General features: G+C 42.4%; 5 protein-coding genes and 1 long non-coding RNA gene across 8 annotated transcripts in view; 3 read left to right on the top strand and 3 right to left on the bottom strand.

Annotated features, from left to right (window-relative positions):
- The window catches only part of LOC115103253 (dipeptidyl peptidase 9-like), a 23,335-nt gene extending 20,547 nt beyond the window's left edge, over positions 1-2,788 (top strand). For all 3 annotated transcript variants that reach the window (XM_065005868.1, XM_065005871.1, XM_065005870.1), the window contains exons 19-22: positions 510-652; positions 1,048-1,159; positions 1,487-2,109; positions 2,198-2,788. In XM_065005868.1, the coding sequence (XP_064861940.1) occupies positions 510-652; positions 1,048-1,159; positions 1,487-1,579 (348 nt within the window). In that variant the 3' untranslated portion in view covers positions 1,580-2,109; positions 2,198-2,788. The remainder of the gene's footprint in view (positions 1-509; positions 653-1,047; positions 1,160-1,486; positions 2,110-2,197) is intronic.
- A 5,631-nt stretch (positions 2,789-8,419) lies between these two features.
- LOC115103256 (angiopoietin-related protein 4-like) lies at positions 8,420-11,189 on the bottom strand. The gene is made up of 3 exons (XM_029624077.2): positions 10,645-11,189; positions 9,295-9,573; positions 8,420-9,118 (listed from the first exon to the last, which is right to left on the bottom strand). Exons 1-3 carry the CDS (start codon positions 10,754-10,756, stop codon positions 8,934-8,936), a joined length of 576 nt encoding a protein of 191 aa, XP_029479937.1. The 5' UTR covers positions 10,757-11,189; the 3' UTR covers positions 8,420-8,933.
- A 6,483-nt stretch (positions 11,190-17,672) lies between these two features.
- Positions 17,673-25,158, bottom strand: LOC115103255 (angiopoietin-related protein 4-like). The gene is made up of 7 exons (XM_029624076.2): positions 24,521-25,158; positions 23,403-23,513; positions 23,202-23,292; positions 20,258-20,371; positions 20,014-20,109; positions 19,249-19,527; positions 17,673-19,077 (listed from the first exon to the last, which is right to left on the bottom strand). The coding sequence occupies exons 1-7, from the start codon at positions 25,040-25,042 to the stop codon at positions 18,893-18,895; spliced, it is 1,398 nt and encodes a 465-aa protein (XP_029479936.1). The 5' UTR covers positions 25,043-25,158; the 3' UTR covers positions 17,673-18,892.
- On the top strand, positions 23,444-40,560 carry LOC135563053 (uncharacterized). The gene is made up of 2 exons (XR_010460249.1): positions 23,444-23,531; positions 40,349-40,560. It is a non-coding gene; the product is annotated as an uncharacterized LOC135563053 (long non-coding RNA).
- Positions 40,561-49,281: 8,721 nt separating this feature from the next.
- On the bottom strand, positions 49,282-54,461 carry LOC115103257 (ribosomal protein S28). Its single transcript, XM_029624079.2, has 4 exons — positions 54,385-54,461; positions 54,057-54,104; positions 50,308-50,430; positions 49,282-49,406 (listed from the first exon to the last, which is right to left on the bottom strand). The coding sequence occupies exons 1-3, from the start codon at positions 54,421-54,423 to the stop codon at positions 50,308-50,310; spliced, it is 210 nt and encodes a 69-aa protein (XP_029479939.1). The 5' UTR covers positions 54,424-54,461; the 3' UTR covers positions 49,282-49,406.
- Positions 54,462-68,573: 14,112 nt separating this feature from the next.
- On the top strand, positions 68,574-74,630 carry LOC115103258 (potassium voltage-gated channel subfamily V member 2-like). Its single transcript, XM_029624080.2, has 2 exons — positions 68,574-70,188; positions 73,442-74,630. Exons 1-2 carry the CDS (start codon positions 68,857-68,859, stop codon positions 73,769-73,771), a joined length of 1,662 nt encoding a protein of 553 aa, XP_029479940.1. The 5' UTR covers positions 68,574-68,856; the 3' UTR covers positions 73,772-74,630.
- Positions 74,631-102,500: the final 27,870 nt, after the last annotated feature.

Raw genomic sequence — 102,500 nt, forward strand, 5'->3', positions numbered from 1 at the left:
GCATCATATATACCAGCATATCTCTCACCAGCATCATATATACCAGCATATCTCTCACCAGCAGTAGAGGTACCATCATATATACCAGCATATCTCTCACCAGCATCATATATACCAGCATACCTCTCACCAGCATCATATATACCAGCATATCTCTCACCAGCAGCAGAGGTACCAGGGGGCGTATTCAGTATGTATAGTACTGCTCGACAGAAATAGGGCTTCATTGAACCATTAAATAGCAGAAGTTTAGACATGCCACCACCCTGCTATACTGAACAAATTCCCACAGGCATCCATCTTCTGAAAAGCAGTTTGACCTGTCATGTTGCGCTAAAATGTAGAAAATGAACACTTGCTGAAGTGTGATTGTACAATGCATCTGAAATGTCTTAATTGTCTGTCCTGGTGGAGGGAGAAATTGCAGGACAGGCTTATTTTAATGCAATCCTTACTGAAAAAAACAAATCAATTGCCCCCCAAAAAATAGCAATGTTGTTCCTTTTCAGGTGGCCATAGCGGGCGCTCCCGTGACGGTGTGGATGGCGTACGATACGGGTTACACAGAGCGTTACATGGATACACCTGATAACAACCAACAGGGCTACGAGGAGGGCTCCGTGGCGCTGCATGTGGACAAGCTGCCCAGCGAGTCAGTCCCATACTGTTTACTGCACTCGATACACTTGAACCAATCATAAGAATGGCCAACTTCTATATTTATATATTGTACTGTAGATGAAGGTAACAATGTTGTGGTCAGTTCTATTCCATTTTATTAATCATTGTTGAATAAAAACAGGCATTGGTTTTGAGCAACAAAAATACTATATATTTGTATTTTGGATGTTTCTCAGCTCAAATTTCAAGGACAGATGGAAAGTTATTGAGTTTCACCATAAACATTTCTATATGTATAATAAATAAACAGGATATGCTTACTGTAGTGTAGTATTAAAAAAAAGGTCCGAATATGAAAATGTAACCTGTTTTATTTTCATTTGGTTTCTGTCTGTTTCCGTCCCTTTGAAACCCTCCACCACACAGGCCAAACCGCTTGCTGATTTTACACGGATTCCTTGATGAGAATGTTCACTTTTTCCACACCAACTTCCTGGTGTCACAAATAATCCGCGCTGGAAAGCCATATCAGCTACAGGCTAGTATATTTATGTGTTGTTGACATTTCTAAGTCTGTGTTAAAGGCATGTTATGGGTAACAATGTCCCATCTATTGATATACGTTTCCCTAACATGGACATTGTTGTACAATTAGAGAGAAGCACTGCTACAGTCTGTCCTATGTGGTGTCAGTGGGACCCAGAAGGGGGCTGCTATCTTAGCCAAGACTTTAATGGACAACTCTTTCACTTGAATGGGTTTCAGGGAATATTGTTTTCAGAAAATTGCAAATTGTAGTCACATGTACCATATAGTGCATACTGAAGTAGGAATTAGTGGTTGATTTTCCTCTGTTGTTTTGCAGGTCTACCCCAATGAGCGACACAGTATTCGCTGCCCTGAGTCAGGAGAACACTATGAGATCATGCTGCTGCACTTTCTACAACAATACCTCTGAAAGTCACCCCCCTCTACCCCATTCTGAAACCAACTGTATACCTCCCCCGAAACCTCCTCAACCCAGGCATAAAGACCTCTCTGTAGCCACACCCAACTACTCCCAACTTTACCATGAACTGGTGATCTCATTCAATTATACCTCCACCTGTCTCGGTTGCTCTCTCTCTCTCTCTCTCTCTCTCCTTCTCTTCTCTTCTCTTCTCTTCTCTTCTCTCTCTCTCGTGTCCCTGCACCTAAGGAGATCCAAGGCAGGGTTGTGAAGTTTCACCGTGGAGTGAAAGGGGATATACATTATCTGGAGTCTCTCTCTCTCCACCTTGGAGTGAAAGGGGACATTATCTGGAGGCTGTCTCAATCTCTCTCCACCTCGGACCGTGGAGTGAAAGGGGACATTATCTGGAGGCTGTCTCAATCTTTCTCCCTCTCCACCTCGGACCGTGGAGTGAAAGGGGACATTATCTGGAGGCTGTCTCAATCTTTCTCCCTCTCCACCTCGGACCGTGGAGTGAAAGGGGACATTATCTGGAGGCTGTCTCAACCTCTGGAGTGAAAGGGGACTCTGGAGGCTGTCTCACTCTCCACCGGACCGTGGAGTGAAAGGGGACATTATCTGGAGGCTGTCTCAATCTTTCTCCCTCTCCACCTCGGACCGTGGAGTGAAAGGGGACATTATCTGGAGGATGTCTCAATCTCTCTAATTGTCTTCCCTTTCTCTGGATTGTTTTGCCAAATGTTTTTCTTTTTCCTCCATTTTATTCACTCAAGTCAGTGGTAGGATTGGGGTTCCTCGAAAACGAAATGGAATCTATACACACACACACACGCAGCATATTGGAGTTGGTGTAATGGCTAGAGGAAGAAACCCTGCCTTTACTTGCATTCATTAACTATTTTAAGTGTGTATTGTTAAAAAAAGAAAATATTTTTATGGATTCTTATTCTTTTATAATGAGTGTCAAATGAAGTCGCTCATTGACATAATACAGTCATTTTCTCTCCTCACATTGCAGTGCTCACGGTGTCGGCTTGCCTTCTGAAGACATACCATGTATGCCAAAGTACTTCTTGACTTGATCGTGCTGGTATTTCCTTTTTTACGGCAATTACGATACGAGTACGAGCAGCCAAGTCTTAAACAGCTTTGTACCACCTGAATAAAATGTATACGTGATGATGATGATGAAGAATAAATACATGTATGATGAAATCTCTTTAATTTTATTATTTATCACAGATTAACACGAACAAGGATGGATGGATCTATGCATATATGGATGGATAGACCATAATGATGAACCAAGATGTTGAGACTGTTTCAATGTCTCAAATTGTACATGATGTACAAGATCATTGTCATGGTCAACTACAATGTGATTCATATGTTAACACAGGGAATATCCTATGTGTGCAATCTCAGGGCTAGTAATCTTTCCATGTGAATTGATATTTCTCTATGACCCTCCTGGTTCTTTGGAGATGGGGAGACATCTCATGTCCCTTTTGACCAATCACATCAGATCTTTTTCAAAGCTGATCTGACCAATTTGTGAAGAAAAAAAAGATCAGAATTGGGCTACCTGTCTAAACGAGGCCTCTGTTCCTCTACTCATTGAGTCCTCCAGCAGGTGCAGAGGTTTGATATGCTATCCACCATAGAATTTAATAGGGTCTCTATGCCAGAGCCATATGTCAATATATTACTCTGCTCTATGCTATCCACCTTCCCTTTGGGGGAACGGTTGCCATGGATACCAACGATGTGATGCTGCCATTTCATAGAGGAGCTCGCTGGAAGCAAGGGTGCTTGGAAGTGATTGATGTTACCGAGGAGCCTCTGTAGGCTCTGCCTCTAGGCTGCCATTTTGAGCACATGTTAGTGATGCAGCTGGAAATGGGAACTCAACCTTTATTAGTGAAGTTGAATTGTATCATTTAAAAAAATATCAAATCAAAGTAACCGTTTACCCTTTGGCTACCTTTTTATTGATTAAAAACCACAACATATTTCATTTGACATCCTCTATGAAAAATGCACCTCACTGTCTTTTCCATGTGTGTGTGTAGACCCTACAGAAAGTGAATTATGACCCTTCAAAGTCAGCATAATAGCCTGAGTGTCACAGGAAGATAATGATCAATTGGCTCAAATCACACAGGCACCTAGGCAGTATGCCATTCGCCCTCAGAACAAGATTGAATAAGGAAAACTGAGCATTTGATATAGGTCGATCACAAACAGTAGGACATTGGATGTTCCTTCCTGTCCCTCACTCTCTCTGAAGGTGTTCTGAAACACATGAGCAGTAAGCCTGACCAGATTTCTTGGTGTGAGTAATTGAAGCTGGACCCCAGCTCGCTGTAAGATGACTTAACTTCTGATTCTGGGGAATATGAGAGGTCCACGTGCATGGTGCCTCCAAGTAACTGCTGCTTTAAAACATGGCTCAGTCTCAACCCTGGCCTGCCTAGGGAGAGTTTGCATCCCTCAGGTGTTGTAAAGTGAATTGTTGAAATATTATGTTTTGTCGCTGTGGTGGAAAAATGGGGAATGCAAATCAAAAGCCAGGGCGTGTCATTACTTTTCACCATGATGGATTGGCTTCAGTACTGATAACATGAAAAAATATATAACTTGGTAATATTCCTATCATTGAAATGGGGACAAATAGCACACATTGATTTGATAATCATGTTCGAATTCAGTTCTATCAGCAAATTTCCGGTCAATGCAATTAAATGGAAGAACCCTTTACTCAGCCATACTATACGACATCAAACAGAAACAGTGGATTCAGAAAGTATTCATACCCCTTGACTTATATCAACAAAATTATGTTACAGCCTGAATTCAATTTTTTTTTTTTTTTTTTTTTAAGTATAATTCTCACACATCTACACATTAAAAATATGTTCTGTGTTCTAGAAAGACCTAGCAAAGCTGCAGCTGGTTCGAAACAAAGCAGAAGGCCTTGCCCTGAACTGCACACACAGAACTAACATCAACAACATGAATGATAGTCTTTCATCAAATCAAATTGTATTGGTCGCATACACGTATTTAGTAGATGTTATTGTGGGTGTAGTGAAATGCTTGTGTTCCCAGCTCCAACAGTGCAGTAATATCTAACAATACACAACAATACACACACATTTAAAAAGTAAAAGAAGGGAATTAAGAAATATAGAAATTTGATTAATTGTTCAGCAGTCTTATGGCTTGGGGGTAGAAGCTGTTATGGAGCCTTTCGGACCTAGACTTGACGCTCCGGTACCGCTTGCTGTGTGGTAGCAAAGGGAACAGTCCAGGACTTGGGTGACTGGACTCTTTGACAATTTGTTGGGCCTTCCTCTGACACCGCCTAGTATATAGGTCCTGGATGGCAGGAAGCTTGGCCCCAGTGTGTGTACAGTGCCTTGCGAAAGTATTCGGCCCCCTTGAACTTTTCGACCTTTTGCCACATTTCAGGCTTCAAACATAAAGATATAAAACTGTATTTTTTTGTGAAGAATCAACAACAAGTGGGCCACAATCATGAAGTGGAACGACATTTATTGGATATTTCAAACTTTTTTAACTAATCAAAAACTGAAAAATTGGGCGTGCAAAATTATTCAGCCCCTTTACTTTCAGTGCAACAAACTCTCTCCAGAAGTTCAGTGAGGATCTCTGAATGATCCAATGTTGACCTAAATGACTAATGATGATAAATACAATCCACCTGTGTGTAATCAAGTCTCCGTATAAATGCACCTGCACTGTGATAGTCTCAGAGGTCCGTTAAAAGCGCAGAGAGCATCATGAAGAACAAGGAACACACCAGGCAGGTCCGAGATACTGTTGTGAAGAAGTTTAAAGCCGGATTTGGATACAAAAAGATTTCCCAAGCTTTAAACATCCCAAGGAGCACTGTGCAAGCGATAATATTGAAATGGAAGGAGTATCAGACCACTGCAAATCTACCAAGACCTGGCCGTCCCTCTAAACTTTCAGCTCATACAAGGAGAAGACTGATCAGAGATGCAGCCAAGAGGCCCATGATCACTCTGGATGAACTGCAGAGATCTACAGCTGAGGTGGGAGACTGTCCATAGGACAACAATCAGTCATATATTGCACAAATCTGGCCTTTATGGAAGAGTGGCAAGAAGAAAGCCATTTCTTAAAGATATCCATAAAAAGTGTCGTTTAAAGTTTGCCACAAGCCACCTGGGAGACACACCAAACATGTGGAAGAAGGTGCTCTGGTCAGATGAAACCAAAATTGAACTTTTTGGCAACAATGCAAAACGTTATGTTTGGCGTAAAAGCAACACAGCTCATCACCCTGAACACACCATCCCCACTGTCAAACATGGTGGTGGCAGCATCATGGTTTGGGCCTGCTTTTCTTCAGCAGGGACAGGGAAGATGGTTAAAATTGATGGGAAGATGGATGGAGCCAAATACAGGACCATTCTGGAAGAAAACCTGATGGAGTCTGCAAAAGACCTGAGACTGGTACAGAGATTTGTCTTCCAACAAGACAATGATCCAAAACATAAAGCAAAATCTACAATGGAATGGTTCAAAAATAAACATATCCAGGTGTTAGAATGGCCAAGTCAAAGTCCAGACCTGAATCCAATCGAGAATCTGTGGAAAGAACTGAAAACTGCTGTTCACAAATGCTCTCCATCCAACCTCACTGAGCTCGAGCTGTTTTGCAAGGAGGAATGGGGAAAAAATGTCAGTCTCTCGATGTGCAAAACTGATAGAGACATACCCCAAGCGACTTACAGCTGTAATCGCAGCAAAAGGTGGCGCTACAAAGTATTAACTTAAGGGGGCTGAATAATTTTGCACGCCCAATTTTTCAGTTTTTGATTTGTTAAAAAAGTTTGAAATATCCAATAAATGTCATTCCACTTCATGATTATGTCCCACTTGTTGTTGATTCTTCACAAAAAAATACAGTTTTATATCTTTATGTTTGAAGCCTGAAATGTGGCAAAAGGTCGCAAAGTTCAAGGGGGCCGAATACTTTCGCAAGGCACTGTATATATGTGTGTGAGTGATGGGATGTATAGACAATATGGACAGTATATGAATAGAATATGTAGTATATATGAAGAATAATATATGTACAGCAATAGTTCAATTGGATAGGCCTTGACTAGAATACAGTATATACATGTGAAGTGGGTAAAACAGTATGTAAACGTAATTTAAAGTGACCAGTGTTCCATTATTAAAGTGACCAGTGTTCCATGACTACGTACATAGGGCAGCAGCCACTAAGGTTCATGGAAGAGTACACGGGTGGTAACCGTCTAGTGACAGTGACTAAAGTAGTGGGTGGAGGCCGGCTAGTGGTGACTATTTAACTGTCTGTTGGCCTTGAGATAGAAAATGTTTTTCAAGCTCTTGGTCCCAGCTTTGATGCACCTGCACTGACCTCGCCTTCTGCATGGTAGCAGGGTGAACAGGTCGTGGCTCAGGTAGCTGAGGTCCTTGATGATCTTCTTGGACTTCCTGTGACACCAGGTGCTGTAGATGTTCCGGATGGCAGGCAGTGGGCTCTGACCACTTCTCTTCTAGTCTTTTAATGAAACATTTGTGTGTTGAAAAGGCCTAACCACTTGTATAATCTATTTGCATACACTTCAAACAGACACACGGTGCATTTGGAAAGTATTCAGACCCCTGAACTTTTTCTACATTTTGTTACGTTACAGCCTTATTCTAAAAAGGATTAAATTACATTTTTTCCTCATCAATCTACACACAATATCCCATAATGACAAAGTGAAAATAGTTTTTTTCCCCAAAAAGTCTATCAATCAAATTAATAATTGATATGTGGCATTCACGTCTCCATCTCAACCAAAAATCTAAGTTAAAGAATAGGACTAAATCAAATCAAACTTTAAAAGCACTTCAAATAAAGTTTGATTTGATTTAGTCCTAATCTTTAATTTAGATCTTTGGTTGAGATGGAGATGTGAATCCAACATATTAATTATTAATTTATAGACAAACTGGAATTAAAGCCAGACTTAGTCAGTGGCAAAAATGGAACTATCCAAGCAGAAGATACATATACTTCAAATGTTGATATTTGGTTGCTTTCACAAACAAACTCAACTCAGCATGGATGAATTTGCAAATCCTAAATATATGAGTGATATAGTATAGTCACGTTTCATTTACTCGGTTAAACCTACCCTTTTTGAATGACTTCGATGGCAACAGTGAATCTATTTCATTTTTAAGTGGAGATTTTAACAGTCATTCTCACAATAGCACATTGGTAATAGTCAGTGAGAAATATCATAGCTAGGCAGGGCTTGGTTAAAACCCTGGGTGGGAGACTGAAGGGTAGCTATAGATCAATCACCCAGTAGGAGGTGCTGTCCAGCCTATAGTTTTTATTTTGGATTAGTGGATATAACATTAAAGTTCTGAGGATCTGTTTTAAAGGTACAAATTCAACATATTTTATACAAGGTTTGGCTTGGTTTAAATTTGGTTACCGTGAAAAGATAATACTGTCGTTGTAATTTCACCCTAAAAACAACAGTTGATGACTTTTTCAAATCCAATGTATTTTCCACGTAGATTCCATGTCACTATACGTTGAGAACTAAGTTGAAACAAAAGTTGATTAAACCAGTTTGTGTCCACTGGGATGTTAATTTGACTGTTTTTGAGTTGAATACTATGTTAATTTTACCGTTTTTTTTCTTCGAGTTGGCTGCTATGTTCATTTGAATGTTACTCCATTTTGGCCTTTGGCCTACTTCTGAATTGTTTCTCTCGCTGCATCAGTGTGTTTAATAAGAGATCAGACAGTGAAAGTATTTTTCTTTAAATGATTTTTATTGGCTGGTTCGAGCCAACGAGGGCAGTATTCAACCTCTGGGAGAGCTCTTACCATTCAGAAACCTCCATCAGATGGGTCTTAGCATGTGGAAAATGCTTGGTTTCTTGCGACACAAAACATGTTTGAACTCACCTCATTCTGTTCCATTCATTAGTCCCAAGGCTGAGCGTTGCTTTAAACAGTGATTAAGAGTGAGCTCATACCACAGCTTTGGTGAAACACTCTTGCTAACTTTCCACTGCTAGATTCACATGTTCATGTACTTCTTAATTTTTTAAACATTGTTTGGTTTTGTCTCTAGCTGAGAGACTCTAAGACTTTTGAAAAGTATGAGTTATTTAGTTTTTTATAATGTCCTTGTCTTTGTTGGAAGTCTCACTGGGTGAAGCCAGGACTGACTGGGTAGCAACCCAAGTCATCGGCTAACCACCTCTAACAGTGTTTCAGTTCAAGAGGAGAAAATGTGTCAGAATGCTGAGCGTCTTTCCTCTATGACTTGTTCTCCATCACAGCGGGGGCGATCATCATGACGGTGGTCTTCAGGGGATAGTAGTGGCTACGCCAGGTCTTCCAGAAGACCCCCTGCTTCCTCTGATGCCTCTGCTTGGGAGGAGGGCTCATGAAGTAACGGCCGTTCAGGTTGGAACGTCCACAGTTGCTGAACCACCAGCCACCTGGAGAAAGAGCGCAAACAAGAGCGCTGGTTAGATTGGCATTGCTGCTACATTCCCAATTTGAGTCATAGAGAGATAAACCTTAGACTAAATAAATCTTAAATCTTAGACTAAATACATCTTAGATAGAATTCAGCAAAATAGTAACTTTGAGCTTTGAAAAAGAGGAGACGTACCAGAGAGGTGTTTGGCACAGCTGATGTCATTGTTCTGGTCATTGTCTTGGCTGTGGATGGAGAAGTGCAGGCCGGAGGCCTCGGTAGCCAGGGTGCCCTCCAGGCTGCTGTTCGAGGTCTTTTGGATATGGAGGGCATAGTGGCTCTCCTCCCCGCTCAGACGGATGGGGTACTGGTTGGTCTCAGAATCACCCCTCCAGTCGGAGAACATGACGTTGAGGATGTAGTCTGCATCTTTGGCCACAGCGCGTATCTTCTCAAGACCAAGCCAGAACTCACCTAGAGAGAGAGAGAGATCAAAATAAAGACAAAAACACAACACGGTTCACAAACTCTTTTGTCCAGTCTCCGTACCTCAGATAGTCAGTATCAGTACACGTCATCAAGGTCTGTGTTCTAACAGGGCTTTGGCCTTTCCCCTTCGCTGGCACAAATATCCTATTTATAAATGACTCATTCAACTAGAACAAGAGCCTCCAGTTTCATATCTCCAAAGCTTTGAACTTCAAACTGTTATGTCGGCCAGCAGCCAACATAGAACTTGTTTGTGAGCTATGGGGCAAAAGTCCTCTCTGCCTCTGACAACTCCACTTGTTTTCTACTGAGGGAATTCACACTTGTGTGTATTGAAGTGGGGGTTTGGTGGGTCCAAGCAGAAGTAGTCAAATATGACTGTTTTTATAATATTGTTCTGTAGGGATATAATTGCATAACATGTTTACCTTCCACTTAATAACTAGGTCAGATGTTCAGGAATCAGGATACATCTAGTTTCCCTATCTGGGTTCCCTATCTGGGTTCCCTATCATTGGCTTCTTCATTGTAGCTGGTTAATTCTGCAACTACGGGAACTTCGATGTCCTCAGGGTCAATTTTGGGATTTTATTTTAAAAAACATGTTTTTATTTTTTATATGTTAAGTTCACACTACATTCACCCCATATTTTTGTTCAACACCTCTCTATCAAGTATTTTAACTACCTTTCAGATTTTATACCTCAATTTCACTGTTTTGCCCTTGTCCCTGACTCAGACTTATGAGCTTCTACTATGTTTTTCTATGAGAAAACAACATAATTACACATTATGTAATGTTATCTCCTAGAGAAAGAGTCAATTAAATACAATCTATATCAATATTTATTGTGAGTATGCCCTTTATATTGCTATTTACACAAAATATACATGTCCTTTGGTAGTGGTGTCATTTCCACCACTGAGGGCACATTTTATTGTTAGTCGTTTCCAAACAGGCTACAATTTCTTTAATTTGCGGTAGAATTTTGATTTTTAAAATATATTTTAACTTGCAGCCAGAACATGAGGCCATCATACCTGCCCCTAACTTACCTGCCCCTGATGCATGCCCTGATACCCCTTCCTCATGGTCTGCAACAGGAATGAAAAGTCTAATACTTGCTGGAAGGAAAAAGGTTGGAAGAGGTCGCTCAAAAACATACATATCTTTGCATGACAAATGTCAAATAAAGCTTAACAGAAAACTGAGAAATACAATAAAAGATATGATCAACTGATGAAGAAAATGGATAGACAAGATTTCCCAAAGACAAAGACAAAACAGAATATGAAGGGAACTCCAAAGAACTTGAGAAGGGTTTGTTGTTTCAAAATGCCATCATTGCAGAGTTAAAACAAAAGTATAAAAAAATGCGCAGTGCCAAGGACAAACAAGTGGCTTCAAAAATGCTCAGAGGAAACATCCTGAGAAAGTATGGCCTGGTCAAAGCTGCAAACAGAGAATTAGGATTTTCAGCAAAAGCAATGAGGGAAAATGGAAACAGGATAACTAGTCTTCAATACTCCAGGAAAAAAGCAGTGTAACATAATTAGCACAGACACCGAAGAGAAAATCACTAGATTCTATGAACGTGATGTCAACAGTAGAGCAACAACAGGGGAAAAGGACACACTAATGAGGAACAAGAAAAAAAAAGCAGAAGCGCTTGTTGAATGGAACCATTCAGAGCCTTTATCAGGATTTTAAGAGGGAACCATTCAGAGCCTTTATCAGGATTTTAAGAGGGAATATTCAGAACCTTTATCAGGATTTTAAGAGGGAATATTCAGAACCTTTATCAGGATTTTAAGAGGGAATATTCAGAGATTAAAATATCCTACTATGAATTATTTTAAAGACATATTTTAGGGTTGCCAAGCCAACAGTCCAGGATAGGGACACATGCCTCTGCAAAACCCACACCAACCTCCAGTACCTGGTGGACAAACTACAGTATCACAAAGTGATCAGCTGCACCAACAATGACAACCTTATTGAGTCTTTGTGCTGTGAGAACCTGAAGAAAGAGTGCATGTAGACAGAGTTCTCCCTTTGCCAAGGCAAAGAGCATAAACATCTGACTTTGATACTGGTGAGCAGACATTGTGGTTTGAGTGGAAAAACTAAGCTGAAGAGAGAGAGAAGGAAAAACAAAGAGGGAAACATGGAGAAGTTCACTGTACATTTGACAGTATAAGAAAAGGTGTGTGTCACACTGCAGATTCTACTGGAGGACTTCTCCAAAGGATTGAAAGAGAAGTTGGGGAAACACATGTACAACATTCCACACCAATATTCCAAACTGAGAGAATTAAAAGGGAATCTGCAGAAAGAGGAGATCATCGTGCATATTGACTTTGCATAGAACTCAGGGGCGCAACTTTCACTGGGGACGGGGGGACATGTCCCCCTCACATTCTGAAATTGCATTTTAGTCCCCTCCAGTTTTATAATTTGAATGTGATACAAAATTAGGCAACGGTGTGCTTTAGCACAATGCAGACACCTCCGAGCGGTCGGGTAGGCTGTTTAGAGTGTTTATCCGACTGGATAAAACAAATTATAATATTTATTTCCTCCCCACTTCTAAAACCAAAGTTGTGCCACTGAGAAAACTACCTGTGTAAATACACCAGTGAAATCCAGGCAGTTCACTTTAGTGATTCTCACATGCAGGTGACCCTCCACACCTGTGTTGGACATACCACAAATGATACCGTTTCACTTTGCTCACTGAGTTCTTCTATACGGATGACCCCTCTGCAATCTGGGCTCATCTCTCAAAAACACTGGCCTACTTCATTGAGCTCTGGCCAAATTTGGAATCTTACTTTTTCTTACATTAATTAAATGTTCTTCAATGGTTGTTGTTCAAAATGTTTGCAATAAAATATTGTTTTAATTTTACATAGATGTCATTTCCACCACACCTTGTCATTTCCACCACACCTTGTCATTTCCACCACACCTTGTCATTTCCACCACACCTTGTCATTTCCACCACACCTTGTCATTTCCACCACACCTTGTCATTTCCACCACACCTTGTCATTTCCACCACACCCATATTTTTAGGTAAATTAGTATATTATGTATAATTTAAATTGATTGATTTGTTTTACATAGGGAAATCATATGGTTGTTATCATAATCTCACAAAAAGGTTGGGTGGAAATATCTTATTTTTTTATGATAAATAAAAAATTCAGCTGCCACAAAGGCAAGTTTATACATTCAGGCGTTGTGTTGAATTATTAATTTTAGGAAAATCTTAAAAAGCACTTAAAATAATATTCAATGCAAGTTAATGTACAAATGTATAAGAAATGTGTTATAAAATAATTGTATGATAATTTCATTTTCAACAACAATGTTTAATGATGTGATGGAAATTACATTTGTCTATGGCTGTCTGAGAAAAATGAGAAAAATATACACATTTGATCGCATCCATTATCAGATATTATTTCTAGACAAATCAAAGACGATCATAATACTGGTAAAATGGTATTTCAATACATTTTAATTTCTGAAAGCTTCCCGGGCCAAAGTGCCCGAAGTTGCAGAATCACCCAGCTCTCCAGGTCTGTGAATGCTGAATGTTTGCAAATATAGGGGCCTTATTGTGAAATGGGGTTATCAGTAGTTGTAAACCTAAGAAAGATAAAGAGTTAGTCTTGTGCCCTAGTCTGACCTGCCCGGAACAAAAGAGAGCTCCTTGCTTAGTAGTAAACATGACCTTTCTCCCAGTTCCCAAGCAGACTTCCCCCTCAGCTGCCTGGTCTACTGATTACATGTGCCTCTCCTCAAATTCCACTACCCCCTCCACTCCTGCCTTCACGTTTTCTCTCCCCTCCTCCCCCCTCCTGTTTGACATACCTCCCACACGTGCAAAGCAGCCAGTCAGTGACGTAGGAATGCATGGCCACTGCATGCACAAGGAATGCTCAGAGAGTACTATAGGAACAGCAGGCTCATTAAAAAAACACATGTAAAATAGCTGTTTACACATGTGGAGCTTCAATTTCACACATGAAACCATATTTTCACATTTATTAAAGAATAATACGTGTTCACCTCACGTGAATTGCAGTTTCACATGTAACATTTGAGGTTTCACATGTTAAAAATGTTCACAATTCCCCATGTGAAAGTGAGATTTTCACGTGAAACTGCAAATTAGATGTTTTTATATATTTTTTCACATGAACTTGTAATTCCACATGTGAAAATCTAATTTGTCATTTCCATTATAACAAAACTCCACGTGTGAAAATATCACTTTCACATGTAGAATTGCAGATTAAAATGTGGGGTTTAAATAATGTTATTCTCCTCACGTGAATTCTTTTTAACATGTTGCAGTAGAAATGTTTCCAAATGTGGAATTAGGGTGACCACAACACTTGAGTGTGCTGTTTCTGACCAACTCTCTCGCTATCGCTCTCAGAACGATCTTCTTGACCCTAACCAGACAGACTTCAAGACATCCCAACCCGAGCACTCCGTTCCACTACCTCTGGTCTCTTGGCCCTCCCAACCCTGCGGGAGGGCAGCTCCCGCTCAGCCCAGTCAAAGCTCTTCTTTGTCCTTGCACCTAAATGGTGGAACAAATTTCCCCCAACCTCTTTGAAGAGTACACTGCATGGTATGTACACTATGTACACATGGTAAGTATGTGGACATCCCTTCAAGTTTGTGGATTTTGCTATTTCTGCCACACCCGTTACTGACAGGTGTATAAAATCAAGCACACAGCCATGCAATCTCAATAGACAAGCATTGGCAGCAGAATGGCCCGAACTGAAGAGCTCAGTGACTTTCAATGTGGCACCATCATAGGATCCCACCTTTTCAATAAGCCAGTTCATCAAATGTCTGCCCTGCTAGAGCTGCCCCGGTCAACTATAAGTGCTGCTGTGAAGTGTCTAAGAGCAGCAACGGCTTAGCTGCAAAGTGGTAGGCCACACAAGGTCACAGAACGGGACCGCCGATTGCTGAAGCGCATACAAATTCTGTCCGTCTTTGGTTGCAACACTCACTACCAAATTCCAAACCACCTCTGGAAGCAACGTCAGCACAAGAAGTGTTCGTTGTGAGCTTCATGAAATGGGTTTCAATGGCCGAGCAGCCGCACACAAGTGTAAAATCAACATGCGCAATGCCAAGCGTCGGCTGGAGTGGTGAAAAGCTCGCCACCATTGTACTCTGGAGAAGTGGAAACGAGTTCTCTGGTATGATGAATCACACTTCATCATCTGGCAGTCCGATGGATAAATCTGGGTTTGGCAGATGCCAGGATAACACTATCTGCCCCTAATGCATAGTGCCAACGGTAAAGTTTGGTGGAGGAGGAATAGTGGTCTGGGGCTGTTTTTCACGGTTCGGGCTAGGCCCCTTAGTTCCAGTAAAGGTAAATCTTAACACTACAGCATACAATTACATTCTAGATGATTCTGTGCTTCCAACTTTGTGGCAACAGTTTGTGGAAGGCCCTTACCTGATTCAGCATGACAATGCCCCTGTGCACAAAGCGAGGTCCATACATAAATGGTTTGTAGAGATTGGTGTGGAAGAACTTGACTGGCCTGTACAGAGCCCTGACCTCAACCCCATCGAACACCTTTGGGATGAGTTGGAACGCCGACTGTGAGCCAATCCTAATCGCCCAACATCAATGCCTGACCTCACTAGTGCTCTTGTGGCTGAATGGAAGTAAGTCCCCACAGCAATGTTCCAACTTCTAGTGGAAAGCCTTCCCAGAAGAGTGGAGGCTGTTATAGCAGCAAAGGGAGGACCAAATCCATATTAATGCCCATGATTTTGAAATGAGATGTTTGACTTTTGGCCATGTAGTGTATATTAAATAACTCCTCCTCCTTCTCTGCACCCTCTCAGGGGCTGGGTGTCTCAGGCTCTGCACACTCTTGGATTGGATCCTGCCTGGCAGACCGCTCCTACCAGGTGACTAGGAAAGGATCTGTGTCTGCACCACGTGCTCTCCCTACTTGTGTCCCCTAGGGCTCGCTTCTAGGCCCTCTCCTCTTCTCTCTATACACAAAGTCACTCTGCGTCGTCATATCCTTACATGATCTCTCCTATCACTGCTATACAGATGACACTCAGCTCCTTTTCTCCTTCCTCCCTTCTGACACCCAGTTGGTGACACACATCTCTGCGTGCCTGGCAGATATCTCAGCTTGGATGTCGGCCCACCACCTCAAGCTCAACCTCGTCAAGACGGAGCTGATCTTCCTCCCGCTCCAAGACCTCTCCATCACGGTTGACAACTCCACGGTGTAACCCCCTCCCAGAGTGAAAATAACCTTGGCGTGACCCTGGACAACACCCTTCTCTGCAAACATTCTCTGCAAACGTCAAAGCAGTGACTTGCTCCTGCAGGGTCATCCTCTACAACATCCATCCAGTGTGACCCTACCCCACACAGGAAGCAGAGCAGGTCCTAATCCACTTGTCATCTCCCGTCTGGACTTGGCTGGGCTCCCTTCTTGTGCCATCATACCCCTGCAACTTATCCAGAACGCCGCAGCCTGCCTGGTGTTCAACTTTCTGAAGTTTCCCATATCACCCCGCTCCGCCGCACACTCCACTGGCTTCCAGTTGAAGCTCACATCCACTACAAGACCATGGTACTTGCCTATGGATCAGCAAGAAGAACTGCCTCTCCCTACCTTCAGGCTATGCTCAAACCCTACACCCCAAACCGAGCTCCAGCTCTGCCCAGTCAAATCTCTTCTCTGTCCTGACACCCCAATGGAAAATTCCCCCCACTTTCAAAATACAGAAATACAGCCAGTATGATGCATTTTACGTCATATGATGCAAAATGCATCATACCGGCTGTGCTTCTGTTTTCTGAAAGTTAGATATCTTAAACTTGATTTGCTGACATGCAAAACATTTTGGGACTATATCAACAATGGACGAATGAAGCAAATACCAAAAGATAGTTTTAAGGTGGAGTTTTCCTTTAAATGATCTCACATATTTAAGGTGTTAAATATGTGTAAACAAAAATGATCCGAAGTATGACAGGGGATGAGAAGGCAATCTTTAGTTGCGACATCCATTTTTGGACATAAATGAATGATATGTACCCATTAATTATTGAAGAATAAAACATATAAATGCCTCATGTGCTTAGTTCAACTGTCGTATTCCATCAGAAGCCAAAATATAAGCTTGTTTAACTCCAATGTTTGTAAACAAAGTAAATTTAAACAACCACTGTATAGACTAAAAACATGATTAAAATTATAATTTCTATATCATGGATGGTCAGTCTTAGCATCCATAGTCCTGTCTATGAATGAGAAATGTAACCTCAGATTAATAGACAGAGCTATGAATGTAACGACTGACCAGCCATTATATTACAACTATAGTTGTAACCATGTTTTGAGGCATAATAGTGTTTGTTTACATTTACTTTGTTTACTAACGTTGGAATAAAACAAGCTTATATTCTGGGTTCTGATGGGATACGAGCTCATGAGGCATTTGTTTTATAAGTTATATTCTTCAAGAATCAATGGGTACAAATCATTAATTTATGAGTCCAAAAATTGACATAGCAACTGCTTATTGCCCCTTGAATAGAGTAACAGTGTTATTATATGGTGCAATCCTTTAGTGTGTGAGCTGCTTTTGTTGCATTTAATATCAAGCAAAACTTCTGCAGTCAAGAACAAAATTCTTATAGCAAACAAAAATAATTATATTAAAAGCAAAACACAAACTCAAAAGTAACATATTGCAAAGTCGGTCCCGGGATGGGAGACTAAATTGTAGCTGGAAGTGGTGATAGATAAACATGTGGAAAAAAATGTCACATGGGAATGTATTTTTTCAGGAGGGAGTAACACTACATGTGATTCTTCACACATATTTTTTTTTTTTTTAAATATATTTAATGTGTCCGACAACCACATGATTTCTTCATGTGGTCTTTTTTTGATACTCAATTCTGGTCATTGGCTCACTTCTGGATTGTGTTTCCAGCTGCATCAGTGTGTTTGATCAGAGATCAGACAGAGAATTGGCTGTTTCATGCCAAAGATCAATTTCATTGGCTGGTTCATGCCAAAGATCAGTTTATTTTCTCTTAAAAAAACAACAGCAATTTTACACAACTGGAAAACTTGAACTAGACCATATAAATTACAAACAGGTGATAGCAGAAATATATAAAGATTCTTTACAACTTATAAATAAAGAAGGCACAAAAAACCTCAAGTCATCGACAAGAACACTAGAGAATTTTACATGTTACAGTCAAGGTTCTGAGGAGACAGAACATTCATTCATCATACACTAGACAGAAATAGATGACTCTGGTCATTTTAAGAACAGTCAATGTGACTGAAAGATAAAAAATCTCCACGAGAATACAACAGTGGATCGTGAGCTTACTTTGATTCAAAATAAAACTGCAGGAGAAGTAGGTTTACATTGTACAGAAGCTGGAATGGTGTTTGCTCCATAGAATAACTTTAAATTTAGACAATGAAACCACCATTGTTGAAAAAATACTTTACACACGTTCTGTCTCATTACATCCTGTAATTCTGTAATTATAGATTACAGTGATTATTTCTTTATATAATGCCTTTGGAAAGCTAATGGCATTACTTTCATGTGGAAAAACAGCAAATTGTTTCAGTCACCATTTGGTCCATACAATCAGATTAAGAAACTCTCTAGAGCTGCCCCACTTGTACAACTACAGTGTTCATGCTGACAAAACTTTGCTCTAGCTAGAAATCACTGTTAAAACTCTGGGAGAGCTCTTGCATTCAGAAACCACTGTCAGATAGGTCTTAACGTGGAAAATGCTTGGTCTCTTGCAACACAAAACACATGTTGGAACTCGCCTCATTCTGCTGCATTTATTGATGCAGTCTGAGAGGCCCAAGGTTGCTTTAAACAGTGATTAAGAGTGAACTCATACCACAGCTGTGGTGAAACACCCTTGCTAACTTTCCACTGCTAGATTCACATGCACATGTACTTTTTAACATCTTAAAGATACATTTATGCATTGTTCGGTTGTGAATCTAGCTGAGAGACTTTAAGACTTTTGAAAAACAGAGAATTGGAAACATGGAGCCCATTCAAGTATGAGTTATTTCGTTTTTTATAATGGCCTTGTCTTTGTTGGAAGTCTCACTGGGTGAAGCCAGGACTGACTGGGTAGCAACCCAAGTCATCGGCTAACCACCTCTAACAGTGTTTCAGTTCAAGAGGAGAAAATGTGTCAGAATGCTGAGCGTCTTTCCTCTATGACTTGTTCTCGATCACAGCGGGGGCGATCATCATGACGGTGGTCTTCAGGGGATAGTAGTGGCCACGCCAGGTCTTCCAGAAGACCCCCTGCTTCCTCTGATGCCTCTGCTTGGGAGGAGGGCTCATGAAGTAGCGGCCGTTCAGGTTGGAACGTCCACAGTTGCTGAACCACCAACCACCTGGAGAAAGAGCGCAAACATCTGGTTAAATTGGCATTGCTGCTACATTCCCAATTTGAGTCATAGAGAGATAAACCTTAGACTAAATAAATCTTAAATCGTAGACTAAATAAATCTTAGATAGAATTCAGCAAAATAGTAACTTTGAACTTTGAAAAAGAGGAGACGTACCAGAGAGGTGTTTGGCACAGTTGGTGTCGCTCTTCTGGTCATTGTCTTGGTCGCGGGTGGAGAAGGGCAGGCCGGAGGCCTCGGTAGCCAGGGCGCTCTCCAGGTTGCCGTTGGAGGTCTCTTGGATGTGGAGGGCGTAGTGGCTCTGCTCCCCGCCGAGACGGATGGGGTATTGGATGCTCTCAGAATCGTCCCTCCAGTCGGAGAACTTAACCTTGAGGATGTAGTCTGTGTCTTTGACCACGGCGCTCATCTTCTCAAGACCAAGCCAGAACTCACCTAGAGAGAGAGAGAGAGAGATCAAAGGAGTTAAAACCTGATATGTGGCTGTGGTAGCATGTGCAAAGTCTCCATACATGTGTCCAGATATCTCAGTGTCTTCTTTAATTTAAAGGATCTGATCGTAACAGGGCTGGTAATCACTTAATCTAATTTAACAGGAATAGACCATGCGATTTGGTCACTTCTGGCACCTAAAGCCACCAGGGACATTAAAGCTGGAGATTAGAGGGTTGTTTATGCTAAACCTACCATATCAAAATCCATTTGATCCCTCGATCTTGATATCTACAATCCTGTATCAGTGTTAGTATCACTGCTTGTTAATCAAACTGAACCGGGAGGTTTCGGGTCAAGAGCTCTGTGCTGTACTGTTCTATGCTGTGGATGTGGGTGGTACTGTCCGACCCTCGGTGTGACCTCGCTAGCTAGCTCCAGAGGAAAGTATTGAGGGAGATGATAAAAGACAACAGAGGATATATTTACCATTCAGACTGCCAAAGCCGCTCTGGTAGGCCTGCCATAGCTGGTCAAAGTCAACTGAGCCATCCTGGCGCCTCTGGATCACGGTCCAGCCACCTTCTGTAGAGAGGAAAGAAAAAGAGCAGTGGGATTAGTCTTTTTTTTTACTACTGCCAACTGTCATACATGTACGGATACAATATGTTCATAAACTAAGCTATAGGGTAACCTTATACGGTGAGCCAAAATCCTGGCTAACTCCACTTACCAGTTGTCATTTCGCAGAAGACTTCAAAGGATTGGGAGTTTAATGGCTGAATGGTGTACACTCCGCTGGCCGGCTCGCCTCTCAGGAACAGCTCATGGCAGTCTGAGGCCATCTCTGAAAAAAACAAAGACAAAAACACAACACGGTTCACCAACTGTTCTCCCACACTTCGTATCTCAAGACAGTATCAGTACACATCGTCAAGGTCTGTGTTCTAACAGTGCCTTGGCCTTTCCCCTTCGCTGGCACAAATATTCTATTTATAAATGACTCATTCAACTAGAAAACAAAAACTCTGATTTCTTATCTTGAGCGCCTTGAACAGCAGCCAACATAGAACTTGTTTGTGAGCTATGGGGCAAAAGTCCTCTCTGCCTCTGACAACTCCACTTGTTTTCTACTGAGGGAATTCACACCTGTGTGTATTGAAGTGGGGGTTTGGTGGGTCCAAGCAGAAGTAGTCACTTAAGTCAAATATTACTGTTTTTAAAATATTATTTTGTAGGGATGTTTACCTTTCACTTAATAACTAGGTTAGATGTTCAGGAATCAGGATACATCTGGTTCCCTATCTGGGTTCCCTATCATTGGCTTCTTCATTGTAGCTCTCCAGGTCTGTGAATGCTGAATGTTAGCCCATAAAGAGGCCTTATCGTGAAGTGGGTTTATTAGTAATTGTAAACCTAACAAAGCTCAAGAGTTAATGTGCTGTGCCCTAGTCTGACCTGCCCGGAACAAAAGAGAGCTTAGTAGCGATTGGTTGCTGTGCACATGAGGTAGAATGAGAGAGAGACAGCCAGGCAGCATCAACAAAAGGTATGGGGGGCCCAGTGGCTGTCATGTGCCTGATGAGGCATGAGATGGTGCACACCCTTAATGTTTTCCAGAAAAGAGTTCAAGTTTATTTTATGCCGACTTGATAGATACTGCATACGTTCATCGGCTATGATGCTCTTTATCAGCACCAATTGTCTAAATAAATATTTTCATTGAATTGGAGCCAATCAATCGATATTGGTTTTGGTTTGATTGATATTGATTTGACTTGGTTGCTATTGAACAAACATAAGAGCAGACCACGGGACCCCAATGCATCACTCTTCTGGAATAACCCTTTCAGGCCGAAGCATGAACTCTATTGGTTAACGGTACGTGGTTGTGGTCGCGGTTTGCCTTGGCGGTCAGGGTTTCCTCTCAACTTTGGCACACTTCTCATTCATCTACGGCCGGAGAAGCAGGGGTCTACGGGGATGGGGAGAGGGGAAGGAGGGATGGAGGAGGGGAGAAGAGGGACTTTTGACTACTCTGATAGATCTGGGGGAAAGGTTGCACATTCTTGAGGGATGTATCACTGTTTTATGGTGAGAGGGGAAAATGGGAGGGCTGGAAGGAGGGAGCAAGGAGGTATGCAGTCAGTGCCTTCAAAACAACAAAAGGATGTATGTACAAAGTTCACCAGACTAAATTAAACCGCCTCCTTTTCCTTGCCTTCTTTCATGACTTTTCTGGCTCTGGGCCAAATGACCTAATCTGAGGAACATACACTCTTAATAAAAAGGGTTCCAAAACGGTTCTTCGGCTGTCCCTATAAAGAAACCTTTAATGTTCCAGGTAGAACTCTTTTGGGTTCTATGTAGAACCCTCTGTGTGAAGGGTTCTACATGGAATTCAAAAGGGTTCTACCTGGAACCAAAAGGGTTCTCCCTAGAACCAAAAAGTGTTCTTCAGAGGGTTCTCTTATGGGGATAGCCAAAGAACCCTTTTAGGTTCTAAATTTGCAAAAACTCCCCCTCCTCCGCCCCAAGCTCCATCAGATTTGTGAGTTATCCATCTGTGATGGGGATGTGACCCTGAGTTAACACTGTCCGAGACAGCTGAACTATCCCCCAATTGGAGTCCAGCCAGATGACTTGTTTCTTTCATAGAATTCCTGAAATCCTGCACGTTTGCTGTGAGACGACTCATTGTGTTCTGCTGGGTGACTGCATCTCACAATTCTGGGCCTGTGGGTTCACCTTTCACCTACTTTCCTCAGTGGCTATCAGACAGTGGGAAATAGTGTAAAACCCACTATTTAGATAGAACCACAAGTCACGTTGCTTTTGACTGAGAGAGCGATAATTTACTTGTTTTAACAGGCAATATACTGAAATGGTATGTATGATAATGTTACTTTCTTTTTCAATCAACTCTGAGTAGGTCAATCACATATCTGACCAACATCCATAAAGTGACATGGTTTGCATAGGTCACATTCAGAGTTAAATCATGACTCACATATCCTGTATAGGCCTATTGATTCATTCATATCCCTCAATGCTGACTTTTTAGTGAGACCAGACCCCAGCTAGAGCACTAAACAGGAACTTGCCATGAGTTAATCATTGTTCCATTGCCAGAAATCCTGGAACTAGTGTCTGAACTTTTCCCTACTTGGCCATGATCAAGCTCCATATAGCACTGATGAAAGCCCACAGTATGAGCTGGCCACAGTAGTACAGTTCAGATGTTAACAGCTGTCTGGTTTGGGTGTAGGTTGAGGACATCATGATCACTTTTACAATTACTGTACTACTGTATTAAGTGTGTAAACTAACTCCATTGACACTTCCTACTGTGATATTTTTCTTTATACTGTGAATATATTATATTTACTGTGAACCCAATGAAAACGTTCCTTCAGACAAGTAATGTACTTTTTCAGTCATTGGTAGGTGCATTAATTGGCATGGCCAATCACCTGTGCGTCGTTTTTCGCGGGCTTGGGGCAAATAGATACGTGCAGGCAATTATCTGCTAATTACTGTCTAACCTTCACGTCATTTAGAGGGAACTCCAGTTAAACTTCACGTTTTATGCCTCAAAGCAGATGGCATGGGAGGTCAATATTTGTCTGGGCGTCAATTTAAACAACGGATTTGACATGAAGCTTGGCTTTACTTACCGATGGGTGAGTCGCGCTGCTCAATGCTGCCATTTTGAACGGCCTCTTCTGGTTTACGCCTGAATGCTGGTCTCTCTTTTTTCAGCTGAATCTGAGTGAGCAAGGAAAACGACGTTTTAAATAATTCATAATACATAATAGCCTCATGAATTGTTTAAATAATTATACATGGGTTAGTGATATTCACCGAATGTTTCATACCTGGTGTTGCAGGGTCCTGATGCGCACGTTCTGCTTTTCAAGTTTATCTTGCTGGAGTTGGATTCTGTTGACCAGGTCATCAATACGTTTATTCTGAGCTTCCAGCATCCACTGAAATAAAACAGACAGGTACCCTGTTAGTCTTTCTCCTGTGACATAATTTTAAGTAGCCTAGGTTTCATATAACATAGGAATAGCCCACCACAAAGCCGATATTGTGATCTGTGTTTTTAGACTATAACTATGTGCTTGTACTTTGAATGGGGGCGCATTTCACATAGCCTATCCGAGCACATTCAACAGCGTTTGTAATTTCCAACCAGGTAGTCTGGTCACATAATAACGCGGGGGTTTCCATCCCACAAAAAAGTCAATGGCAGGTCTTATAGCAGCTCCACGTGATCTTTAAATCAAGAGTGACATTTTCCTCTACTGGGCTATGTTCCAAATATCATGGTTTAAATATAATTCACACATTCTGAAACGAATGCGTGCAGTTCCTTTGTCTGGCAAACGTTTAGCACGTAGTCCACGCACTCCAGCACAATAAACACACCCACTGGCATGCCTTCAGACATTGCTTCAGGCTGAATATCTATAAATCCCTTTGAGTCAATGTAAATAATCCCAGACCAACTGTTATTGTCCATCAAAGTGCATCTATTGTCCCCCTCCAGTTGTTCCTCTGAACATCAGCAAATAGGCCATTTGCCAAACTATTATGCATGACTAATGTAGGAGAAAGTATAATACTAGTAGTCTACTGTATTACGCATTACTTAATGTTAATCAATGAATCTATTTGCTGTGGTGTTTTGTTATGTAAATTAATATGCCAGGCTGCTCACTGCAAAAAGCATTGTATGGTAATTCCTTCATTCAACTGAAGCAATGAGAATTTAAGTGATCAGAAATGAATGGATACAATGGAAACTGCAGAGAAGTAAACTCACAAAGGGGGAGACATGCAGCAGTTAGCTTACAGTCTGTCTTGTTAGTAATCTATTTTTATCTCAAGTCATTTGATTCCCTTCCTTTTCACCAAATGCACAATTGTATCATAGCTTATTTTCCGAACACAATGAATGACCAAATAGAGTCATGGATTCCCTCCTTACCTGAATGATGCGTGCATCGCTGTAGTTGCCTGTGTTGCCCATGTTCATGTCGGGCAGCCCCTCTCCCTGCAGCATGTCATCCATCTTCTCTTCCAGCTTGTTCATCCTCTCATCCACCCGCTTCCTCTCCTGCTGCATCTCCGCTGTCTTCTCCCTCAGCTCGGCCGTCTCGTTGAGCACCTGGACCTCCCTGTCCTCCAGCCCCCGGGCCTTGGCCTTCAACACCTCGCCCTCCGCCTGCAGCCTCTGGCTCTCCTTGCCCAGGTCCGCTGCAGTGCCGTTGAAGACCTTCAGCTTGGCAGTGATGTCCCTCATCTGGCCCTTGGTTTTGTCCACATGCTCCTTGAGGCCTTGGCCTAGCTGGAGCAGGCCATGGGCAATCACATTCACGTCGTCCCACGCTGCATACTGCATCTTCTTCTCCTTCCCGCTGGTGGCCGAGCCTCCTCTCCTTTCGAAGGGGTTGCCGGTGGCCATCAGAATAACCAGGCAATGAGTCAGGGTTGCTAGTGTTGTCTTCATTGTTGCCTGCTTTCCTTTGTTTGTTCGTTGGCTCAGGTTCTTGGTAGTTTTTTGTCAGGTGGTTTGCAGAACCACCCTTCTCTTTCCAGTTTGTTGCTTGAGCTCAAGATCCTACCTCTCTGTGCAGAGCACTTTGGTTTTATACTTTCAGAGCCCTTCAACTACAGCTGGCTGGCTGATCTGATTGGCTGGCCCGAGCAGAGGGGGGAGAGCTGCTCTCAGGTTTCTCCCCCGCTCAGTTAACTCTTTATGTCAAGCGACAGCGTGAGAGGGGAGCAAGGGATGTAAAGTAACAATGAAGCCAATTTCATCACTACCTGTAAAATACAGTAAACAAAGAGATTTCAGTCAAATTATTGCACATTGACATGCACAGCTGTACAATAAAAGACAGCTTTATGTGCAAACACATCTAACTACTCATAATGTTTCTACTATCACTATACTGTCTCTATCATTCAGTACCCAGAAAAGGGGTTCAGACATGTCAGTGCACTTACATTGACAATCACACAGCTGTATGGTAAAGGATAGATGAACTCACTTTGTGTAATAAACTTGATGACGTAACAAAGAAATGGTTGATATCACTTCAAACAAGAGAGGAAAGCCTATGCTGATTGATACTTTACACCGGTTACTTTGCTGTTGATAATGTTATTGTTATGGTGTGATAATGCTATGGCGTGACAATGCTATGATAACGTTACGGTGCAATTATGTTGCGATAACGCGATGGTGGGATAACGTTGTGATAATGGTAGGATAATGGTACAGTGGGATAATGTTACGACAATGTTATAGTGTGATAATGTTATGACAATGTTATGGTGTGACTTGAACATAATATAAAAATGACAAGTTACCATTACTTTCTATAAAGAGGTTAGGTAGTTATTACAGGTAAAGCTAAGTGTATGTTATTTTCCGAAACGCTTAAAAATCGGATTATTTATGTGTATGTAACAGTATAACTTTAGTCCGTCCCCTCGCCCGAACCAGGGATCCTCTGCACACATCAATAACAGTCATCCATGAAGCATCGTTACCCATCACTCCACAAAAGCCACGGCCCTTGCAGAGCAAGGGGAACCACTACTTCGAGGTCTCAAAGCGAGTGACGTCACCGATTGAAACACTATTAGCGCGCACCACCGCTAACTAGCTAGCTATTTCACATCGGTTACACTCACCCCTCTTTTGACCTCCTTTTCCGCAGCAACCAGTGATCCGGGTCAACAGCATCAATGTAACAGTATAACTTTAGTCCGTCCCCTCGCCCATACCCGGGCTCGAACTAGGGACCCTCTGCACACATCAACAACAGTCACCCACGAAGCATCGTTATCCATCGCTCCACAAAAGCCTGCAAGGGGAACCACTACTTCAAGGTCTCAAAGCGAGTGCCGTCACCGATTGAAACGCTATTAGCGCGCACCACCGCTAACTAGCTAGACATTTCACATCGGTTACATGTATGTACATGGGATGGTGCCCACATTGATCGTGCCCCCGCTTATAAATATTTTGGCATCTGGATTGACGAAAAGCTATGTTTCAAAAAACATATTGATGAGTTAGTTACGAAGTTAAGAATTAAAGAATAAGGATAGGCTTTTATTCAATTTTTGCCTAAAATGACATACCCAAATCTAACTGTTTGTAGCTCAGGCCTTGAAGCAAGGATATGCATATTCTTGATACCATTTGAAGGGAAACACTTTGAAGTTTGTGGAAATGTGAAAAGAATGTAGGAGAATATAGCACATTAGATCTGGTAAAAGATAATACAAAGAAAGAAGCAAAAGCTTTTTTGTATTTTTTTGGTACCATCACCTTTGAAATGCAAGAGAAAGGCCATAATGTATTATTCCAGCCCATGTGCAATTTCGATTTTGGTCACTAGATGGCATCAGTGTATGTGCATAGTTTCAGATTTATCCAATGAAAAATTTGCATTTCTGTTAAATTTTGTATCAAGACCGCCCAAATGTGCCTAACTTGTTTATTAATAACTTTACATGTTCAAAACTGTGCACTTTCCTCAAACAATAGAATGGTATTCTTTCACTGTAATAGCTACTGTAAATTGGACAGTGCAGTTAGATTAACAAGAATTTAAGCTTTCTGCCAATATCAGAAATGTCTTTGTCCTGGGAAATGTTCTTGTTACTTACAACCTCATGCTAATCGCATTAGCCTACGTTAGCTCAACTGTCCCACAGGGGACCCACCAATCCCGAATAAGTTTTAAAGGAATAGGGCATGGCTTTCATTAAATAGCAGAAAACAAACAATTCAGTCGACATTTATGCTCGTTATAGATTATGTCGATATCGTCAAATGAATGCTGCTGCCACTGCAATTGAAGCCAGTGGACGCAGTTAATAATAGCACACAGTACACATCCATGCTTTCTGTATCAGAAAGTAAGCTGTCCGTCTTTGAAGTCTCGTAGATCGAAGAATTGCGCTATTTTTGTTTATAAAGCCCTCTTACACAAACTTCCACCGTACCTCACTTTATTGTTAACTTACAGAAGTGTGAGCTATCAAGACCCGATCTCAGGGAAGGATAACTCTAGAGATCCCTTCGATCTCCACTGAGTCAGGGATAGAGATTCCTTCGACCTCCACTGAGTCAGGGAAGGATAACTCTAGAGATTCCTTCGACCTCCACTGAGTCAGGGAAGGATAACTCTAGAGATCCCTTCGACCTCCACTGAGTCAGGGAAGGATAACTCTAGAGATCCCTTCGACCTCCACTGAGTCAGGGAAGGATAACTCTAGAGATTCCTTCGACCTCCACTGAGTCAGGGATGACTGACTCAGGAGATTCCTTGTATCTCCAAAGAGTTAGTTAATTTTGCTTTTAGTTTTTTAGCACCTTGTGGAATAATCTAAAACTGGATGATTTGTTACCTCGAGGGCAATTCATTATATGAAACAGCTTTTTGTCAATCCAGATGCCCAAATATTTATTATGGCCGATTGAGGATCTTTTTACTGAAGAATGTGTTTGTTTTCTATGATTGTGTTTTGCATCTTTGTTTTGTTTTTCGTAACGCATTGATGTGTATATTTTGGTGAATATTTCTTTAATTACAGCACTCTTCTGTAAAAGAGACCTTGGTCTCAGCATGATAACAGGTTTTTGATAAACAAGGCTTTAATAGCTCAAAATGTTACATTGCATATAAATGTGCATAGATAATAATTTGACAAAATATATCCAGTGTGTAAATAAACATTCTGTCTTGCGTCCTCCATAAAGAAAAATGACTGATTATACTTAGATAAAGGAAGTCCAGCCAGGTCTATAATTATTGGCACCCTTGATAAAGATGAACAAAACATTTATAATACAAATACTGAGCTATATTGTATGCTAAAAAATATATATATATTTTCATGTAATCTGACCATAGTACCGGTTCCAATCCAAGTGCCAATGCCGCTTATCAAACTCCAGGCGGTGCTTATCAAACTCCAGGCAGTGCTGTGGTCAAATGACATGAAAATAGATATCTTTGGCCACGCACACCAGTGGTGGGTTTGGTGTTGAAAAACAGAAGCATATGCAGCGTACCTCATATGGTAAAATATGGTGTTGGATTATTGATGTTATGGGGCTATTTTGCTTCCACTGGTCCTGGGGCCCTTGTTAAGGTTTTTCCAATAATTATGTACCTGACTGTACTTCTTAATAAACTGAATATCATTTCAAGTCTAGATTTGTTTTGAAGCCAGTACAGAGAAAACACAATCGGAGAAACAGCTATTTGAGGCAGCCTAATTGTATGGCTGGGATAAATTCAAGCCGGTTGCGGATGTGTGAGGTCACTGGCACTGTGTTGGACGTCAGGAAGAACACGCTGTATGATTTGGCCTGAGGTAGTCCTCTGTTAGACTTGCTGTGAGGTAGGAGCAGTGTGAGAATTAGGGGAAAGTTCACGCATAGAAAATGCCCAAGTTAAGGCAATTCCCAACATTCAGATGTAACACCCCAGCACGGAGAGCACGGGGAGCACGTAGGCGATTCATGACCTGGGGCTAGACCACAAAGAAAAGGAGTTAACCCCCTCTTGTCTGCACCGGAGGCTAAGTAGGTGAAAGGTAACCAGCAGACTTCTTACTGTGCTTGGCAGGGAAAATCACTGCAGTTGAACTATAAATCATTACTAACGCTGCTGAAATGTGACAAATATCCGTTAGTTTGATTAAGGATCAGGGAGTTTATGAAGACCGTCAAAGAACAATCATTTTTATACAAAAAATAATATTTTGTTGCCCAATCTTAGGAAGGATATAGATTTACTCTAAATAAGAACCTTTGTAAAACATTTTTTTTGTACGACTTAGCCTAAGCCAAATGAGTTATCAAATAACATTAATAAGGTCAGAGTAACTGACAGAGACTTGTTGAATGGAAACAGATGTGTTGCTGAAGGCTTTTGAAGAGCCGGAAAAGCTGACAATTATTTGTCTGTGGCAGGAACATGCAAGAAAGAACACTGTAGCCTGTCCACAAACGTGCTGTCCTACTGTATCTCAGGACTAGTGTTTCACTGATAGTGTGACTGACGGACTGTGTCACAAACCACAGCATGTTCTAATCACATAATCATTCAGTCAATGTTAAATGTTGGCTTTAAATATGTTTTAAAGATGTTACTATATTGCCTATTTTTAGATAGTTTCTTATTTGGGGATGTTTAATCCCCATGGGTACAATATATTTTTGGCAGTGATTGAGACAGGAAATGACACAAGACAGCTGCAATAAGCCAACCTTTCCTGTCTTGGAAATGTCCGTTTGTTACTACAGTGTAATTACCATTCCACAATGAAACATGTACTTTGAATTAATACCTCAAGCCCTGTTTTTATCATAAGTGACTGTCAGAGTGTAATGATTAAGTTGTTTCCATGAAGAATCACCTTACTCTTTAACATTGTTGTACCTAACCAAACAAGATTCAATTCAATTGATTATTTACATTATGGAAGAGAACCAGCATACACAATATAAACCAAGGAAGGAAGGACTCAATATTCTCTGTCAATAGTTATATGCAGGACATTCCTAGGAGACTGGCTAAACAGGGGTTTTAACTAAGAAAAGTCAATGATGCTGGAGGCTATGGGAATCTGGCGCCTTCCAGCCGTCTGTGACTGATCATCACCCGAACCACACCTACAGCTGCTTATTCAATTCCAAAATGGCCGCTCTCTCAGCATGACGACCTTTTACCTAGATTCTAAATGCAGAACATCTGTATGGCCCACTGAAGTCCAACAGTCATTCACATATAGGGAAGGATGGATACCACATGCTCAGAATGAATGTTGAAATGGTGGACCCCGGTGTCCATGAATATGAGATTGTCTTTATTTGTTTAAACTTTGTTTCAACATTTTTACACATATGTATTTTTTTTCCTTACAATGTACACTGGACAAACTGTTCAAAAATAACATCTTATATTAGAATTGAGTGAATGACTAATGCTGTATTGTCAGGAAGTGACCTACCTAGCTAGGTATGTAGCTAAATATACAGAAAGCTGCTAAAATAAAGGAATCACCAACATTGTTACGGTTTTCTTCTGGTGAAAGAGAGGCGGACCAAAATGCAGCGTGGTTAATTTTGTACATCTTTAATAAAGATGAAAATACAACAATCTACAAAACGTGAAAAAACCGAAACAGTCCTATCTGGTGCCACAAACACAAAGACAGGAACATATACATTATCCAAAGCATGATGGGATGTTAATTGCTTAATTAACTCAGGAACCACACCTATGTGGAAGTACCTGCTTTCAATATACTTTGCATCCCTCATTTAATCATATGTTTACTTTAACTTCTTTGGGACTGGGGGGCAGTATTGAGTAGCTTGGATAAAAAGGTGCACATAGTAAACTGCCTGCTACTCAGAAATAAAAATCACTGGATGTTTTGGAACTACTGAAAATAACGCGCCAATGTAAACTGAGATTTTGGGATATAAATATGAACTTTATCAAACAAAACATACATGTACTGTGTAACATGAAGTCCTTTGAGTGTCATCTGATGAAGACCATGGTGCTTGCCTACGGAGCTGTGAGGGGAACGGCACCTCAGTACCTCCAGGCTCTGATCAGGCCCTACACCCAAACAAGGGCACTGCGTTCATCCACCTCTGGCCTGCTCGCCTCCCTACCACTGAGGAAGTACAGTTCCCGCTCAGCCCAGTCAAAACTGTTCGCTGCTCTGGCCCCCCAATGGTGGAACAAACTCCCTCACGACGCCAGGACAGCGGAGTCAATCACCACCTTCCGGAGACATCTGAAACCCCACCTCTTTAAGGAATACCTAGGATAGCATAAAGTAATCCTTCTCACCCCCCCCCCTTAAAAGATTTAGATGCACTATTGTAAAGTGGCTGCTCCACTGGATGTCATAAGGTGAATGCACCAATTTGTAAGTCGCTCTGGATAAGAGCGTCTGCTAGATGACTTAAATGTAAATGTAATCATCAAAGGTTAGTGATTCATTTTATCTCTATTTCTGCTTTTTGTGACTCCTCTCTTTGGCTGGAAAAATGGCTGTGTTTTTCTATGACTAGGTACTGACCTAACATAATCGTTTGGTGTGCTTTCGCAGTAAAGCCTTTTTGAAATCGGACACTGTGGCTGGATTTACAACAGGTTTATCTTTAAAATGGTGTAAAATACTTGTATGTTTGAGGAATTTTAATTATGGGATTTCTGTTGAATTTGGCGCCATGCAATTTCACTGGCTGTTGGTGAGGTGGGACGCTACCGTCCCACATATCCCCGAGAAGTTGATTTGGCAGTTACCCGTATGTTTGTCTCGTGACGACAAGACGTAACATCTCCTTCCTCAGTACTTGCAGTGGCTTTGCATTCAATGATGTTGGAGGCAGTTTATGGTAGATACATTAACATAAAATTATCTGGCAACTGCTCTGGTGGACATTCCTGCAGTCAGCGTGCCAATTGCACGCTCCCTCAAAACCCGAGACATCTGTGGCATTGTGTTGTGTGACAGAACTGCACAATTTAAAGTGGCCTTTTATTGACCTTGTGCACCTGTGTAATGAGCATGCTGTTTCACCTGCTTCTTGATATGTCACTCCTGTCAGGTGGATGGATTATCTTGGCCATTTGTGAGAAGATCTTAGTGAGAAATGCTCACTAACAGGGATATAAACACATTTTTGTGGGTACGGAAAATGTCTGGGATTTTTTATTGCATGGAACCGACACTTTACATGTTGCGTTTATATTTTTGTTTGTGTATTTCATGTATGATGCTACACATAATTGTTGATGGGATAACTACCCAATAATTGTATTATTTTGTTGTCTAGTATAGGATCGATGGATGATCTAATTGGCTCATTTTGTAAATGGAAAAACATCCTAAGATTACAAAACTGTTGTTCAGGTTCAAATGGCACATGACGTTCTGGTGAGTCAGTGCTCATTTTGTGGTGCTGGGAATACAAAAACACATTAAGTCCTTTTTCAGAGCTGATCTGATTGGTCAAAATACCAATTAGTGAAAGAAAAAAATCAATTGGGCTGCCTGTGTAAACGCAGCCTTAGTTATTGGCATATATCACTCCTCTTCTCTCCACCATGATAGCTGATGTGTGGTGAGCGGTCTGGCACAAAATGATTGCCGAGCATCACTAAAATGGGTGCTAGACATTGGTGGTGGAAGAAGTGAGTTTCCTACCTTGCAATTCAGAACCTACTGTAGGTGGAAAGGAGCTATATAAATGCAATCAATTATTATTACTGATACAAATGTGCAGAGCTAATTGGGGATATTTTAGTACCGGTAAATTGATTATTTGCATAGTGTAAGTTGGAGGGTCATGCAAGGAAAAGCACACTCCCGCCCTCTTGTAGCAGTAATCCATGCCAATGTATACAACAATTCGGAAGAGGCCGAGGGGCCGCATCCGTGGTTGTCCCACTGCTCTATCCTCAGTCTAAATACCACATCACATTCAAGCCAGGACTGGTTTTCCCCTCATCCCGAGAGACGAGAAATATTTAATATGACTGCTGGGTACTCAGCACCTCCCAAGCAGCAGTGGATAGAGAAAGGATTTCCTGTGAGGGCTCAGCAGATGCTGTCTATCTTGGACGGGAACGGTCCCCGGTGTATAGGAACCCACCTCAGAGGCTCTTCAACGTTTGACCGCTGCTTCTTTATGAGTTCATTGTGCCAAACTTCCTCTCAGATTTGCTTTTGTAACCTCTCGTGCTCCTCCTACTAAAGTCCATATGTGAGGCATGTAACATGCTCCGTTCTTTAAAAATGTAACCTAGGTGACAGAATATGTACAGTACATACACTGAGTGTACAAAACATTAAGAACACCTGCTCTTTCAATGACATAGACTGACCAGGTGGATTCAGGTGAACGCTATGATTCCTTATTGATGTCACTTGTTAAATCTACTTCAATCAGTGTAGATGAAGGGGAGGAGACACGTTAAAGAAGGATTTTTTTGTATGTGTGCCATTCAGAGTGTGAATGGGTAAGACAAAATATCTAAGTGCCTTTGAATGGGGCATAGGTAGTAGATTTGTGTTAAGAATTGCAACACTGTTGAGTGTTTTACTGTGTATCAAGAATGGTCCACCACCCAAAAGACTTCCATACAACTGTGGGAAGCATTGGAGTCAACATGGAGTCAACAGCATCCCTGTTGAACACTTTGAGGTGAACAGAATAATCCCTATTTTTTTTATTTTTTTGGACCCCTTTTTCTCCCCAATTTCGTGGTAGCTACTATCTTGTCTCATCGCTACAACTCCCGTACGGGCTCGGGAAAGACGAAGGTTGAAAGTAATGCGTCCTCCGATACACAACCCAACCAAGCCACACTGCTTCTTAACACAGCGCCATCCAACCCGGAAGCCAGCCACACCAATGTGTTGGAGGAAACACCTGGCAACCTTGGTTAGCGTGCACTGCACCCGGCTCACCACAGCGGTCACTGGTGCACGATGAGACAAGGATTTCCCTACCGGCCAAACCCTCCCTAACCCAGACGATGCTAGGCCAATTGTGCATCGCCCCACAGACCTCCCGGTCACGGTTACAACAGAGCCTGGGCGCGAACCCAGGGTCTCTGGTGGCACAGCTGGCGCTGCAATACAGCACCCTTAACCACTGCGCCACCCGGGAGGCCACGGGAATAATCCAAATTTAACCGTATAGTATATCTTTTCAGTTTTTAACGTGAGGATATGAGTAAATTCATATTCACAATACTTGTCTAAACTCTGGGAGTACTGACATGACGTTGCATACAATTATGTAAAAAGAATCATAACGATACTTATAACTTTGCAAAATACCAAAACAGTGCAACATCTTAATATGAATAATATAGTACCATACCACCCTTCTTTCACACAGCTTACTATGCCATGAGCCTCAGCAGAATGTGCCTGTCAGCCTGCCCTTCTCTGTCCTTACATGCCATCACCTTAGCTAAGAATAATTAGGATTCATAATAGTGATTACAATTCTTTGTTTAAAAGCCATACAAAGTCTGAAATCATTCCAAAAAGTGCATGTACATTTTGAGTGACCTCTGTCTTTTTGATACTCAACGGTTAAAGAAATGTTGACCCAATGCATCTTTGGAGGGTTTTGAAAAAAAGACAATGCGTTTTCTGGTAAGATAGCACAAAGTCTTTTTTTCTCTCCCCAATTTCGTGGTATCCAATTGGTAGTTACAGTCTTGTCCCATCGCTGCAACTCCCGTACAGACCCGGGAGAGGCAAAGGTCAAAAGCCATGCTTTCTCTGAAGCACAACCCAATCGCACTGCTTCTTGACACAATGCCAGCTTAACCCGGAAGTTAGCCACACCAATGTGTCAGAAGAAACACTGGCAACCATGTCAGCATGCACTGCACCCGGCCCTCCACAGGAGTTCGCTAGAGTGCGATGGGACAAGGACAGCCCGAACCCAGACGACCCTGGGTCAATTGTGCACCTGGTCGCAGCTGGCTGCAACAGAGCCTGGACTCGAACCAGGATCTCTAGTGGCACAGCTAGCACTGCGAGACAGTGCCTTAGACCACTGCGCCAGTCAGGAGGCCACAAAGTAATTATTAGCTTATTATTAGGTAATATGTATTTTACCAATTAATTTCTAAGTATAGATCAGTTAAATAGCAAACTATAAAATAAAGGCATTTCTGAAACTAATCTGGCGTCCCTTTTGGATTCCACACCACCTCTGATCAAACATGCCGCGTAGCTAGATGTCGGCCCTGGGACCCTCTTGGTGGTATTTGCACAGGTCATGTTTGACTGCCAAATGTATGCAATGGCTGTGTGTGCACAGCAGCGATGCTCTGTCCCAGGGTCACCTCCAATGTCACTTGCTGATTCATTAAGGGATGACACAGGTTTGGTATGCCTGAACATGGCATGGGCCAATTCAGCATGCACCCTGCATGCTCAGAGGTACCGCCAGTAAGCATGGGTAACAGCTGTTCTTCAGCTCGGTTGTTTCAAGTGCCAGGATGCCCAGGGTTTACTGGCATGCTTACTGGAAAACATGCTTACAAGACAAAGTGAGAGTAGATAGTGTGTGGGTGTTATAACTCAAGTTTAACACAAGCAGGTAGCCTAACGGCTTTGGGCCAATGACTGAAAGGCTGCTGGTTCGAATCCCTGAGTTGACTAAATGAAAAATCTGTTGATGTACCATTGAGCAAGGCATTTACATTTACATTACATTTAAGTCATTTAGCAGACGCTCTTATCCAGAGCGACTTACAAATTGGTGCGTTCACCTTAAGACATCCAGTGGAACAGCCACTTTACAATAGTGCATCTAAATCTTTTAAGGGGGGTGAGAAGGATTACTTTATCCTATCCTAGGTATTCCTGAAAGAGGTGGGGTTTCAGGTGTCTCCGGAAGGTGGTGATTGACTCCGCTGTCCTGGCGTTGTGAGGGAGTTTGTTCCACCATTGGGGGGCCAGAGCAGCGAACAGTTTTGACTGGGCTGCGCGGGAACTGTACTTCCTCAGTGGTAGGGAGGCGAGCAGGCCAGAGGTGGATGAACGCAGTGCCCTTGTTTGGGTGTAGGGCCTGATCAGAGCCTGGAGGTACTGAGGTGCCGTTCCCCTCACAGCTCCGTAGGCAAGCACCATGGTCTTGTAGCGGATGCGAGCTTCAACTGGAAGCCAGTGGAGAGAGCGGAGGAGCGGGGTGACGTGAGAGAACTTGGGAAGGTTGAACACCAGACGGGCAGCGGCGTTCTGGATGAGTTGTAGGGGTTTAATGGCACAGGCAGGGAGCCCAGCCAACAGCGAGTTGCAGTAATCCAGACGGGAGATGACAAGTGCCTGGATTAGGACCTGCGCTGCTTCCTGTGTGAGGCAGGGTCGTACTCTGCGGATGTTGTAGAGCATGAACCTACAAGAACGGGCCACCGCCTTGATGTTAGTTGAGAACGACAGGGTGTTGTCCAGGATCACGCCAAGGTTCTTAGCGCTCTGGGAGGAGGACACAATGGAGTTGTCAACCGTGATGGCGAGATCATGGAATGGGCAGTCCTTCCCCGGGAGGAAGAGCAGCTCCGTCTTGCCGAGGTTCAGCTTGAGGTGGTGATCCGTCATCCACACTGATATGTCTGCCAGACATGCAGAGATGCGATTCGCCACCTGGTCATCAGAAGGGGAAAGGAGAAGATTAATTGTGTGTCGTCTGCATAGCAATGATAGGAGAGACCATGTGAGGTTATGACAGAGCCAAGTGACTTGGTGTATAGCGAGAATAGGAGAGGGCCTAGAACAGAGCCCTGGGGGACGCCAGTGGTGAGAGCGCGTGGTGAGGAGACAGATTCTCGCCACGCCACCTGGTAGGAGCGACCTGTCAGGTAGGACGCAATCCAAGCGTGGGCCACGCCGGAGATGCCCAACTCGGAGAGGGTGGAGAGGAGGATCTGATGGTTCACAGTATCGAAGGCAGCCGATAGGTCTAGAAGGATGAGAGCAGAGGAGAGAGAGTTAGCTTTAGCAGTGCGGAGGGCCTCCGTGATACAGAGAAGAGCAGTCTCAGTTGAATGACTAGTCTTGAAACCTGACTGATTTGGATCAAGAAGGTCATTCTGAGAGAGATAGCGGGAGAGCTGGCCAAGGACGGCACGTTCAAGAGTTTTGGAGAGAAAAGAAAGAAGGGATACTGGTCTGTAGTTGTTGACATCGGAGGGATCGAGTGTAGGTTTTTTCAGAAGGGGTGCAACTCTCGCTCTCTTGAAGACAGAAGGGACGTAGCCAGCGGTCATTTAACCCTAGTTGCTCTGGGATAAGAGTATTGGCCAAATCAGGGTTTCCCAAACTTGGTCCTGGGGCCCCCCCTGGGTGCATATTTATTTTTTCCCTCTAACACTACACAGCTGATTCAAATAACCAACTCATCATCAAGCCTTTGATTATTAGCCTTTATTAGTGCTAGGGCAAAAAAACAAAACTGTAATGTAAATGTTGGTGTCTTTTCATGTTCCAGCTTCTTAGAAAGAGATCAGAGATGAAGATTCTGCTGGTTGCATACATATACATAGACAGCACAGTAGGTTGGTGGCACCTTAATTGGGGAGAACGGGCTCGTGGTAATGGCATGGTTTCCATGTGGTTGATGCCATTCCATTTGCGCTGTTCCGAACATTATTATAGACAGCAATATGATCTAGGGAGTTTTTTCTAGCCACTGTGCTTCTACATCTGCATTGCTTGCTGTTTGGGGTTTTAGGCTTCAGGCAGCGCAGGGGACACAGTTCATTGGCTTCATCACAGCAGTGTTTACTAAAGAAGAGAGTCTCTTTTTTACACTCCCCATAGCACAAAAACAGGTCTAACAATAACAGCAACATGTCTGACCCTGCCTTGTGGCTCCAACAGGCAGTCGCTCTTTGCACCTGCTATTTGCACTGCCACTTTGTTGAGTAGTGGGAATTGTGGGAAACTGATCCAACATATGCGACGTGGGGGACTGCACCTTTGAAAATAAATGGTTCTAGATTTCATTGACCTATCCTCGTGCTATTTGTATGAGCTAGTGAAAAGTGAAAAGTCTTGAGTGCTATGAGGAAATTATTTGTTTCTGTGGCTGGTGTTGTAGTCCTAAAGCGCTCTTTCTCATTCCCACTGTCTGTTATGGTCACAGTAATCTCGGTTAACCCAGATCTAAAGTCTTGCGTAATTGGTCAGACACTCAATTAATTTCTGGGTCCATACTTGTTAAGAGAAGAGAGTGAACACGGATTGGAACCAGAACGAAGAGCTTCAGCCTCTCTCTTTGCAAGTTAGGGACAAGTCTATGGGCAAAATGTCCCCTCCCCTTCCGAAATTCGAAAGATACTAACACCTGTGAAATCGTGATTTGTCCAAAGCAAAGGAACTAATGGTGCAGGATGTCTCATGCATCACGTTGTGTCATGACAAATCTACGGTAACATTTATGTTTACGTAGTCTGTCCACTAGAGATTATGGTCACACATGTTGAGGACATACACATGTTCTCTTCCCCATTGTTAATGTCCTTCTCATGCACACAGGATCGAAGTTGGCTGCTTTAGGCTGAAGTTATTTTCAGGTTATTGGGCTAGTAAAAGTTCACCACATCCTAATTTGGAATTTCCTGTGCATGAAATGGCGTCAATGGAAATTAGTGTTCCTGCCTCTGTTTTTGTTTCTTTTTGTCTTTCGACTTAATTAATGTGCTTTGCTTATGCCCCCATCTGTGTGAACTTGCACCCCATCTTGGAGCTTAATTTAAACAGGTTGTGCTGCAATTAGTGGCAGGAAATGGATGCTCTGTGCTTAAGGGTGCACTGCAGTTTAGAGAAGCAGTGAATGTCTGCTAGTTTCCTCGGAGGTGATTGTCTGAAGGCCTTTGTCTGTGGTCCCACGGGCCCCATTAGTAAATATGAGCACCTTGACCGTGGTCACTGTCAGGGCAGTAAATCAGAGGCCTCTCTTCCCCACGAGGTCCCCTGACCCAACCACAGCATGGGGGGGCTATCCTTAAGCCAACCTGTTTGTCGTGCCAAGTGTCTGATGGAGACTTGTGTCTGATGAAAACTTATAATCACCCCTAGCGTAGTGGCCATCTATTGGTCGGATGAAGCTAGTCTTACATAAATGAATTTCCATTTGACAATCTTCATTAGACAATCGTAATTGTACATCATTACTTTTAATTAAGTCTCCAAGGTCTGTGATACAATAGTTAGATATAGTATAGGGTGTTCAACATTGGTTAATCAAGGACCAGAGTGTGGGCCTATGCTGTTTTTGTTTGCTATTGCCTTATAATTACATTGAAGCTTGGGCAACCAGTTTTGTGGACTGCTATTAAATCTAATGAATTGCCAAGGACAAAAGAACAGGAGTTGTACCTCAATGTACAAACCTCATATGCAGAGAGCACAGTAAACATTACTTCACGAGATAACTTGTCTCAACAAGAACATCAGCTCCAGAGGTCGTCATTGTATTGTTGACTATGACATACCCTGCAGACAAGTCACCCAGCTGTTTTCCCCCTGCTCTGTACAAGTAGATGCCTTGAAGGCCTGTAGACAAAGAGGGAGTGGCCTTAGTATGGAGCTGTTTGGGGGGTGTGGAGATAGAGGGAGGGAGAAGGAGAGAGGAAAAAACACCTGCCACCCACTGATCGAGATGGTTCACTTAGGAGTGGTGTGGTGTGATGAGAAGTTAGCTGACACCTTTTTGTTTTCACCCCTTTTGGGGCGGCAGGGTAGCCTAGTGGTTAGAGCGTTGGACTAGTAACTGGAAGGTTGCAAGTTCAAACCCCTGAACTGACAAGGTACAAATCTGTCATTCTGCCCCTGAACAGGCTGCCCCTGAACCCACTGTTCCTAGGCCGTCATTGAAAATAAGAATTTGTTCTTAACTGACTTGCCTAGTTAAATAAAGGTCCCCCCCGAAAAAATGATGTTGTTGACTGAATCCCACCTGAAGACATCGGTCAAAAGCATGAAATTTGCCTGTGAGAGTAGCAAGCGTTAATTCACATACACTGTTTAACATATGCCAGCATAATTGTCTTGAAAATCCATGATAAACAGTTGTATTTTCTCTCAAAATTTGAATTGCTAAAATTTTCCAGCCATAGCCTGCCTAAGCTATATATAGTGCATTCTGAAAGTATTCAGACCCCTTGACTTTTTCTACATTTTGTTACGTTACAGCTGTCACATATACTCCCTCTCCGGCCTCTAGGTCACCGGGCTGCTGACGCACACCTGTCACCATCGTCTCGTGTGCCTCAAAACACTCACCTGGACTCCATCACCTCCTTGATTATATTCCCGATATCTGTCACTCCCCTTGGTTCTTTCCTCAGGTGTTATTGACTCTGTTTCATGTCGGTGCGTTGTTTGTGTTTTGTGTTCATTGTTTATTTTATTTATTAAAACACTCCCTGTATTTGCTTCCCGACTCTCAGCGCACTCGTTACAACAGCCTCATTCTAAAATTGATTAAATATTTTTTCTCATCAATCTTCACACAATATCACATAACGACAAAGCAAAAACAGGTTTTTAGAAATGTTTGCAAATGTATTAAAAATAAAAAACTCATCATCACTTAATACCTAGGTTTACCTCCACTGTATTCACATCCTACCATACCTTTGTCTGTACATTATACCTTGAAGCTATTTTATAGCCCCCAGAAACCTCCTTTTACTCTGTTCTAGACGACCAATTTTCATAGCTTTTAGCCGCACCCTTATCCTACTCCTCCTCTGTTCCTCTGGTGATGTAGAGGTGAATCCAGGCCCTGCAGTGCCTAGCTCCACTCCTATTCCCCAGGCGCTCTCTTTTCATTACTTCTGTAACCGTAATAGCCTTGGTTTCATGCATGTTAACATTTAGGGAGGAGGCTTCTAGTTTGTTTTATTCACTGCTTTAGCACACTAGCCGTGCCTGAATCCTGGCTTAGGAAGACCACCAAAAATTCTGAAATCTTCACCCTTACAACATTTTCAGACAAGATAGAACGGCCAAGGGCCTCCCGGGTGGCGCAGTGGTTAAGGGCGCTGTACTGCAGCGCCAGCTGTGCCATCAGAGTCCCCGGGTTCGCGCCCAGGCTCTGTCGTAACCGGCCGCGACCGGGAGGTCCGTGGGGCGACGCACAATTGGCCTAGCGTCGCCCGGGTTAGGGAGGGCTTGGTCGATAGGGGTGTCCTTGTCTCATCGCGCACCAGCGACTCCTGTGGCGGGCTGGGCGCAGTGTGCGCTAACCAAGGTGGCCAGGTGCACGGTGTTTCCTCCGGCGCATTGGTGCGGCTGGCTTCCGGGTTGGATGCGCACTGTGTTAACCTGTTGCTTCTACTCGGGACGCTTGCGTCCCAACTAGAGCTCTGGAAATGCAAATGCGCTACGCTAAATGCTAATAGTATTAGTTAAAACTCAAAAGTTCATTAAAATACACATGCAGGGTATCGAATTAAAGCTACACTCGTTGTGAATCCAGGCAACAAGTCAGATTTTTAAAATGCTTTTCGGCGAAAGCATGAGAAGCTATTATCTGATAGCATGTAACACCCAAAAAGACCCACAGGGGACGTAAACAAAATAATTAGCATTTCGGCGTTACACAAACCGCACAATAAAATAGAAAACATTCATTACCTTTCACCATCTTCTTTGTTGGCACTCCTAGATGTCCCATAAACACTATTTGGGTCTTTATTTCGATTAAATCGGTCCATATAAAGCCTAGATATCGTTATATGTAGACTGTGTGATAAACGAAAAAAACATTGTTTCAAAACGTAACGTCATTTTTTAAAATTCAAAAAGTCGACGATAAACTTTCACAAAACACTTCGAAATACATTTGTAATGCAACTTTAGGTATTAGTAAACGTTAATAAGCGATAAAATTCATCAGGAGGCGATGTAAAGATCATTAGCTGTCCGTCTGGAAAAATGTCAGGCTAGAAACTCAACGAAAATATCCGGTCCTAGACCATAGGAGATACGGTGCCCTGCATGTGTTTGACCAAGAAAAAACTCGAAGGGAAATGACAAGACTCTAGACACCGTGTGGCAGCTGTAGGTACTGCAACCTCAGTCAATTAATTGTGGTTCACCTTTATCAATGGGTTCAAGTAGCGCATGGATATATTTTCCCATTTTCAGTGATCAGTTTTTCCTGTGCTTTTCGATGTAAATGCCGTTCTGGTAAAGCCACAGCAGTGATTTAACCAGTTTTATAAACGTCTGAGTGTTTTCTATCCACACAGACTAAGCAAATGCATATACTATATTCCTGGCATGAGTAGCAGGGCGCTGAAATGTTGCGCGATTTTTAACAGAATGTTCAAAAAAGTAGAGGGTCGACTTAAGAGGTTAAGAAGCAGTGTGGCTTGGTTGGGTTGTGTATCGGAGGACGCATGACTTTCAACCTTCGTCTCTCCCGAGCCCGTACGGGAGTTGTAGCAATGAGACAAGATAGTAGCTACTACAAAATTAGTAGCTACCACGAAATTGGGGAGAAAAAGGGGGTAAAAATTCAACAAAAAACAAAAAAAAAAAAAAAGAACGGCCAAAGGGGCAGTGATGCAATCTACTCCAAAGATAGCCTGCAGAGTTCTGTCCTACTATCCAGGTCTGTACCCCAAAAATTTGAACTTCTACTTTTAAAAACCTACCTCTCTAAAAACAAGTCTGTCACCGTTGCCGCATGCTATAGACCACCCTCTGCCCACAGCTGTGCTCTGGACACCATATGTGAACTGATTGCCCCCCATCTATCTTCAGAGCTCGTGCTGCTAGGCGACCTAAACTGGAACATGCTTAACACCCCAGCCATCCTACAATCTAAACTTGATGCCCTCAATCTCACACAAATGATCAATGAACCCACCAGGTACCACCCCAAAGCCGTAAACACAGGCACCCTCATAGATATGATCCTAACCAACTTGCCCTCTAAATACACCTCTGCTGTTTTCAACCAAGATCTCAGCGATCACTGCCTCATTGCCTGCTTCCGTAATGGGTCAGCGGTCAAACAACCTCCACTCATCACTGTCAAACGCTCCCTGAAACACTTCAGCGAGCAGGCCTTTCTAAACGACCTGGCCGGGGTATCCTGGAAGGATATTGATCTCATCCCGTCAGTAGAGGATGCCTGGTTATTTTTTTTAAATGCCTTCCTCACCATCTTAAATAAGCATGCCCCATTCAAGAAATTTAGAATCAGGAACAGATATAGCCCTTGGTTGTCTCCAGACCTGACTGCCCTTAACCAACACAAAAACATCCTATGGCGATCTGCATTAGCATCGAACAGCCCCCGTGATATGCAACTTTTCAGGGAAGCTAGAAACCAATATATACAGGCAGTTAGAAAAGCCAAGACTAGCTTTTTCAAGCAGAAATTTGCTTCCTGCAACACAAACTCAAAAAGGTCTGGGACACTGTAAAGTCCATGGAGAATAAGAACACCTCCTCCCAGCTGCCCACTGCACTGAAGATAGGAAACACTGTCACCACCGATAAATCCACTATAATTGAGAATTTCAACAAGCATTTTTCTACGGCTGGCCATGCTTTACACCTGGCTACCCCTATCCCAGTCAACCGCACTGCACCTCCCACAGCAACTCGACCAAGCCTTCCCCATTTCTCCTTCTTCCAAATCCAGTCAGCTGATGTTCTGAAAGAGCTGCAAAATCTGGACCCCTACAAATCAGCTGGGCTAGACAATCTGGACCCTTTCTTTCTAAAAAATTATCTGCCGAAATTGTTGCCACCCCTATTACTAGCCTGTTCAACCACTCTTTCGTGTCGTCTGAGATTCTCAAAGATTGGAAAGCAGCTGCGGTCATCCCCCTCTTCAAAGGGGGGGACACTCTTGACCCAAACTGCTACAGACCTATATCTATCCTACCCTGCCTTTCTAACGTCTTCGAAAGACAAGTCAACAAACAGATTACCTACCATTGCGAATCCCACCATACCTTCTCCGCTATGCAATCTGGTTTCAGAGCTGGTCATGGGTGCACCTCAGCCACGCTCAAGGTCCTAAACGATATCTTAACCGCCATCGATAAACAATACTGTGCAGCAGTATTCATTGTCCTGGCCAAGACTTTCGACTCTGTCAATCACCACATCCTCATCGGCAGACTCGACAGCCTTGGTTTCTCAAATGATTGCCTCGCCTGGTTCACCAACTACTTCTCTGATAGAGTTCAGTCTGTCAAATCGTAGGGTCTGTTGTCCGGGCCTCTGGCAGTCTCTATGGGGGTGCCACAGGGTTCAATTATTGGACCGATTCTCTTCTCTGTATACATCAATGATGTCCCTCTTGCTGCTGGTGAGTCTCTGATCCACCTCTACACAGACGACACCATTCTGTATACTTCTGGCCCTTCTTTGGACACTGTGTTAACAACCCTCCAGGCGAGCTTCAATGCCATACAACTCTCCTTCCGTAGCCTCCAATTGCTCTTAAATACAAGGAAAACTAAATGCATGCTCTTCAACCGATCGCTGCTTGCACCTGCCCGCCTGTCCAACATCACTACTCTGGACGGCTCTGACTTAGAATATGTGGACAACTACAAATACCTAGGTGTCTGGTTAGACTGTAAACTCTCCTTCCAGACTCACATCAAACATCTCCAATCCAAAGTTAAATCTAGAATCGGCTTCCTATTTCACAACAAAGCATCCTTCACTCATGCTGCCAAACATACCCTCATAAAACTGACCTTCCTACCGATCCTGGACTTCGGCGATGTCATTTACAAAATAGCCTCCAATACCCTACTCAATAAATTGGTTGCAGTCTATCACAGTGCCATCCGTTTTGTCACCAAAGCCCCATATACTACCCACCACTGACCTGTACGCTCTCGTTGGCTGGCCCTCGCTTCATACTCGTCGCCAAACCCACTGGCTCCAGGTCATCTACAAGACCCTGCTAGGTAAAGTCCCCCCTTATCTCAGCTCGCTGGTCACCATAGCAGCACCCACCTGTAGCACTCGCTCCAGCAGGTATATCTCTCTGGTCACCCCCAAAACAAATTCTTCCTTTGGCCGCCTCTCCTTCCAGTTCTCTGTTGCCAAAGACTGGAAAAAACTACAAAAATCTCTGAAACTGGAAACACTTATCTCCCTCACTAGCTTTAAGCACCAGCTGTCAGAGCAGCTCACAGATTACTGCACCTGTACATAGCCCATCTATAATTTAGTCCAACAACTACCTCTTTCCCTACTGTATTTATTTATTTTGCTCCTTTGCACCCCATTATTTCCCTCTACTTTGCACATTCTTCCACTGCGAACCAACCATTCCCGTGTTTTACTTGCTATATTGTATTTCCTTCGCCACCATGGCCTTTTTATGCCATTACCTCCCTTATCTCACCTCACTTGCTCACATTGTATATAGATTTTTTTCTACTGTATTATTGACTGTATGTTTGTTTTACTCCATGTGTTGTTGTTGTATGTGTCGAACTGCTTTGCTTTATCTTGGCCAGGTCGCAATTGTAAATCATCTTGCCTACCTGGTTAAATAAAGGTGAAATAAAAATAAATAACTGAAGTGCTTACATACATAAAACAGTTTAGCCGGAGCTATAACAGTATCAGATTAAACACATGAATAATGGAAAAATACCTCATTGGCTGCTTATTACAGAAGGGGGGAAATCAAACTTCACACGTATTATTCCTGGCATGAATTCACACTTCATCCTTAATTATTATAATGTACCCATCCTAACATACACACTTCAACCTTTACGAACTACATCCGAAGACATGAAAATTTAGCTAACACAGCACGGGATTGCCTTCACTCCAAAGGTGTGTTGCTACAATAATAATCCCCGTTACAAAGGTTCTTAGCCACATAGTTCCGCTTGTCTTATCATTTCCACCGCATAGCGAACACGTAAACAATTCAAACAAAAAACAACGACATAGACTTACAGGTTAATTGTCAGTTACACTGACCTTCATGTCTTAAAGTAATGATGTATTGTTGTTTCTCTTTGCTTATTTGAGTTGTTCTTGCAATAATATGGACTTGGTCTTTTACCATATAGGGATATCTTCTCTGTACCCCCCTAACTTGTCACAACTGACTGGCTCAAACGCAATAAGGAAAGAAATTCCACAAATTAACTTTTAAGAAGGCACAGCTGTTAATTGAAATTCCGGGTGACAACCTCATGAAGCTGGTTGAGAGAATGCCAAGAGTATACAAAGCTGTCATCAAGGCAAAGTGTGGCTATTTGAAGAATGTCAAATATATTTTGATTTGTTTAACACTTTTTTTGGTTACTACATGATTCCATATGTGTTATTTCATAGTTTTGTCTTCACTATTATTCTACAATGTAGAAAATAGTAAAAGTAAAGAAAAACCCTTGAATGAGTAGGTGTTCTAAAACTTTTGACCGGTAGTGTAGGTCATTGTTATTTGTGTCGAGCTGTTGATCCACAGAACAGGTGCATTGCTGTACTAGTCTAGACAAGTCCTTTCTGTCATCCTTTTAACCTACTTTTCAAAATGGTTTCCACATTTGCCAAATGCCCTCTCTTAAACAAGACACAGCATTGTGATAAAGTTACATAAGAGCTCACATTGTGAAAATAATGAATCAGATAATCATTATTTACCAGAAGTCAACAAAAATCACATTTGATCAGATAAGGAGACATTCAAAAGCATGAAAGGCAATGACAGACAACGGAGTTCAGACATAAATGATTTAAAGGAATATGTGACATTTGTCACAGTATCCGGAAGCATAATAATGTCACTCAAGATCAATTTAGATGACATTCATAAATGACCATAGCACAAACAGTACGTACATCTACAGTAGTTGTTGGAAATAGGTCAGACGTAAGAGATAGGCTACAGAATAGACTGTGTTCACCAACAACCAACCTGAGGTGTTGAAAAGGTACACAGCAAAAGGAATACTTTGAAATCACTCAAACTGCCCACTGAGACTGGAATTCAAACCAGCACTGCAGAAAAATACTGTTAGTGCACTTCACAACTTCAGTCACTGTTTAGTGTGTGAAACAATCCAAAACACACTTGCATTTTGATGAAAAGTTGTATTTTTTTGAAGTCTTTTGAATGTTTGCTTGTATCTGGCCCTAAATATTGCAAACAGGGAGGTTGAGTTCTGTATGGTAGTGATTTTTCATGTAACAAATTGGTGTAAAAATAACTCTGTGGCAGTAAACAAAATTCCATCTGGAGACCACACTGAAAATAGTCCTCCTGGAATTAAACTAGGAACGATGCTTCCCTCTACTGGACATTTCATCATTACAAATAACTCCAACAGCACCAATAGGGTAGTTTCGTGACATGTTAGAACTATTTGGCAACTCATGTTGCTAAAACAACCTGCAGACAGAAAATGGTTTAAACTTCCGCAATGATAGTTTGTCAATAAACATTCAAAAATAAAAGGGTAGGCTAAATGTTTGCAGAAATTATAGTAAATAAGATTTGAGCATAAAGTATTTGATTTAAGATTCTGGAGCACTGAAACTCTACATTTGAGTATGGCTAAGGGCTATAAGGACAAGCTAAAAAATAGAACACGTCTACCCTGAAGAAAGCTAGTCCATACAGCAACACATTAGGGCAGGGTTTACCACTGTCCTGGTGCCACCCCTGGGTGCGTTTTAGTTTTTGCCGTACACTACACAACTGCTTCAAACAATCAAAGCGTGATGAGTGTTATTTGAAACAGCTGTGTAGTGCTAGGGCAAAAACATGCACCCAGGACAGTTTGGAAAACCCTGAACAAGGGAATTTAGGAAATGTTTGGCACTTGCCATTAACACTGATACGATTGATAGACTATCCTCTCATAGTCTGTTTAACAAAATTGGATACATCAATGTCAGCACGATACTGTAGTATGGTGTCAGGAATATCCCCTTTCATAGGCCAATACCCTATGTTACGACAGCCTTCCTTACCTGAAGTCAACCCTGATGATGTAAAAGGATAGGTGAAGTCTATCATGCCACCCTGATCCCACGAGCTTACACCAGTGAAACAATTGTGTAAGCTCGTGAGATCACGGTGGTTTGCGAGGCTACAATGCTCTACAATCATTCTAGATATTGGAGCAGTAAAGGACTTTAAGATTAGGTCAGGCAACAAAACCCAGCCGAACTGAAACAGCAAAGGGTTCCATGATGTACAAACTGATATCACATTTACATTTACATGTAAGTCATTTAGCAGACGCTCTTATCCAGAGCGACTTACAAATTGGTGCATTCACCTTATGACCTCCAGTGGAACAGTAGTGCATCTAAATCTTTTCAGGGGGGGGTGAGAGGGATTACTTTATCCTATCCTAGGTATTCCTTAAAGAGGTGGGGTTTCAGGTGTCTCCGGAAGGTGGTGATTGACTCCGCTGTCCTGGCGTCGTGAGGGAGTTTGTTCCACCATTGGGGGGCCAGAGCAGCGAACAGTTTTGACTGGGCTGAGCGGGAACTGTACTTCCTCAGTGGTAGGGAGGCGAGCAGGCCAGAGGTGGATGAACGCAGTGCCCTTGTTTGGGTGTAGGGCCTGATCAGAGCCTGGAGGTACTGAGGTGCCGTTCCCCTCACAGCTCCGTAGGCAAGCACCATGGTCTTGTAGCGGAGCACCAAATATTTCAATCAAATGACCATACAATATTTCTACAGTGGCACTGGTCCACTGCGTACTCCTATAGTCCAAGTACAGGCTTGAAGTTCATCCATGCCCCACCTACCCACCCCTGTAGATCTGAAACAATTAATAGGTGTAAGCAACATGGTGAAGATTTCATCCAATCCAATTCTTTGAAATCTACCCAGGGGGCATGTTTCAGTTTGAAATTCAAAAGCAGCAGAACATTCCAGAGACAATTTAAAGTACATCACATGGTTCCAGTGATGACAGCTTCTACTTCATTCCCTGCACCTCAAATTCAGCACCTGTATTTTTTTGCAGTACTAGGTGTGAATTGTATGTCGTAATAGGATAATCCAAATGACAAGTTGGCATTAATACTATATTCTAGAAAAGAGAGTACATTAAAATAAACTACCAAGTACAGATCTCAGAACACGTCTACACATGTCTGCCATTGAACAGAAAAATGACAAATCTTCAACTTGAACAACATTTTATTTCATTAACTTTGCACAAGTGAGATGTGGGGCCATTTTCAGGTGTACTGATGGGGTGTCATCTCCACAGGCTTTCGTTTGGCATCTCACATCTTCCCCGGCCACTGCAAGGAAAGAGGTGGGAATGTATTAATTTATGCACATAGCTACCACCTTGAAAAAGCTAAATAACAGACCCAAGGACACAATACTAACATGACCTCAACTTGTCCCTGGGATGATACACCAGTGTAGAACTGAATGATTTCCCAGTCCACCTACACCATTATTTACATACTATGAAGCAGTAATTTTAGTGGTTGTAGTGAGTTCCCTCAAGGGCCATGATGCCAAGAACATTACATCAGTGAGTGTACTTGCACTGGTGGCAGTCTAAAAGCCCTACTTGGGCTCCCGAGTGACATAGTGGTCCAAGGCACTGCACCCGTGTTAGAGGCGTCACTACAGACACCCTGGTTCGATTCTAGGCTGTATCAAAACCAGCCGTGATTGGGAGTCCCATAGGGTCGGCGCACAATTGTCCCAGCGTCATCCGGGTTTGGCTGGTTTAGGCCTTCATTGTAAATAAGAATGTTCTTAACTGACTTGCAGTTGTGTTTATTTATTTTTTATTTAACTGCGTCTCAGTACCATGATTAACTGAACCAGGTGTTATAAGATTAAAGCAAAACCGTGTGCACACAACTGCTTTCTAGGAGTACATTTGAAGGCCCTTACTATACTTGAAATCTAAGTTCAGGTTAAAAGAAAAAAATTCAGTCTAACATTTTTTTGCAATCTTTTTCAAGTATTCCCCCAATAAAAAAAAAAAGTAATACGGTTGTTTCTACATAACAAAAGGTATGAAATTATTCCAAATACAATTTTGTTTTGGGCTTACTTGAGGTCAATTTGCAGTGTAAAACTTATAATTATGTTTAGGCTGCCCCACTATCTGCCCTGACAAATCGGCCCGTGGCTTAATCTAGTTGCCTGCTCAAGCTTTGTATGAACAATAGTACACACCTATCGTAGCCTCCTGGCTTCCCTTTCAGACTCCAGAAGTGTCAACACATCGCCTTCTCTGACTGGCCCCTTCACATTCCTGATGATGGACCGGTTGCTGTCATCCATGAACTCCACACGGACCTGAAAGAGAAAGGCAGGATACATTAGAACAGGGTTTCACCAAACTAGGGCTTGCATGAGAATCTGCGCTTGGTTCACAGAACCAAGGTTAAGTCAATAACCTCCGGTAGCTGCTAGATGCGGCCGTAATAAACAGTGGTTTTAGTTTTATTCCTACAAAAACTTTTGAACGGTTTAAGCTACAAAATATGACCCATCACGGAAAGACTTTGGAACGAGTGCGTAACGTTTCCCTCTACTATGGACAAGACCTTAGAACCGAGTGGACAAGACCAGGCACTAAAGCAGACTGGCGGAAAACAAAGATGTTATTTTCTACACAGAAGATCATACAACATTGCCCGACACCAATACCGTCGATGCATTTCAGTCACTTTACACCAACCATACTGTTGCCAGACTGAAATAATGTCAGACTGATTTGTAATAGACTCATAGCTCTCAAAAAAAGTAAACATGGACTGTTGATTACTTTTAAATCAAATTAACATTGGGGTCATGATTTACAGTTAAAACCATAACTTGGGTGTTAACATCCATCGTTTGTCGCGTCACCTGTGATAAATCGTTTACATGTTTTCAAATTCACGTTTCGCCACCCCCATTTCCACGGCGAGTGCCCGACGCCGTTTGCCGAGGCTGTGTGAGTGTGAAGCATCTAATTTGCATTGTAATACATAAATTGTTACAAACTGTAAAGCATGAACAGGACCGTAGCTTACTGGGCTTAAATTACTGTAATGTATTTGTACTGCATAATATCTTAATTAAATGTATATTTCATAAAGACCTGTCTGCAACCTTTGACAGGGACCTAAATATTATTTAAATCAGATCCCATCTGAAAAGTGTTGTGAACTGGTGCATTTGTATCAATCCATTGACAGTTGCCAACTACACCGAACATAATTTAGACCCCAATCTATGGATTTCACATCACTGGGAAAACAGATATGCATCTGTTGCTCACGGATACCTTAAAAAAGGGGGAAATGGTAGAGGCGGGGATCAGAAAACCAGTCAGTACCTTGTGTGACCACTTGCCTCATGCAGTGCGACGTAGCCTTTGCATAGAATTGATCATACCATTGATTGTGGCCTGTGGAATGTTGTCCCACTCCTATTCAATGGCTGTTTGAAGTTTCTGGATATTGGCAGGCACTGGAACGCTCTTTCGTACAAGTCGACCAATTAATCAGCATGGCCGATTAATTAGGGCCGATTTGATATTTTCATAACTGCATGGCAGGCTGACCACCTGTTACGCGCGTGCAGCAAGGAGCCTAGGTAAGTTGCTAGCTAGCATTAAACTTATCTTATAAAAAACCTTAACATAATCACTAGTTAACTACACATGGTTGATGATATTACTAGTTTAACTAGCTTGTCCCGCGTTGCAAATTATCAAAGCGGTGCCGTATCCTCGAATCACAGCCTACTTCGCCAAATGGGTGAAGATTGAAGATTTAACAAGCGCATTCGCGAAATCGCGCATTCGCGAAAAAAGCACCGCAATTAATTTGCCAAAATTTTACATAATTATGACAACATTGAAGGTTGTGCAATATAACAGCAATATTTAGACTTATGGATGACACCTGCTCGATAAAATACACAAAAGTTGCGTATTTCACTGAACGAATAAACGTTTTGTTTTCGAAATGATAAGTCTTTAATATGGTCAAATCTGGAAACTAAGGCTTGTATTTCTGTGTGTTTATTATATTATAATTAAGTCAGATTTAAAATTTGGTAGAGCAGTCTGAGCGGTGGTAGGCATCAGGAGGTTCTTAAGCATTCATTCAAACAGCACTTTCCTGCGTTTGCCAGCAGCTCTTCGCAATGCTTGAAGCACAGCGATGTTTATGACTTCAAGCCTATCAACTCCCGAGATTAGGCTGGCAATACTATAGTGTATAAGAACATCCAATAGTCAAAGGTATATGAAATACAAATGGTAGAGAGAAATAGTCCTATAACAACAACTACAACCTAAAACGTATTAACTGGGAATATTGAACTCTCATGTTAAAAGGAACCAAATGCTTTCATATGTTCTGAGAAAGGAACTTAAACCGTAAGCTTTTTTTACATGGCACATATTGCACTTTTACTTTCTTCTACAACAGTTTTTGCATTATTTAAAACAAATTGAACAGGTTTCATTAAGATTTTTTATTTATGTATTATATTAAGTTTAAAGTGTTCATTCAGTATTTTTGTAATTGTCATTATTACAAATATATATATAAAAAAGACGATACCGATTAATCGGACTATATATATATATATACACACGTTTATTCATTCATGCCGCATTCACATGCTCTACTATATATATATATATAAGTCCGATTAACCGGTATCGCCTTTTTTCGGCCCCCCAATAAATCGGTATCGGCATTGAAAAATCATAATCGGCCGACCTCTAATCCAGAAAATTCCAAACATGCTCAACAGGTGACATTGCCTGGTGAGTATGCAGGCCATGGAAGAACTGGTACCTTCTCAGCTTCCATAAATTGTGTACAGATCCTTGCGACATAGGGCCGTGCATTATGAAACATGGCGACGGATGAATGGCACGACAACGGGCCTCAGGATCTCATCACGGTATCTCTGTGCATTCAAAATTACCATTGATAAAATGCAATTGTGTTAGTTGTCCGTAGCGTCCAATACCCATACCATAACCCCACCATGGGACACTGTTCACATCAGCAAACCACTCGCCCACACAACGTCTGCCATCTGCTCGGTACAGTTGAAACCAGTTCTCATCTGTGAAAAGCACACTTCCAGCGCCAGTGGACATCGAAGGTGATCATTTGCCCACTCAAGTCGGTTACGACGCCAAACTGCAGTGAGGTCAAGATCCTGGTGAGCTCGAGGAGCATGCAGATGACCTTCCCTGAGACAATTTGACAGTTCTTCAGTTGTGCAAAACCAGTTTCATCAGCTACTGGGTGACTGGTCTCAGACCATGCTGCAGGTGAAGAAGCCAGATGTGGAGGTCCTGGGCTATCGTGGTTACACGTGGACTGCGGTTGTGAGGCTGTTTTAGAGTGGACCTTTGTCCCCAGCACAAAGTGCACCGTGTAATTATCATGCTGTTTAATCAGCCTCTAGATATGCCACACCTGTGACGTGGATGGATTACCTTGACAAAGGAGAAATGCTCCCTAACAGGGATGTAAACAAATGCGTGCGCAACATTTGAGAGAAGTAAGCTTTTTGCACGTATGGAACATTTCTGGGATATTGTATTTCAGCTCATGAAACATGGAATCAACACTTTACATGTTGGGTTTATATTTATTTTTGTTCCGTGTATTTTCTCAGGGTTGAGACGTACAACATCTGTCATTACTTTGGATTTTCCGTGAAATGCTACATAGCTAGCTGGCCGACTAGTGACCTCAAATGCCATCAACAGTTTACCTATAAATGACCATCTTATACATTAGCATGTAGCATAGCCAGAAGAACTACAGAATGTGAGCGCTCAAGGATTAGTTTTCTGCACAATAGGTCACCATTAGCTAACTTAACATTCTTCTCAACTGATTGAGTTGGCTAGAAAGCCAAAACCTTAAAGTTCGCTTTTTCAGAATGTAGTAACATACCTGGGTACACTGTCCCTGGGAACCCGTTCTCCCGAGCACCTTGGTGACCTGGAGAAGAAATTGAAACAGAGAATTACACAACCGAGGTAACGAGAGGGGGGTAAACTAAAGAGCCTGTTCTAACTATCGAGTTGTTAGCTACAGTAACTAGCAAATGGCTGCTGTAGCACTCCCAGCACGCGCAGGCCACCGAGCAATGAGGACCGCTACGTTCAAGTATAAACGTGGTAGTAACTTACCAAAAATGAGCTCAAATGAAACTATTAGTATTTACGATTTTAAATATTCATATATTTAAGATATTTCACAAAGGATTGGGTTTTCTTACTCTAGCAAGCTTGATCGGCTGCACGCGGCTGGCATCCATATTGTCAGGTTAGACCGGAAAGGAAGTCACGTGGTGCGCAGTACAGTATATATTCAAGCTGTGATACAAAATATTTTAACCTCTTAATAAATCGACACACTTTATATTTTATTTATATTATACCTGACCTGCGTTTTAAAACAAATCTCCCTGAATTAAAAACATCGCCTATGTAAAATAAGTGTACATTTCCAGTTCCGGTAAACTGGTTCATCTATGCCTCATTCACATGCTCTACTATGAAACTGAACTAGGAAACGCTGACATTTCCTACATGTTAAATGTTTATAGTAATACATGTGCTGCGTTCAGCCAGTTAGCATGTCGGACATTTCCGAGTTTTGACTAGCACTTGAAAGCGGCAACATAAATATTTTATTACCTCTGTTTCATTCTACTCCGTAAAATAGGGAGTGGGGGAACTGAGAAGCACCATCTCTGATTATATGAATAATCAATGTGCTGACTTTGATTTCTAATGATAGTTGTATAATAAAATGTTATATTATAGGTATATTTTAAAATAGCAAAGACAAAGCCTGAAACTAATTAAAGCATTGTGTGGAGTATTTGACATTGATAGAAAGTAGAATTTCAAAGGACTAGACATAACAAATCCATTTGTAATGACACAAATATACAGTACATCAATAAAAATGTTTAGGCTTCTACTGGACAACAGTAGTAGCCTATATTGGCTTTTGTTATGCTAATGTAAATCGGTGCATAAGCCCATTATTACCCTAAACCAGGGTTCCCCAATTGATGGCCCGCAGGCCAAATTTGTCCCACAAATGATTTTATGTGGCCCAAGTTTTCTGAGCAAAAATACACTGAACAAAAATATACATGCAACATGCAAGAATTTCAAAGATTTTGTTGAATTACAGTTAATGTAAGGAAATCAGTCAATTTAAATAAATTAAGCCATACACATCGATGGATTTTACATGACTGGGAATACAGTCATTTGAGCTTTTATTTCTTTCATCACATTCCCAGTGTGTCAGAAGTTTACATATACTCAATTAGTATTTGGCAGCATTGCCTTTGAATTGTTTAACTTGGGTCAAATGTTTTGGGTAGCCTTCCACAAGCTTCCCAGAATAGGTTGGGTGAATTTTGGCCCATTCCTCCTGACACTGCTGGTGTAACGGAGTCAGGTTTGTAGGCCTCCTTGCTCGCACAGGCTTTTTCAGTTCTGCCCACAAATTTTCTATAGTATTGAGGTCAGGGCTTTGTGATGGCCACTCCAATACCTTAACTTCATTGTCCTTGAGCCATTTTGCCACAACTTTGGAAGTATGCTTGGGGTCATTGTCCATTTGGAAGGCCCATTTGCGACCAAGCTTTAACTTCCTGACCGACGTCTTGAAATGTTGCTTCAATATATCCACATAATTTTCCTTCCTCATGCCATCTATTTTGTGAAGTGCACTAGTCCCTCCTGCAGCAAAACACCCCCACAACATGATGCTGCCACCCCCGTGCTTCACGGTTGGGATGGTGTTCTCCGGCTTGCCTCTTTTTCCTCCAAACATAACGATGGTCATTATGGCCAAACAGTTCTATTTTTGTTTCATCAGACCAGAGGACATTTCTCCAAAGGTACGGTCTTTGTCCCCATGTGCACTTGCAAACCGTAGTCTGGCATTTTTATGGCAGTTTTGGAGCAATGGCTTCTTCCTTGCTGAGCGACCTTTCAGGTTATGTCGATATAAGACTCGTTTTACTGTGGATATAGATAATTTTGTACCGGTTTCCTCCAGCATCTTCACAAGGTCCTTTGCTGTTGTTCTGGGATTGATGTGCACTTTTCACACTAAATTACGTTCATCTCTAGGAGACAGAACGCATCTCCATCCTGAGCGGTATGACGGCTGCGTGGTCCCATGGTGTTTATACTTGCATATTATTGTCTGTACAGATGAACATGGTACCTTCAGGTATTTGGAAATTGCTCCCAAGGATGAACCAGACTTGTGGATGTCTACAATTGTTTCTGAGGTCTTGGCTGATTTATTTTGATTTTCCCATGATGTCAAACAAAGAAGCACTGAGTTTGAAGGTAGGCCTTGGAATACATCCACAGGTACACCTCCAATTGACTCAAATGATGTCAATTAGCCTTTCAGAAGCTTCTAAAGGCATGACATCATTTTCTGGAATTTTCCAAACTGTTTAAAGGCACAGTCAACTTAGTGTATATAAACTTTTGACCCACTGGAATTGTGATTCAGTGAATTATAAGTGAAATAATCTGTCTGTAAACAATTGTTGGAAAAATTACTTGTGTCATGCACAACGTAGATGTCCTAACCAACTTGCCAAAACTGTAGTTTGTTAACATGAAATTTGTGGTTGAATTAATGACTCCAACCTAAGTGTATGTATACTTCTGACTTCAACGGTGTATATCTCAACCAACTGCATTCTAGTGAAAGGATCTTGTTAGGTAAGGACGGCCAACAGAAGTCAGAAAGCAGTCTTTGTCCTCGAGTGATGTATATTAGAACCAATCAGAAAGACGGAAAGTAAGCTGGTTCAGAAGCCAGTTTAATACAAAATGTTATTTTAGCAAATTTGTCTAACTGCTCTTAAAACCAATGTAACACTACATTAACTTCCGGGTTGGAGCGAGCGGTCGCATCCGCACTTCGGTCCGCAGGTAGTATAACTTTTCATTACATTTCATTACATTTCATTATAGTACAACGGTTTGATTTGTCTAATCTTAGCAATTTCTTCTTAGCTAGCTACATAGCCGTCATTGTATCAAAGATAATTGCGTAATTATCGTATTTCGTCGTCCTAACGTAGTCTACACTGCTATCTGCCCAGCAGCTAGCCAGCTAGCAAACGTCCACCGTCTACCAAATAGCAGCACTGTAGAAACTATTACACTCAACTGAACGACTTGATTAGTGTAGTGTTAGCTAGCTACATAGTTGTCTTTGCTGTCTTCGTATCCAAGATAATTGTGTAGTTTAGAGTGTGTAGTTTTAGAGTGATTATCTTAATTTACCGAGGTTAGCTAGCCAGCTATTTGTCGTCCTTAACGTAGGAGACACTGCTAGCTAGCCAACAGCTAGCCAACGTCTACCGAATAGAACTTCCGCACTCAACAACCCGGTCGCATTCCGCTCGCTCCACAGGTAGTATCACATTTTCATTTAATTTCATTACAGTACAACGGTTTGATTTGTTTGATCGTAGCTAGCTACATAGCTAGCTACATAGCCGTCTTTGTATCAAAGATAATTGTGTAGTCTAGAGCGATTTTCTAGGTTAGCTAGCCAGCTATTGTCGTTCTTTTAACGCAACGTAACGTAATCAACACTGCTAGCTAGCCAGCTAGCCCCGAATAGCAGCACTGTAGAAACTATTACACTCAACGGAACGACTTGATTAGTGTAGTGTCAACAACGCAGCCACTGCCAGCTAGCCTACAAAGTCAACAACGCAGCCACTGCCAGCTAGCCTACTTCAGCAGTACTGTATCATTTTAATCATTTTAGTCAATAAGATTCTCGCTACGTAAGCTTAACTTTCTGAACATTCGAGACGTGTAGTCCACTTGTCATTCCAATCTCCTTTGCATTAGCGTAGCCTCTTCTGTAGCCTGTCAACTATGTGTCTGTCTATCCCTGTTCTCTCCTCTCTGCACAGACCATACAAACGCTCCACACCGCGTGGCCGCGTACCCTAATCTGGTGGTCCCAGCGCGCACGACCCACGTGGAGTCCCAGGTCTCCGGTAGCCTCTGGAACTGCCGATCTGCGGCCAACAAGGCAGAGTTCATCTCAGCCTATGCCTGCCTCCAGTCCCTCGACTTCTTGGCACTGACGGAAACATGGATCACCACAGATAACACTGCTACTCCTACTGCTCTCTCTTCGTCCGCCCACGTGTTCTCGCACACCACGAGAGCTTCTGGTCAGCGGGGTGGTGGCACCGGCATCCTCATCTCTCCCAAGTGGTCATTCTCTCTTTCTCCCCTTACCCATCTGTCTATCGCCTCCTTTGAATTCCATGCTGTCACAGTTACCAGCCCTTTCAAGCTTAACATCCTTATCATTTATCGCCCTCCAGGTTTCCTCAGAGAGTTCATCAATGAGCTTGATGCCTTGATAAGCTCCTTTCCTGAGGACGGCTCACCTCTCACAGTTCTGGGTGACTTTAACCTCCCCACGTCTACCTTTGACTCATTCCTCTCTGCCTCCTTCTTTCCACTCCTCTCCTCTTTTGACCTCACCCTCTCACCTTCCCCCTACTCACAAGGCAGGCAATACGCTCGACCTCATCTTTACTAGATGCTGTTCTTCCACTAACCTCATTGCAACTCCTCCAAGTCTCCGACCACTACCTTGTATCCTTTTCCCTCTCGCTCTCATCCAACACTTCCCACACTGCCCCTACTCGGATGGTATCGCGCCGTCCCAACCTTCGCTCTCTCTCCCCCGCTACTCTCTCCTCTTCCATCCTATCATCTCTTCCCTCTGCTCAAACCTTCTCCAACCTATCTCCTGATTCTGCCTCCTCAACCCTCCTCTCCTCCCTTTCTGCATCCTTTGACTCTCTATGTCCCCTATCCTCCAGGCCGGCTCGGTCCTCCCCTCCCGCTCCGTGGCTCGACGACTCATTGCGAGCTCACAGAATAGGGCTCCGGGCAGCCGAGCGGAAATGGAGGAAAACTCGCCTCCCTGCGGACCTGGCATCCTTTCACTCCCTCCTCTCTACATTTTCCTCTTCTGTCTCTGCTGCTAAAGCCACTTTCTACCACTCTAAATTCCAAGCATCTGCCTCTAACCCTAGGAAGCTCTTTGCCACCTTCTCCTCCCTCCTGAATCCTCCTCCCCCTCCCCCCCTCACTCTCTGCAGATGACTTCGTCAACCATTTTGAAAAGAAGGTCGACGACATCCGATCCTCGTTTGCTAAGTCAAACGACACCGCTGGTTCTGCTCACACTGCCCTACCCTGTGCTCTGACCTCTTTCTCCCTCTCTCTCCAGATGAAATCTCGCGTCTTGTGACGGCCGGCCGCCCAACAACCTGCCCGCTTGACCCTATCCCCTCCTCTCTTCTCCAGACCATTTCCGGAGACCTTCTCCCTTACCTCACCTCGCTCATCAACTCATCCCTGACCGCTGGCTACGTCCCTTCCGTCTTCAAGAGAGCGAGAGTTGCACCCCTTCTGAAAAAAACATACACTCGATCCCTCCGATGTCAACAACTACAGACCAGTATCCCTTCTTTCTTTTCTCTCCAAAACTCTTGAACGTGCCGTCCTTGGCCAGCTCTCCCGCTATCTCTCTCAGAATGACCTTCTTGATCCTAATCAGTCAGGTTTCAAGACTAGTCATTCAACTGAGACTGCTCTTCTCTGTATCACGGAGGCGCTCCGCACTGCTAAAGCTAACTCTCTCTCCTCTGCTCTCATCCTTCTAGACCTATCGGCTGCCTTCGATACTGTGAACCATCAGATCCTCCTCTCCACCCTCTCCGAGTTGGGCATCTCCCGGCGCGGCCCACGCTTGGATTGCGTCCTACCTGACAGGTCGCTCCTACCAGGTGGCGTGGCGAGAATCTGTCTCCTCACCACGTGCTCTCACCACTGGTGTCCCCAGGGCTCTGTTCTAGGCCCTCTCCTATTCTCGCTATACACCAAGTCACTTGGCTCTGTCATAACCTCACATGGTCTCTCCTATCATTGCTATGCAGACGACACACAATTAATCTTCTCCTTTCCCCCTTCTGATGACCAGGTGGCGAATCGCATCTCTGCATGTCTGGCAGACATATCAGTGTGGATGACGGATCACCACCTCAAGCTGAACCTCGGCAAGACGGAGCTGCTCTTCCTCCCGGGAAGGACTGCCCGTTCCATGATCTCGCCATCACGGTTGACAACTCCATTGTGTCCTCCTCCCAGCGCGCTAAGAATCTTGGCGTGATCCTGGACAACACCCTGTCATTCTCAACTAACATCAAGGCGGTGGCCCGTTCCTGTAGGTTCATGCTCTACAACATCCGCAGAGTACGACCCTGCCTCACACAGGAAGCGGCGCAGGTCCTAATCCAGGCACTTGTCATCTCCCGTCTGGATTACTGCAACTCGCTGTTGGCTGGGCTCCCTGCCTGTGCCATTAAACCCCTACAACTCATCCAGAACGCCGCAGCCCGTCTGGTGTTCAACCTTCCCAAGTTCTCTCACGTCACCCCGCTCCTCCGCTCTCTCCACTGGCTTCCAGTTGAAGCTCGCATCCGCTACAAGACCATGGTGCTTGCCTACGGAGCTGTGAGGGGAACGGCACCTCAGTACCTCCAGGCTCTGATCAGGCCCTACACCCAAACAAGGGCACTTCGTTCATCCACCTCTGGCCTGCTCGCCTCCCTACCACTGAGGAAGTACAGTTCCCGCTCAGCCCAGTCAAAACTGTTCGCTGCTCTGGCCCCCCAATGGTGGAACAAACTCCCTCATGACGCCAGGACAGCGGAGTCAATCACCACCTTCCGGAGACACCTGAAACCCCACCTCTTTAAGGAATACCTAGGATAGGATAAAGTAATCCTTCTCACCCCCCTTAAAATATTTAGATGCACTATTGTAAAGTGGCTGTTCCACTGGATGTCATAAGGTGAATGCACCAATTTGTAAGTCGCTCTGGATAAGAGCGTCTGCTAAATGACTTAAATGTAAATATATGAATATGTGTGTGTTTACACACGCACACACACACACACACACACACACACACACACACAGCTCCTTGACTTTTTCCACATTTTGTTACAGCCTTATTCTAAAATGTATTCAATAGTTAAAAAAAAAAAATCTACACACAGTACCCCATAATGACAAAGCAAAAACAGTTTTTTAGATATGTTTGCTAATTTCTTAACAATAAAAAGCTGAAATATCACATTTACGTAAGTATTCAGTACTTTGTTGAAGCACCTTTGGCAGAGATTACAGTATTGAGTCTTCTTCGGTATGACGCTACAAGCTTGGCACATCTGTATTTAGGGAGTTTGTCCCATTCTTCTCTGCAGATCCTGTCAAGTTCTGTGAGGTTGGATGGGGAGCGTTGCTGCACAGCTATTTTCAGGTCTCTCCGGAGGCATTAGATTGGGTTCAAGTCCGGGCTCTGGCTGGGCCACTCCAGGACATTGTCCCGTAGCCGCTCCTGCGTTGTCTTGACTGTGTGCTTAGGGTTGTTGTCCTGTTGGAAGATGTACCTTCACCCCAGTCTGAGGTCCTGAGCTCTCTGGAGCAGGTTTTCATCAGTGGAACCCATCCAACTTGAATGAGCTGGAGCAGTTTTGCCTTGAAGAATGAGCAAAAATCCCAGTGGCTAGATGTGCCAAGCTTATAGACACATACCCCAAGATACTTGCAGCTGTAGTTGCTGCAAAAGGTGTCTCTACAAAGTATTGACTTTGGGGGCGTGAATAGTTATGTGCGCTCAAGTTTTGTTGTTGTTGTCTTATTTCCTGTTTATTTCATAATATAAAATATTTTGCAACTTCAAAGTGGTAGGCATGTTGTGTAAAGCAAATGATACAACCCCCCCAAAAAAATCTATTTTAATTCCAGGTTGTTAGGCAACAAAATAGGAAAAATGCCAAGGGGGTGTCACGTTCTGACCTTAGTTCTTTTATTATGTCTTTGTTTTAGTATGGTCAGGGCGTGAGTTGGGTGGTTTGTCTATGTTCCTTTTTCTATGTTTTGGGATTCCTGTGTTTGGTCTGATATGGTTCTCAATCAGAGGCAGCTGTTTATCGTTGTCCCTGATTGAGAACCATATTTAGGTAGCCTGGTTTCACTTTTGAGTTGTGGGTGATTATTTTCTGTGTTAGTGTTTGTTACCACACGGGACCGTTTCGTTTGTTATTTTGTATTTTTGTAGTGTTCAGTTTGTCTTATTAAAATGGACACTTACCACGCTGCAAATTGGTCCGATCCCCCTTACTCCTCATCAGAGGAAGATGACGAACGTTACAGGGGGTGAATACTTTCGTTAGCCACTGTAATTGGTGGAGTGCTGCAGAGATGGTTGTCCTTCTGGAAGGTTCTCCCATCTCCACAGGTGAACCCTGGCGCTCTGTCAGAGTGACCATCAGGTTCTTGGTCACCGCCCTGACCAAGGCCCTTCTTCCCAGATTGCTCCGTTTGGCCGGGCGGCCAGCTCTAGGAAGAGTCTTGGTGGTTCCAAACGTCTTGCATTTAAGAATGATGGAGGCCACTGTGTTCTTGAGGACCTTCAATTTTTGGTACCCTTCCCCAGATCTGTGGCTGGACACATTCCTGTCGTCTCGGAGCGCTACGGACAATTCCTTACGACCTCGTGGCTTGGATTTTGCTCTGACATGCACTGTCAACTGTGGGACCTTATATAGACAGGTGTGTGCCTTTCCAAATCATGTCCAGTCAATTGAATTTACCACAGGAGGACTCGAATCAAGTTGTAGAAATATCTCAAGGATGATCAATTTACTTATGTAAATAAGTTATTTCTGTTTTTAATACATTTGCAAACATTTCTAAAAACCTGTTTTCGCTTTGTCATTATGGACTATTGTGTGTAGATTGCAGATTAAATGATTTAATTCTATCCATTTTAAAATAAGGCTGTAAACGTAAAAGTGGAAAAGTCAAAGGGTCTGAGTACTTTACGAATGGAATTGTGATACCATGTATTATAAGTGAAATAATCTGTCTGTAAACAATTGTTGGAAAAATGACTTGTGTCATGAACAAAGTAGATGTCCTAATCGACTTGCCAAAACTATAGTTTGTTGACAAGACATTTGTGGAGTGGTTGAAAAACGTATGTATACAGTGGGGCAAAAAAGTATTAAGTCAGCCACCGATTGTGCAAGAGCTCCCACTTAAAAAGATGAGAGGCCTGTAATTTTCATCATAGGTACACTTCAACTATGACAGACAAAATGAGGGAAAAAAAATCCAGAAAATCACATTGTAGGATTTTTAATGAATTTATTTGCAAATTATGGTGGAAAATAAGTATTTGGTCACCTACAAACAAGCAAGATTTCTGGCTCTCACAGACCTGTAACTTCTTCTTTAAGAGGCCCTCTGTCCTCCACTCGTTACCTGTATTAATGACACCTGTTTGAACTTGTTATCAGTATAAAAGACACCTGTCCACAACCTCAAACAGTCACACTCCAAACGTCACTATGGCCAACACCAAAGAGCTGTCAAAGGACACCAGAAACAAAATTGTAGACCTGCACCAGGCTGGGAAGACTGAATCTGCAATAGGTAAGCAGCTTGGTTTGAAGAAATCAACTGTGGGAGCAATTATTAGGAAATGGAAGACATACAAGACCACTGATAATCTCCCTCGATCTGGGGCTCCACGCAAGATCTCCCCCGGGGGGTCAAAATTATCACAAGAACGGTGAGCAAAAATCCCAGAACCACACGGGGGACCTAGTGAATGACCTGCAGAGAGCTGGGACCAAAGTAACAAAGCCTACCATCAGCAAGGGCATTGAAGATGAAACGTGGCTGGGTCTTTCAGCATGACAATGATCCCAAACACACCGCCCGGGCAACGAAGGAGTGGCTTCGTAAGAAGCATTTCAAGGTCCTGGAGTGGCCTAGCCAGTCTCCAGATCTCAACCCCATAGAAAATCTTTGGAGGGAGTTGAAAGTCTGTGTTGCCCAGCAACAGCCCCAACACATCACTGCTCTAGAGGAGATCTGCATGGAGGAATGGACCAAAATACCAGCAACAGTGTGTGTGAACCTTGTGAAGACTTACAGAAAACGTTTGACCTCTGTCATTGCCAACAAAGGGTATATAACAAAGTATTGAGATAAACTTTTGTTATTGACCAAATACTTATTTTCCACCATAATTTGCAAATAAATTCATTAAAAATCCTACAATGTGATTTTCTGGATTTTTTTTCCTCATTTTGTCTGTCATAGTTGAAGTGTATCTATGATGAAAATGACAGGCCTCTCATCTTTTTAAGTGGGAGAACTTGCACAATTGGTGGCTGACTAAATACTTTTTTTTGCCCAACTGTATGTGTATGTAAACTTCCGACTTCAACTCTGTGTATGTGTGTGTATGTGTATATATATATATAAAACAAAGTTTGTTCTTTAAAAAAAATTTGTTGGACATAAAATACTGTAAAAACACCAGCAAATCAGCTTCAAGTGATTTTAATTTTGGAAATCTGTGGCAAAGTAGTCACACGCATAATAGAGCGATATACAGTTGACGTCGGACGTTTACATACACTTAGGTTGGAGTCATTAAAACTCGTTTTTCAACCACTCCACAAATTTCTTGTTAACAAACTATAGTTTTGGCAAGTCGGTTAGGACATCTACTTTGTGGATGACACAAGTCATTTTTCCAACAATTGTTTTCAGACAGATTATTTCACTTATAATTCACTGTATCACAATTCCAGTGGGTCAGAAGTTTACATACACTAAGTTGACTGTGCGTTTTAACAGCTTGGAAAATTCCAGAAAAGGATGTCATGGCTTTAGAAGCTTCTGATAGGCTAATTGACATCATTTGAGTCAATTGGAGGTGTACCTGTGGATGTATTTCAAGCCCTACCTTCAAATTCAGTGCCTCTTTGCTTGACATCATGGGAAAATCAAAAGAAATCAGCCAAGACCTCAGAAAAACAATTGTAGACCTCCACAAGTCTGGTTCATCCATGGGAGCAATTTCCAAACACCTGAAGATACCACGTTCAGCTGTACAAACAATAGTATGCAAGTATAAATACCATGGGACCACGCAGCCGTTATACCGCTCAGGAAGGAGATGCGTTCTGTCTCCTAGAGATGAACGTACTTTAGTGCGAAAAGTGCAAATCAATCCCAGAACAACAGCAAAGGACCTTGTGAAGATGCTGGAGGAAACGGGTACAAAAGTATCTACATCCACAGTAAAATGAATCCAATATCGACATAACCTGAACGGCCGCTCAGCAACGAAGAAGCGACTGTTCCAAAACCGCTATAAAAAAAACCAGACTACGGTTTGCAACTGCACATGGGGACAAAGATCGTACTTTTTGGAGAAATGTCTTCTGGTCTGACGAAACAAAAATATAACTGTTTGGCCATAATGCCCATCGTTATGTTTGGAGGAAAAAGGGGGAGGCTTGCAAGCCGAAGAACATCTTTTCTCTCCAAAACTCTTGAACGTGCCGTCCTTGGCCAGCTCTCCCGCTATCTCTCTCAGAATGACCTTCTTGATCCATATCAGTCAGGTTTCAAGACTAGTCATTCAACTGAGACTGCTCTTCTCTGTATCACGGAGGCGCTCCGCACTGCTAAAGCTAACTCTCTCTCCTCTGCTCTCATCCTTCTAGACCTATCGGCTGCCTTCGATACTGTGAACCATCAGATCCTCCTCTCCACCCTCTCCGAGTTGGGCATCTCCGGAGCGGCCCACGCTTGGATTGCGTCCTACCTGACAGGTCGCTCCTACCAGGTGGCGTGGCGAGAATCCGTCTCCACACCACGTGCTCTCACCACTGGTGTCCCCCAAGGGCTCTGTTCTAGGCCCTCTCCTATTCTCGCTATACACCAAGTCACTTGGCTCTGTCATAACCTCACATGGTCTCTCCTATCATTGCTATGCAGACGACACACAATTAATCTTCTCCTTTCCCCCTTCTGATGACCAGGTGGCGAATCGCATCTCTGCATGTCTGGCAGACACATCAGTGTGGATGACGGATCACCACCTCAAGCTGAACCTCGGCAAGACGGAGCTGCTCTTCCTCCCGGGGAAGGACTGCCCGTTCCATGATCTCGCCATCACGGTCGACAACTCCATTGTGTCCTCCTCCCAGAGCGCTAAGAACCTTGGCGTGATCCTGGACAACACCCTGTCATTCTCAACTAACATAAAGGAGGTGGCCCGTTCCTGTAGGTTCATGCTCTACAACATCCGCAGAGTACGACCCTGCCTCACACAGGAAGCGGCGCAGGTCCTAATCCAGGCACTTGTCATCTCCCGTCTGGATTACTGCAACTCGCTGTTGGCTGGGCTCCCTGCCTGTGCCATTAAACCCCTACAACTCATCCAGAACGCCGCAGCCCGTCTGGTGTTCAACCTTCCCAAGTTCTCTCACGTCACCCCGCTCCTCCGCTCTCTCCACTGGCTTCCAGTTGAAGCTCGCATCCACTACAAGACCATGGTGCTTGCCTACGGAGCTGTGAGGGGAACGGCACCTCAGTACCTCCAGGCTCTGATCAGGCCCTACACCCAAACAAGGGCACTGCGTTCATCCACCTCTGGCCTGCTCGCCTCCCGACCACTGAGGAAGTACAGTTCCCGCTCAGCCCAGTCAAAACTGTTCGCTGCTCTGGCCCCCCAATGGTGGAACAAACTCCCTCACGACGCCAGGACAGCGGAGTCAATCACCACCTTCCGGAGACAGCTGAAACCCCACCTCTTTAAGGAATACCTAGGATAGGATAAAGTAATCCCTCTCACCCCCTTAAAAGATTTAGATGCACTACTGTTCCACTGGATGTCATAAGGTGAATGCACCAATTTGTAAGTCGCTCTGGATAAGAGCGTCTGCTAAATGACTTAAATGTAAATGTAAACATCATCCCAACATGATGCATGGGGGTGGCAGCATCATATTGTGGGGGTGCTTTGCTGCAAGAGGTACTGGTGTACTTCACAAAATAGCTAGCATCATGAGGGTGGAAAATTATGTGGATATATTGAAGCAACATCTCAAGACATCAGACATCAAGTTAAAGCTTGGTTGCAAATGGGTCTTCCAAATGGACAATGACCCCAAGCATACTTCCAAAGTTGTGGCAAATGGCTTAAGGATAACAATGTCAAAGTATTGGAGTGGCCATCACAAAGCCCCTGACCTCAATCCTATAGAAAATTTGTGGGCAGACCTGGAAAAAGTGTGTGCGAGCAAGGAGGCTTACAAACCTGACTCAGTTACACCAGCTCTGTCAGGAGGAATGGGCCAAAATTCACCCAAATTAATTTTGTGGGAACCTTGTGGGAAGGCTACCAGAAATGTTTGACCCAAGTTAAACAATTTTGGACATTTTGGATTATAAAACCATTGTAATATTCTGCCCTAGAGTACATTTAAAATGTCAGCTAGATGTCAGAGTGGAGCTTGCAGACTGTGCCGGACTATAATGAACATACAATGTAGGCCTACACGACTATAACTCTATTTTTAAACTGTGTGCTTCTTGCAATTCAGTCATGACCATAGTTCTGAGAAATGATATTCCCCACTATGTTTTTATATGGGCAATCTGCAGTTAAGTGTGATATTCCAGTTTACATTTTTTTTGTATATATTTCCACACTATTAGGTCAAAAAAACACTCTGAAATTGTGAAAATTATGATAATGTTATTTTTGTGTAAGAGCTGTTTAAGAAAATAAATAATGAAGGAATTTCAGCCTGTTTAGCCGGGATGGAACTTTTGGCCCACATCATGACTTCACAACGTGATCTGATTATTATAGACCAATGACTGTTCATTTGGGTAAGGGGGTGGGCTCTAGACCATCCTATCAGCCAATCAGGCCTGTGGATGTAAATTCTAACGCCATCAGACTGAGCATTTCAAGGACCAAACAAGGCTTAGGGAAATAAATTATTTAAAAAATACATACAGTATGTGGAGTTATTTTCATAAAATAAACACAGTGATTTATTAGACATACAGTGATGATTTAAAAATACAATTACAAAGACTGCATGGGGCTTTAAGTCCAAAAATGTATATAGCAACTGCAGCTTACTGCTTTAAGGTATAAATACTGTCTAGGCCAGTGTAATAAGGGGGGAATAAGTGATCTGCATGATAAAACTGCAACCAAATTTGGTTTCTCCTGTGATTCACATGAAAAAAGTGGAGGTTGGAGAAGGCATAGATGTGAAGTTATACAAAGGTTGTCGTTTACTGGGATTCCTTTTCAGTTTGAACTGCATGTACCTGTAAGCCTTTAATAGCCTTGTCACAAATGGGTGACTGCTGTCTCTGCTCTGCCTTTCCCTCCTCCCAGCACCAAATCCTTAAATCACAACACTAATCCTCCCGGACAGTATTTTTAACTTCCGTTAGGACAGAAAGAACAGCAATGGGATTAGAGAATCAGTGAGGAGGATGAATCCCCAACTCATGCTCTTGATCTTCTTGCACGTTGAATCAAACACGGTGTAGCTTTTTCTCTCCCTGCTGAATTTGTAAGGAAAGGAAAAGGAAGAAGAAAGTCTTGCCGTTGTTGCTCTTTGTGTCAAGGAATGTGAAACGTGTGACATATTGGATTTGTTGGTAAGGTCTTTACTGATTTAACTTTCACTAGGTGAGCAGGATTGATAATTCTCAAAATTTCCTGCCCTCTGAGGGGTCGTACAATGGAACAACCTTCAAAAAACCCTCATCACCTAAAAAAGCTGAAAAAACGGCGCTCCAGTTTGTTTGCCAGCGTGAAGCTGAACACCAGCTTATCCAAGAGCATTGAAGAACCAGACGCTACCTTCCCCTTTGCACAGGAGAGCTCTGTGAAAGCATGGACGTCCATGGACAACCTGGACAACCCTGCAACTCAGACAGTGGTCCTGAAGGAGAACGGGCCCGAGAAGAAAAGGGAGGAGAAAGAAAAACGTGTCGCCAGACAATCCAACATAGTCACCATCAATGTCGGTGGGAGAGTCTTTCACATACCTATCCATCTGGTTCTCCGCTACCCCAAAACCAGGATTGGCTCTCTGGCCCTCTGTACCGATCCTGTGAAGAGGATGACACTCTGCGATGACTACTCCGTCCGCAAAAATGAGTTCTTCTTTGACCGGGACCCCACTTTCTTCCATTACATCTTCCACTTTTACTGCAGCAACGTCATGTGGGTGATGGAGAGTCTGTGTCCGCTCAATTTCGAGGAGGAGATGAACTTCTGGGGTCTCCGCATGAGGGACACTCCGAGGTGTTGCCGCATGCTGTTTGAGGAGAAGGTGGATGAGATCAAAGATGGCCTGAAGGTCAACCAGGAGCTGATCGACGAAATCAAGCCGGCCCACAGGGATGAGGAGGCCATGTTCAAGACCATGTTCCTGGGAGGGTTCCGCAAGGCCCTCTGGGACCTGATGGAGAACCCATATTCCTCTTTAGCAGCCAAGGGCTTCGCCGTGTTCTCCAGCCTCTTCGTCCTCATCTCCATCGTGGCCATGACCCTCAACACGGTGAAGGAGCTGAGGAAGTACACTATCTACGGCAAGACCTACATGGAGTGTGTGGAGATCGTCTCCATCGTCTTCTTCACCTTTGAGTACTTCCTGCGGCTACTCACCACCTGCGACATAAAACACTTTGTGAAAAGCGGCCTCAACTTTGTGGACCTGTTGGCCGTCATGCCCTACTTCATCCAGATCATCTTTGAGATTTTCACAGATGTTGATGATGCTGGTGCCCAGGAGGACCTGAAGACCATGGCCAGGGTCAGCAAAGTCAGCAAGGTGCTCAAGGTGGTCAAACTCATGCGCATCTTTCGCATCCTCAAGCTGGCAAAGCATTCCACTGGAATGCGGGCATTTGGCTTCACCATCCGGCAGTGCAGAGAGCAGGTGTGCTGCTTATTCCTGTTCATTATCATGGGCATCTTCACCTTCTCGGCCCTCATGCACTCTGTGGAGCTGGACCAGCCAGGCACCCCTTTCAGCAGCATCCCTGATGCCTGGTGGTGGGCCGCAGTGAGTAAACAACTTATCAACTCCATATTAACAACTTATAAACTCCATATCAGGGGTATTCAACTCTTAACCTACGAGGTCCGGATCCTGTTGGTTTTCTGTTCGACCTGATAATTAATTACACCCACCGGGTATCCCAGGTTTAAATCAATGCTTGATTAGAGCGGAACAATGGAAAAAAAGCAGTGGAATTGTCTTCAAAGTGCAGAGTTGAGTTTGAGGGCTCTATATGTTTTGTGTTCTGTATAATATGCCCTAAATTTCAGTTATTTTTCTATGGTATAATATGTCATTCCTGTTCATTGACACACTTATTTGAACTCTCTCAATTGATGTTGCCAATGGCAGTATACATAGAGCATCCATTTCCTGTTTGTGTTTCACTTTAATCATGAGGAAACAGGCCCAACAAGGCTTTTCATGACCAACAGGGAAGGATGACAAAAATACTTCCCTGACTTTTGTTTTTAATTTCTGAGTTGGATAATGTAGAGTGCCTTCAGAAAGTATTCACACCCATTTACTTTAAACTTTGAATTGAAAATGGATTAAATGGAAATGCATTTGTCACCGGCCTACACAATACCCCATAATGTCAAAGTGGAATTCTGTTTTCAAAATGTTCACAATTATTTTAAAAACCTGAGTCAATAAGTATTCAAACCCTTTGTTATGGCAAGCCTAAATATGTGCAGTAGTAAAATGTGCTTAACAAATCACATAATAAGTTGCATCGACTCACACTGTGTGCAATAATAGTGTATAACATGATTTTTGAATGACTACCTCATCTCTGTACCCCACACATACAATTATCTGTAAGGTCCCTCAGTCAAGCAGTGAATTTCAAAACACAGATTCAACCACAAAGACGAAGGAGGTTGCCTCGCAAAGCAGAGCACCTATTGGTAGATGGGTAAAAATAAAATAGCAGACATTGAATCTCTTTGAGCATGGTATTAATTACACTGTTGATTGTGTATCAATACACCCAGTCACTACAAAGATACAGGCACCCTTACTAACTCAGTTGCAGGCAAATGGTGACTTTAAAACTGTTATAGTTTAATGGCTGTGATAGTAGAAAACTGAGGATGGATCAACAACATTGTAGTTACTCCACAATACTAACCTAATTGACAGAGTGAAAAGGAAGCCTGTACAGAATACAAATATTCAAAAACATGCATCCTCTTTGCAACAAGGGACTAAAGTTATACTGCAAAAAAATGTGACAAAGCAATTAACTTTCTGTCCTGAATACAATGTGTTATGTTTGGGGAAAATCTAATACAACACATTACTGAGTACCACTCTCCATATTTTCAAGAATAGTGGTAGCTGCATCATGTTATGGGTATGCTTGTAATCTTTATGGACTGGGGAGTTTAAGATTTTAAAAAATTATTTATTTTTTATCTATGGAATGGTGCTAAGCACAGTCAAACTCATAGAAGAAAACCTGGTTCAGTCTGCTTCCCAAAAGACACTGGGAGATGAATTCTCCTTTCAGCAGGACAATAACGTAACACATAAGGCCAAACTACACTAGAGTTGTTTACCAAGAAGAGTGAATGTTCCTGAGTGGCCAAGTTACAGTTTGGCTTTAAATCTGCAAGACCTGAAAATGGTTGTCTAGCATTGATCAACATTGATTTTTGAAAATAGTAAAATGGCCAAATGTTGCACCATCCAGGTGTGGAAAGATCTTAGAGATTTACCCAGAAATGCACACAGCTGTAATCGCTGCCAAAGGTAATTCTACAAAGTAAATTAGATATTTTTGTATTTCATTTTCATAAAATTTGCAAAAATGTCTAAAAACATGTTTTCACTGTCATTATGGGGTATTGTGTGTAGATGAAGGAGAAGAAATCTAGGCTGTAACAAAACAAAATGTGGAATAGGTTAAAGGGTATGAGGCACTGTATTTGCGTATGGCTTTTTCAGCCTTTTACCTCATATTAACTCTCTCAATTGATGTAGCTAGTGGCGGTATATATAAAGGATACATTTGTGGTTCACTTTCATCACGAGGAAACAGGGTCAACAAGGCTTTTCAACTGCGAGTGATGACAAATATACTTTACTGACTTTAGAATTTCAGAGTATAATAATGTAATCTGCCACATTTCATTGGATTTATTTGCTACTCCAAACATGGGGCATGACATTGTGTTCATGCATCATAGTCTGTGTGTCTTCCTCTTTGGTGGAGGACATTATAGACTTTATCTCCCGGCAGCTGTTAACTTTTACGTGTCTAATCTCGTCTAATGCCATGTAATGCCTTTCGTTTCAAGCCATGGTTTACAGACTGATTAGAAAAGTTGGATTGGTTCCTGGATCCCTGGAGGTTGAATTGGTCCTTGTTATTCCCAGAAGTATTTCTGGACCTGACATACTGTACATGACTAGTTCTGTAACTAACATCATGATCAACTACCATAATTACCTAGATTAGTATCACGCTTATTCTCAAGAGCTGTCTCCTTCACTTGGTTGGATTCTGATTCAAGTGAAAATATACAGTATGTTCTGTCTTTTCGTTGTCAGCAAAAGAAACCAGGCAGCCATACTCATCTGGCAGACCTGACTAAAACGGTATCAATAAGGACAGCGGGTGCTGACTTATATGTATAAATATTTTTTTTAGGAACTCAATCAGGCTTTCAATTTACTGCTGTTGAGAGTTGTAATAGTAGAATGGCTGCACAAGGTGGAATTAATTTGTTAGTGCATGGGAATTTTTCCTCTTGTAATGTTATTCATTGACAGGCCTTAGAGTGCTATTTTTAACCTGTCAGAAATGTCCATTTGATTAACTACCGGCCATGTTAGCTAAGTGGGTATAGTTAGGCTATCCAGCTATCAAAATCTTAGTTATCATGGCCAGATTACGTGACCAGGGGCCTCGACCCCCAGGGGGCCACATTGATTTAGTTGAGTAATTTATTTATCACATGAACACACATAAGACATGAAAATATGTGTTGAATTGCCGGCAAATTTTTTCTCTCTGCCAACAAGAGGGGTGTAAACAGTTTAAACAGCTTGGGTCGCGATGTGGGGGTTTGTTACGATGATGATAAATGACAATATCCATCCGGACCTTTGCCATCTCAGAAATCTGTGTGACCAGACCTTCTCTAATAGTAGTTGAGTACCCCTGGTGTTCTGTATAGTATGTGGCTTTGACTAAAATGTTCTTTGAGATGAACACAACAAGACCATTTCCTTCTTCGTCCTACAGGTGAGCATCTCCACTGTGGGCTATGGTGACGTGGTGCCCATCTCCTATTTGGGTCGCTGCGTGGCATTTGGCTGCATCTCCTTTGGCATTATCCTCAACGGCATGCCCATCTCAATCCTCTTCAACAAGTTCTCAGACTACTACGCCAAGCTCAAGGCCCAGGAATACACCCAGACTATAGGCCCGGGTGTACGCACCTTCCAGCTCAAGAAACGTCTGCGGCGCAAGTTCGATGGCTGCTTCGAACCACAGCCTTCGGACGACTCTGATGACGATTATGACACCACATACCATCCAAACAGGAGTCAGAGCCATGCGGGCGCCGAGTGAGACCCTAATGCCAACGCCCCTTAAATGCCTTTCTCGCCTTCATGCTGGAGACTAACACCCCATCTGCCTCTGACTATATTCTAAGCCGGGGTGTAGGAAAGTAAACATTGGGCAAAGGGGGTGGTGGGGGTGGGGGATTGAGGCTGAGCCAAGGGGAGATAAACCGTAAGCTACAGCTTTAGACGTGGCACGCTAAGGGTGACTCCTCAGTCAAATGGACAGGAATTACCCCCCATCGGGATTGGTTTCTAAGAATAGCACCTGATGCAGTTAAGCTGAGTGGAACTAACTTTCTACCAGGCATTCATGCCTATAACAGAGTAACGACCAACGTTTATTAGACTATATTGCACAAACCACTTCAGAAGCTGAGGGATGGTAGCCAGTAGGCCTATGACTGCTCCGTGGGATGAAGTGCTAATATAAAAAAAATTTGGAGGGGGCCTCAGATCTATAACATGTGCAGGATGTAAATGTTCAAATCAACACATGCAATTAGGCCTAATTAGTTTATTTTACCATGATAAAAGACACTATTGCAGTTGGATGATACTTCCAGTAGGCAATTACTTCTCAGTTTTGGTCAGAAAATGAACATTCAACTAATTAATTGAAAAAATTATATTATAAAACAACAGTTTTAAAACGGTATCTTTAATTCATTAGTAGAACTGAACCCAACTCTGACATGGTACTCTGTTTCTACCCAAATGTCCGTGTTATGGGCAATAGTCAGTTCAAGTTACACTATATCCTTAAAATGTATACAGTTAGACAGTACTATATAGTACTGTATACAGGACTCATTTGAAATAGACCATGCGATGGGTGTCAAAGAATAAAAGTTATTTCATCTGAACTGTTTTATTTCTTGTTTTGTTGAATGTCTCATGTCCTATTAACAATAACATGTTACCACAACCAGTAAGTCAGTGAAATGGAAGGATGAAGCCAAATACATTGAACTAAAGTCAACTGCAAAGCTTTCTGGGAAATAATAATAAGTGTTTGATATAAATAACAACAAACAAAAACAGTTCTGCTCTCCATTGATAAAAAATATTTGATTGTAATAAAATCTATTTTCAAGGTTGAAATGTGTGGCTTGCGCTCAAATAACTACAGATCGAGTATTGAAACAGAAATCAAGACCACAAGCAGCCAGACATTGCAGTAGTTTGATACGGAACAGATAGGCTGACTGTCTAATAGTATTTAGGGATAAGAGGACTGAAAGGATAGCAGCAGTGGCTTTTGACAGTCGCCTGGCAGTGACCTCTAGTGTTAACCTGGGGCCATGGGACTGTATTACGACAGTAACAGTAAGGAGTGAGAAGGGACAGAGAGGAAACGGACCCAAGGCTATCCACACACACATTCATGCTTTGAAAAGAGATTGTGTGACGCACTGATATACAGATAGTATATCAGTACAAATAGTATTCCCTGACGCCACAATGGGACTTCTTGGTAATGCTATTCTCGCTATGATGCACTTTGAATTTTATTGTCTGCATATTTTCTTGAAATGCAAACAAAACAAGATGTTACTGAAGCCCAATGCTAAGTACTGCGTAATGTCTGTGGCATGAATCTGTGGTATGAATGCTCATGGTGAAGTCATTATCCTTGACTCCGTTTTGAACTTGCATCCTGATTTTGTTAGCTTTTCTGAGTCTAGTGCCATGCTATTTGGTTGTTGGCACTTTGTTTTTGGTATTTCCAGCATGATCCACTAGGTTTGCTGCAGATAGAAAAGCTCTCTCCAATCAATCTGGCTGTGCGTGTCTGTTTGGTAACCAGACAATTGATTGATTGGAGACCGCTTGAGTCAATTAAATAACATTTCCTAGGATTTTCAACCTGCAACAATATGGTGGATCATGCTGGAAGCAAAATGCCCCAAAAAGCATGGCCCTAGTCCTGACACATTGCCACAATTGGTAAATAACACCTCCAAGAAAATATGCCAACTAATTACAGAGAATACATATCACATTTTCAAATCATTTTAAATGGAAAGTCCATAAATGTAGAGATTTCTGAAGCTTTGTGTCATATTTTCATAGTAGAGGTATCATTTTGCCTATACTTGCACCACTAACTTAGTTTGTAAACCCCATGCCTGGGCGGCAAGTAGCCTAGCGTTTAAGAGCGTTGGGCCAGTAATCTAAAGGTTGCTGGTTTAAATCCCTGACCCTATGTGAAAAATCTGTTGATGTGCTCTTGAGCAAGGCACTTAACCCTAATTGCTCCTGTACGACGCTCTGGATAAGTCTACTAAAGTACTAAAATGTAAAAAACAACATTTAAATCACTAGTTGACATGTATTTATCTCATACGAGAGTTCTAGCCTTGATGGGAACTCTTTTTGACACCACAGTGGTGATCTCAAGATCAGGACATCCTTTTCCTTGGCCAAGGTTGAATGGCTCCTTGTGAGAATCCCCGCCTGGCATAGACAGTAGAGCATTATATAAAACCCTAGGAAGCTCTCACAAGTAGCCACACATCCTCACCTCATCATACAGTACCTGCTCCGTCTATTGGCTGTTTGTGTCATTGACTTGGGAGCAAACATCATCAACATCATGGATGCTAAGTGTCTCAAATGGTGGTTCCCCATGGTTGCGATGTATGTGACCCAGGGGCAGGACGCCAGGGTGATGCCGTATGGTGGTCACATCGTGTGAGAGCTCCAGACCTTGGACAACACCACAGTGAGTACAACTCTCAAGGGTCTAATACAGGGCTCTCCAACCCTGTTCCTGGAGCACTACCCTCCTGTAGGTTTTCAATCCAACCCTGTTCCTGGAGCACTACCCTCCTGTAGGTTTTCAATCCAACCCTGTTCCTGGAGCACTACCCTCCTGTAGGTTTTCAATCCAACCCTGTTCCTGGAGTGCAACCCTCCTGTAGGTTTTCAATCCAATCCTGTTCCTGGAGCACTACCCTCCTGTAGGTTTTCAATCCAACCCTGTTCCTGGAGCACTACCCTCCTGTAGGTTTTCAATCCAACCCTGTTCCTGGAGCACTACCCTCCTGTAGGTTTTCAATCCAACCCTGTTCCTGGAGTGCAACCCTCCTGTAGGTTTTCAATCCAATCCTGTTCCTGGAGCACTACCCTCCTGTAGGTTTTCACTCCAACCCTGTTCCTGGAGCGCAACCCTCCTGTAGGTTTTCACTCCAAACCTGTTCCTGGAGTGCAACCCTCCTGTAGGTTTTCACTCCAACCCTGTTCCTGGAGTGCAACCCTCCTGTAGGTTTTCACTCCAAACCTGTTCCTGGAGAGCTACCCTCCTGTAGGTTTTCACTCCAACCCTGTTCCTGGAGAGCAACCCTCCTGTAGGTTTTCACTCCAACCCCTGTTGTAAGTAACCTGATTCAGCTTATCAATCATTAGAGTCAGGTGCGCTAGATTGGGGTTGGAGTGAAAACCTCCCGAATGGTAGCTCTCATGGAACAGGGTTGGGGTGAAAACCTCCCGGATGGTAGCTCTCTAGCAACAGGGTTGGGGAGCCCTGCTCTAATAGCTTGTTTCACATGTTTTATGATGCTGTTGTTTGTGCTTTCACAATGTACATTTGTGAGTTCAATTTAGTTGAATCCGAAAGGCACACATGTATTTTTATACTGAAAAGCACGAGAATGGAGGTTATGGTGAATGGAATCCTTTTCTCAACCAAGCTAACTGACATTTGCCTAAACTGTAAATTATGCCTTATTCAGTTCTCCTTCTACAAGGGCAATTCTGAATTGGCTGAAAAGGGACCAGTTTGCCAACCTAAAGACTTCAGAGACAGAGACTGGCAGAGATGTGGTGAGGCAGAGAGACGACCAGGAATCCACAGAGAGAGTAACAGAAGACCAGCAGAACCATCTAGGGTTCCCCAGCACACCTCCACAGGTCCAGGGGGAAATGTAGCTTTCCACTGTCCCTCTGAGGTACAACGTGTCCACCCGTACCCGCTGAGACGTGGGGCCTGCTGGGGTGTGCTGCCGGTTTGGCTGCAACATGAGCGAGCTGCTCCAGTATTGCTGACCTAAAGCTAATGCTAGGCTAGAGATACATTTCACAAAGAATTGTTGGTTAGCCATTGGAATGATGGAATAGGGTCAAATCGGTTTTATTTACATTTGTTGGAGCACCATTATGCAGTTGTTAAAAAATGTTTTTACTGAAATGTTAGGGTCGTTTTTTTTGTCCTGAATTGTGTGTTAATTTAATCACCAGAATATTGTAGTTGAATGACTTGTGTAAGGACAAAATCAAGACGAAAACAAGTTGTTGAAAGATGTTTTATTCATAAAGTATATTCATATTATACTTGCTTCTCACCTGCACAATGAAGGACAACAAAGAATGCCAAATGTGAGTTTGTCAAGAAATCTTCCTGCTTTTGAAGATCATTGAGTGGTGGTTACTTAATAGATCTTATGTATAACATGCTTTTTTGACATCAAGCTTCAAATAGGGACAGTTACCCCTCACTTCTCCGAAAGTGTTGAGAGGTTTCTGGAACAAAATACCTCCATGTTATGTTATAGGGGTACTTCACCCAAATTACAAAATAATATATTGGTTAAAAAGGTACTATTGGTTATAAAGGTACTGTTGACATTGGATTTGTACCACACATGCTGAAAAGTTAGCATTTGCTATACAGTATAAAGGCAATTGATCCATGTATCACAGACAAAACTACACCCCCGATAGCATCCCTTTCTATTAAAGATAAAATTATCAGCCTGTCATCTCACTCCACTCTTAACAATGTCCATTCTCATTACAATCTTCATTGTATGCAGAGAAAATCCTTTCAAAAGTCTGTATGGCAGTAGCAAGATTACAGCTCCTGAATCCAGTTGAATCTCTCTGATAGGGATAAAGCGGATTTAGGGCATGGGCCAAGTGCTCCAACTATAACATAACGGAGGGGTCCAGCTAATATCCTGTGAAATATGATACACACTACAGATGCCCCTGAATAGCGGAACATTTAGCTACAGTAAGATGCTATATGTGGAATAGGGGCTACTGTATGGTTCCTGTAGTGTTATGTCAGATAGGATGGTGTTATATAAGAATAGTGTATAACATGTATAGAAAACATTATTTAGGGAAAAAATAAATATGTTTATAGAAACCCTTTTTTGATTTATTGTGATTACCTGTATTTTACCAGCAGGTGTGCAAAGGTGGCAAAGTTGGTTCAACTTTGGGGCTACTTAGGGATCGTCAATAAATTACACAATGAAAATGTGACAATTTCATGTTGCACACCTTTTAGTTGTCTCATTAAATGCTTTCAATATTTGTATATGAATTTCTACAATTTATAGTTGGTTTGTGGTTAAGTAATTGAAATGTGGAGCTCTTGACATTTTAAATATTGTCCCATGTACATTATGTAATTTACTGATGGTCCCTAACTAGCCTATAAGGGATATTGAATGTCAAACCAAATTGACTATGGGCATTACGATCTGAGCAGGTCGCATCCATCTGCGCTCCAAATGTATGATTGAAATAAACCCAACCCAGGGAAAACTGTTATGATACCCTTCATTATGTGACATTACATGTTTTCCTAATTATCTCGCAAATCGCTGTTTTGGACGAGACTGACTTTTTGACCAAAATGATCGTATTTACACATTGCGGTAAATTTTGACACTAGAATAAATGTTTCTGAATCATATCGATGACACATAAGCAACTTCTTCTTTTGAAAACGGCCTATCACGTTCATTTGTTCCAACGCATAAAGAAGTATCGCTTAATTCAGAAACTAAAGTAGGGCGATTGGTCGGGGTGGACGTATACCGCGACATTCAAGCAATCCAAAAGGTACAAGTCGCGTCGGGACAACTGTAGCATTTGAACTAACATTTCCCTAACCTTAAACGAAGCAACAAACAGCCCGTTCTCAGAGCAAGACGTGTATTGATATACGTCCTCCAATATGTATTGTACGACACATTACTTCATATAATCCATATATGCTATAAAACCTCCAATTCATATGATATTGTATGGCCGCTATTCCATTCGTAACGTAACATATAGAGGGTTTGCAATTGACGTACGACGCCTCCTGGCGGCCAGGTTGGAAGACCACTGCATTAATTATTCTGAAAACAGCCGAGTGGCTACCGCAAACTACATGATAACATTGCCTTAAACTAGTCGATTCATGACCACGGTCACCTTCTGTAAAGTATTTGGCTGTTCTAAGGCAGGAAAGACAACAAGGAATATATATATATATATATTTACAGATTCCCCGCAATCATTAAACACCATTGGTGACACCAAGATAAGACTCAAGAACTGTCAGAAAAGCGAATAAGTATTTTTGCCCGTCAAGACCTGAACCCAGACAGTAACCGGTCTGCTACGATAATTTCATCACTGATAAATCAAGTCTGATCGATTTCGAGTTTAGCTGTTATGCACAACCAAATATTAACAACAACAATAAATTAGACCAAATTAGCTAGCTAGAGTAGGTATCTTGTTGTCTAGCATGTGTAGTGTAAGTTTAAAGTTTTTCGGGAAGCTATTTTTCACCACAAAAATTCACCTTTGTTAACAAAGGATTGCATGCCTCTATCATCGCATTTGCAGACTAATGTAAACCTACTATTCCTAATGTGATGAGTATATTGGATAGTCATAATCTGGGCCTATTTAAAAGGGGTCCTGGCTAAAAGTGATCCAGCTTTTGTCAAATTGTCAAAAGTATTTATTTGTGCATTTTAGCTAAACCTTTTCCTAACCTTAACCTAAATCTCCTAATCTGCGACAAAATGTCAAATAAATATTTAATTTGACAAAAGCTGGATCCCTTTTAGCAATGACCATGAAAAGGGGAGAAGCAAATTATACAATATGACATCCATATTGCCTGGAGGACATAACAGTCCAAAACAACTTGTGGTTATCATTAATATGATAACCCAATGATAATCTGTTGAGAATTTTATAAGAGGGAATATTTATGGGCATTACAGCATAGGACAAAGGCCTCGAGGGGATAGGACAACCTGCCGTGTTGACTATTGGTTGTTCAAACCCAACAATATATTTCATCTTTATGACACAAACACCTGAAGGATTTAAACACAACCAAATAATTAAGAGCGCTGATGGTATAGGTGACCTGAGGAAGTGATATTTAACATCAGGTGGGCTTTTAGTTTGTTTATGTACTGCTGTAGGTTCACCAGCTGACTTCTATCAAGACACCCATGTCAACTGGATTCCCACTGTGAAGATGAGCAATACTGCAGCAGCATCAGTTTCTACTTTGTCCTTTTCCAGTTATGAAAGGAGACATTCCTCAGTTATGAGATGGTCATATCTGAACGATTCTGTTGTGCCATTTGAGTAGCGCACATTCACCTTGTCATTATGACAAAAGTGCCCCCTTAAACCATATGAATATATAACATTTCATTTGGAATGTCTAAAAGACTATTGCTTATGATATTGTAAACATATTGTGCTTTAATATTAGATTGTTGTATGGGTGAAATTAAAAGTATTGTCATCTCTGCTTTGCCTAGCCCCATTGAATAAAACATTTTAGACCCACTGTTTTCTTTCTTTAACATTTAAAACACAATGACAATTGTTGTGGTAGTCTTAGGCAAACCATCTTCATTATCACAGTGGCACCTCCAAGTGCCACTCAGACCTTGGAGAAAAGTACCTGGCCTTGAACTTGAGAGTAGTTGTGCTTTCACACATTTCATAACCTAGATTACAACGGTTGGATTTGCACCAAAAAAACAAAGTCTGCACAAGGCATGTACAAAATGTAGTATAATGGTTTGCCTCATATACATTGTCTACTGGTATCATAAAAAAAAATTTTTGAGAACGTTATAGCTGAACAATATGTAAACAGTGTGTGAGTTAATAAGATTCTCTGCTCTTTTGCACACCAGTATCTCTACTTGCACATCATCATCTGCTCATCTATCTCTCCAGTGTTAATCTGCTAAATTGTAATTATTTGCTCCTATGGCCTATTTATTGCCTACCTGATGCATTTTGCACACACTGTATATGGACTTTATTTTTTCTACTGTGTCATTGACTTGTTTGTGTTATTGTTTACTCCATGTGTAACTGTCTGTGTCACACTGCTTTGCTTTATCTTGGCCAGGTCGCAGTTGCAAATGAGAACTTGTTCTCAACTAGCCTACCTGGTTAAATAAAGGTGAAATAAAAAATGCACAATGTCAAGGGGTGCATTGCAAATGCTCATAAGGCTAATACTGTATGCCAGTGGTTCCCAACTCCGGTCCTCAAGTACCCCCTAACAGTACAGTTTAATGTAGCCGCAGAAACACACACCTGATTCAACTTGTTAACTAATCATCAGGCCCTCTGAGTTGAATCAAGTATGTTTGTCCAGGGTTACAAAATGTGCGCTGTCGGGGGAACTGGAGGACTGGAGATGGAACCACTGCTGTAGGCATAAGGCTACATTGGCATTGCATGCCATTATCAGCTGCAAAATGGGTTCACATGGCTGATATCCTGAAACATTTTGGACAATCAAATAAGACTAATTGGAGAGCTTATGACTGAAAAAAAATGTAATGTTCATTTAAGAATACAACACAGAAATACAGACCAATTAGAGACAGATTACCTTCCCCTCTTTATTGCACAATTGTGATCTGTGATTAATCAACATCAACATAAATTAATCTTGAATAATAGTTAACTTAACAATTCAAACAAGTTTAAATGCTTAACTTCAAAGAATCAACACTTTCATATAATTTCAAACTGTTTACAAGTAAGCTAACTCATATGTAAAAGGTTAGACATTTTTGTAACAAAGGCCATTATTACTAAAATAATTTCAGGTGAACAAAAAAAAGTGAATACCAGAGGTTTCCAACCACCCTCCACTGATCCACTTTGTGAGCAGACTTCTGTACCAGACCAGCAATTGCACACTTGATTAACTAATTAGGTGTGCTACATTGGATCAGTTAGTGCTGGGCAGAAATTGAAGCCTACACACCTAGCAGGGTTGGCCTGCTCCAGTTGTAATCGGTTTATACATTGTGACTTAATTAAAAAATATATATATTTCACAAAATTTGCTAACATATAATCCATGGTATACAAGGATATACCCTTATCTTGGGAACTCTTCATCTGCAGACAGGGTTTGACGGCTCTCTGTATCTTAGGACAGAAAATATCAAAGAAACAGACTGCATTATGTTCAAGTTAGACAGCCCTGAATATGTTGCTATATCCTTCTGTCCTCAGTTTCTCTCGATAGGGACTGGAACTGGAGAATAGTTTCATAATGTCTTCCCACAAAGTTATCGTTACCTGCCCTATCCAGAGTAGCCTACTCTCTGTCCTCAGTATCTCACTAGGGACTGGAACTGGAGAATAGTTTCATAATATCTTCCCACAAAGTTATTGTTACCTGCCCTATCCAGAGTAGCCTACTCTCTGTCCTCAGTATCTCACTAGGGACTGGAACTGGAGAATAGTTTCATAATGTCTTCCCACAAAGTTATCGTTACCTGCCCTATCCAGAGTAGCCTACTCTCTGTCCTCAGTATCTCACTAGGGACTGGAACTGGAGAATAGTTTCATAATATCTTCCCACAAAGTTATCGTTACCTGCCCTATCCAGAGTAGCCTACTCTCTGTCCTCAGTATCTCACTAGGGACTGGAACTGGAGAATAGTTTCATAATGTCTTCCCACAAAGTTATCGTTACCTGCCCTATCCAGAGTAGCCTACTCTCTGTCCTCAGTATCTCACTAGGGACTGGAACTGGAGAATAGTTTCATAATGTCTTCCCACAAAGTTATCGTTACCTGCCCTATCCAGAGTAGCCTACTCTCTGTCCTCAGTATCTCACTAGGGACTGGAACTGGAGAATAGTTTCATAATGTCTTCCCACAAAGTTATCGTTACCTGCCCTATCCAGAGTAGCCTACTCTCTGTCCTCAGTATCTCACTAGGGACTGGAACTGGAGAATAGTTTCATAATGTCTTCCCACAAAGTTATCGTTACCTGCCCTATCCAGAGTAGCCTACTCTCTGTCCTCAGTATCTCACTAGGGACTGGAACTGGAGAATAGTTTCATAATGTCTTCCCACAAAGTTATCGTTACCTGCCCTCTCCAGAGTAGCCTACTCTCCCGCTCTGACAGCTGGAAGTACTAGCTAATCCTTTCACCCTCTTCCATGGCTGTTAGGTAGGTACAAATGCATTTGTATTTATCGTTGTAACTCCATCAAGATAGTTAACTAGCTAATATGAAGTTAGCAAACTGGTGATATTTCATTCACATAGCTAGTTAGCTGTACAGTATGTAAAGTTAGTACAGTAACGTTAGCTCATTTGGGTTAGCCTGCACACGAAGTTACTGTAGCAAGCTTTCAAATAGTACATTTGTTTTTGATCAATTCCAACATTATTTACTTCCTTGAATAGGTTCTCCCACTGCCTCTGTTTTCTGGGTCCTTAGAAAAATGAAACAATGGGCAATCTTCCCAAAGTTTCCAGTGGTAGTAAAACGCAACCATTCATGTGGACGATTGGGAAAACTGTCTTATATGCCTTATAGTACTAAATGGATGGATACATATTTATCTCCCAAGTCCTACGAATTGCCCTGAGGTCAGGTTGAACTGTGTGACAAAGAACAAGACTGAGTAAAACATGTCATAATCAAGACATCTCTCAAGTTGTATTATTGGATTAATAGGAAACAACATGTATTTTGGTGTCCTAGGTTACGCTCACACTGGCAGACCAATTCTGATATTTTTCCACTAATTGTTCTTTTGACCAATTATGCCAGATATTTTTCAGAGCTGATGTGATTGGTCGAAAGACCAATTAGTGAAAAAGTTATCAGAATTGGGCTGCCTGTCTAAACACAGCCTAATAGAAACGGCTTTATGGCAAAATACAGTTGGTTGTTTCCTGGTTTAAAACCAGGTGATAGTTGTTAAAATGTCAAATTAGATTTTCACCTCCCCATAGTAGGTTATTTATTCTCTGAATTTATTCATCGAATCAGCCTAACATCAAATGATCACTGTTCACATTGATTGCACACAGTTGCGGTTCAAATTGCACATTGACTTTTGAAGGTGCCCTATAAAATTAATTGTGGGATGAACCAACATTTTATAGGGGTGCACATGTTTAACACTTATGGGGGTGACTCTGGGGAGTAACCAGCACTTCTGACATTTGAACCCTATCCATATTAGGCCAACTGCATTTCCTGCAAGAAGGATACAGTTATTATTGGAGAAAGAAAAAGCAAATTTTCCAATTAATTTAGAATTTCTTGTTATGTCCTGAAATTATTGAATTGAAATGGAATTGACGACAGCCAGTCCTGTTTTTTTGACAGGCAACTTGGCTAGGCATGGACTTTTGCAGTGTATTTTATCCACCACCAGAGGGCATCATATCTACTGTGTCTGCATTTCACCATAACAGTTTCCCAATTTACCAAATAGTGAGTGACTGAGAACTACTGATTATTTGTCAATTGAGCTCATTCTGTCAGCTCTAATTTCGACCTACAGTATTTCCTTGTTTGTAGTTTTTTCTACAACCCATATAACTGCAATTTACCTGCAGTGTAGATGATTGATCTTTTCCTGATAAAACTGTGGTTGGAGGCGAGTAGGATTGGTATTCCTGAAGCATTGTTTTGTTTAAGTGTGGTCTTATCTTGGAGAGGTTAGGCTGATTGATTGCACCCAAATTGGCCATTTTAATTTATAAAAAAGATCATAAGCAGTATAACCAGTAATTCATTATTTATAATGAAAACAAGATGACATTGCTTTTGATAGCTGTTAGACTGCTTTAAAACACTACCTCTTTCTGCTTTAACCGTTGAGAGAGAGACCAAAGCTGCTAAACTTGATAACATTAACGAATCAAAAGTCTATCACACAATTCTAGATTTAGAGAGGACGAAGGCTGCATCAGAGAATTGCACCTTCTAGTGCCCACAGCCTGTGGCGCGGACACACACACACACACACACACAGTAGAGTACGTTGGTCTTGTGAGTGCCAATTTACATATAAATTAAATGGCTCACAGGGCTCCTGTTTCCAACAGTAAAAGTGTCAAGGTTGGAAATGTTAGATAGCAGGTGTGTGTGTGTGCATGTTTAAATGTGCATGTATGGATGGATGTGTGGATACATGTACAGTATGTGCACGCATGGAGGTGTGCATGTATTCATGTACGGGTACACAAAGTGTACTAAATCCATCACTCGTGGCTGGAGCTGGGCTCTGTGCACTGTGGTAACTGTTAGAAGGCAAGACCAGTGACAGCTGCAGCAGAAACGTCATGTAATCAAGAGGTACAGAGCAGTAGAGTGGGACCGTTTTACATGCAGTCCTGTTTTGATTGGAGGTGATACTACCATATCGTCTGCTCACCTGAATTATACTGCAAGTTGAAAACGTCCTTGTGTCATGGTTCCACCTGGCGGCAGAGACCGTCCTAGACATTAACGACACTCAGGTGTGTCCTATTCACTCATTATGATTTCCCTGTTAAAAGTTTTCTGTTGTACTTTGCAGAAGCTTGAATTGTTTACCGTGTGTGTTTGTTTCCTGAGTGAGGTTGCAAGACTTAGTGTTAGTTGTTTTTCAAGTGTACTGTGATCCTGCTGTTTTTCAAGTGTACTGTGATCCTGCTGTTTTTCAAGTGTACTGTGATCCTGCTGTTTTTCAAGTGTACTGTGATCCTGCTGTTTTTCAAGTGTACTGTGATCCTGCTGTTTTTCAAGTGTACTGTGATCCTGCTGTTTTTCAAGTGTACTGTGATCCTGCTGTTTTTCAAGTGTACTGTGATCCTGCTGTTTTTCAAGTGTACTGTGATCCTGCTGTTTTTCAAGTGTACTGTGATCCTGCTGTTTTTCAAGTGTACTGTGATCCTGCTGTTTTTCAAGTGTACTGTGATCCTGCTGTTTTTCAAGTGTACTGTGATCCTGCTGTTTTTCAAGTGTACTGTGATCCTGCTGTTTTTCAAGTGTACTGTGATCCTGCTGTTTTTCAAGTGTACTGTGATCCTGCTGTTTTTCAAGTGTACTGTGATCCTGCTGTTTTTCAAGTGTTTGATCCTGCTGTTTTTCAAGTGTACTGATCCTGCTGTTTTTCAAGTGTACTGTGATCCTGCTGTTTTTCAAGTGTACTGTGATCCTGCTGTTTTTCAAGTGTACTGTGATCCTGCTGTTTTTCAAGTGTACTGTGATCCTGCTGTTTTTCAAGTGTACTGTGATCCTGCTGTTTTTCAAGTGTACTGTGATCCTGCTGTTTTTCAAGTGTACTGTGATCTGCTGTTTTTCAAGTGTACTGTGATCCTGCTGTTTTTCAAGTGTACTGTGATCCTGCTGTTTTTCAAGTGTACTGTGATCCTGCTGTTTTTCAAGTGTACTGTGATCCTGCTGTTTTTCAAGTGTACTGTGATCCTGCTGTTTTTCAAGTGTACTGTGATCCTGCTGTTTTTCCAAAAAGTATTATGTTTATCCTTAACCACTGATTCATTGTCTGGTCTCTTCTCTGCACCTGGGTCCAACCTCAACACGTCACACCTTGGCTCACACGTATCATACTAATGGCTTTTTGTTGGCTTATATCAGGATCTTTTTTAAGCCTAACATTGGGTTTGTCTTGTAAGAGACATAACAGATAAACACATGACATACAATAGAACAGGGGTAGTCAACTCTTACCCTACGATGTCCGCAGCCTGTTGGTTTTCTGTTCTACCTGATAATGAATTGCCCTGATTAGAGGGGAACAATAAAACATGCAGTGGAACTGGCTTTGAGGTCCAGAGTTGAGTTTGAGGGCAATAGAAGATGAAACCATTGCTACGGTGTCCATGTTAGGACAGTCTTGGTCTCAAAAGGACTTGGTGTCATGCAAGAACAGTGTGTTAGAATAGGAAGGAAGTGACCATAAAATTATGTGGATGATAGTGCCCAATACAGATGTGGGATCTTAATTTGAGCTCCCTGTTGCAGGAGAACTTTCCTGCAATGCAGGAAATTAAAAACTTGTAGTGTATTTGAGGTTTAAAAGTTTTTTATTTCCACTTAGAAATGTCTGACTTGATTTTCCCTTACGAAAAATGTATCAACCCCTACATTAATTATCCACATAATAGTTCACATTTCTTGCTGCTGCAGGATTATTTTCCTGCTGTAGCAAACTGGCTTAAATTAAGATCTTACATCTGTATTTTACAGTATGGTCCCTGGTGATTGATGGTGTGCTGTGGCTGCTAGTGACACGTCGTGATCACAGGATGGCAACAGTGGCCTTGTTGGGTCCCTCAGACGAGCTTCCCACGTATCTGCCTGCTCAACCATCCAAATGGCCAGGGATTTATGAATGCACTTTGTTTTGTTTAATACAGTCTGTATTGTCCAGATACACTATGAGACATAAGACATTTCAAAGCATTTTTTTCCCTCAAAATGATGAAACACAGACAGACACACACAGATCAAGCAGAAATGTGGAAATGGGCGAAGTCAATCAAAGTAGTTTATATTGGTTCCTTTTGTTAATGTACTTGTATAGATCCCAGTGGTGAGGTACTGTAATGGGGAAGATTAAGAGACGTGGTGCATGGGGACCGTACCATAAACCTAAGTAGCCTGGACTCTAGTACTTTACACTGTGTAGCCTATAGTCCCCCACTACCACTACTACTACCTCTACTACTACCACTACTACTACTACTACCATTACCTCTACTACTACCACTACTACTACCACTACTACTACTACTACCATTATCTCTACTACTACCTCTACTACTACTACTACCATTACCTCTACTACTACCTCTACTACTATCACTACTACTACTACTACCATTACCTCTACTACTACCACTACCACTACTACTACTACTACTACTACTACTACTACTACCATTACCACTGCTACTACTACTACTATCTCTACTACTACCTCTACTACTACCACTACTACTACTACCATTACCTCTACTATTACCACTACCACTACTACTACCACTACTACTACCACTACCACTACTACTACCACTACCACTACCATTACCTCTACTACTACCACTACCACTACTACTACCACTACCACTACTACTACCATTACCTCTACCACTACTACTACCTCTACTACTACTATCACCATTACCACTACTACTACTACTACTACTACCACTACTACTACCACTACCACTACCATTACCTCTACTACTACCACTACCACTACTACTACCTCTACTACTACCACTACTACTACCATTACCTCTACTACTACTACTACTACTACTACTACTACTACTACCACCATTACCTCTACTACTACCACTACTACTACTATCTCTACTACTACCACTACTACCATTACCACTACTACTATCACTACCTCTACTACCACTACTACCACTACCACTACTACTACTAACATTACCACTACTACTACCTCTACTACTACTACCATTACCACTACTACTACCTCTACTACTACTACTACCTCGACCACTACCTCTACTACTACCACTACTACTACTACTACCATTACCTATACTACTACTGCCACTACCACTACTACTACCTCTACTACTCCCACTACTACTACCACTACCTCTATTACTACCTCTACTACTACCACTACTACTACTACTACCATTACCTCTACTACTACCTCTACCACTACCTCTACTACTACCTCTACTACTACCTCTACTACTCCCACTACTACTACCACTACCACTACCTCTACTACTACTACTACTATTACTACTACTACTGCTGCTACTACTACTGCTACTGCTACTACTATCACTACTACTACCACTACTACTACCACTACTACTACTACTACCATTACCACTACTACACTACTACTACTACTACTACTACTACCATTACCACTACTACTACTACCTCTACTACTACTACTACCTCTACTACTACTACCATTACTACTACTACTACCATTACCACTACTACTACTACTCCATTACTACTACCTCTACTACTACTACTACCTCTACTACTACCACTACTACTACCTCTGCTACTACTACTACTACCACCTACTACTACTACTGCCATTACCACTACTACTACTACTACTACCTTACTACTACTACTACTACTACTACTACACTACTACTACTACTACTACCTTACTACTACTACTACTGCTACCACTACCTCTACTCTGCTACTACTACTACTACTACTACCATCACCACTACTACTACCACCATTGCTACTACTACTACTACTACTACTACTGCTGCTACTACTACTACTACTCTACTACTACCACTACTACTACTACTACCATTACCACTACTACTACTACTGCCGTTCTACTACTACTACTACTACTGCTTACTACTACTACTGCCCCATTACTACTACTACCGTTACCTGCTACTACTACTACTACTACCATTACTACTACTACTACTACCATTACCACTACTACTACTACTACTACTACCTACTATCTATTACTACTACCTCTATTACTACTACTACTACCACTACTACTACTACCACTACTACTACTACTACTACTACTACTACTACTACTACACCTCTACTACTACTACTACCATTACCACTACTACTACTACTACCATTACTACTACTACTACTGCTTACTACTACTACTACCATTACCTCTACTACTACTGCTGCTACTACTACCTTACCACTACTACTACTACTACCATTACCTCTACTACTACCACTACTACTACCTCTACTACTACCATTACTACTACTACTACTACTACTACTACCTCTACCTCTACTACTACCACTACTACTACTACTACCATTACCACTACTACTACTACTACCATTACTACTACTACTACTACTACTACTACTACTACTACTACTACTACCTCTATTACTACTACTACCATTACCACTACTACTACTACTACTACCATTACCACTACTACTACTACTACCATTACCACTACTACTACTACTACTACTACCTCTACTACTACTACTACCATTACCACTACTACTACCTCTACTACTACGACTACCATTACTTACTAACTTTATTGTCCCCATGGGGAAATTTTGTTGCAGGGTTACCTCGACTACTACTACTACTACCTCTACTACTACCATTACCACTACTACTACTACCTCTACTACTACTACTACCATTACTACTACTACTACTACTACTACTACTACTACTACCTCTACTACTACTACTACCATTACTACTACTACTACCATTACCACTACTACCACTAATACTACCTCTACCATTACTACTACCTCTACTACTACTACTACCTCTACTACTACCACTACTACTACCTCTACTACTACTACTACTACCACCTCTACTACTACTACTACCATTACCACTACTACTACCTCTACTACTACCTTTACTACTACTACTACCATTACCTCTACTACTACCACTACTACTACCTCTACCTCTACTACTACCACTACTACTACTACTACCATTACCACTACTACTACTACTACCATTACCACTACTACTACTACTACTACTACTACTACTACTACTACCTCTATTACTACTACTACCATTACCACTACTACTACTACTACTACCATTACCACTACTACTACTACTACCATTACCACTACTACTACTACTACTACTACTACCTCTACTACTACTACTACCATTACCACTACTACTACCTCTACTACTACGACTACCATTACTTACTAACTGTATTGTCCCCATGGGGAAATTTTGTTGCAGGGTCATGTTCACGTTTAAAGTGGAGTTTAAATACAAAACGAATTGACAATACAACTTTCAGTTACATACCAATAAAACATTTTTTTTTAAAGACTAGCCTTCTGGCCATACTGAATAGGAACATTAGCCCGAGCTATTTAGGAGGGATATCACACCTGGCACAAATGATTGTCTAGTTGTGTTTTTCCTGCAGAGGGTTGCCCTATACCTGCGCCCAGAGGGGAGTAGTTCAAAGTCCGGGTACAGGGGGTGGCTTGGGTCTAAAATTATTTTATGAGCCTTGTGGAGGGCCCTGACCTTAAAGATCTCATCCAGGCTGTCTGTTTGACTCCAAGTACCTTGCTTGCTGTGGTGATAATCCTTCTCAGCATATTTTTGTGGCTGACAGTGGCATTGCCAAACTAACAAACAACACAAAAAGTTAAAATACTTTCAATGAAAGATTTGTGAAACAGAGTCAGTATAGTACAGTCTACATTAAAACATCCCATCTTTTTGAGAAAGTACAGTCTCTGTTGGCTCTTTCTGTAGATCAGATCTGTACATTTACTCCACTGAAGCTTATTGTCCAAGAGGACACCCAGGTATTTGTATTCCTCTTCAATCTCTATGTTCTGCCCTCTGATAGATGTTGCAGAGGTAGGTGTTGTTTCCTGAAGTCTATTACCACTACTACTACCGCTATTACTATTATTACTTCTACCGCTACCACAGTTACTACTACTACTACTACTCAAATCAAATTTGATTGGTCACATGCACATGGTATGGCATTGGCTTAGGTGTATGTAAACTTCCGACTTCAACTGTATGAGATGAGTGATGCTAGATATGTAAACATTTTTAAAGTGCCATTATTAAAGTGACTGGTGATCATGTATTAATGAGTGGCCAATGTATTCAAATCTGTATGTACAGTTGAATTCGGAAGTTTACATACACCTTAGCCAAATACATTTAAACTTAAAAGTTTTTTCACAATTCCTGACAAAGTCCTGTCTTAGGTCAGTTAGGATCACCACTTTATTTTAAGAATGTGAAATGTCAGAATAATGGTAGAGAATTATTTCTTTCTTTCTTTCATCACATTCCCAGTGGGTCAGACGTTTACATACACTCAATTAGTATTTGGTAGTATTGCCTTTAAATTGTTTAACTTGGGTCAAACGTTTCAGGTAACCTTCCATAAGCTTCCCACAATAAGTTGGGTGAATTTTGGCCCATTCCTCCTGACAGAGCTTGTGTAACTGAGTCAGGTTTGTAGGTCTCCTTGCCCGCACACGCTTTTTCAGTTCTGCCCACACATTTTCTATAGGATTGAGGTCATGGCTTTGTGATGGCCACTCCAATACCTTGACTTTGTTGTCCTTAAGCCATTTTGCCACAACTTTTGAAGTATGCTTGGGGTCATTGTCCATTTGGAAGACCCATTTGCGACCAAGCTTTAACTTCCTGACTGATGTCTTGAGATGTTGCTTCAATATATCCACATAATTTTCCACCCTCATGATGCCATTTATTTTGTGAAGTGCACCACTCCCTCCTGCAACAAAGCACCCCCACAACATGATGCTGCCACTCCTGTGCTTCACGGTTGGGATAGTGTTCTTCGGCTTGCAAGCCTCCCCCTTTTTCCTCCAAACATAATGATGGTCATTATGGCCAAAGAGTTCTATTTTTGTTTCATCAGACCAGAGGACATTTCTCCAAAAAGTACAATCTTTGTCCCCATGTGCACTTGCAAACCGTAGTCTGGCTTTTTTTATGGCGGTTTTGGAGAAGTGGCTTCTTCCTTGCTGAGCGGCCTTTCAGGTTATGTCGATATAGGACTCGTTTTACTGTGGATATAGATACTTTTGTACCTGTTTCCTCCAGCATCTTCACAAGATCCTTTGATGTTGTTCTGGGATTGATGTGCACTTTTCGCACCAAAGTACGTTCATCTCTAGGAGACAGAACGTGTCTCCTTCCTGAGCGGTATGACAACTGCGTGGTCCCATGGTGTTTATACTTGCGTACTATTGTTTGTACAGATGAACAAGGTACCTTCAGGCATTTGGAAATTGCTCCCAAGGATGAACCAGACTTGTGGAGGTCTACAATTGTTTCTGAGGTCTTGGCTGATTTATTTAGATTTTCCCATGATGTCAAATCAAATGTATTTGTCACATACACATGGTTAGCAGATGTTAATGCGAGTGTAGCGAAATGCTTGTGCTTCTAGTTCCGACAATGCAGTAATAACCAACGAGTAATCTAGCCTAACAATTCCAAAACTACTACCTTATACACACAAGTGTAAAGGGATAAAGAATATGTACATAAAGATATATGAATGAGTGATGGTACAGAACGGCATAGGCAAGATGCAGTAGATGGTATCGAGTACAGTATATACATATGAGATGAGTAATGTAGGATATGTAAACAAAGTGGCATAGTTTAAAGTGGCTAGTGATGTATTACATAAAGATGCAGTAGATGATATAGAGTACAGTATATACATATACATATGAGATGAGTAATGTAGGGTATGTAAACATTATATTAAGTAGCATTGTTTAAAGTGGCTGGTGATATATTTTACATCAATTTCCATCAATTCTCATTATTAAAGTGGCTGGAGTTGAGTCAGTGTGTTGGCAGCAGCCACTCAATGTTAGTGGTGGCTGTTTAACAGTCTGATGGCCTTGAGATAGAAGCTGTTTTTCAGTCTCTCGGTCCCTGCTTTAATGCACCTGTACTGACCTCGCCTTCTGGATGATAGCGGGGTGAACAGGCAGTGGCTCGGGTGGTTTTTATCCTTGATGATCTTTATGGCCTTCCTGTGACATCGGGTGGTGTAGGTGTCCTGGAGGGCAGGTAGTTTGCCCCCGGTGATGCGTTGTGCAGACCTCACTACCCTCTGGAGAGCCTTACGTTTGTGGGCGGAGCAGTTGCCGTACCAGGCGGTGATACAGCCCGACAGGATGCTCTCGATTGTGCATCTGTAGAAGTTTGTGAGTGCTTTTGGTGACAAGCCGAATTTCTTCAGCCTCCTGAGGTTGAAGAGGCGCTACTGCGCATTCTTCACGATGCTGTCTGTGTGGGTGGACCAATTCAGTTTGTCCGTGATGTGTACGCCGAGGAACTTAAAACTTACTACCCTCTCCACTACTGTCCCATCGATGTGGATAGGGCTGTGCTCCTTCTGCTGTATCCTGAAGTCCACAATCATCTCCTTTGTTTTGTTGACTTGGAGGTTATTTTCCTGACACCACACTCCGAGTGCCCTCACCTCCTCCCTGTAGGCTGTCTCGTCGTTGTTGATAATCAAGCCCACTACTGTTGTGTCGTCTGCAAACTTGATGATTGAGTTGGATGTGTGCATGGCCACACAGTCATGGGTGAACAGGGAATACAGGAGGGGGTTGAGCACGCACCCTTATGGGGCCCCAGTGTTGAGGATCAGCAAAGTGGAGATGTTGTTTCCTACCTTCACCACCTGGGGGCGGCCCATCAGGAAGTCCAGGACCCAATTGCACAGGCCGGGTTGAGACCCAGGGCCTCAAGCTTAATGATGAGCTTGGAGGGTACTATGGTATTGAATGCTGAGCTGTAGTCAATGAACAGCATTCTTACATAGGTATTTCTCTTGTCCAGATGGGATAGGGCAGTGTGCAGTGTGATGGCGATTGCATCGTCTATGGACCGATTGGGGTGGTAAGCAAATTGAAGTGGGTCTAGGGTGATAGGTAAAGTGGGGGTGATATGATCCTTGACTAGTCTCTCAAAGCACTTCATGATGACAGAAGTGAGTGCTATGGGGCGATAGTCATTTAGTTCAGTTACCTTTTCCTTTTTGGAACAATGTTGGCCATCTTAAAGCATGTGGGGACAGCAGACTGGGATAGGGAGAGATTGAATATGTCCGTAAACACACCAGCCAGCTGGTCTGCGCATGCTCTGAGGGTGCGGCTAGGCCGTCTGGGCCGGCATCCTAGCAAGGGTTAACACTTTTAAATGTCTTACTCATGTCGGCCACGGAGAAGGAGTCCACAGTCCTTGGTAGCGGGCCGCATCGGTGGCACTGTATTTTCCTCAAAGCGGGCAAAGAAGGTGTTCAGTTTATCTGGAAGCAAGACGTCGGTGTCTGTGACGTGGCTGGTTTTCCTTTTGTAGGTCACAATTGTCTGTAGACCCTGCCACATACATCTCGTGTCTGAGCCATTGAATTGCAACTCCACTTTGTCTCTATATTGAAATTTCCCTTGTTTGATTGCCTTGCTGAGGGAATAACTACACTGTTTGTATTCGGGCATATTCCCAGTCACCTTTCCATGGTTAAATGCTGTTGTTCATGCTTTCAGATTTGTGCGAATGCCGCCATCTATCCACAGCTTCCTCTTCAATCCAAGATGGCGTAGCAGTCAGACGTCTTTGTCCTGTCGTGTCCCTTGTATATATCGTTTTACATCTTTTTCGTCGCATATCCTTTAAAATATTTTGCTGAACCTCATCATCTAAATACTCTCATGCAATCCGCCTCACCCAATGTGGCGTGGATCTGCTTTTTTTTCCTAAAGTATTTATATTTACTTCGGATCTGGAATCCCTCAACTGAAGCTAGCCAGCAAACTACAAGCTATCAGTCAGCAAACCATTGCCAGCGGTCATCAGCTAACCTTCAGCTCGGAAAGCTCTCGTCAGTTCGAACAACGTGACTCTAAACAGAGCATAACGGACCTGTTATTTTTATCCCCGGATTCCTACCGCAAACTGAACATTTTCATCTGGATCTTCACAACTAGCTAACCGCAATCCCGGATGACTACTCCTTGCTAGCGTTTCCATCCCAGAGCAAGCACCAATTAGCTTGAAGCTAGCCCGGCCAGGGCTCCTGTGCTACCACCGAAGTATACTCCTGGGCTACCACCGAAGTATACTCTTGGGTTACAATATCCGGACCCCTTCTACAGCCGGTACGGGGCACGGAACCCCACAGATCCCCTAGGACTGGAATACCTACATAATCTGCCTGAGGACTCCCAACAGGCCCCTCAGGCGCGACGCCCGCTGAAGGCCCATTATGCTAACCAGCTAGGCCTGCTAGCTACCTAGAGCTACTTGGAACCCTACTAATTCCACGACTGGTCTATCGACGTCACCGCACGAAGAGGCAAAAACAGACTTACCCCCATCGCGACGTCCCCCAAAGGCTAACTTTCTAGCCCCTGCTATCTGCTTGCTTGCTAACCCGGTCGGCTAACTGCTAGCTTGCCTGCCCGGTCTGCTAACTGCTAGCCCTTGCTAACTGCTTGCTTGCTAACCCGGTCTGCTAACTACTAGCCCCTGCTAACTGCTAGCTTGCCCCGGTCTACTAACTGCTAGTTTCCGCCCCGGCCTGCTAACTGCTAGCTTACCTGCCCGGTCTGTAACTGCTAGTCCATGCTAACTGCTTGCTTGCTAACCCGGCCTGCTAACTGCTAGCTTGCCCCGGTCTACTAGCTGCTAGCTTGTTTAGCCCCAGCCTACTAACTGTTAGCTTGTTACCATCGGCCTGCTAACTGTCTGAATCGCTGTGTCCCCAGCCAGCCCAACCACTCACTGGACCCATATGTTCACTTGGCTACGCATGCCTCTCTCTAATATCAATATGCCTTGTCCATTACTGTCCTGGTTAGTGATTACTGTCTTATTTCACTGTAGAGCCTCTAGCCCTGCTCAATATGCCTTAACCAACCATGTTGTTCCACCTCCTACATATGTGATGACATCACCTGGTTTAAACATCTCTAGAGACTATATCTCTCTCCATTACTCAATGCCTAGGTTTACCTCCAATGTACTCGCATCCTACCTTACCTTTGTCTGTACACTATGCCTTGAATCTATGCTATCGTGCCCAGAAACCTGCTCCTTTTACTCTCTGTTCTGAACGTGCTAGACGGCCAGTTCGTATAGTCTTTAGCCGTACCCTTATCCTACTTCTCCTCTATTCCCCTGGTGATGTGGAGGTTAATCCAGGTCCCGCAGTGCCTAGCTCCACTCCCACCCCACAGGTGCTATCATTTGTTGACTTCTGTAAACGTAAAAGCCTTGGTTTCATTCATGTTAACATTAGAAGCCTACTCCCTAAGTTTGTTTTACTCACTGCTTTAGCACACTCTGCCAACCCAGATGTCTTAGCTGTGTCTGAATCCTGGCTTAGGAAAACCACCAAAAACCTTGAAATTGACATTCCTAACTATAACGTTTTCTGCCAAGATAGAACTGCCAAAGGGGGCGGTGTTGCAATCTACTGCAGAGATAGCCTGCAGAGTTCTGTATTACTATCTAAGTCTGTACCCAAACAATTTGAGCTTCTACTTCTAAAAATTCACCTCTCCAGAAACAAGTCTCTCACTGTTGCCACTTGCTATAGACCTCCATCTGCCCCCAGCTGTGCCCTCAATACCATATGTGAATTGATTGCTCCCCATCTATCTTCTGAGCTCGTGCTACTAGGTGACCTAAAGTGGAACATGCTTAACCTCTTAAGTCGACCCTCTACTTTTTTGAACATTCTGTTAAAAATCGCGCAACATTTCAGCACCCTGCTACTCATGCCAGGAATATAGTATATGCATTTGCTTAGTCTGTGTGGATAGAAAACACTCAGACGTTTATAAAACTGGTTAAATCACTGCTGTGGCTTTACCAGAACGGCATTTACATCGAAAAGCACAGGAAAAACTGATCACTGAAAATGGGAAAATATATCCATGCGCTACTTGAACCCATTGATAAAGGTGAACCACAATTAATTGACTGAGGTTGCAGTACCTACAGCTTCCACACGGTGTCTAGAGTCTTGTCATTTCCCTTCGAGTTTTTTCTTGGTCAAACACATGCAGGGCACCGTATCTCCTATGGTCTAGGACCGGATATTTTCGTTGAGTTTCTAGCCGGACATTTTTCCAGACGGACAGCTAATGATCTTTACATCGCCTCCTGATGAATTTTATCGCTTATTAACGTTTACTAATACCTAAAGTTGCATTACAAACGTATTTCGAAGTGTTTTGTGAAAGTTTATCGTCGACTTTTTGAATTTAAAAAAATGACGTTACGTTTTGAAACGATGTTTTTTTCGTTTATCACACAGTCTACATATAACGATATCTAGGCTTTATATGGACCGATTTAATCGAAATAAAGACCCAAATAGTGTTTATGGGACATCTAGGAGTGCCAACAAAGAAGATGGTGAAAGGTAATGAATGTTTTCTATTTTATTGTGCGGTTTGTGTAACGCCGAAATGCTAATTATTTTGTTTACGTCCCCTGTGGGTCTTTTTGGGTGTTACATGCTATCAGATAATAGCTTCTCATTCTTTCGCCGAAAAGCATTTTAAAAATCGGACTTGTTGCCTGGATTCACAACGAGTGTAGCTTTAATTCGATACCCTGCATGTGTATTTTAATGAACTTTTGAGTTTTAACTAATACTATTAGCATTTAGCGTAGTGCATTTGCATTTCCAGAGCTCTAGTTGGGACGCAAGCGTCCCGAGTAGAAGCAACAGGTTAACACCCCGTGATATGCAACTTTTCAGGGAAGTTAGGAACAAATATATACAGGCAGTTAGAAAAGCTAAGGCAAGCTTTTTTCAAACAGACATTTTCAACCTGTAGTATTAACTCAAAAAAGTTCTGGGACACTGTAAAGTCCATGGAGAATAAGAGCACCTCATCCCAGCTGCCCACTGCTCTGAAGGCTAGGAAACACTGTCACCACCGATAAATCAACTATAATTGAGAATTTCAATAAGCATTTCTCTACGGCTGGCCATGCTTTCCACTTCGCTACCCCTACCCCGGTCAACTGCCCGGCACCCTCCACAGCAACCCGCCAAAGCCCCCACCATTTCTCCTTTACCCATATCCAGATAGCTGATGTTCTGAAAGAGCTGCAAAATCTGTACCCCTACAAATCAGCCGGGCTAGACAATCTGGACCCTCTCTTTCTAAAAATATGCAACCCCTATTACTAGCCTGTTCAACCTCTCTTTCGTATCGTCTGAAATTCCCAAAGATTGGAAAGCTGCTGCGGTCATCCCCCTCTTCAAAGGGGGTGACACTCTTTCTAAGGTCTTCGAAAGCCAAGTTAACAAACAGATTACTGACCATTTCGAATCCCACCATACCTTCTCCGCTATGCAATCAGGTTTCAGAGCTGGTCATGGATGCACCTCAGCCACGCTCAAGGTTCTAAACGACATCATAACCCCCATAGATAAGAGACATTACTGTGCAGCCGTATTCATCAACCTGGCCAAGGTATTCGACTCTGTCAATCACAACATTCTTATTGGCAGACTCGACAGCCTTGGTTTCTCAAATGATTGCCTCGCCTGGTTTACCAACTACTTCTCTGATAGAGTTCAGTGTGTTAAATCGGAGGGACTGTTGTCCGGTCCTCTGACAGTCTCTATGGGTGTGCCACAGGGTTCAATTCTCGGGCCGACTCTCTTTTCTATATACATCAATGATGTTGCTCTTGCTGCTGGTGATTCTCTGATCCACCTCTACGCAGACGACACCATTCTGTATACTTCTGGCTCTTCCTTGGACACTGTGTTAACTAACCTCCAGACGAGCTTCAATGCCATACAACTCTCCTTCCGTGGCCTCCAACTGCTCTTAAATGCAAATAAAACTAAATGCATGCTATTCAATCGATCACTGCCCGCACCTGCCCGCCCGTCCAGCATCACTACTCTGGACGGCTCTGACTTAGAATACGTGGACAACTACAAATATCTCGGTGTCTGGTTAGACTGTAAACTCTCCTTCCAGACTCACATTTAGCATCTCCAATCCAAATTTAAATCTAGAATCGGCTTCCTATATCACAACAAAGCATCCTTCACTCATGCTGCCAAACATACCCTCGTAAAACTGACCATCCCACCGATCCTCGACTTCGGTGATGTCATCTATAAAATAGCCTCCAACACTCTACTCAACAAACTGGATGCAGTCTATCACAATGCCATCTGTTTTGTCACCAAAGCCCCACACACTACCCACCTTTGCGACCTGTACATTCTCGTTGGTTGGCCCTTGCTTCATACTCGCCACTAAATCCACTGGCTACAGGTTATCTACAAGTCTCTGCTAGGTAAAGCCCCGCCTTATCTCAGCTCACTGGTCACCATAGCAGCACCCACTCGTAGCACGCGCTCCAGCAGATATATCTCACTGGTCACCCCCAAAGCCAATTCCTCCTTTGGTCGTCTTTCCTTCCAGTTCTCTGCTGCCCATGACTGGAACGAATTGCAAAAATCTCTGAAGCTGGAGACTCACATCTCCCTCACTAGCTTTAAGCACCAGCTGTCAGAGCAGCTTACAGATCACTACACCTGTACATAGATTCGCTGTTTACAGATGGGCTATCTACCTACCTCATCCCCATACTGGTATTTATTTATTTTGCTCCTTTGCACCCCAGTATCTCTACCTGCACATTCATCTTCTGCCAATCTACCATTCCAGTCTTTAATTGCTATATTGTAATTACTTCGCCACCATGGCCTATTTATTTCCTTAACTTACCTCATTTGCACTCACTGTATATAGACTTTTTGTTTTCTTTTGTTCTACTGTATTATTGACTGTATGTTTTGTTTATTCCATGTGTAACTCTGTGTTGTTGTATGTGTCGAATTGCTACGCTTTATCTTGGCCAGGTCGCAGTTGCAAATGAGAACTTGTTCTCAACTAGCCTACCTGGTTAAATAAAGGTGAAATAAAAAAAATAAAGAAATTAGGGTAGGTTTTAATAGCCACAGTAGGTACAACATCTCCAATACACTTCCTTGTAAATTCACTCACAGAATCAGTGTATATTATACCAGTAATGGGGTAACCTTAAAATTACTGCTACTACTACTACTACCACTATTACTACTATTACCACTACAACTACTAATACTACTATTACTATTACCACTACATCTACTGCTACCACCACTTACTAATACTATTATTACCAGAACTTCTACTACTACTAATACCACTACAACTACTACCACTACCATTACTGCTACCACTACTACTACCACTACCACTATCACTACTACTATTACCACTACCACTACCACCATTACTACTAGGCTGGGTTTCTGTACAGCACTTTGAGATATCAGCTGATGTAAGAAGGGCTTTATAAATATGTTTGATTTGATACTACTACTACTGCTATCACTACCCCTACTACCATTACCACTACCATTATTACTACTACTACTACTACCACCACCACCATTACTACTACCATTTCTACTACTACCATTTCTACTACTACCACCACTACTACTACCATTAGGATTTCCACCACCATTACTACTACCACTACCATTTCTACTACTACCACCACTACTACTACCACTAGCATTACTACTACCATTACTACTACCACTAGGATTTCCACTACCATTACTACTACCACCCCTACCACCACCATTACTACTACCACTACCATGTCACTTACTACTACCACCACTACCAGTACTACTACCACTACCACTACCATTACTATTACCACTACTGTTACTACCACTACTACTACTACCACCACCAACACTACTACTACTACTACTACCACTACTATTACCATTTCTACCACCACTACCTCTACTACCATTACTACTACCATACTACCATCACCATTACTACTACTACCACCACTACCACTCCTTCCAGTCTTCTCATCCTTCTGTGCCAGTAAGGTAGGGGGGACTGAGTGAAGGGTATTCTTTGCGTAATGGAACATTATAGTGGGTTGGTTGTGATGTGATGTGGCTGATGCCATTACTATTCTCTGCTCTCTCAAACATGGTAAACAAGGTGCTACTATTACCTTGT

The sequence above is a fragment of the Oncorhynchus nerka genome, linkage group LG20 (genome assembly GCF_034236695.1).
Source record: "Oncorhynchus nerka isolate Pitt River linkage group LG20, Oner_Uvic_2.0, whole genome shotgun sequence".
Taxonomy (NCBI): domain Eukaryota; kingdom Metazoa; phylum Chordata; class Actinopteri; order Salmoniformes; family Salmonidae; genus Oncorhynchus; species Oncorhynchus nerka.

Bases quoted from the DNA above. Each gene is read 5' to 3' on its own strand.
- LOC115103256 (XM_029624077.2), bottom strand. From the start codon at position 10,756: ATGTATGTTTTTGAGCGACCTCTTCCAACCTTTTTCCTTCCAGCAAGT. The intron at 9,574-10,644 runs GTAAGTTAGGGG...CTCTCTCTCTAG, and splicing joins AGGGCATGCATCAGGGGCAG to GTGAGTTCTGGCTTGGTCTT. The intron at 9,119-9,294 runs GTACGTCTCCTC...CTCTTTCTCCAG, and splicing joins CTGTGCCAAACACCTCTCTG to GTGGCTGGTGGTTCAGCAAC.
- LOC115103255 (XM_029624076.2), bottom strand. From the start codon at position 25,042: ATGAAGACAACACTAGCAACCCTGACTCATTGCCTGGTTATTCTGATG. The intron at 23,514-24,520 runs GTAAGGAGGGAA...GTTTTATTTCAG, and splicing joins GCGATGCACGCATCATTCAG to TGGATGCTGGAAGCTCAGAA. The intron at 20,110-20,257 runs GTAAGTGGAGTT...TCCTCTCTACAG, and splicing joins CTTCTGCGAAATGACAACTG to AAGGTGGCTGGACCGTGATC.
- LOC115103257 (XM_029624079.2), bottom strand. From the start codon at position 54,423: ATGGATGCCAGCCGCGTGCAGCCGATCAAGCTTGCTAGA. The intron at 54,105-54,384 runs GTAAGAAAACCC...TTTCTTCTCCAG, and splicing joins AGCCGATCAAGCTTGCTAGA to GTCACCAAGGTGCTCGGGAG. The intron at 50,431-54,056 runs GTATGTTACTAC...TTTCTCTTTCAG, and splicing joins CCCAGGGACAGTGTACCCAG to GTCCGTGTGGAGTTCATGGA.
- LOC115103258 (XM_029624080.2), top strand. From the start codon at position 68,857: ATGGAACAACCTTCAAAAAACCCTCATCACCTAAAAAAGCTGAAAAAA. The intron at 70,189-73,441 runs GTGAGTAAACAA...TTCGTCCTACAG, and splicing joins ATGCCTGGTGGTGGGCCGCA to GTGAGCATCTCCACTGTGGG.